This window comes from Delphinus delphis, chromosome 10 (assembly GCF_949987515.2).
Source record: "Delphinus delphis chromosome 10, mDelDel1.2, whole genome shotgun sequence".
NCBI classification, from domain to species: domain Eukaryota; kingdom Metazoa; phylum Chordata; class Mammalia; order Artiodactyla; family Delphinidae; genus Delphinus; species Delphinus delphis.
The window spans coordinates 25,076,489-25,220,667 of NC_082692.2; the positions used below are offsets into that span (position 1 = coordinate 25,076,489).

At 45.7% G+C, this 144,179-nt stretch overlaps 1 protein-coding gene and 2 pseudogenes across 2 annotated transcripts; 1 reads left to right on the plus strand and 2 right to left on the minus strand.

Annotated features, from left to right (window-relative positions):
• Positions 1–20,324: 20,324 nt before the first annotated feature.
• LOC132431925 (very long chain fatty acid elongase 5) lies at positions 20,325–90,635 on the plus strand. 2 transcript variants are annotated; one of them, XM_060021656.2, is made up of 8 exons: positions 20,325–20,458; positions 65,145–65,210; positions 68,353–68,540; positions 82,308–82,385; positions 83,183–83,354; positions 85,096–85,220; positions 87,390–87,524; positions 88,781–90,635. In XM_060021656.2, the coding sequence occupies exons 2-8, from the start codon at positions 65,153–65,155 to the stop codon at positions 88,910–88,912; spliced, it is 888 nt and encodes a 295-aa protein (XP_059877639.1). In that variant the 5' UTR covers positions 20,325–20,458; positions 65,145–65,152; the 3' UTR covers positions 88,913–90,635. The 2 variants fall into 2 exon arrangements, with proteins under 2 accessions (XP_059877639.1, XP_059877640.1); XM_060021657.1 differs by lacking the exon at positions 20,325–20,458 and adding an exon at positions 26,803–27,453.
• Positions 29,403–30,637, minus strand: LOC132431873 (large ribosomal subunit protein eL22 pseudogene; annotated as a pseudogene).
• A 16,782-nt stretch (positions 90,636–107,417) lies between the features above and the next one.
• On the minus strand, positions 107,418–108,108 carry LOC132431490 (spliceosome-associated protein CWC15 homolog pseudogene; annotated as a pseudogene).
• Positions 108,109–144,179: the final 36,071 nt, after the last annotated feature.

Here is a 144,179-nt window from a genome sequence, read left to right on the forward strand (position 1 = left end):
AACTAAATAAATACCTGTTGAATGAGGAAATATATCAGGAGGCATATTCAGTATGGAAGAAATTGAGGACAAAGAGGCATTTCGTGTGTGCCCAGTCTGTACCTGGCAGTGCACGGACAATGGGGATGGAAATGGGCAAAGGAAGCCAGGCCCCGCCCACGAAGAGCTTATAGCCCAGAGAAGGCGACCAGCACAGGGGTACTATTTGGAATAACTCAGGTGGGGAGTTTTAATGTTTGACTGTGGTCTCCCCAACCATCAGAGAAAAAAGTTGACTAAGCCCTCTGCAGTCCCTGGGCCCTTCTTGTCTGAAGTATGCCGTTGACATTTCCTACATGGAAGTTCCAAGAGGCGCGGGGCTGTGCCCTCTCACCTTTGTATTCCTTGCAGAAGCCAGTACCATTCCTTGCAACTAATTGTAGCTTAATATCTTTTTTTTAATTGAACTGATTGCAATTGTCTAATTTTAAAAACAGAAATAAAATTAGAGATAAAGAAGAAAACCTCTCTGCACATTATAGTAAAAATATGTAAATTGGGAGATCGGTATTGACATATACACACTACTATATATAAAATAGATAACTAATAAGGACCTACTGTATAGCACAGGGAACTCTACTCAATACTCTGTAATGGCCTATATGGGAAAAGAATCTAAAAAAGAGTGGATATATGTATATGTATAACTGATTCACTTTGCTGAAAACCTGAAACTAACACAACATTGTAAATCAACTATACTCCAATAAAATTTTTTTAAAAAATCATCACACACTGGGCTTCCCTGATGGCACAGTGGTTGAGAGTCCGCCTGCCGATGCAGGGGACGCGGGTTCGTGCCCCAGTCCGGGAAGATCCCACATGCCGTGGAGCGGCTGGGCCCGTGAGCCATGGCCACCGAGCCTGCGCGTCTGGAGCCTGTGCTCCGCAACGGGAGAGGCCACGACAGTGAGAGGGCTGCATACCGCAAAAAAAAAAAAAAAAAAATCATCACACACACACAAGAATAGGATGTCACCAATAAACAGATCGCAGCGTATGATGTGAGGCAGCACAGAACAGAAAAGGCAGAAAACTTTGCACATTCAGAAAATGAATAGCTTCTTTGGGGAAATTGCTTAGCAACTTTGTCTTGACCTCCTCAAAAACAATGAGAATAATCAACCTACTTCACAGGGTTGAGAGAAACTAATCAGATAATGGATGTGAACTTGCTCTCTAAGTATGAGAATGTTCACGAACATTAGTTAATACTATTACCACTGATCAGTTCCCCGTGTGTGGCTGCCTTCTTCCCTAAACTAGTTAGTCAACCAGGTAGAGTATGGAAGAATTTTGTCTTATATCCACTAACCTCCTTAGATTTAAATTATTGGCTGTCTCACATTTAGAATTCAACAGGTAGCTAAAATCGGGTTTACTGCTGTTGGAAATGTTTATTGATTAATTAATGTGGGGAAAGAATATAAGAAGTCAGGAGAGATTAAAAAAAAGTATGCATACTTTTGGTTCAATATGATATACCAAAAATAAGAGAATTATTCAAAGAAGGAAAAAATATGTTCACAAAGATATTTATTGCAACATTAATTTACAACAGTGGAAAAGAATGACTTTTCTCTCCAGCTGTAGCAGAGCTCTAAAGGCCCTGCTGTCCTCTAACCTCAGGATGACTGCTTTTGGTAAAGCAAACTGTATAATGAGGTTCTTGAGCTCACCCCCCAGTGCAGTTGACCCTCAAACAACACAGGTTTGAACTGCACGGGTCCACTTATATGCAGATTTTTTTCAGTAGTAAATACTATAGTACTGCCCATCCGAGGTTGGTTGAATCCGAGGATGAAGAGGAAGCCCGGATACAGAGGGCCCACTGTAAAGTTACACTCGGATTTTGGACTACGGGGCATCAGTGCCCCTAACATGCCCATTGTTCAAGGGCCAACTGTATTTTGAATTCAGTAGGTTTGGTTCAATGCCTAGAAATTTGCATTGAGCACCAATGGTGTAGGCAATGGCTGTGGTACCGTCATTTAATGGACATTTTATAAAAGATAATGTAGCAATAGAAAAACATTATAATTAACTAGGAGGTTAAGGAAAAGCAAAATCAGGGACTTCTCTGGTGGTCCAGTGGGTAAGACTCCACACTCCCAATGCAGAGGACCCGGGTTCGATTCTTGGTTGGGGAACTAGATCCCGCATGCATGCTGCAACTAAGAGTCCATGTGCTGCAACTAAGAGTCTGCATGCCGCAACTAAGCCCTGGTGCAGCCTAAATAAATAAATATTAAAAAAAGAAAAAGCAGAACCAAAATTGCACAACTGTGTGAAAGTTGTATGTTCAAGTTGACGAGGTACAAGATCAATTTTAAAGAACAATTTGATTTGTTAATCTAGAATAACTGAGAGTTAATTATTGTCTTCCTTTTATTTTGAGGGCTGTTGCTTAGCTGATTTTAAAATCTGTACTCGTTAAAACCAATATGTGGATTTGGGAATTTATGAACACTTTAGAAAACAGAAACAGCCAAAAACGATGGCTTCTGCCTTTCCCATTAACGTTCTAATTAATGTTAGTATGTAAATACTTACATGACTTTAGGAAGATAGCTTAGACTTGTCAACAAACAAAGGCACAAGAAACACACAGAACCATAACCATTAACCTCTCTCATAAAAACCAACAACTACAGTAACTTCTACCACAAATTTAGAACCCAGAAATGTCCACACCAGGACGACTTAGTGTGCAGACACTATAATCACATTACATATAATACCACTGGGGCTTTCTCAGAACCATCCAAAAGATTAAAGAACCGAGACATGTATATGACATAGTTATTGCTAGAATAAAAGGTTTAGATTATCTCTTAATCCCTTAGCATCTGTAGCTGAAATGCATTCTCTGGCATTACAGATAAGAAGAAATGAGTCAAGAAACTTGCTAATTTATAAAATAGTGATTTTTCATAGTCTCCTGTTTGGAGCCATATCTGTATAGTTAATCTCAGACAATCGAAGCATTTAATAGATGAATACTTCTTCCCCATGCCTTTTCATTTCCCTGGGAACCTGTGTTATGATCACATTTCCCATCGAAGTGGGAATTGATGGATGCTACAATCATTACCAAGTTAAGTTAAACCAATTGTTACTTAAGAGATTAAGGCCAAAGCAGATCCTCCTCTATTTTCAGATAACTACCTCTAATTCTTACTTGGTCAAGAGCAAACATAGCCATGGAATGTCTTAAATATAGTGGAGGACAGAAATAGAGCTTTCTTTTCAGAACTGACAAAAAGGAATAATTCACACTAGAAACTCAATTACTTATGATATCTAAAAACATAATGCGAAGTCCTAGCCATGATCTGGCCATTACAATAGGAGTTAAGGGTAAAGTCCATCAAAGACACTATTTTCACTGGGGTTAGGATATGTAAATTTGGATGGTATTAAAAATATACTCCTTCACCCCATACCAGCAACAATGCTGGAGACAGTTGGTCCAGGGACTGACTTTTGATAACTATTGGAATGGTCAGACCAGGATATAATCTTAGGTCTCACAGAGATCTTTAAAAAGAACTAAACTACACTAATCGAAAACCAGCAATAAATATAAATAGATACATAGGTTAAACACTTAGCTGGTACAAACTTTTTAGCAGTTCTATTATGCTTCATTTCATTTGGGCAGAGACTGACCCTGCATTGTTTTATAAAGTACTGAATTCATATTCTAGGTGTATAGATTTTTTTCCCCAGTGAGCTTGGTTTTCCCCCCTTATATTCCCAGGGTCAGAGTCAGCTTCAGCCCAACCCAGGTGAAATTTTATTTCTGGAGATGCCTACCGAGCTGGACCTCGTGTCCAACCTCAGTGATGGCCATTCTTAATCTGTGGCAAGCCCAAAGAGCTGGGCTGTTTCCTAAACTGTGTGGAAGGCTGTAAGGATGTGTTGGGGCCAGGCTCAAATCCCTGAGAATCCACAAGATCAGCCCTGCATCAGTTCTGGAACTTGTATCTCCCACTGGCTTCTCTGAGCGTCAGAAAACGTGGAACAGCTGAATTAGTCTCCGACCGCTGTCTTGCCACCTTCTCCCATACCTTTTATCCTTGGGCACAGTGCACATTCTAAGTTTGGGTCAGTACTTGCCTGTCTTCTGGGTGGTTGAAAACCTCACAAGTAGGACAATGTTGGACACATGAAGACAACCATTCTCCAAGAACAACATTCTTCAACTGGTGACAGTGCAATTTTGGAAGAGTGGGTTTCTATACTTGAGGTATCAGGGAGTCATAACAAATGAAACTTCTCACAGTTTCTCATCTTCTCATCAAATATGCGGCACTCGTAGAAATAGCCCCAAAGCTCGAGCATCTCTGCAGAAGCCAGAGCAGATGGAAAGCATCACCCTGATCACAGTGGAAAAAATCTGATACCTGTGATTAACTTTACCTGCGCCTCACCTGTGCCTCTCACCCCACCTGCGCCTCTAGCCTCAGATCAGAAAGCTCTTCACACACAGTACTCATGTGATCCCACAACAATTAAGGAACATCATGCTGGGCTTACTGCCAACTTATCCCATTACAGTAGAGATAACACTATCTCTAGAAGGTTCTCACTTCAGCCACAAAGAAAGCCCTTCCCAGATTAAATCCTACTGTGTGTCCCTCCCCACCCCCCAGGCTTTTCCCCATATGCCTTTTTATACAGAGCATATTCCACCAAATCCTAAATTCTTGGGTTCATCATTATCTGCTACCCTCTTACCCTCCTTGTAAAGCAGACTTCCTGGTGCCAGGGACATTAGTGAAACCTTCATCTCAGAAATTTGCTCATCCATCCCCAGGGTTCCCAATTGTTTAACCCAGTGCCATCCAATAGAACATAATGAGAAAGCCACTTATACAATTTTAAATTTTCTAGTAGCCACATTTTTTAAAATTCTATTTATTTTTGGCTGTGTTGGGTCTTCGTTGCTGTGCACAGGCTTTCTCTAGTTGCTGCGAGCGGGGTCTACTCTTTGTTGCAGTGCGCGGGCTTCTTGTCGGGGTGGCTCCTCTTTGCCGCGGAGCACGGGCTCTAGGCATGCGGGCGTGCGGGCTCAGTAGTTGTGGCTCATGGGCTTAGTTGCTCCGCGGCATGTGGGATCTTCCGGGACCAGGGATCAAACCCATGTCCCCTGCATTGGCAGGCAGATTCTTAACCACTGTGCCACCAGAGAAGTCCTGGTAGCCACATTTTTTAAAAGTAAAAAGGAATAAGTGAAATCAATTTTTAAAAGTGTATTGTGGTAAAAATTCACCATTTTAACCATTTTTAACTGTACAATTCAGTGGCATTAAAGTTCTTGCACAATGCTGTGCAACCGTCAGCACTATCCATTTCCAGAACTTTTGCGTCAGCCCAAACAGAAATTCTGTATTCATTAAACACTAACTCTCCACCCCCACTTCCCCTAGCGCCCCGGTAATCTCTATTATACTTTCTGTCTCTATAAATTTGACTATTCATATAAGTGGAATCGTATAATATGTGTCCTTTTGTGGCTGGCTTGTTTCACTTAGCATAATGTTTTCAAGGTTCATCTCTGTAGTAGTGTGTGTCAGAATTTCATTCCTCTTTAAGGCTGAATAATATTTCATTATATATATCGTGTTTTGGTTATTGATTCCTCTGTTGATGGAAATTTGGGTGTGACCATCTTTGGGCTATTATGAATAATGCTGCTATGAACACTGGTATACAAGTATCTGTCTGAGTCCCCATTTTCAGTTCTTTGGGCATATCCCAGAATTAGTGAAACTAATTCTAAAAATATATTTTACTTAAACTAATATATCGAAAATATTACAATTTCAACATGTAATCAGTAGGAAAAAATGAGATACTTTACATTATTTTTACATTATTTTTTTGTATGGGGTTTTCAAAATCCAGCGTATTTCTTCTCAATTCAGATGATAAATTTTCAACAAAAAATTGATCTCTGTTTAGATTTCATAAAATATATATTTGAAAAAGTAGATTCACATGCCCACATTGTTCCAAATATACTTTAGAATATGTAAATTAATTAAAATTAAATAGAATTTAAAATTCAGTTCCTTAGTCACATTTCAAGTGCTAAATACCCGCGTGTGGCCAGTGGCTCCCATACTGAAGAGTGCAGGTCTAACCAACTGAGTAGAAACGCCTCTTTTTGGTGCTGTACAATCCACTCCATCCTCCCTTACTCAGCCTGCCTCCCACTATTTCCCAACAACTGATCCTGATCATTAACTCGAGAAATATTTATTGAGCCCTGACAATGTGCTAACCACTGGATATAACGGGAAACACATCTATGCATGGAGCCCCAAACCAGGTGGGGCCAGCAGACATTAAAAACAAGTGATTGCATAAATACATATACATATATATATACACACACACATATTTATAGTTATAAACCTTATGGAAAAAAAGGGTGTGATGACAGGACAAGCAGATGTCAAACAGAATCACATGAATAACAATATCTTAAAATTTTTGATAAGTACCTGGAGAAAAAAAAGATCTGATGGGAGTTATAATAGTGGGCTTTATGTAGAAGAGAAGCTTCTCAGAGGAAGCAACTTGAAGCTGAGAAGGAAGGACAGATGAGCTGGGGAACGGGGTATAGAAGAGGGACAGGGTAGTAAAGTGACAGGCAGAGGGTCAGCATGTGTGAAAGGCCTGGGGTGAGAAAAAGTTTCGTCTCTGAGAAACAGAGATGAGTAGAATGTTGCAAGTGTAGACAGCCGGGCCCCCAATGGGTACATAAGCAGGACTCAGTGTAGACAGTGGGGAGGCTGGGCAGGTAAGCAGGACCCAGTTTATGCAGGTTTTTATATCATAGTAAGGATTTGGGATTTTGTACCAAATGCAACAGGAAAGCTATTAAAGAACAGTTAAGAATGTTGGGCTGGCATTTCTTTTAAAGGCCACTTTGACTGGTGAAGAAAATTCCTGACTCTGCAGCTTGGCTCTTAAAAGGGCCCTTCTTTCCTTCTTCAGCCTTTTGACCTACGCTGCTTGGTCAAAGCTGAACCATAATTCTTAGCTTGTATTTATCTACTGTCATTGTATGTACTGCCTTCCTTCACTGTTATTCATACACTCAGGTCACTAATGCACCTCACCCTAACTGTAATCTTTTCCAGCAGGTGGAAAAGCTTCTCACCCATCTTTGTGTGTCCACAGCCTGGAGTATGGAGCAGACAGACCCAGTCAATCTGTTAAATTGGATTGAGGTCAAAGTCTAATCATAGTTTGCTACTTTCTCCTTCCAAAAAGCATTCTGTGACCTAATTAACTCTTCGATCCAACTTTTCTGTACTCTGCTTGCCACAAAGAATGAAGTCCCTGAACAAGACCTGGGCAGCCCTCCAGCATCCCGGCAGGCAATACTTAATTACAAAAAGGGGTTTTGTTTCAGGTCAGGCTAGGGTTACAAAAGACATCAGCCCATATGTGACCTAGCATTTCAGAGCTTCAAGGAACTCTCCTTCTACCCTTCAAAGTTCTGGCATGAAAACTATGTACTTGACAGAGTTCTCAAGAAATACAAACCCATCTCCAAGAAGTGCTTGCACACTGGGCTAGATGCACCGTCCTTAGCTAAGGGTGCCAAAAGTATTAGATTCCTTTCTACCTTCCATTTATTGTGGATTCCATGATCCGGGGGTAAGAAGTGTGGAAAGGGCCCAAACTCTGCGATACACAAACTGTGATCTTGGCCAGATTAATCTCTGAACCTGTTTTGACATCTAAAGCAGGTGATAATACCTATTACTACAGACTGGTTAGGGGGACTAGGTGAGAAGTGAAAATATCTAGCAGCAGTTTGCGGTCAAACTGTTTTCTGTGCCTTACGGTTTGGGGAGGGGGCAGAAGGGAGGGGGAGGAAGAAGGGAGTGACCTCTGCCACCAACAGAAAAGCCACTAGGTTTCCTCTTAATCCTTCCTGATGAATAAGACATTATGGTAGATAGCTCAGAAGAAAAAACAAAAGCCCATTTATGAAACATAGTAGGACAGATATTTTCAATATCACACAATTTTTGAAGATACAAAGAGTAAATATAATTTTACCTCTACAGAAGCAGCCTTTTGTTTTATCCCCACCCTCGGCAGCCTGGACAAGCATTAACAAAGTCTACCACTGCGGGGTAATTCCCGGATTATAAAAGATGACTGCGAGAGATGAGTAAGGACTTCAGGCTTCTCTCCACAGCCCTTCCCTAGCATCGCACTTGGGCTGAGCTGTCCAGAGCCACATTTTCCTGCTGCTTCATCTTCCCCTTTTCTCCTGCCCCACCCAGTTCCACCCAGGGCGCGGCTCGGGACCGGGAGCTTCCTACGCGCCAATCTGGATGTTCTGGGCTCTAGGTCCGAGGGGAGTGGGACCACTGCAGTCAAGACCACTTTCCATTCTTCCCGACCACCCTCAGATCCCAGGACTCCTCCGTCCGGCCCGCACAGCTCTCCGACCCCTCGCCCGGCGTCTCCCCACCCTCACCCAAGTGCACGCCGGGTCAGCGCGAGGCCGAGGCAGGTCACTGCCCGGGACTGACCCAGGCCGGGCCCGAGCCCGGGGCCGGGAAGGGATGAGCGTGTGCCCGGCGCGGCCCCGCCCCATCGCCAGATGCGGAGCTGTGGGTGCGCGGTGATTGGCGGGCACGGCCGCTGGATGAATGGGGTGACCGCAGCGGGGGAGCGGGGCGGGGCCGCGGAGGGCGCAGGGTGGTGGAGCGCAGCCGGGCGCGGGGCCGGAGTGGCACCGCCCTGCGCCGCAGGCGGTTAACGGTCCCCACGCCCTGAGAGTGGAGGAGGGGTCCGGGGGGCGGGCTGTGGTCCCAGGGCCCGGCGTGGCTGTAGGGCCCGGAAGTGATGGGGGCCCCGGAGGTGTTGAGGTCCAGACTCGGGCGCGGGAGGTTGGAGTGGGGGAGGAAAAGCCGCGCCCGCCCCTCCGGCCGGCGCAAAGGGCGTCCCCACCCCATGAGGATCCCTCCTGGGCTCTCGGAGCCTGTTGGTGCAAAGATGGCCCGGAGCTCTTCGGAGGACGAGCTATGACAGGAATCCATGTCCGGACACGCAGCTTTTTTCCATCCCTCGACCAGCACCCTTTTTTGACTTCGCATTTTACATTGGGTCATCCAGCAAATATCTGTTGAGCGCATACTTTATGCCTGGCACACCCCAGTGAACAAGGCGGACTTGTTTCTGCCATCACGAAGTCTAAAGCCTAATTGGGAAGGTAGGGATAAAAATAGCAAGCGAAACAGTCGCAGATTGTGTCAAGTGCTGTGAATTGAGCGTAAACTAGTGGCTGAGGGAAAGGAGGTGAGGAACTGATTTTAGCCGGGGTAATAGGGGAGACCTATCTGAAAAGGTGACTTTTAAGTTGAGACCTGGAAAAGGGGAGGTGGGCAGTTTTAAGTGGAGGGTATAGCCTTTGCAAAGGCCCTGCTGCCTCAAAACCCTTTTCTCATCCTCTCCAATACCTGAATTCCTGGGGCACCTTTTTCTGCACTTCTTAAGGTACATCACTTTTTTACCAAGTATTGTAGTTTTATTATCTCAATTCCTGGCACACACCAGGTCCCCAAAGAACATTCAGGAAATATCAACGTAGCATTAACTGACTTGCAGATACCCGGCTAGGTGCCCAGGTAAATTTAAGAAGTGAATAGACTATTCATGAATGTTGCCTGAATATTCATTTTGTCTTTTTTGTGCTTCTCCTATACACTCACTGTAGCACCCTTTATCCCTAGTCTTTGGGAATTTTTCTTAATTTATTTAACCAGAACGCAACTTCCCAGGTTTTCACACTTTCAGAGCTTAGTGACTTCTTTTTTAAAATTATTTATTTTTGGCTGCGTTGGGTCTTCGTTGCTGCGCGCGGGGTTTTTCTCTAGTTGCGGCTAGCGAGAGCTACTCTTCATTGCCGTGCACGGGCTTCTCATCGCGGTGGCTTCTCTTGTTGTGGAGCACAGGCTCTAGAGCACAGGCTCAGTAGTTGTGGCGCACGGGCTTAGTTGCTCCGCGGCATGTGGGATCTTCCTGGACCAGGGCTCAAACCCGTGTCTCCTGCAATGGCAGGCAGATTCTTAACCACTGTGCCACCAGGGAAGACCCTTTTTCTTATATAAATTTATTTTATTTTTTGGCTGCATTGGGCCTTTGCTGCTGTGCGCAGGCTTTTCTCTGGTTGCGGAGAGCAGGGGCCACTCTTCCTTGCAGTGCGTGGACTTCTTATTGCGGTGGCTTCTCTTGTTGCGGAGCACGGGCTCCAGGTGCGTGGGCTTCAGTAGTTGTGGCACGCGGGCTCTAGAGCGCAGGCTCAGTAGTTGTGGCGCATGGGCTTAGTTGCTCCGCGGCATGTGAGATCTTCCTGGACCAGGGCTCGAACCCGTGTCCCCTGCATTGGCAGGCGGATTGTTGACCACTGCGCCACCAGGGAAGTCCGCCACAACATTTTTAACTCAAAGCTTCTGTAGGTGAGGAATCGGGGCATCACTTACTTAGGTGGGTTCTCTGTTCCAGGGTTTCTCATGGACTAGAGTCAAGATGCCCACTGGGCCTGTAGTCATTTCAAGGCTGCTCTGGGTAAGGATCCACTTTGTTGGCAGGATTCTGTTCCTTGTAGGCTGTCATATTGAGGACCTCAGTTCCTAGCAGTCTATTGGCAAGAAGCCACCCTTAGTTTCTTGTTGTGAGCCCCTCCAACATGGCACCTTGCTTCATCAAAGCATGCAAGTCAAGAAGCTATATGGAGAGAGCCAATAAGATAGAAGTCACTTCTTTTCTACCTAATCTTGTAAATGTCATTCCATCATTTTTTTCCCATGATTTCTGCCATGTTCTATCTATTAGGAGCAAGTTACCAGGTCTAATCCATGGACATGAAGATCAGGTGCCAGAGATCATTGGTGGCACTTTCAGAAGCTGCCTACTGCATTATTAAAGAACATTAAACTGCTGAAGTAAACTTGGGGCTCCAAAAGCCTTTCATGCATACCCTGAAACAGCCTACTATGTTTTATTTGCCATCCTTATCATGAAGAAAGTAAATGGTCTTTGAAAATCTGATTCAATAAACATTCATTGAATGCCTACTACGTATCTGGTATAGCATAATGCTAGAGGAACAAAGATAAATGACACATCTTCCAGCCTTGAGTTGGGGAAGAGAAAAGCAAATAATTACAACATTAATATCACAAGTGATAAAACAAAGGCCTGTACAGAGTGCTCTGGTTACAGGGAGAATAGGAAAGAAACATTCTGTTCTAGGTTACATTCAGAAAGTAAAAAGGGTAGGAGGAGGTGGAGAGAAAAATGAAAAGACAACATATAAATTAAGACTATGTAGAGGGCTTCCCTGGTGGCACAGTGGTTGAGAATCTGCCTGCTAATGCAGGGGACACGGGTTCGAGCCCTGGTCTAGGAGGATCCGACACGCCGCAGAGCAAATAGGCCCGTGAGCCACAACTCCTGAGCCTGCGTGTCTGGAGCCTGTGCTCCGCAACAAGAGAGGCCGCGATAGAGGCCCGCGCACCGTGATGAAGAGTGGCCCCCACTTGCCACAACTAAAGCCCTCGCCCAGAAACAAAGATACAACACAGCAAAAATAAATAAATTAATAAACTCCTACCCCCAACATCTTCTAAAAAAGCAAAAAAAGACTGGGGGCTTCCCTGGTGGCGCAGTGGTTGAGAGTCCACCTGCCGATGCAGAGGACGTGGGTTCGTGCCCCGGTCCGGGAAGATCCCACATGCCGCGGAGCGGCTGGGCCCGTGAGCCGTGGCCGCTGAGTCTGCGCGTCCGGAGCCTGTGCTCCGCAACGTGAGAGGCCACAACAGTGAGAGGCCCGCGTACCGCAAAAAAACAAACAAAAAACAACAACAACAACAAAAAAAGACTATGTAGAAGTTAATCTTCCTGATTAGCAAAATGCACAAGTAATAACATATTATTGTACTTTTAACTTGCTAGACTTTAAGCAATTTTATGTGTATAGGGTATCTGACAGTTTTTTTTTAATTGATTTATTTATATTTATTTTTGGCTGTGTTGGGTCTTCGTTTCTGTGCAAGGGCTTTCTCCAGTTGCGGTGAGCGGGGGCCACTCTTCATCGCTATGCACGGGCCTCTCACTGTCGTGGCCTCTCTTGTTGTGGAGCACAGGCTCCAGACGCGCAGGCTCGGTAGTTGTGGCTCACGGGCTTAGTTGCTCCGCGGCATGTGGGATCTTCCCAGACCAGGGCTCGAACCCTGCATTGGCTGTCCCCTGCATTGGCTGGCAGATTCTTAACCACTGCGCCACCAGGGAAGCCCCAGTTTTTGTTTTTTGTTTCTTTTGTTTTTCTGGCCGCACATGCAGCATGTGGGATCCTAGTTCCTGGATCAGGGATCGAACCCCTGCCCCCTGCAGTGGAAGCGTGGGATATCTGACAGCTTTTTAAGTTGTATACCTGCGTCCATTCTGTTGAAATACATCTGATGGAGGGCAGTGCATTATTTAATCATTCAGATTGGAAGACAATACTATAAAGCTATTAAACCTGAAAGAGAATTGACTGAGTGAACCTGACATCAGGGAATATATGAATTTCAAAAAAAAATAAATGTGCTTCACCAACACATGCCAAGCAATAGTTTGCATAAATAATAGAACTGCAACATACACTTGTAGATTTCACTTGACACTTAAGGTGCCACATTTACTCTCAGCAAAAAGGGAATTTGAGATTGTGAAAAGAAATGGCACCGCCGGTTTTTGACATGTAATATAGAATGTCTAATATTGCAGGTGTACAGGGCTTCCCTGGTGGTTCAGTGGTTAAGAATCCGCCTGCCAATGCAAGGGACACAGGTTCGAGCCCTAGTCTGGGAAGATCCCACATGCCGTGGAGCAACTAAGCCCGTGCACCACAACTGCTGAGCCTCTGCTCTAGAGCCCATGAGCCACAAGTACTGAAGCCCGTGCACCTCAAGCCCGCGCTCCACAACAAGAGAAGCCACCACAATGAGAGGCCTGCGCACTGCAACAAGAGAAGCCACCGCTCGCCTCGACTGGAGAAAGCCTGCGCACAGCAATGAAGACCCAACACAGCCAAACATAAATAAAATAAAATAAATTGCAGGTGTACAAAAGCAAGGCGTTTTATGACACGTTATGCATATAACTAATACATCACATAACCTAGAATAATTAAACCAATTATGGCTAATATTTGGAAAACTTGTTTCATAAATAACAGCACTAGGGCAAAGCATATTCTGTGCTATATCACCAACTCCAAAATCATCCAGAGCACTTACAGAACACACTGCTCGACCAGGACGTAGTCCACACAAGCATGTTCTTAACAACAGAACCATGTCACTACTCTTTGCCAGTTGCACATAGCTTTTAGCCAGAATTTTGGTTATCATCTGCTTTTGTCTACTTCCTAGAATTCTTTAGCTCCTTCGTATGTTATAGAATGAAATATATCAATTGAGAAATTTCTCTTTCGATAACCAGCAAAGTAAAGGACACATTGAGAAGCTCTTCTGATTTAAGATCTTACCTTTGACAAAGCTCAGCCCGTAAAGAGGTTGAGGACTGAGACCTGAATTCAATCTTAATTTTTCACTTACTGGCTTTGCAGCCTTGCGATGTCACTTAACCCTTCTGTGGCTCAATTTTCTCATCTCATTATAGTGCTGAAAGGATAAAAGGAGAGTGTATTGGGAAAGGCTTTAGAAATTTATAAGTAGTAAAAAGAAAAAGAACTGGTGCCAAATTTGACTTATCATCTAAATAAATGTAACAGTCTCTATTTCAAGAGAAAGTGCTTGATATTCAAGATAACTGATGCAGGACTTCCCAGGTGGCGCAGTGGTTAAGAATCCACCTGCCAGTGCAGGGGACATGGGTTCGAGCCCTGGTCCGGGAAGACCCCACATGCCGCGGAGCGACTAAGCCCGTGCGCCACAACTACTGAGCCTGTGCTCTAGAGCCCGCGAGCCACAACTACTGAGCCCGCCTGCCACAACTACTGAAGCCCGCGCACCTAGAACCCGTGCTCTGCAACAAGAGAAGCCACTGCAATGAGAAGCCCGAGAACCACAATGAAGAGTAGCACCCACTCAACTAGAGAAAGCCCGCACGCAGCAACGAAGACCCAACACAGCCAAAAACAAATTAATTAATTTTTAAAAAAAGGTAACTGATGCATTTATAGAAGAGTAAGACATCCCGAATTCATACCAATTTAAGACAATGGTATGTCTTTTTCATCGTAACCATAGTTATAGTCTTTCTTCTTTTATAGCACTTTAAAAAGGTTAAGTATTCTCTTGGAGTGTGTTAACTTTTCAGATTTTAACATTTCAGAAAGGTGGCAGGAAAAACTATCATTAATGGGGAACAGAAAAATATTACCCATCGATAGTAATTTTTTTAATTATTATAGTTGTTATTTTCTTTCTCTTAGACTTAATTTTTGGCCAAGGGGTTCCTAGTAAAAGCATATCTTACTGATCTGCATTTCAATTTTCCATTCATTTGTTCATTAATTTATCCATTTAATAAGTACTGACTGAGCTCCTACCAGGTGCCAGGCAATGTTCCAGGTGCTGGGGTTTCAAGTAGTGGTGAACAGAACAGTCTGTGCCCTCGGTGAGTTAACAGGGGGATGAGAATAAACAAAGATTAAAAGTGAGCCTATAGGGACTTCCCTGGTGGTACAGTGGTTAAGACTTCATGCTCCCAAACCAGGGGGCCTGGGTTTGATCCCTGGTCGGGGAACTAGATCCCGCATGCATGCCGCAACTAAGAGCCCTCATGCCCCAACTAAAGATCCCGCACGCGGCAACAAAGATCCCACGTGCCACAACTAAGTCCCAGAACAGCCAAATAAATAAACAAATAATTTTAAAGTGAATCTCTAGTATGTCTGACAGTGATAAGTGCTAAGGAGAAAAATAAAGCAGAGTAAAAGGAAGGCAAGGGGGGAGATGTTACAAATTTAGATAGTGATCAAGGAGAACTCCCCAAAAGATGACATTTATAGAGATCAGAGTGAAACAAGGGTATAAGCCTTGGAGATTTCTGGGTTAGATTATTCTAGGCATGGGGGAGAGTAAGTGCAAAGGCCCTGAGGCAATTCTAGTGCTTAGTGTGCTCAAGGAATAAGAAGGAGGCCGTTGCAGGTGGAAGACAGAGTAGCTTTAGAAGGTCCAAGAAATGACAAAGGTCTTATATGTTGTTTTAAGGGTTTTGACTTTTACTGAGTTAAGAGTTTGATAGATTGTTTTAAGTGACTTAATCTGGCATTGGTTTTAAGAGGATTGCTCAGGCTGCTGGGTTGTGAATAGACCGTAGGAGGAAAACACAGAAGTAGAGGTCAAGTTGGAGACTATTGCAAAATTCTGGGAGACAGCTGATAGTGACTTAAACCAGTGGCTGTCATAAGGAGGGTGAAAAGTAAACAGATTCTAGATATGTTCTGAGGATGGACTAGGCAGGATTTTGCTGATGCATGAAGATAGGATGTGAAAGAAAGAGGAGTTAAACATAACTCTAAGGTGTTTGCCTTGAGAACACCACAGAGGGAGCAGCTCTGGGGAAAAAAATCAAGAGTTCACTTTTTATCCTCAGTCTGAGATGGCTTTTAGACAGACACCCAAGAGGAGGAGTCATTAATAGGCAGTTAAGTATACAAGTCTGGAATTCAGGGGAAAAGTTTGGGCTGGAGAAATACATTTGGGAGTCAGCAGATTGTAGATGGAATCCAAAGCCATAAAAGGGGGGTGATAATACACCTAGGAAGTAATATAGATAGAGGGAAGTGAGGACACAGGTGCCTTTCATTGCCCAGTTGCTCCCAGATAGAGTGCTAAAGACTATAAAAGGAAGTGGAGAAGAAAAGACCAGAGAATCCAGAAACAGGTCAAATTGTTCACTCATTCAGTAGATATTTATGAGCATCCGCTATTTACCAGAGGTTCTGCTAGCCATTGGGAAAACAACATGGTAGACAGGCATGGGCAGTGCCTTTCAGTAGCTCACATCCATTAGGATGAACACTCAAGGACAGGAATAGAGATAAACCTGGTTACATGTTGACCAGCAACAAGGAGGAGTAGCAGCAAGGTAACAAAGGAAGCATGGAACAAACCCCAAGGTCTGAGGAGGAAAGAAAACTGCCTTTTAATCTCTCTCTCTCTCCAGCAAGACAAGCCAGGCCAATGGGAGCCCCTGGCAACAAGATAACAGAAAACACAAATTAGAAAAGAAGCAAAAAGTAAGATCATGGGGAGGAAAAACAAAAGGCAGAGACTGAATAGTGTTACCCTTAGCATAAACTAGCTTATACTTGGTTTATATTTTAATCAACATTCAAATGTCCAGAGGCAAACATAGGCTTGTATTTTATCTCAAAAGAGAGGTTTCATTGGGTTGTGCAAATACCTCCTAAGCACATGTAGTATTTCATCTTTAAATCAAACAGCACTCATTAGAACAGCATTCTAATGAAACTTTCAATCATATTTCTTAATTCAACTTCAGATGCTACAACAATAGAACAAATCTCCCAATATTTCTTAATACTGAAGCAACCTTCTGATACAGTTGGAAGTGTATGGTTGGAGGAGACCTGGGATCACAGAAGGGAGAATGCTGCCAGAATTTAAAAAGAAAGAAAGAAAAGCAGGAGGAGGGAGAGGAGAAGAAATAAAATAGTTAACTATTATGTGAAGATAATTCAACAATCACTTCTCAGGGGACTACCATGGATGCCATAGGGCAGGGGTCCCCAACCCCCGGGCCACAGACTGGTACCAGTCTGTGGCCTGTTAGGAACCGGGCCACGCAGAAGGAAGTGAGTAGTGGGTGAGCGAGAGAAGCTTCATCTGCATTTACAGCCGCTCCCCATCGCTCGCATTACCGCCTGAGCTCCACCTCCTGTCACATCAGGAGCGGCATTAGGTTCTCATAGGAGTGCAAATCCTACTGTGAACTGCACATGTGAGGGATCTAGGCTGCGCGCTCCTTATGAGAATCTAACGCCTGATGATCTGAGGTGGAGCTGAGGTGGAGATGTCAGCACTGGGGAGCGGCTGCAAATACAGATTATCATTAGCAGAGAGGTTTGACTGCACAGAGACCACAATAAATCAATTGCTTGCAGACTCATAGCAAAACCCTATCAGTGAGTGGCAACTGAAAACAAGCTCAGGGCTCCCACTGATTCTGCATCATGGTGAGTTGTATAATTATTTCATTATATATTACAATGTAATAATAATAGAAATAAAGTGCACAATAGATGTAACGTGCTTGAATCATCCCGAAACCATCATGCCCCCACCTCCTACCCTGGTCTGTGGAAAAATTGTCTTCCATGAAACTGGTCCCTGGTGCCAAAAAGCTGGGGACCACTGCTATAGGGAAACAAGTAAGAGTTACAGGGCTGTGTACTGCACCTACTTGGGTTCTTTTTTTTTTTTTTTTTTTTTTGCGGTACACAGGTCTCTCACTGTTGTGGCCTCTCCCATTGCTGAGCACAGGCTCCAGAGGTGCAGGCTCAGCGGCCATGGCTCACGGGCCCAGCCGCTCCGCAGCATGTGGGATCTTCCCGGACCGGGGCACGAACCCGTGTCCCCTGCATCGGCAGGCGGACTCTCAACCACTGCGCCACCAGGGAAGCCCCTTGGGTTCATTTTTGACAGGCTGGTTGTAAGGATTGGGATGGCTCCAGCACAAGGTCTAGAACCCAACTGGCCAGGAATTTGATTCTGACACTCAGTAACACACTTTCCTTGAACCCTGACATGGAATCCTAGGCATTCTCTTGATCTATTTTGAAAAAAAATACCCACAGTTAAGTTGAAGAGTCATTTCTTGCAACTTTATCCATGAATGCGATGGTGTTGCCATATGGAGTAACTCATACCGAAGTCATGGTAGTCAGGTTACACTGCAGGGTTAAGATGAGTTGTCTGGGGGACAGAAATTTCTCCCTAAATCATATATCTATTGGGAACCCTAAGTCTCTGGATGGGTAAAGAATGAGAACATGACCTTACTAACCTAGGTTTGAGAGGAGTCAATAGTCCTGGGACATAACTATCTGACAGAGGGTTGGAGGTCTGGAGCAGAAAATGGAAGCACCAGTGTGATGATGGTGAGGGGGAGTAAGAGCTCACACACTTATTCAAAACATATTTACTAAGCTCTTATTATATATCAGGGACTGTAGTAAGATCTGGGGATAAATAATGAGCAAAATTCAACATGGTTCTCCCTCCAATGGAGTTTACAATCTAACGCCAGGGCTCTTTAAAGTGAAGGTACAAGCACCCCATGGATTGAACAAGATGGGACAGTCAGGAAACTACAATGCAGAGTGAAAAATGCTCTAATGGAAACCAAGATACACAGACAATAACTAAGGCATATCTGTCAAGGGCATATGAAAAGGCGTCCTTTGTTTTTGTTTTTGTTTTTTTTGCGGTACGCGGGCTCCTCACTGTTGTGGCCTCTCCGGTTGCGGAGCACAGGCTCCGGACGCGCAGGCTCAGCGGCCATGGCTCACAGGCCCAGCCGCTCCGCGGCCTGTGGGATCTTCCCGGACCAGGGCACGAACCCGTGTCCCCTGCATAGGCAGGTGGACTCTCAACCACTGCGCCACCAGGGAAGCCCAAAAGGCGTCCTTTGAAGGCTAGGAATAAAATAATAGAAATTTGTGTTTACTTTTCTCTTAAAATACGAAAAATTATTTAATATTTAATGTATGACTTGACAGTTATATAAGTCCATAATTAAAAATAAATACAGATATTTTGGTAGTATGGCCGAAACATTTTGATAGGTGAACACAGCAAAAACAATTGTGTCTGGGTAAAACTGGAGATTTTTGGAATATCAAGTTAAATTTGAAACTTTTAAAACCTGGAAGGATAGAACTTGTTAGGGTGATGAAGAGCTGAACCAGCTCTGGCCTTGAACTTCGGGCAGAAAAGTGAAGAATAAAGGAGATACATTTGCCCAACTCTTCTAGGCCTCTGGCATATGCTTTTCACCCGCTCCTTGACAGACAGTTCTTCATTAATCTCCTTATCTTGGTTTCCATCGTAGTGTTTACCATTCTGCATGGTTGTTTCCTGACTATATCATTTCACAGGGGGAGGGGATCCTTGCAGTTTTTTATTTCTAACACCTAGCATAGTATCTGTCAAACTGAAGTCAGTGTTTGTGGAGTTGAATGGCAATCGACTGTTAAAAATCTTGTTATTTATGTTTACATTATCTCATTTGTATATAGTTTGTACACCTGTATTCTTAAGGCAATGGGCAATGGCCGAGGTCCTGGAACGGCTGGCACATGATAAACATTGTAAATACGTAAATGAATAAACTTGCCTACATTAAACAGTTGACCATGTTGGGTCCGTGGGCATGGGGTAATAGAAATACAGCCAGAGGGCACTGGGAGAAAGGCTTAATTTCTGGGGCTGGATATGGGGAAAGCATAGGATACTAGGATGATGAAGGCCTTAAGTTATCCAAATATCAATGAAAAACAGCAAGGATCTTCCACTTGTGCCCTGAGCACTTTGTCTTATGTGCTTAAACCTGTCTAGCTGAAAAGACGTCACTTACTCCACCACATTTTCTCCTTCTACAAAAAGTCTTGAGAAGAGACGGAGTTGGTAGTGATCACTAAGGGAAAATCAGAATCCCTAAGAAAAATCACGGTAAATCTACCCACCAGGAGTTAAGCTATAGCATCAGTTTTGAGCGCTTTTTTGTTGTTGCCTTATCTTGTTCGCGCCGGTGATCTCCGCAGGCATTTAACCCTATCATCCAAAACCAAGAAGAACTGGCTCCCTTTCAGAACCCGCGAGGAGACTGCACCAGAGTGGGCTTCTGCTGTCCAAACGCGGCCACACAACCTCGCCACGCCTGGCACTAAAAGAATCAGAGTTCAGGGCATCGGGAACTTCACTGGTGCTATTGCGCAGGCTCTGCGTTCCACGCAGGCTTATTAGGAAGAAAGGGGATAAAATTGCCCAGAGACACGTGAACCGGAGGGGACCAACCCAGACCACGGTTCCCCACTGCGTCGGATTCTGGAATTTACAATCACGAAAGTTCTATTGTCTCGCGATTGGCTCCGGAGCCGCATGACATCATAGCGCTTGATTCGGCCTCACGGCGGCGATTGGCTGGCCGCGCCATTGTGACGTCACGGTCAGCCCACGTTCAGATTGTAGATACCCGGAGCCTTCCTCTTCCCATCCCGGCGGCTGCTGCTGGCCCGGCACTCCCTCCCGCCTCCTCCTGGCTCGGCTGGCCCCGGGCGCTGCCGCCGCCGCCTCGCCACTTCTTGGAGCCGCAGCCACCCTCGGCCTAAGAGGTAAGCGCGCGGCTCCAGGAAACTTCGCCCGGCCGGCGCTCGGCCATGACACCCGCGCCGGCGCGCGGCCGGGACCGACGGTTGCGACCCACCATTGGGTCCTGAGCCCGGTGCGCACGAGCGACTGCCGGCTCGGCCCGCGCTGCGCCCGCGTGGCAGAGGAGTTCGGCAGCTCCGGGGGCGCTGGCCCGCTCCCGGGCGCGATGGCGGGCGGGGTGAGAGCTGTGCGGGCGTCTCAGGAGTTTACGCGCGATGCTGTCTCACCTGTTCGGCGGTGGAAGCAGTCGGCGGGCGGTGTGCACGCTGACGGGCGCGGCGGGAACGCACCCGGCGCGCCGACGGGAAGTAGGGCGGGTGGGCTCTTGCTCTCGGGTCTGCCCGCCCGGGCGGGATGAAGGCGCGGCCGGAGGTCCGGGGAAGAGCCCCGAGAGCGATCGCGCTTTCTCAGGGGAGAACAAAACCCGAGGGAGCTGGGAGAGCTGCCACGGGGTCGCAATGCGCGGGTCGGTGCGCGGCGCCTCTGGCCTTTCCTTTTCTCTCTTACCCTCCCGCCTCTGCTCCTCGGAGTGGGAGCCCGCTAGCCCGGGAACGCTTCGGTTTTTATTAAAACCAGATAACTGTAGCCCGCGGATCCTCGGGGAGGCCGGTGGGGAAGCGCGGGGGAGGGGACTGGAGAGCCACCTGGGAGACCCTAACTGGAGTCTGAGCGCGGGGCCGGCCGGGGAAGCCCTGGGGTCGCGTCTGCTGCGAGTGGCAAGGAAAAGGCTCTTTTACAGTGTACACGCAATAAGACTCGGCCCCCACCCCATCCCCGCTGTCTGCACGCCCGCCTCGGGGTGGAGGGAGTCGTGCCTGGAGCAAGGCTTGTTCTTTTAAACTGTGTCTTGCAACCGTTCCGTGCCCTTGCACTTTTAGGTTGATGGTTTCCCCTGCTCACGATTGTAGTTCAGCTCAGCTCCTGGCTTCTTGATTGCAAATTGGATAATGCATTTGGCCCACTTTGGGGTGAGGGGTGAGGAGTCCCGTATGGAAGAATCCAGTGCATGACTTGTGAGCTGGGCTGCGGAACCTAGGCATGCGGCGGGAGAATAGTGGGGAGCGAGCAGCCTTAATTCTTTAATAGCGGGCCCCGTGGCAGGAAGTGCTTTCTTTATAGGGTAGGACGGAAGAGCTAACATTGCTTGTTAGGTTTTGTAACTTGTTCGCCTAACCATTCCGTAGATAACCTGTTGGTGTGCACTTGTTTTGCTTGCACCACCTCTCAGCCAACAGCGTTCGGTGCATAATCTCAGATAGGGACACAGCCTATCTGTGGACGAACACTTTAACTTTCCATCTGCAGTGAGGGAGAAGCGGATCACTTTTTTAGTTCGTTCGGAAGCTGCCTGGGATTCTCCAAGGAAAGCTCCGTACTTGAAAGAGAAATGTCACTCATGTCCCTTTTAGATTCTGACCCCAGATTATAACTTCTCATTGCCAGGAATTTTTTCTGTACAGTTCCTCTTTTTTGTATTTCTTTTCTGTTTCTAACTGAAGACAAAAGGGAGAGTGTTATTGATGGTTACAGATGGTTAATTTTACAGAATATAGAACAGAACTGGGCTGAAAAGTGAAAGTAGAAAGTGTATTAAGATTTGATGGCCAGATTTTTTTCAAGAAAAGTACATCATAACTTCAGACACTGTCCTCACCCTCTTGACTCAATTTCCTCGTCTGTCCACAGGTTTCACGTTGCAGAATTGTTAGGGATTCCAAGAGATGACACAGTTGAAAGTGCCCAGCATGGGGCTTGCCAAATAGTGGTTTGATAAATGTTTCTTCTTCACTTATTTTTCTTCTTGGGGAAGGGGAAGTGAGGTTTAGGGGATGTGGCCAAGGATACAGCTGGAGAATCTCAAGTAACTGGGAAAATATTCAAAACTAGGTTTTCACAGACACTAATGCCAGCATTCCTGCAAAGTCACTTTTGAAAATGAGGTGAGTTATCTCCTTCCCTGGGATCGACTGAGCTTCCTTTTTCTTTTTTGTGCGGGAGGGGTGTCAGAATTCTTAATTTTTGGATGTCTGCAAGGATCTTTTTTCCATTGCCCCCTCTTTTCCTCTTAGCATAACGGTTGATTGCCCTCCTGTTTGTAGGAGTGAGTATCGGTACTTGGGTGTCTTATTTCCAACTTGAATTATACAAATCAAAGGCAAAACTGTTTACTTTCCTTTAGGGTGACTTTGATGCCTAAGTAGATAGTAGAGAGTGTGAGTGATGGTTTTATTTCTTTCTTACTCGGGGCCACATCCTTCCCCTAAGAAAATTTGTAATTAAGTCTAATACCTCTTTTATGCCTACCAACTCTTTTACTGATGGGATAATCTTTCCATTAGTTAGTTCCCAAAATAGGTCTGTCTTTGCATGCATTCAGTTTCAGGTATTACTGATGTGAGCACCTTCCTATTCATAGTTGCTTTCCGTACATAATTCTTACAGCCTCCCTGTGAGAAGTGCTATCCCCTACCTCTTTTATAAAGAATTGAGAAGTAAGGCCTAGAGATGCCAAGTGACTTGTCCAAATCACATAGCTCTGTCTTCTGTAACATACATGCTCCTTCCTCTGTCCTTGCTGCTGGGAGGATTTGGTCAGTGGGCTCTGCCCTTTATGTAACTCTGTTACTCTGTAACTTAAAACTCTAACCTCATGATTAAAGGTCCATCTTCGAGCCATCCAAGATTAACAATTTGCCATTTTTAAATCTGTGTCAAGTCTGTTCCTTCCTTTTAGCCCACATTTGATTTACTCTCTTTATTAATTAATTGACTTGTCAGTTACTGAGTGTGTACTGTGTGTGTGTGTCTTGGGGGAAGAGGTTGTATACAAAGCTGAACGACAGTTTCTGACTCCAAAGGGCTTCCTGAATGAGTTTACACTTTAATCCTTTTATACCCATACTTAATTTGCACCTTCTACTAGAAGGGTATCAGAAGCAGATTTCCAGGGGGCTTGTCTCACTGTTTCTGGGAAAGCGTTATGGCAGAGCTCACCATGTTAGATGTATCAGTGCCTAGCACTGATGGGCCTGTTTTTCGTGCAAGAGACAGAAAACCCAATGCACATGGGCTTAAATGACCATCCGACCTGAAAAGTCCCATAGGCAGAACTTTTGCTCTGTTTCTCTGAAGTCTCCTCAGATGTTGGTTATGTCCATAGGCTGATTTTGCAAGATGACTGCCAGCTAGTCTGGACCCCTTGTTACCATATTCTCATGTGGGAACTTCCCTTCCCACCACCTTCCAAAGAGGGTCCTTGGCCTTGAGGTGATTGATTTTGGCTTTGGTTACTTGAAGTAATAACTAAAGCAATGAAATCTGATAACCTGGGGCCCATCCCAAACTGAGGAAGTGGATTTAAATCTCATCTCACCTACCTGGCTGCTAACTACACTTTCAGGAAGGGCCTCTGTGGACATGGGGGTGTGTCGGCTATAAGGGCCTCCAAGGATGTCAGGCCCCATCAAAGAGATGATTGGATTAAATGAAACAGAACTGAATCAATATTTGAATTTCACTTTACCTGTCATAGAGGAATCTTATGGGCGCACAGAGGTCAGAGGGTGGGCATTCTAGGAGAGGGAGTTTGGAGAGCAAACAAGTGAATCATTGGGCATTAAAGCAAGTAGCCCAGTTGCCTGAAGCTAATAGGGCAGAAGTGGAAAGAAAGGTTAGAAAGGCAAGTTGGCGCAGTGGTTGAGAGTCCGCCTGCCGACGTAGGGGACACGGGTTCATGCCCCGGTCCGGGAAGATCCCACATGCCGCAGAGCGGCTGGGCCTGTGAGCCATGGCCGCTGAGCCTGCGCTCTGCAACGGGAGAGGCCACAACAGTGAGGCCCGTGTACCGCCAAAAAAAAAAGGGGGGGGGGCTCACTTTTATTAAACTTAATACATATCAAACTCTGCATTGAGCCCTTTTATGTGGGTTTATCTCAAGTACTGTTAATTGGTACTGTGAGCATTCCCACTTAACAGATGAGGAAATGGAGACTCAGAAGTTTTAGACTTGCCCAAGGTCACAAAGCATTCCAGCCTGGGTGGACTTGACCCAGTAGCCTGCTGTCTTTCCTGAGATGTTGGGTAACAGGACCGCTGAAGCTTTTGAACCAGGAGTGCGTTGTGAATCCTGTGTTCCAAGAATATGAGTGTGGTCAGAGTACGTGGCGGGGATTGGCGAGGACGGACACCGGGGCTGTGTGAGGGTGGACTGGGAGGCTGTTGGAGGCCAGGGCAGTGGTGAGGCCTCACCTGGAGCCACAGCCATGAGCACAGACTGCAGCGAGCTAATCACATGAGGTTGTTCCTAGGACAAGATCTACGCAACTTGGAGACCAGCTGGATTGAGGGCCAGCAAGAGGAAGGGCGCTCTCAGGCCTGGGAGTTAGAAGAAATGCGGTGTCGTGGGGTAAGAGGGAGGAGGCTTTGTCCTCAGGTGGAAACATCTTAAGGGCCCACGTTCCATCCAGACAGGCCCTTTCTCCCCCTGTCAGGCCCGCGGTCCTCTTTGCAGCTGGTGTTTGTCCTCCACTTTACAGGTGTGTGTTTCCACCACATTTCATCCGTTTTCAGGCAGTTTTTCACATTTTCACATATCTGGGTAGAGATGCAGCTTACAGTCAGTGGCATGGTGAAATCACACAAGCCGTCTTTCGCATTTTAATATTACTGAAATCAGGATGCTTCCCAGCTTTTAATGACGTATTGTTGGTGAGAAAAGTAAAGTCTCAGTATTGCTGAAGCTCATGGAGCCAGTTGCTGGCAGAGCCAGGAGTGAGAACCAAGGCCTCTGGGTTCCTCTCACCCACTGAGTTACCTCAGCTCACGTAAGAGATACTAAAATAAACATTGCCTCCTAATACAGGATTATGGTAAAGCACACGCATATTTCTTTGTTATTAAAACGGAAGTAATCTGAGAGGTTTGGAAGGCACAGTGGTTCAGGTAGAGTGCCTCATCCTTGTATAGAGCCCGGCTGCCCTGGTTCCCTATCCTAAACTTGCCATCAGCCTTAAGAAAATCAACTCTGGGCATTGGTCCCTTTCTTTAAAAATAAACAGTTACACCAAGGTGATTTTCAAGTCCGTCTCAGAACGAAAATTTTTTATTTTCACTTTTGCCGAGAGCAAATCCTTTGTTTCTGTTTGACCAGGGATAGAGAATGAAAGTTGAAGTCATTTAGGTCTCAGTAAGGTAGATGTCAGAATCAGTGATGGAAATTACAGTTTTCTCCTTAAGAGGTTAGTCGTAACCGCTGGAGATGTTCCAGCATAGCAGAGTGAGTTGTTCAGGAAGGTGGACTGACCTCATTTTGAGTTTCTGTCATAGAATCCCTCCTCCCACCTGATCCCGATTTCAACCCATAAATGTTATCATTACCAAGCTCTTTGATTCCCACTGGCACGTTTCCTCTACGGGGACACTTTTATTTGACTTATGCATTTGCTTTTGGAATTGTGTGGCCCCTGGATTGAAAATATTCATACTTGGTGAGTTTTTAGGAAGACTGAATCCTCGTGCTTCCTATTTAAAGCACAGTTGTGTGCGATGTCTCAGTATTCCTTGTATCTTAAGTTAGACTTTGGTACCTTTTGTTTGATGAATGTTTTCTTGCTGACTGGGATTTAGGAAATAGTTTTTCACTTAAGATTTTTAGTGCTGGGACTCTCATGCTTTCTGCAGTTAGAATAACCATTTTCTTTTTTTTTTTTTTTTTGCGGTATGCGGGCCTCTCACTGTTGTGGCCCCTCCCGTTGTGGAGCACAGGCTCCGGCCGCGCAGGCTCAGTGGCCATGGCTCACGGGCCTAGCCGCTCCGCAGCACGTGGGATCTTCCCCAACCGGGGCACGAACCCGTCCACTGCGCCACCAGGGAAGCCCCTAGAATAACCATCTTCTTGAAACACCTGCAGTTTCAAAGGACAGTCCTGACACTAGGTTCATGCCCTCCTGCTAGCACACGCCCTCTGCCCTTTTCTTTCCCCATTGTCAACAGTTTTACTGTGTCAGAGCTAATCTCTGATAAGTGTATACTAAACAGACCTAATTAAAGCCACACTGGAGAATTGGCCACTCTGGTCCTTATTTTATCTGAGTTGTTCTGAACCCCAGAGTACCTGTTCCTTCTGTCTTGGGATAGCACACACTCCTACAGAGTAAATGTGAATTTCTCCTTCCCCAAAGAAGAATTCTTATGACGCCGAATTCAATGATTATTCATTTGCTTCCCTGGGAAGTTTGGCCGTGTGCTGTACGTCCCTTGAGGGTAGCGTACAGGGTACCTCTGCTTCAGGTTTTGGCAGAAGAAATACATTACCTTAATATCTACAGGAGTTGTTGACACCTCTGTCTGCCCTGTTTGTGAGCTGATATGTGCCTCTGTGAAAATTCGAGCTTACTTCTTACAAAACTTGCGAATGTTTAGCTTTACTGTGGATCTGAGGTGCGTTTATTAAGAGCATCTACTGTGCTTTCTTTTAAAGTTAGCAAAGCTATAGGAAGGGGATTGGCGAAGAGGCCTTTCAGGTTAGCAGCTGCACAGGATAGGGACCCAGCTCTGCCCCACAAGGCTGGGCAGGCTCCGGCAGGCCAGTCACTGCACCTCTGAGACTTCTGTGTAGAACTTGCAGGTGATAATACCTGTGCCTCCTTTGGAGGGTGTCCAGACTATCGGTATTATACATAAAAGTTAAGTAGGGGACTGATTTAATTTGATGAGCGTAGTTAAAAAATAATCCCTCTATTGGATAGGATGTTCACTGAAGCACTGTTTACTCAGCTGACTCAATCTTCCGTTATAATGTTCTTCAGAAGAATAAATGACACTGCAGTTGGGCAATGTTTGCAACTTATGACGAGAATGAGGCTGTTCTGTGGGTGCTAAATACACTACACGCCAGGCGCTTTTCTAAGGTGCTGTACATCTGTCAATTCATTTTGGCCTCACCAAATCCCCCCATGAGGTAGGTACCCCAGTTTTACAGATGAGAAACTAAGGCACAGAAAGGTTAAGTGACTTGTTCAAGGCCTCCCAGCTAGCAGGTGACAGAGGCCAAGTTCAAACCCAGACTGGTTGAGGGCATCCAGCGTCGGTTTCCTTGTCTGACCCCAGCGCCGCCTGGGTTTGATCTACAAGGTGTATAAGACCTGAGGGGTGTGGGTTGGGAGGGAAGGGCACCCGCATCCTCCAGGCAGCCTCCATCTGCGGATTGTCTGGTCTCCCTTGAGTAGAGGTGTACATCCTGTGTGTTTTGAGAACATCTGGGTCATTCTGACACAGGGCTGGTTACAGGCTGCTTGTTCGGGCTGTTCAGAATAACATCTCCCCCAGCCCTTCAGTCCTCTTGGGATTCTTACTGTTTTAGGACTTCCTCGTTTTCTTTCTGGGTGTGGGTCACTAGGTCTGACAACATTATGATGGCTGTTAAGTACCATAATTCCTAAAATATGAGGATCACAAAATTCACAGAATTGTTTATATATTAACATGGAATGTTACCAGGTGATAAAATAACTGTTGGCTTTAGACACTCTGTAGAGGACATGATAGATTGATTGCTGGGTTGTGTTTGCTTTTAAAAATGCCAGATCGTACCAGGCTTTTTTCTTTTGGAAACACATTTTAACCCTGCCTGTTCCTCCCATTCCCACCCCCCCACACACACACCTGAACAACAGTTATAAAATATGGAGGTTTAGATTGAGTTTTTAAAAAGAAATGTGTTTTCGTGACACACTCTTATTTATGTTACACAGGTTTGAATTAAAATCTAAGAAATTTTCTCTCCAGGGGGAGTACATAACTTATCTTTGTTAATTATGTTTCTCCACCCTCTTTTAATTTCAACCAAGGCTGTAACGCTGCCTTTGTATATTTTGTATGAATTAGCTTGGAGACCATGACAATTTATTTTGAATATTCAAGTAATCACGTCAGTTAATCAAGTAATCATATCAGGCTGCAGTCAGATTTAGAATTATAAGTAGCTGCTTAATGTTGCTTAAATGTTGCTTAAAAGCCGCTGAAATGTTTGTCTCCCAGCTATCTGCAACTGCAGTCTGATTTGTATGTTAGAAACGGGGTGGAAGTAGAGCTCGGCCTCTTTAAGCTGGGTCTTTAAGGGACCAGTTAGAGGCTTGCAGAGGATCTCATATCCAGATCTGTGCGGCCTTCCATTGTCTGCAAGTTTGTTTCAGCCAGAAAGGCGGTTGTCCTGTGAAACAGGTCGGAGCTTCTCCAAATACCCCCTTCAAGACAGTGTTTCAGGACTTCGTGAACCCAGGAGAATGCTGTATGTACTGGGCTTGTTATGGCAGATCCTTTTTGTTTTCTTTGCAAGGCACGGTAGGTTTGGAAGAGGCTCAGCGACCCAGAGGAAGGTGGCTGCGCGTGCAGAGTGAGGTGGGTGCTCTACATGGAGCCCTGGTACAGAGCTCCATGCTTGAGTTTACCATCTTTTAGGAAATGGGACTGGCATATTTTAAAGCGCTTCCCGAAATTCAAGGTGTAGGTGAATAGTTGCAAAGTACTGTTGGAAAACCAATCTCAGCGGGTGATTTACTTAACCCATGGATTCAAGTATTCACCCACCCACCCAACCCACTGTCCATCTCAGACATTTCTTTTTTTTTTTTTTTTTTTTTTTTTTTTTGCGGTATGTGGGCCTCTCACTGTTGTGGCCTCTCCCGTTGCGGAGCACAGGCTCCGGACATGCAGGTTCAGCGGCCATGGCTCACGGGCCTAGGCACTCCACGGCATGTGGGATCTTCCCGGACCGGGGCACGAACCCGTGTCCCCTGCATCGGCAGGCGGACTCCCAACCACTGCGCCACCAGGGAAGCCCGACATTTCTTTTTTTTTTTCCTAAATTTTATTTAAGAATTCATATAAAATACTCCAGATAACTGAGTTTCAGTCCTCATCTTCCTCCTCTTATTCATCTTGATTAATCTAGAAGTAACGTTAACTCATAACTTTCTTTCCTGTTAGCAGCTATGCATAACCGATCACGTAGGTGATGATTCTTCAAATATTTTTTGGTGAGATATTTCAAATACTTTTTGGAAAAAGGCACCTCGGAAGTTACAGTGATTTTGCTTTTGCTTCTTTCGATTGTTATAACACCTCCTCTGAGATTCCCAGCTTTTCCATGCACTTTCATTCTTTCCTGAAGGAACTGCTCAAAATTGGCAGCATCCATGATTCCATCTTCTACAGGACAGGTACAGTCAAGAGTAAACTTCTGGACCTGCTTTTTCTTGCCCCCCTTCGCCACAAGCTTTTTCCACGCTTGCACTTTATTTATTTATTGGTTTTTAAATTTATTTATTTAGGGCTTCCCTGGTGGCGCAGTGGTTGAGAGTCCGCCTCCCGATACAGGGGACACGGGTTCGTGCCCCGGTTGGTGAAGATCCCACATGCCGCGGGGCAGCTGGGCCCGTGAGCCATGGCCGCTGAGCCTGCGCGTCCGGGGCCTGTGCTCCGCAACGGGAGAGGCCACGACAGTGAGAGGCCCGAGTACCGCAAAAAAAAAAAAAAAAAAAAAGTAAATTTATTTATTTATCTTTGGCTGCGTTGGGTCTTCATTGCTGCACGCGGGCTTTCTCTAGTTGTGGTGAGCAGGGGCTACTCTTTGTTGCAGTGGCTTCCCTTGTTGCGGAGCGCAGGCTCTAGGTGCATGGGCTTCAGTAGTTGTGGCATGTGGGCTCAGTAGTTGTGGCTCACGGGCTCTAGGGTGCAGGCTCAGTAGTTGCGGCACACGGGCTTAGTTGCTCTGTGGCATGTGGGAATCTCCTGGACCAGGGCTCGAACCTGTGTCCCCTGCACTGGCAGGCGGATTCTTAACCACTGTGCCACCAGGGATACCCCAACACTTGCACTTTGAAAAGCCTTTCAGAATCTGAAAAGACCTTTCCAAGAACGCATCCTACCTCCCTTCATGTCTCAAAGAACTTCACCTAAAACTTGTATTAATTGGGTCAATTTTTCAAGCATTTAGCTTTTGACAAAAGCCACTCTTTTTTTTTTTCTTTCCCTAACATGTCTTCCTAGTAACAACCAAAAGGGCTGCTTTAAAATCTAGCCCCAGAAATACACAATCAGCAAGTAAAAGACCTGCCAGCAATGGGCTCCATACCTCCCCCCATGGTTTTAAACCAAAAGCGTACAAACGCCTAGAAGCCTTAAAAGCCCACCCGGGCAGAAAGATGCAGGTGAGCCGACAATGTTAACAAGGGCGTCCCAACAACGGAGGAGGGTAGGAAGACTTTCTTACAGTGACCTGGGAGGAGAACGATCTGCAGCCAGAGTGACATGAGGGCGCCGCACGGCTCCAGGTGCAGAACTTCTCATCTGCTGATTCACCTGGTTGCCCTCCAAACCTGTCTCCTGTTGGCCAGCATGGCCAGGAGCACCGCCATCGCCTGTGTGCCCAGGCCGTCAGGCTGGCAGCACTGCCTGGGTCCTTCTCCTGTCAGCTGCATCCTTCCCCCGCTCCCTCCAACCGTCAAGTCACCAGGTGTCCATTCGGGCTCTGCCCTGTCCGCCGCCCACCAGTCCTTCCTAGGTGCCTGGTTTCCCCCTCCTCCTTCCTGCCTCCCTGTGTTCTGCTCCCAGCTGTGCTGTCACAGAGGTCTTGTGACAGGTTAATGGGATCATGTGCTCCACCCTAACACCTTTGTTTACTCCCTGTCAGGGCCATCCTTGATCCAGCGTCGTTTTCTGCTGGCACTTTTCACTCTGCACACACCACAGACTCACATCTCCCCAGATGTGCCTTGTAGGCTGTATTTGGATGCTTCCTCAATTGCTCTGCACCGACAGAAACACAAAAGCAAAGCAAACTAAATAACAGAAAAGGCCCTGTTCTTTGTAAGTCAAACTCATACAGCCTAGAACCTTTCGTGCTTTTGACTCAATTAGATGTTCCCACCCCTTCCGGCTTGTGTAACCTTGGTTATACATGACTGACTAACCTCTGTGTGCCTCAGTCTCCTCATTCAGCAAGTGAGGATGACGAGTGCTTTCCTTCTGTCTCTGCTCAGCGCCTGGCATGCTCCCCGCGTATCCTTGGAACCTGTGTACTGTCTGGCATGGAGTAGGTATCTGCCAATTACTTGCACGAATGTCTCTAAATATGTACCTTTCAAGTACGATCAGTTCTGTAACCTGTGCTTATGGCTGTGTGAAGGTGAATACGCCTCAGTAGCCTGAGGGGCCTGAGACTTCGTAACACTGCACAGATGAGGGGCCCACCTGGGGAAGCGGGCTCTGGGGCACTGGTTTCCCTGCTTAGGGTTGCTGTTCCCCCAGCCAGGCTGAGGGAGTAGAGCAAATTGCTAGACATCCCACCTGCCCAGGAGCAGAGGATGTTTTTTTAATGTCTGTGTTAAAGGACCTTGCTTATTTGTATATTACCTTGTAGAGCTTTTAGGTGGAGTAAGCCAGTGATAGAGTACACTGGTGACCCTGTGCCCGAGGAAGGAAGAGAACGAACTCTGGTGTCTAGGCTCTGAACTATTCCCTGATCAAATAATGGTAGAAACTGACACTTTTTTTTTTCTTTTTAATCGGAGTATAGTTGCTTTACACTGCTGTGTCAGTTTCTGCTGTACAGCAAAGTGAATCAGCCATACGTATACGTATATCCCCTCTTTTTTGGATTTCCTTTCCATTTAGGTCACCACAGAGCTCGGAGTAGAGTTCCCTGTGCTATACAAGAGATCCTCATTAGTTATCTATTTTATACATAGTGGTGTAGACACTCTTTTTTTAACTTTATTTTGGTTGGCCGCAGCAGTGAGCCAAGGTTAAGGTAGCCCCGTGTAGCTTGGACTGAGTCTGTCTGCATCAGTAACCACATGGTCATCAATTCATTGACCATCCACACTTATTCACCGTAGAGGAGTTCTGTGTGCTGCCCTCTGCTCGGGTGCATGAATCCCGCAGAGACACATGACAATACACCTACTGACAAATAGATTATAATCCAGTAGAAGAGGTGAGGTATGTACTTGATGCAACAGATATTATTGGTGCTGTGGATATGGCTGTGTGTGTTGCAATTAAATTTGAGTGCAGGCGACAGGGATTCCAAAATAGTGATGGTTCCAATAATGGCATCTCAAAGCAAGGTATTGTATTTCCCATAAAGGGCTGGAGAAAGGTACAGGTATGACCCAACTGTAGGCTCCTAGCTCACTGTGTGTAAGGCTTAGAGGCAGCAGGATGGAGGAAGAGACAGAGGCAGAAAGGACAGAGGATTCATTTGTGCTTTCTCTTAGGGAAGTTCCCAGAAACTGCCCCTAGACAATTTTGCTTATGTCTGCTTGGCCAGAACTTTAAACGTGCAGCCACATGACGCTGCAAGGCAGACCGGGAAATCTCATCTTGATTCTGGGTGGCTGTGAGTAGGTCCTTCTGCTCTATCCAGAATTTGGGTGACCACCCCCAGTCTGTACCTAGGGTGGTGGATGAGGTTGACTGACGGTGCTGCCCGTGTGGAAGTTGCAGTGTGGAGGATCCTGACGGGGAACAGACACGACTACCACGGTGATGAGAACGGAGAGCGTAGTGTGGGGTGCTATGGGCGCAGACGGGAAGGACGCGTAAATCAGACCGGGAGGGCCGGGGAAGGGTGCCTGGAGAACAAGCAGACATCTGCCTGGTGGAAAGAGGAAGTAGGCATTCAGGCAAAGGCACCGAGGCGAGGAAGCAGGTAGCACGTGAGGAACTGATAGGAAAATCGAAGGAGGAAGCAGGGGTCTGGGGCCACCCTGAGGAGTTTGGACATTTTCCTAAGAGCCTTTAACTGGTTTTGAGGTGAGTAACCTAGAAAGATGCTTTTTGGGGAGTGGGAGCAACGCAAGGCTGGAGGCAGGGACCCTCTATCGGGAGGGAGTGCACTAATCCAGTTGACGTGATGGTGACCTTGATTGGACAGTGACTTTGGGGGTTGAGAGAAAAATGGATACAAACCCCCCCAGTTCGTAGAACTGGGAACGGATTTAGACTAATTTGGGCTGCTTTTCACTTGACAGATGATGAAAGCAAGGCTGTCAAGTGGCATGCCCGGGCCACACAGCTGGCTCAGGGTCATCCCTCTGCCTGAACCCTTTGTGTCACTGCTGAATGGCCAACTGGCGCAACAGGGCTTTGTGGGCATTCAGAGAAGGCAGAGAGAGGGCAGGTGGCGTGTGACTGGAGTGCGGTGTACGTGTGGCTGTGGAGCAGAAGCCGGTGTGTTGGGTGCTCCCGGTTCTGCAGGCTGAGGACAGCGCTAGGGTACTTCAGGGAAGTAGTGTGAGATAATCCTGCAGGAGTGTTTCGAAATCATGGAAGGCTTTAATAGCAGATTAAGTGGTTTAGGCTCAATTCTTTTTTTTTTTTTTTTTTTTTTGCGGCATGCAGGCGTTTTGTGGCCTCTTCCGTTGCGGAGCACAGGCTCTGGATGCGCAGGCTCAGCAGCCATGGCTCACGGGCCCAGCCGCTCCGCAGCATGTTGGATCCTCCCGGATCGGGGCTCGAACCCGTGTCCCCTGCATCGGCAGGTGGACTCTCAACCACTGCGCCACCAGGGAAGCCCTAGGCTCAATTCTTTAAGCAGCGGGAGCCAGTTAACAGTTGGTATCAAAGAACTAACACAAGCTTGACAGCCAAGTCTGTGTTTAACCTTTGCCCCTCCCGGTGCCTTGTATCAGGCGCTTATGGTCAGCAGAATAAGGGCCCCAGAGATGTCCATGTCCTAATCCCCAGCACCCATGAATATGTGGGGTTATAGGCAGAGCAGCATTAAGGTTGCAGACAGAATTAAGGTTGCTAATCAGCTGACTGGAGCAGGGAGGGTCCTAGGTTATCCAGGTGGGCTCAGGGTAACCCCCAGGGTCCTTAAGTATGGAACAGGGAGGCGGGAGAGAAGTAGAAGGGTGGGGTGTGAGGAGACTTGGCCCAGTGTTGCTGGCCTTGAGATGGAGGAGGGGACTGTGAATGGAGTGATACAGGCAGTCCCTAGAAGCCGGAAAAGGCGAAGAAAAGGATTCTCCCATAGAGCCTCCAAAACGGAACGCGGCCCTGCCCACACCTTGGTTTTAGTCCATTGAGACCCGTTTTGGACTTCTGACCCCTAAGATGCATTTGTGGTGTTTCAAGCCACTAAGTTTGTGGTCCTTGGTTATCTGATACAGCGGTCAGTACTTGTTTGCTGAGTGAATGAGTTGCGCTTTAAGAGATCAATGTGACAGATTCATGCATTAGGTGGACTGGATGAGGGGAGGTTCTGGAGGCCAGGGAGTTCATAGAAGATGGTTCTGGCAAAGAGGTGACGAGGCTGAGGCAGGCCGCGGTGGGGGAGTGGGTGACTGGACTCGCAGGGCCTGTGAACAAGCCTGAAGCCCTGGCTGGCCTGGGATCCACTCTTGGTGGTGGGGTGGAGTGTGCTTTCAGGCTGGGTTCCTGGGAAGGTGATTGGGCAGGAAATCACCTGGAGGGAGTCAGGAGGAAGGGAGGCTTGGCTTGTTGGGTTTAAGGTTCAGAAGCACCTCATGTATGTAGGTGGAGAGAGCAGATGGAAACTGGCCCTTGAGCGTGGAGTTGGGGATACAGGATTGGGTGTCATTGGTCATGATTCATCTGTACCCTGTCTTTAAATTTTTCTGGTGAAGAGACTCAGCAGCCCTTTTGAAGAATCCAGTATGTCACATTCCTTAAAATTAAGAAGTTTTTCTTAGTGTTTTTTGCCTAAATTTTTTTTGCGGCCATTTGAATTCTGTGACTGTTTTCTCCCCCCCCCATTTATTTATTTATTTATGACTGCGTTGGGTCTTTGTTGCTGTGTGCGGGCTTTCCCTAGTTGCTGCGAGTGGCGGCTACTCTTCATTGTGGGCTTCTCGTTGAGGTGGCTTCTCTTGTTGCGGAGCACGGGCTCTAGAGCGCAGGCTCAGTAGTTGCGGCTCACGGGCTTAGTTGCTCTGCAGCATGTGGGATCTTCCCAGACCAGGGCTCGAACCCGTGTCCCCTGCATTGGCAGGAGGATTCTTAACCACTGCACCACCAGGGAAGTCCAATTCTGTGAATCTTTAAAAAATTTTTTACTAAATAAAAATAAGTTAATACTAAATACTTGTTTAAAAAAAATAAAAATAACATCATCCATGACCCTTCCTTGCATATTTCACCCTGTGCTGCAGGTCATCTTCCCAGAAGCCTCTCTGGCTCCGGTTGGTCTATCACCCAGCTGGTCATCAGGGTCACACGCTTACCTACCCACCCCCAACCTGCCCCCAGGTCCTGGCCCTATCAGATCTCACCCACTGAACTGGGGAGGATAGAGCCCTAAACAAAACTTGGCTTGTGTTGGAAAAAGGGAAATGGATGGTACTTGCTAGAAATTTCCACATCTGTTTTTTAAAAATATCAATTTGCCACTGAACTATATATATACTTATTTTAGACTTGGTTACTGAAAGTCCTGAAAGTTCTTGGTTTTTTTTTTTTTTTTTTTGCGGTACGCGGGCCTTTCACTGCTGTGGCCTCTCCCGTTGCGGAGCACAGGCTCCGGACGCGCAGGCTCAGCGGCCATGGCCCACGGGCCCAGCCGCTCGGCGGCGTGTGGGATCTTCCCGGACCGGGACACGAACCCGTGTCCCCTGCATCGGCAGGCGGACTCTTAACCACTGCGCCACCAGGGAAGCCCGAGTTCTTGGTTTTTGAATTCTTTTGTTCTTCATAATGAACTTGGTTGTAATGATTGAAGTTACAACCTGTTTCCTGAGAAATGGGAGAGGGACCATTTCCGAGGAGCTGTGTGGAGTGTATTGACATTAGAGGTGTTTTACTGTGGCACCGCATTGCCTTCCTACCTGTCTGTTGCTGCCGTCTTAGCACTCTGATCACTGTCCTTCTACTTGGTGGCAGTGTATCGAGTAACATAAGTTTAAAAGTTTTCAGTGAAGATTGTACTGAATATAAGTAAAAAAAAAAGCCTTTGAAGATGAGTTATGACTAATAATGATGTCCATAAACCACACATGAAAATCAGTTTAATTTCAATGAGTTACTTACATTTCATTCTCCAGAAAAAATAAGATTAACACGAGATGTCATTCGTTCTAAGTTAACCAACTAAACTTTCTGCTCTCCCTTCCCTTTGCTCTTTGATTTGATTAAATAAGATTTGTGGGTGCTACCTGGTGAGTTGTCTTTCGCATCAATTGGTATCCCTGTAAGACAAAGGCCCCACAGTATCCGGCAACCAAGTGCAGCAGGGTTAAGCCGTGTTGAGCAGGAGGTGGGGGAGGAGGTGTTGGTCTGGACCCCAGTGCCCATTATTGACATTTCAACTGTGCTGTCCCCAGGAAACAGTCATGATTTTTTTCTTTCTTGAAATCAAGTTGTTTCCCCTAATGAGACAGTCCGCTTGGCATACAGGCATTTCTCTGTAATGTTTTCCAAACTAAGAAAGCAAATAGAGAAATCATTTTGTAGAGAGAAGCCTGCAGATAACTGCACTGTGGCCGTGACCTAAGGTGAACACCCTGAGCTCTTGTTTGAAAGCACTGGGTTTCTTCACAACGGATGGGAGGACATAATACACCTTTATAGCAAGTGAGTGTTAAGCTTCACACAGGATTTGTTCTCCCGTTGACACTGCTCTCTGTCAAAGGAATAAATGATGGGGGGTCATGCTTGGAGCTCTGAAATGTCACCTTCAGGTTCTTATTTTGGAGAAGGGAGTGTCCTGTAATTTTCTCCCTCTTATTCATATTCATTCTGTCTGTCTCTGCTGACCTGCTTTTCTTCCTCCAGTGGGGACTCTGCTTTCCTGTTGGTAATTATATTTCTGTGTGATGTCAGGGACATACCTGCCACTGACACCCCATTTAGAGGGAGAAGGAGGTGAGCCCCTGACCGGGCAGATGTGCTCCCCTGAGCAGGGTGCACTTTTAAGTTTGGGGAAACCTCCTGCCTGACGCTCTGTTGGACTCATTAGCAACATGAATCAGAGAACGGAAGACCCAGTGACAATTGGACAACTGAGGCGATAGTTAAATGGAAAGTGTGTTGTTTTAAAAGATGTTTTGTAGTGGCCGGAAAATGAATTTTTGACTGATTCTGAGCTCTCTCTCTCTCTTTCTCTCATATGTATGTGTGTTTATGTATATGTATATGTACATAAGCACTTCAGCATCTGTGTACTGGCTGGTGAGTTAATAGCATTTTAGCTGCAGTACTACCTAATGTGACTTAGCCACAGGATACTTAGGTCTTATTACTTATGACTTAAAGTTTTAGGTTTTGGTGAATAAGAGTTTCCACGAGGAGTATCTTCATTTGAAAGGGAAGTATCATGCTAAAGAAACGTTCAGAGGTTTTAGCCCACATACTAATGTGAAAATCAGCTCATCCTGCTGTATATAATTTGAGTTACTGGGAAACCGGTAAGAATGTAATTATTTCACAGAGTGCTTTAAATTAAAATATATTCATTGTACGTTTTATTCATTACTGCTAGCTGGCTCTTTTTGAGGTATATTTGGGAATTTTGCCTTTAAGTTGAGAAGCTAAATTAATGTCTTTTTAGAGATAAAACCTTACAGAGGGGAAAAAATTCTGTATGCGGTTTTTAATACAGCAACTCTCAGACTTTTTGGTCTTAGGACCTGCCCTTCTAAAAATTACTGAGAACCTCAGAGCTTTTGTTTATGTGGGTTATATCTATTGGTATTTATTCTATTAGAAATTGATTTTAAATTATTTTTAAATAATTTTAAATAGTAATACATCTAAAAGTAATAATTAGCGCATTACATGATAACATTGTCTATATTTTTATGAAAAATATTCTTTTCCAAACAAAAAGAAATGAGTGAAACCAGACATTTGACTGCTTTTGCCCATCACTTTGGTATCTGGCTTAATGAAAGACAGCTGGATCCTCTTCTCTGCTTCTGCATTCAATCTTTTGAGATATCACACATTATGTAGCCTCTGGGTCACTTAACAGTGAAGAGAGAGTTGAGATTGAAAAAGTAATCTCTTAGCAACATTACAAAAATAGTTTTGATCTTATAGAACCCCTGAAAAGGACCCAAGGACCTTCAGGTGTCTGGCCTACACTTTGAGAACCCCTGTTCTAACTAGAGCCTATTGTATTTTTAAATAAGGACCAACCTTCTACTTGGCTATGAAAACATCCTTCTTGGGGGTGGGTGGTGGTGTCTTATTTCATCAGCTATTGCCTCCTGAGTCCTTCTGCCTGAATAAATTTCTTGATTTATGTCACAGGAGGATCTCTGAATGTCACCTTTGTACGTGAACTTCATCAGGTGGACTGGTTTTGGTCATTTTATCAAATAAATGTATCTGTATGTGTGTAAGTACCATACTTCGGTAGGATAATATTTAAAAGTAAATTTATGTCATCTGAATATGCTGGTTGCTTGCATAGGTGCTCTACTGGAGGACTGTAGTGTTCAGGGTTTTTTGTTGGTTTTTTTAAAAATTATTTTATTTTATTTTATTTATTTGGGCTGTGTTGGGTCTTTGTTGCTGCACGCGGGCTTTCTCTAGTTAGGGCGAGCGGGGGCTACTCTTCCTTGTGGTGCGCGAGCTTCTTACTGCAGTGGCTTCTCCTGTTGCGGAGCACGGGCTCTCGGCACGCGGGCTTCAGTAGTTGTGGCTCGCGGGCTCTAGAGCGCAGGCTCAGTAGTTGTGGTTCGCGGGCTTAGTTGCTCCGCGGCATGTGGGATCTTCCCAGACCAGGGCTCGAACCCCCATCCCCTGCATTGGCAGGTGGATTCTTAACCACTGCGCCACCAGGGAAGCCCTAGTGGTCAGTTTGTAAAATAAAAATCCAGAGCAGAAAGGAGTTAATCAAGAGTAAGGTCTCAGTGTGGTGTAAACACCTTTTTCAAAATTTTTATTTATTTATGTATGCATGCATGCATGCATGTATGTATGAATGCATGCATGCCACGGCATACAGGAATCTTAGTTCCCCGACCAGGGATCGAACCTGCGCCCCCTGCAGTAGACCATGGAGTCTTAACCACTGGACCGCCAGGGAAATTCCGTAAATACCTTTTTAGATGTTCGAGATGATCATTTCTTTCCCCCCGCATTCTCTTTGCCATCTATACATTATTGTATTGGGGCCTTCAGATTGGCTGTCTTTTGGAACAGTTTAAAAATAGCTAACTTCCTTTTTGTTCATGCCTGTTTGATAGATACTACTTAACTTTCTTTTTAGTTACTGCTGATTTTGGACAGCGCTTTTGCTTTAATCAAAATTTCCTGCATCGCGTCCCCACATCACCTTGTTCTCTTTAACCATTTAACCTTTATATTCTTGTGTTACACAAAGGTTCTTCTGGCGTTTTTTGTATGTCTGATCATGTAGAGTTCTGCTCTGGGGACTCGTCAACCCGGCATCTGCCTCCCCTTTCCTTTACTCTAGGGACTTTTTTCAGGATGTTTATAACCTCAGGTTCTGTGATGTCTGAATGAGGTGCCAGTGCACACTGAGCTGCTCGCTTCCAGATGCTGAGGTGTTTCTCTGGGATATATTTTGCACTGTCCAGTATAGTAGTCACCAGTCACAGAGCACTTGCAGTGTGGCTAATGCAAGTGAGGAACTGAGGTTTTTCATTTACTTTTACTTAATTTACATTTAAATAGCCATGTGTGGCTCAGGTCTCTCTAGACCATGCCTCTCCCAGGGTGTCTGACAGCTTCCTTTTACTGACTCATGCCCGGCTCAGTCTTGACCTCAGAGTCTCTTGCAGGTTCGTCTATTCATTTTTATAAGTTTTGTGTATATTTTATCTGTCAATTTTAGAAGTAGCACATAGGTTTCAGCATCTGTAGACTGCCTTACTGCCGGAAACAGAACTAGAGGGAATATTGGAGCTAAAAAAGTGAAGGCTGATGTTGGCTGCTTTTTATGAGATCTTGAGGTGGTTCTAGGTGAGATTCAAGGGTAAATAGGGTTAAGGGGAAAGATTTTAGGTTGGGGAGACTTGAACAGATTTGTCAGCTGATAAAAGGATCCTACAGAGAGAGGAAATTGAAGGTAAAGGGGGAAGTGGAGTTGAACAGTCAATTCTTGAAGGAGGCAGGAAAGTAGGAGATGCTAAGCCTCCCTTTATGAATTGGGAGGGGAAAGAGTAGGTTGTTTTTCAGGGTTTTTTTTAAGTATTTGATTTTTTTTTTTTTTCCCAAGCAAAAGTCTACGAAATCAACCTTTTTTTTTTTTTTTTTTTTTTTTTTTTTTTTTTTGTGGCCGTGCAGCACGCGGCATCTTAGTTCCCCAGCCAGGGATCAAACCCATGCCTGCTGCAGTAGAAGCGTGGACCATCAGGGAAGTCCCTGAAATTAACCATTTTGAAGTGGACAGTTCAGTGCATGTAGTTCACCCACAGTGTGGTGCTCCAGCCACCTGTGTCTAATCTTGAAACATTTTCATCCCCCACAGGAGACCCTGTGCCCATCAGCCGTTCTCTGCCCGCCCTTTCCCTGCAGCCTCTGGGCAACACTAATCTTTCTATCTTTATGGATTTGTTTATTCTGCATATTTCATATAAACAGAATCATACAGTATGTCGCCCTTTGTGTCTGGCTTCTTGGCATAATGTTTGGAGTTTCATCCACTTGTAGCATGTAACAAGCGCCTTGACATTTGAAGGCGAGGGAGTTTCCGGGAATTCATATTGACAGCCTGAATCTCAGCAGAACGAGTCAGTTCGGCCAGTTGGATTTACCGAGGATTAAGGCTCCACAGGGGCAGATGTGGCGTCAAGAGTATTTGTGGGATGACCGACTGAGGTCCATGCTGAGGGGAAACACACCCCAGGAGCCAGCGCTGGGGGGGATGGACATCGAAGTTCTAGATCAGGTGATGGTAATCGCCACAGCGAATTGGCTGCCAGTGGGGGCAGGCGGGGGAGGACCCTCCTTTAAGGGGGGAGGAATGTCCTATTTCCGAGTGGAGTAAATTTGGGGCCCTGAGTTAGAGCCTGCAGCGGAGGGAGCCTCTTCTGCCTGCAGATCAGGGGGCACCGTGCCGCCTGCTGCATGAACCGACCAACCGCACGTCCGAGGCAGGTGAGGTGGAAGCTGTGTCCTCCTGCCCCGCTGGGTGGCAAGGCAGCCCTGCTGCGCTGGGGACTTCCTCAGAAGCGGGGGGCGGTGTGGGGTGGGGCGTGGGAAGCAGCCCCAGCCTTTCTTGCTGCTTCCTTTGATGAAAGTCATAAAGGGAGTCAGCCCCACTGGTTGGTGCCGGGAGCAGTGATGGAGGCAGCAGCGTTGCTGGCAAGGCTGCCCGGGGCCCCGGCTGTTTTCACCCACTGCTTGTGGAATAAAGGTCAGAGGACTTTCAAGGTCTTCCCCATCTTGTCCCCAGTCTGCTCTCCAGCCTCTTGACCCTACAGCACTCATCCCCCAGATATGCAGTGGGCACCCCCGTGTGCCCAGCACCGAGCTGATGGTCCATGTGAAGCAGACACACACAGCTCTTGTCCTCGAGGACTTAGGTCCTCAGTGTTCGTTCATATCTGGGCTGTGATTAGAGTGTAAACAGAGGGACCTCACCAAACCTGGGGCTTTGGGGAAGAGGAGTCAGGGAGGGTTTGTCTGAGCGAAGGACCTTTATGCAGAGGTGAGGTCAGAGGGACCTTTATGCAGGAGGCTGAGGGAGCTTTCCCTGCACAGGATGTGCCTGCAGAAAGGAGAAGGTGGAGGGAGGTGGGTGTGGTCGGGGCAGTGGGCACGAGGGGAGGGCAGTCTTGGGCTGGAAGCAGGTGTGAGCCGGTGATGGAGGGGCTCTAAGCAAATGAGGGATTGTAGGTCGTATCCAGAGAACAAGGGACACATTGTTGAAAGGCTTCAGGCAGGAGTGGGCCTGCAGATTTTGGTGGCTCTGGTGCAGTGTGTGGGGATGGATGGGAGGGGACAGGGCTGGGTGCTCGGGACTCGCCAGCTGGGAGTCCACATGGAAGAACACGGCCTGGGCTAGTGGTGCGGACGGGAGAGGTGGGTGTATATAAGGTACTAGGGGAGAGCATCGGCATGCCCAGAGATGGTGTTGTTGCCCAGGTGCGCTGCCCCCTGCCTGCCGTAGCCTTCCACGCTTCCACGCCTCCTTTCAGGCTGTGCTTCAGCTTGAAACACCCATCAGCATTCTGCCTCCTAGGCCTTCCACCTGGTAAAAACCCTTACTAACCTGGCCCCATGCCACTTGTGCGAAGTCTGTCCTGATCCACCGCTCGGAATAAATTCATTTAACATTTATGGAGCGTTCACATGTTTTAATGTGTTTTAAATCATTGCCGACACTTTTCTGGTGAAGGCGGCATCATATCACATGCCAGTCAGTCATGTGACCGCTTCATTCTTCCCAAAGTGTGGCGGCCCCCTTCCCCCTCTGCTCCTTGGATGCTGTCCTTCATTTGGAATACACTTCCCAAATCCCTTGGCCTACCCATACCTACTGCTCTTTTAAGGGTTGGTCCAAGCCCCACTCCTCTGGGGAGTCTCTCTGGGCATCCCAGCCCCAGATCTCTCCCTCCTCCCCACAGTGCTCAGTGCTTTGGTGCTTCTTGTCTTTTACTGGGTGTTCTTGTGGTATTAACTTTCTATGTGTGTGTGATTCCAGATAAGTTAGACAGTTGTGGACTGTTTCCTGTCCCCTCCATCAAGAAGAGCGCTTGTGCGTAGTTGGCACACGTACGTATCTGTAGCGGGCTTATAACCACCCTAAATTCCTGCAAGTGATAGATAAGATATGGGTACTGAAATGGATAGATGTGACACTTGGATGTAAGTATCATATGCTGGTTTATGACACAGTAATGGGTATCTTAACCTAGAATTTGTTTTGGATTGAAGAGTAAATACCCACATGATTCTCCTCTGCTGTAGCTTTCCATACATTGTTTTGTTCTTGGACAGGACATCCAACCCCGAGGAGGTTGGTGGGTGGTAAATAGAGTGCGAAGCAAATGGCATTTTGGAGGATGAGCTGAGCACTGACCTTCCTGATGGAACTTAACCCCAGGATGGGATCCTCACCTTGGAACTGGGCCTAGGGGCGGGGCAGAGTCAGGAGACCCAGCGACCTTTGGCACAGTGCCTTTCTACCTTTTTCAGGCTGTATGGGAACGGGGTTATCAGCGTCCAAAAAAAGTCCTTGGCCTCAGGTTAATCTGTACTCCCAGCTGTTGGGTGAGGGGAGGTGCTTATTTATGCAATATCCCCACAGGCCCTCTCTGGTATTTGTACTCTCTGAAAGTTCTATGTCAAACCTCAAGCTAATGCTTCTCCTTCTTGATACTCTTTGGAGTTGGAGACATTCTGATTTTATGATAGCCCATTCCTCAACTTTCTGTCTTGGTTTAAGACTAGATCTTTATCCCAAACTCATTGCCATGGGTCTCTTTATTTTTTTAATCTTTTAACTATATATCCATGTTCTAAAAAAAAATTGTGTATTTTAAATCACATCAGTTGATGTAATATCTAGAGATAGAGATAGATCCATACTGATTTAATTATATGCTGCATATCCATATTTTAAAGGGATTTGGGAGCTCATTTCATTACTCATCCTGGCTCTAGAAACTGACCAGTGCTCTACGTGGTGGACACATTTCTCGTTCCGTATCATGTTGTCCTCCAGGGCACTTAAACCAGAAGTTTCCACTTGAGATTCTTTTCAGCTTATAGCCTCACTGAAATTACATTATCACCATTATTTGCTTTTCTGTCATTTCTAAGCAGGCTTGCCACCTGAGATTTAATATGACTTCATTGATGCTGTGAGCAGGACACCAACCTTCTTTCGGACTCATTTGAATGGGGAAGAAAAACCAAATCAAGTGTATGTCCCATAAACATTGTAGCCAGTAGTAACCATGGGTCCAGTGACATTCTGTTTTGTACACCATTGTCTTGGTGTTAGGATGCCTTGGGCATAAATCCCTTACAAAACCTTAGATTGTTACTTAGAACCCAGTAGTGTGTTATAGGTATTTGTAGGTGGCCAGTTGGATGTACTTTCATTTTTCCTAGCAGAGTTAAACTTAGTCAGATTTTACCATGAGAGGCAGCTAAGAGCTTAGTTTGTTTGAACCCCCGAACCAAGTACAGGCTCTGTCATCATGTGCAGTACCTTCTAGTATGCGAGCCTCCATTTCCTTCTCTGTAAAGTAGGGAAAAGACCCTTTACAAGGTTACTGAGAAGATTGAATTAAGTGGTGCACGTGAGGGTGCCCGGAGTGATACTTAGCACACACTGAGCGTTCAGTGTTAGTTACTATTCAGATAATCATCATTGTGCTTTCGGTTTTTAATGATCTTACCACCCTGAAGCCAGGGATTCTCTAAAGGAAGAATATTATGATTTCATAACGAAGTCTTCTTAACTCATTAATGAGGCATTACAGTCTGTAATGATCTGAGATTTGTTTGATGCTGGGATAAATTGGGCCAGAGTTAATGCCATTTCATCCTGTTAGACTCTGTATAGCTTATCTCACTGCCTGCCTGACATTTTGCTGATCAAAATTTCCTTTCCCCCGATGGTGGACCACTTGTCGTTATGAGGATTTTTATGATCCAAGTAGCAGTTGGTTGATTCTAAATAGAAGCTTTGGGTTCAACCTTTTTTGTTCTGGATGCAGGTGACTGAGCTGAAAAGTGCAGGCGAGAGGACACCTTGGGGTTTCTCATTTGTATCCTGTGAAATGCATATGAACTTTCTCTGTGAACAAGTCAAAATATTTTTCTAACTGCTCACTCAGTGCCTCCACATGGGATTGGAAAAACCAAGCTGTTTTTTGCTGCTTTATTGATAGTAATACTAATGACATAAACTGGATTTGGCTGCTGCAGAGCAAACAATGCCCTGTCTTCTGCAAAATGTTACGTACACAGTTAAAAACCACCTGGAAGCATCATCTTAATTCAAGTTCTTAAATACAGAAAACATTTGGCTTTTTAAAAGCTAGTTTTATGAGCCTCTGTTACTAGAACCGGATTTACTGTTGCTTTGCGGGGCTCCTTCCTTTGTGGTTGGGTTTGTAGAGTCCACTTTTTAAAAAACAGTCCATGGGCTTCCCTGGTGGCGCAGTGGTTGAGAGTCCGCCTGCCGATGCAGGGGACACGGGTTCGTGCCCCGGTCCGGGAAGATCCCACATGCCACGGAGCGGCTGGGCCCGTGAGCCATGGCCGCTGAGCCTGCGCGTCCGGAGCCTGTGCTCCGCAACGGGAGAGGCCACAACGGTGAGAGGCCCGCGTACTGCAAAAAAAGAAAAAAAAATGCTTGGACTGTGCTTTTTAAATGCATGCTGTCCTCAAGGATCACTACTGTGTATGTAAGACGAATACTTCTCTTAGAGGTTTAAAAATTGGTAACTAGACTGAGTTCCTGGGTTTGAGGGGGGATCTTTGTGGAATGCAGACAATTCCATTTACTAATAACCTGAGAGAAGGAAAAACTCTTAACATAAGTGACCAATTAAATTGCAGCTTATATTCACAAATCAATTCTTAAGCAGAGGATACACAGAATTTATTATTCATTTTTCTTTTATGACCATTAGCCAGAAATGACTCTTTATACATTTATTCAATGTTTATTCAGCTGTTGGGCTTTCTGTATGATTTATATTTCTAATATATACATAGAGCATTTTGTATTAGACTAAAAAATAAAATCTCTTTTTCCTTCATGACATTACCCAGTCCTGGCCAGGGTGCAGTTTATATAGGCCGTTCACATAGTCCCTGCTGGTAGGAATGTTAATAGGTGAAAATGTTTTGGAAAGAAATTTTGCCATATATATTATATGAAGACCCTTAGACATGATTGGCCAATTTCTGGGAATCTCATTCAAGGAAGTAATTTAATATACAGCTAAAGTTCTACGTGCAGAGATGGCCATCACAATATTATTTAAGAGTAGTAAAAACTTGGACGTCCCTGGTGGCGCAGTGGTTAACAATCCGCCTGTCAGTGCAGGTGACACAGGTTCAAGCCCTGGTCTGGGAAGATCCCACATGCGGAGGAGCAACTAACCCCGAGTGCCACAACTACTAAACCTGCGCTCTAGAACCCGCAAGCCACAACTACTGAGCCTGCGTGCTGCAACTACTGAAGCCCGCGTACCGCAACAAAGAGTAGCCCCCGCTCGCCGCAACTAGAGAAAGCCAGTGTGTAACAATGAAGCCCCAGCGTGGCCAAAAATAAATAAATAAATAAATTTATTAAAAAGAATAGTAAAAACTTGGAAACAGACTAAATGACTAATAATGGGGGAATAATTAAAGCATTTATATAAATATTGCTCCAAAACTCAGATTAGGTTCATGAGGATAGTAATTGCTGCAGTGTTGAAATGCAAGATTATACAAGTATATGCTTTTTAAAAGCATATAGAATAGTGGAATATATTTTATTTATATATTTATTATATAATACTAGCATAGCTCTGTGCTAAATGCTGTACACGAACCACTTCATCTGAGTACATAGGTATTATTTTTACTCCCATTTGAAGGGAATGTTTCAGGTGAGGCAACTGAGGCTTTCAGAGGTTAACTTGCCCAAGATCACTCTGCTTGTAAATGGCAGGAGGAGGGACATGGATTCTACCACACTCTCAGAGGCTTTTTGTTTTTACCTTAAAATGAAACCAAAAAAAAAAAACCTCTTCTATTTTTTCAAGTTCCTGCAATAAACATCCCTTTTTTATTTTCAGTGTAACATAGAAACTAGAGTGCAGTGGTTAAAAGAGCAGGCTGTGGAGTCACTCTGCCTGCTACGGGCATGACCTTGGATAAAGGACTTAGCTGCTCTCTGCCTCAGTGTGCTCACCTGTGAAAAGGGGACGTGTGAAAGGGCTGGCGTGAGGGTCAAGTGAGATCATCCTTGTAAATTCATAGCAGAAAGACTGGCACGTAGTGAGGACTGAGTGTTAGTTGCTCTTGCTATTATCATGATGCTCTTCAAAGAAAAGGACTTGAAAATAAGAAAAATCATTTGAAATGGTGGCCTGCGCTGTCCTAAGTGGTTTTCAGATTCTTGCAGAGATGTTTGATGGGAGGGTGACTTCGGAAAGCTTTTTTGTGGCAGTCATTAGCAGACCATTTAGTGAAGGGAAATAGCAATTTGCTAAATAATTCAACCCCCTGAAGTGTGTAATTCATGTTGGAGTGTAGCTGGCTTAGTGTTTTCTTAGGACAAGAAGAGCATAAATCCCTAAACAAATGCGTGGCTTAGGTCCTAGCTTAAGCTTGAACTTCTTATACTTAACATTACTCACTCAGTGCACAGTTCATCTTGCAGATTTTTCCCTATAAGGGAACACATCACTACAGTGAATGTTCACTAATTTGCACTCCAGTAATTCACAACACATGGCCTGCCTGTTGACTCAGCAGGCACGATGCGTCTATGCTGAACAGAATCGGTGGCCAGGCAGTACATTTCTAGATGGTCAGAACCTTCCCTATTCCCTTCTTCCCTCCTACTTGTCCCTGTGCTCCGTGACTCATAGGATAGCACTGCGTGCAGGGTGCAGAGTCAGAACCAGAATTGGGGCTTACTCCCCTCGCCTTCCTGCCACCCCTCCTGTGGCCCCTGGTTCCCTCCCCTGCCGTGGCCTCACGGTGTCCTCCATCTCCTGTGTGGACTATTGTGGCAGTCTTCTGACTTGACCTTGATATCACTCTCTTTCCAGCCTCCCGCCCACCCTCACTCTCACCCCCCACCCCCAATCTAAAATCAACCAGTAGAGCCCTTAGCTGCTTCTCCAACATGGGTTTTCACTTTTCTCTCCCCTCCCCTTTGTCCCGTCCCCCACTGGCAAGCCTTACACGTGACTGTGACCCACCGGTCCCTACGTAGAATCGGTACGTCCTTTGTCGAGGCATCTCCCTCAGCTTGCTAGTTATCCTTTCTCCCTAGTGAGACTGACTTCTCCAGAGGCAGGTGTGTGTCCTGTGGCTCTGTGTCCCAGTGCCTCCCACGGTGCGGTGACTGTGCTCCAGGATCATAAAAGCAGCTGCCGCAAATTGAAGTGCCCCTGCATTGCCCCGAGCGTGTCATATCATCTCACAACAACCCCGTGGGGTGTAGGCATCATTACACACGTGTTTAAAGTCCAGGGAACCGGGGTCTGTACAGCTTACCAAAGATCATATTACAGTGTTAAGTGTCAGAGCCCAGAGGGTAGTAGCTCACATTATACATATTACATGAAATTATTTTCGTGTAGAAATAGTGAGAATCTGTACTCACAGGCAGCACTTCATTATGAGTTAAGTAGTTTAGGGCCTGTCTGGAGATCTGTCAGCTACTTATAGCTAGGGTTCTTAATTTGGGGATTGAGGGTCCTTAGGATTTGGGGGAGTTTGTCAATTTTATCCAAATTCTCTGTCATCTGGGGATAGAAAGAGGGTCATCTTCACTTTTTTTTTTTTTAACCTTTGCTTTAATCGTATTTTTACAATTGGAGTGGGATCCCCAAAAGGTCCAGAACTGCTAATTTCACATTATTTCTATGCAAAATAGAATATAGAAAATAGAATTTTCCAAAGGCCAGATGACTAGTTTACAAAGTAACATCTGGAACACAACCCTTTTGTAAAGTAGAGATTATATGTTTTGATAACTTGAGGGAGTAAATGAATGAAAATGATTCACCTTAGAGACTAGGTTTTCTAAAAGTAGCAATTACGGTCATTCCCTTTCCCTCTCAAAACCACCCTTCCGTTATACACTGAACGTTTGTGTGCCCTCACCCCCCATTTCATATGCTGAAGCCTTAACTCTCTGTGTGATGATGTTTGGAGGTGAGGCCTTTGGGAAAGGTTAGATGAACCTTGACCTTGGTCTTGCCAGCCCCCAGAACTGTGAGAAATAAATGTCTGTTGTTTAAACCACCTGTCTATAGTATTCTGTTACAGCAGCCCAAGCTGACCAAGACACTCTTCCTTTCCTTCTCCAACCTGAGGGCATATATTAAATTGTTCATGTATATGAAGAAAATTATTGGGGAAAACCGTAATACATTTTAAATATGTCCCTGCTTCTGTAGTCCCGTTAGTTTTCTTCAAGTTAAGTGTGTTTATTTGGTTCTGCCTAGGAATATGTGATAGCTTTTCCAAATCAAAGTAGGGTATTATGTATCCTTTTATATCTGTCACCCCCCAATTAAATGTCTTGTCTTGGAACATTTGTGGGGTTTCTTTGGGGGGGTTATTTATTTTTATCGGAGTATATTTGCTTTACAGTGTTGTTAGTTTCTGTTGTATAGCAAAGTGAATCAGCTATCTGTATACATATCTCCCCTCTTTTTAGGATTTCCTTCCCATTTAGGTCACCACAGAGCATTAAGTAGAGTTCCCTTTGCTATACAGTAGGTTCTCATTGGTTATCCATTTTATACGTAGTTTCGGAACATTTGTGTTTTTAAGTGAGCTAAGAACGTGGGTTCCAGCTGGGTGATAGATTTCTGAGTTTAGGGGGAAGGACCACATTCCGTATCTCTGCCACCTACCGTGATGCCTTAAAACACATTTGCTGCTCACAGAAGGCATGTTGTTAAACAGTATATGCCGGTTCATATGCCTCAATTCTTTTCCTAAAATTTTCACCTGATTGACTTCTTCAGGAAAGATACCTTACAAGTTCTTTTTCTTTTTTTTCACACACACACACACACTGTATTTTATTTTTACACGAGATAAATAGACTGACACCAAGCATTGTAAATGGATGTCCACAACAAAAGCAACGATTGCAATTATCAAACACGAAACACACTCATACTCTGTCATAATATTGACATTCAGTCCAGGAATCCTCCACGGTAAGAGCTCCTTTACTTTGCAGTGCCTTACAAGTTCTATACGTAAATATTTTTGCTCCTCCTAACTGTGTCCTTAATTGTCATTTTCAGATCTGTTAGTGTCTCTCCCTTGGTGTTCCAGCTGTAGGTGGGCACCTAATTTTCATGCTAATTTGATCACTGGCTTGCCTTTCTTCGTTTTGTTATGGCAAAATGGCTTTTATGACAGCTTGGAGTTGGATATTGGTACTTGGGGAGAATTGAAATGAAGGGAAACTCTTGTTACCAGCCAGTCAGAATATTCATTTACATTAATGTGACTTGCTAAACTACTTGGAGTTCCACTAAAATGTAATCACTTTAGGGCCTAATTCTCAGTTATTTCACCTTTAATGGTTGTCAAGGGGGTTTTAAACACAGTGGCACAGTTGTTGAAAGTAGCACTAGGTGAAAAGGAGAAAAACTTTGCTAGGAAGAGATCTAATCTTACTGGAGAATTTTGAGAGAGGTATACAGAAGTCCCCGCAGCCCTTACTAGACAGTGTCTGTGCTCTGGGCAGCTGTGGGCGTGGAAGGCTCCTTCCCGTCCTGAGGGCAGCAAGGCCCCCTGCAGGGCACAACTTGTGCCCACACTGCACACACCCAGGAAACCGGAATCACAGAACGGTAGGACTCCTCCACTTTATAAAAGTGCTTCTTCGCCACTTTCTGTTTTTCATTGGATTGACAAGAAAGTGACCCAAAAGGTAGAAGAAAACAGTTTTTATTTTTCATAATGAAGTAAGCCTTTCTTCATATTTTTCATTTATCAAAAAAACATCTAGAATCTGACAACTCAAAACTATTGAAGATGCCTAAAGTTTTCTATGTTCTGTGTAGAATAGAAAGCGGCACGGAGATAACGGATGGCAGGAACTTCTTATTTAAACCAGAGAGGCGGAATAGATTTACAGATTTATCCCAGTTATCTATGCCTGCTCCATCCGTGGTTCTGTAAAATGGGATTGGTTCAGACTCTGGAACACTTCAAGATCACAGAATGCCCCTGAATCATCAAAGCTTTGATTTTATTCGGGAAGATTTTATTTGATACGTTTAATGATTTTCTTACTCTCTGAAAACTGGCCTATGTGAGAGGTATGGTCCCTTGAAGTCAATCAGAACATTAGGCTGGTCAAACAGTATTCCTGTCGCCTGAGTAGTCTGGGTAAATAAGCGTTTACTGGGAGGCTAAATCAGACAGTTCTGAAAATTAAAGTAGTGAAAACTCTAGCATTTAGGTGAAGGGTTAAGCTTTCATGAATGAGGTTATAGTTCACACTATTCCTTTCCAGCAGAATTCATTAACAGATGCCAAAAAGTCACAACTGTATGTTAGTGGAAGGTGCAAGGGGGGCGTGAGGAGATTGAATTTTTTAAAAAGTCAAATGCTTAGTCTTGTTTATTGGTTTGTTTTCCACTTTTGTGGATTTTTTTTTAATGTAACTTGTTATTTTGAGGTCATTTCAGGTTCATAACTAAGAAATAACACAGAGATCCCAGATCCCAAGTACCCTTTACCCAGTTCCCCCTCCCTGGTAACATGGTGCAGAGCTGTAGTTTGGTACCACAATGAGGTTGCTGACATTGTTACAGAAAAGATACAGGACGTTTCCATCAGCACATGTTGCCCTTTTATAGCCACATCTGCTTCCCTCCTGCCTTCACTACATCTCTAACCCCTGGTAACTGCTCATCTCTTCTCCATCTCTATAATTTTGTCATTTCAAAAGTGTTATATAAAGGGATTGGCTTTTTTCCACTAAGTCTCTAGAGATTCATCCAGGTTGTTACATGTTTCAGAAGTGTGTTCCTTTTGTTGCAGAGAAGTGTTCCATGGTGTGGATGTACCACTATTTGTTTAATAATTCACCTGTTGAAGGGTATCTTGGTTGTTTCCAGTTTGGGGCTATAACAGATAAAGGTGCTGTGAATATTCACGTATAGGTTTTTGTGTGCATGTCAGTCTTTTCTCTGGAATAAATGCCCAGTAACTTTATTTTAATGATGGCATACTGTTTGTATGCCTGTCCCATAATTTGTTTAGCAAGTTACTTTCAGATGGGTATTTTTCTGCTGCTTATATCACTGATGACAATCTTATAATTAAATCTTAATACACATCTGCTTTTATTTCCTTAGTATAAGGATTTCTACAAGTGAGCTTGAGTGTGCAGAATTTAAAAGCTTTTTTTTAAGTATCTCTCATTTTTTAATGTTTATTTTTAATTTAAGTGCATCTGATTCCAGAGCATTTTCATTACCTCAAAAACCCCATACACCTCAGCAGTTACTTCCCATCCTGCCCTCCCCCAGCCCCTGGAAACCACTAATGTACTTTGTGTCTGTATGCATTTGCCTATTCTGGACATTTCCTATAAAATAGAATCGTGTAATGTGTGACCTTTTGTGTCTGACTTCTTTAACGTAGCATGATGTTTCCAAGGTTCATCTATGTTGTAACGTGTATCAGTTCTTCATACCTTTTCATGGCTGAAAAACATTCCATCGTGTGGATGTACTACCTTTTATTTATTCATCAGTTGGTGGACATTTGGGTTTTTACCCCTCCCCCACCCTTTTTTGGCTAATATAAATAATGCTGCTGTGAATACTTGGGTACAGGCTTTTATTTCTTCTGGGCATATACCTAGGAGTAGAATTGCTGGGTCATGTGATAGCTCTGCGTTTCACTTTTTTAGGACCTACCAAACGATTTTCCACAGCAGATGTACCATTTGACAATCCCAAATGATGTATGAGTGTTCCAGTTTCTCCATCTCCTCACCAACAACTGTGTCTTCCTTTATGACGATAGCATTCCTAGTGGGTGTCATATGGATCTTTCTAAAAGAGAAAGGGCCAGAGCTGTTGGGGTAACACTACCTTGCTGAGAGGTGGCCACCTGACCTACCAGCTACGGAAAGCCCTCGGGCACTGCTAATATGGAGTTTCCCAGTGGTGTCAGTGGGCTGTCTCTGGGCTTCTGTAGAGGAAGAGGAGATTGTAGCCCTGCCTGTGCCTCATGCCAGAGCTCCTGTCTTGGATGCAGTTCAGCGAGGGCCCAGGAAGCTGGGCGGGGTGGGGGTTTACCAACTCATCCTTTGGGGACCCAACTGCAGAAACTCTGAGGCTGAAAAATTTCCTTGCTAGCTTTTATCATAACAGCAATTGTTTTACTCATTCTCGGGGGGGGGGGGGGAAACACCCTTTCTTGGATACTGTGGGTAAAGGCTAGAAAGGCTTGTGGTTTCCATTTTCATAGGTGACATTTCAAAACTCATTGCAGGGCTTCCCTGGTGGCGCAGTGGTTGAGAGTCTGCCTGCCAATGCAGGGGATGCGGATTTGTGCCCCGGTCCGGGAGGATCCCACATGCCACGGAGCGGCTGGGCCCGTGAGCCGTGGCCGCTGAGCCTGCGCGTCCGGAGCCTGTGCTCTGCAATGGGAGAGGCCACGACAGTGAGAGGCCCGCGTACAGCAAAAAAAAAAAAAATGTCATTGCAGATCACAAGCTGCCAAAATGATAGCTTTAAAATGTACTTAAAAAAAATTCTGTGTAGTAGTTAGCAGAGAGCACAAGATTTGTACATAGTAGGGTAACTAACTCTTCCCAGTGTGCCTGGGACTTGCCTGACTTTTTTTTTTTTCCCTGATATTGAATCCCAGGAAACCAAGTTCCAATAAATCAGGACACTTGGCCACCCTAAGTCATATAAACCTGCAGATAACGAAATGGACCTGCTTGTTGTTTGGCCAGGTTACTTAAAGTCTCTGAACTTCAGTTTCCTTATCCGGAAAATCGGGATAATTCCTTACTGAGTCTTTGAAAATCTGGTATGTAATAGACGCTCAATAAATGTTAGCTCCCTTGTCTTAAGCTTCAGACTATAGATGAAAGTTATATTCTTTTTATAACCAAATGCTATATTTTCGATTACAAGCCTTTTCATTTCCTTCCCCGTTCCAATTAAATCAAGGGGGTGTGTGTGTGTTTATTTTTTATTTTTTAGGGCCGTGCTTCTAATTGGTGCCTTGGTTGAGTGTAGTAAGCAGCAGGAAGCCAGCAAGGGAAAGGGGAGTTGGCTTTGAAGAGCCCCCTCTAACCGCCCGCAACCTGTTAATTTAGTCTATTGCTAAGTAACAGATTACTGCAAAATTCAGCAGCTTTAAACAGCAAACATGTATTATCCACACAGTCCCTGAGGATCAGGAGACCCAGAGAGGCTTAGCTGGGTGGTCCTGCCTCAGGGTCTGTGCTGAGGTGCCGGTGGGCCTGCAGTCCGCTTCCTCACTCGCTCGGGTGTTGGCAGAGGCCTTGGTTTCTTTCTGCCTTGGCCCCCCCATAGGATGGCTCACGACAGGGCAGCTGGCGTCCCCCGAAGCTAGTCATGTGAGAAGCATACTGACCATGATGGAAGAAGTCACAGTGGCTTTTATAACCTCATCCCAGAAGCGACGCACCATCCCTTCTGCTGTGTTCTACTGGCCCTACACACAGCCCTGGTCCAGTGCAGGAGAGGATCCCTGGGGACCACCTTAGAGGCTGCCTTCCACAGATGCCAAGTTCACATGAAGACACCTCTGTCCTCTAATCCAGGGACTGAAGCCGATAGGAAGTGGCTCAGTGTAGGACTGATAATAACGGGGCCTGAGCCAGAGCCCACCTCTTGGCCAGTGCCCGGATGCTTCCTGTCGTCCACCTTGCCTCCTTCCAAGCAGCACGTCCAGTTGGCTGTGGGCAGGTATGTGCTGTGAGTTCTGGCGTTGGCAGCCACTTGGTGGTACCTCACATGTCCCCAGCTTGGTGTGACCAAGCCTGCGGTTACTAAATCCCTCCTGTGTCCCGAGAACAGCTGCTGGGGGTGACACAGAGCAGGATAGACCCTCCCTCGCTGCGCTTTACAGGCCTGGCCTCCATTGACACCTGTCAGCCTGGGAAGCGCTGCCAGAGGGTAAGGGGTCCCTCCTTATACTATGTTGTATTCCTTACAACAACATTCCAGAGTGGAGGAAGGGCTTACACTACTTAATGCCTGCTGGCTCTATGTTATATGTGCTATGTAACACTGTGTTTAAAAGGTAGGAGAACTGATCTCTGACTTAATGAGGTTTATTTCAGCTTAAGAGATGATTCCCGCCCCCCCCCCCGCCGTCCCCCACCCCGGCTGGTGGAGTTAGAGCAAACAGGGAATTGTAACCTAATTTGTAGGAATGAAAAACATTTTGTCCTTGACCCCTGTCCTAGTCTAGACTCTTGTCATTGTAATACAATACATGGATACTGTCTGCAACAGATTTCATTAGTCCCAAAGCCCAGCTTATGTACACAGCAGTAGTTCCCAAAGAAGCCTGGCTGCCCATCAAAATTACCTGAGGAACTTTTCAAAACAAAAAAACAAATTTCTCAGCCTCTTGACTACTGAATCAGTTTCTAGGAGTGGGTCCCAGAAATCTGTTTTTTAAAGCTTCTAGGTGAATGTGAGATGCGGACAGATTGGAAGACCCATTGATGTGAAACTGAAAGACGTGAAGGCATTCATTCATTCATTCATAGTCTCAGCCAGTAATCGGCAGTCTGTCGGGCACAGATCCAGGCTCTGAAGGCACAGATGGGAACATCAGAGGTGCTGCCCTTGAAGGCTTGGAGCTTAATGGGGCTTATGAACAAATGAGCAGATAATTACAGTATAACTGACAATCACAGCACTTTAAACAGAAGCCTATAATTTTATCACTGATGGAGATGGTGGAAGTGATGATGGGCGTATGAAAATGAGGCCAAGGAGGATTGCCACCCTTTTCCCACTGACTTCCCAAATAGGTCTTAATATGGAGATTCGTAAGGTCTCTCTTACCAAGCATCATGAGTGAATACAACTGATTGTTTTTGGTTTTTGTGTTTTTTCATTTTGTTTGTTTTTGGCTGCATTGGGTCTTCGTTGCTGCGCAGGCTTTCTCTAGTTGCAGCAAGTGGGGGCTACTCTTCATTGTGGTGCGCGGGCTTCTCATCGCGGTGGCTTCCCTTGTTGCAGAGCGTGTGCTCTAGGCACGTGGGCTTCACTAGGTGCAGCACACGGGCTCAGTAGTTGTGGCACTCAGGCCCTCAAGTAAGCATGCTTCAGTAGTTGGCAGCGCGTGGGCTATAGGGCACGCGGGCTCAGTTGCTCTGCGGCATGTGGGATCTTCCCGGGCCAGGGATCGAACCCATGTCCCCTGCATTGGCAGGTGGATTCTTAACCACTGTGCCACCAGGGAAGTCCCTACAACTGATCTTTTAAAATTTTAATTGAAGTATAGTTGATTTACAATATTGTATTAGTTTCACGTATACAGCAAAGTGATTCAGTTATATATTTTCAGATTATTTGCCATTACAGGTTATTATAAGATACTGAGTATTGTTTCCTGTGCTGTATAGTAAATCCTTGTTGCGTATCTATTTTACATATAGTAATTTGTATCCGTTAATCCGTTAACCCCGTAGTACTAATTTATCCCTCCTCCGCCCCCCTTTCCCCTCTGGTGACCATAAGTTTGTTTTCTGCGTGAGTCTGTTTCTGTTTTGTATATAAATTAATTGCTGTTATGTTTTAGATTCCACCTATAAGTGATATCTGATATTTGTCTTTCTCTGTCGGGCTTACTTCACTTAGTATGGTAATCTCTGGATCCGTCCATGTCGCTGCAAATGGCAATATTTCATTCTTTTTTTATGGCTGAGTAATATCCCACTGTGAATACAACTGGTTTTGTTTTTGTTTTTTAACTTGATAGTGTTATTTAAAATTAATTCTGCATTTATTCTCATGGATAAAGCTGTGTGAACTCAAAACCACTCATACATATTGTCACCATCCTCTTTACAGTGATCTTATGAACATGCCCCTTGAAAGGCCATACTGGGTATTTTAGGAGAGGTAGGCTGTGGGGTGGGAGACTTGGCTTCAAACTTCGGCTCCACCCAAAGTCTGTGACCTTTGGCATCTCAGCCCCCTCTGCAGCTGTAGTAAATGAATGAACTCATTGGGCATCTACCATGTGCTAGTTGCTAGGAGTACAAAAGGCATGTCAGGTGCAGACTGACTTCTGCTCTGTGCTGATGGTATGAACACTGATCTTCTCTTCCACTCAGAAGTCAGTGACCAGTGTCCCCTTAACATTCCAGAGAATTTATCTAGAGACTTAAAAGTCTCCTGGATTTGCACATATTATGTCATCCCATCCAAAGTAGAGAATGCCAGAGCTGTGAGGTGTGGATGTGGGCAGGTTTCCTTGCCCATGGACTTTGCAGGGGACCCCAGTCTATGGCTTAGCAAAAACTCTCATGAACATTGAATGTGAAATTGGTCAGTGCCAGAGGTCTTTGTAATGATGATGATAACACAGATATGTTTGCATCTATTGTGTGCACGCATGATTGTAAATATTTTACATATATTATTGACTCATTTAATCCCATAGAGAAGGCACTGTCAATGGCCCTTCTTTTACAGGTGAGGAAATTAAGTAGCTGGCCCAAGGTCACACAGCTAGTAAGTGGTGGAGCAGGGGCTGGAACCCTGGCTGTCGGGCTCCTGCCCAGTGCTCGCCACAGGGTCTTTGCACACTGCCAACCACTGTGTTTCAGGAGGGCAGAGTGATGTCTGTCTCTGTCAGTCGTTTTCCTAACGAGCAGTACTGTATACTGCTAGGCACATAGTAGGCGCTTGTTAAATATTCAGCTGCCTTTCCGACGACTGGTAGCATGAAGGGCAGCCACTCTCAGCATCACCAGGAGCACAGAAATAAAACCAGTCATGGGAAGACCTGATCCCGGCACTCGGATCTTTCACCTCGTCTCACCGCCTCGTGTGGATTGATGAGTTACTGTCAGCAAAGCTCTTTGTGGGAGCAGAGCTCTCCATCCGTCCACAGCAGTCTGGCCTTCATCCACCGGCAAGGGGCTTTCTGTGTTTATATTCGCTTCGTCTTCTTCCACATGACAGTGTGCTTCAACCGAAGCCACTGGTTTTATTCTTCTGATTTCCAATGAGAATTGAGTCGTCCGAGAGTAATTTTCTACAGTGAACCCCTCTCCAGATGCTTGTGGGTTGGTGTGTGGGGTCTTTACTGGGGAAGAACTTCGATGATATGTTCTGTTCCTTAGCTCTGAATAAGAATTCCCCTAGAAGCTACTAGAGGCCAAGGGGGAGTCACTTGACACCTAACCTGGGACTTGGAGAAAAGGTTGAAGACAGAATGAACAGGGAGGAAGGACCACAGATGATTCTTTTAAGAACAGAGTGGGTGTGACCCTCCACCGCTTTAGAAGAATAGAATGTCCTTCGGCAATGGTTAGAATAGTGCTTTTCAGTTAACTGGTGGCAACCAAGGAGTTGGAGGTGACGTGGGCTTCCCTTTCAACCTGTCTCATCTAACTTTTGGATAAAGGAAAACTTGAGTGTGGCAGCATTTACAGTCCCCGCCCCCCCCCAACGCCCCAGTTGTCCATTACACCAGAACGAGGGGCTCAGCCTTTAACCGCAGTGCTGACCTATAGCAGGACTTGGTGGTGCCTGGCGGTGCCCCAGCTTTGCAGTGACTGGCCTGAAGCCCAGCCAGAGCTGTGTCCTTTCTCACGTGCTTGCTGTACAGTGGGAGAGAATGACTCCATCAGAGTATTAACGCGAGTTGGATGTGCCCTTAGAATGAGGGTAAGAAAGTATGAGAAGCTTATGGGGGAATGAGAGTAGGCACAGATTCCTGGATTGTTGGAATGAGGGGACCACATCAATTATCTGTTGATGTGGCAGATAATTTCTCCCGAGCCAAGATTTAATCTGGAGTTATCTTTTTTTTTTGCGGTACGTGGGCCCCTCACTGCGGTGGCCTCTCCCGTTGCGGAGGACAGGCTCCGGACGCGCAGGCCCAGCGGCCATGGCTCACGGGCCCAGCCGCTCCACGGCATGTGGGATCTTCCCGGACCGGGGCACGAACCCGCGTCCCCTGCATTGGCAGACGGACTCTCAACCACTGCGCCACCAGGGAAGCCCCGGAGTTATCTTCTTTTTAAGTGCCAGCACTCTAAAGGGATTCTCTTGTCAACTTGCTTTCGTATCTGGAAGCTTGTTAGTGCTTAGATGTTTTTCTCCTTAGGGTCTCTATGACAGTTGTATATTTTAACATTTCTGAGCAGATGTGGTCATTTTCCTCCTCTTATTCCCAAGCTGATTTTCTCCAACCAAGAAAAACCTTTTTAAATTCAAGAAACAGTGTTGTGACTACCAAATTCAAGCACCATTTAATGTTTTGTGTTATTGGCAGCAACTTGGAATGTTCCCATGCCTGCTTAACAGGAGTTGACTGTTAAGGGGATGAATGGGTTGGAGAATAGAAAGTGGAGGGAGATTTCCTCCTGACCCCTTGGAGCTGGAAGCTCAGTTTAGCTGACTCATTTTTAGATGAACTGTGACAATTCTAAGTGAATAAATAAATAAAACAGGACACGATGAGGAAGCTAACAGTAGTTAAATGTCTGCAGTAAACACATCTTTAAACCAAAAGCAATGTGACTTGACTGATTTCACAGGAAAGGGGGCTTTCAAAGCAAGCTGACTTCTCCCTGCCACCATTGCCTTGGCAGCAAGAAAAACCAGGGCTTGACCCTGAAAATCAATCGTCACTGCTAAGCTTGAGAGTCAGCAAACAGCCTGGTTGTGGGTTTAGGTAATTAACTTCCTTTAGGTAATTAACTTCCTTTATAATTTTTTTAAATCTTACTATCCTTTAAAACAAATTTGCCTTAAGATCTCAGTACTTTTCACGTGCTCAGTAGCTTTCTCACTTTCTTCTGCTCCAGGTATAAATGGCCAAGAGGCTCAGCATTTGCGTTCTTACCAAGACCAATAACTTCATCTTGAGAATCGCGGTGGGAGCAGCTCTCCTTAACCCCAGCGACCTTCCCTGTGGTCACCCCACCACCCCGTTTGCTCACAGTTTGTTGTCTCTCTTGGGGGCCACGTGGAGAGGGGGGGCACTGGTTTGCCACAGAGCTTGTTGTGTCTTGTTTCGAGCCTCCAGCAAATTCTGTGTGATACTAGATCACAGTGAAAACGAATGCTCGTTGGGCCTCACGCAGATGACTCACCTGGGCCTGCTCCTGGGGAGAGCCAGCTCATGGACAGATGGGTCTTCCACAGGAGCCCGGCTCTCTGGGGGATTCGGGTTTTGCCCTTTTGTGCCCTGTTTTCATCAGTATTTCCAGGTTTGTGTATTCTGAGCTGTGGTAGTTTCAACGTTTCTCTTGAATTTAGGCCTGAGGCTCACCTCAACCCTAAAATACATAGTACACGTGCCAGGAACTTGCCGCGTCACAGAACTAATCCTTGATTTAGATGAAGGTGTACTGAATGCTGTCTCATCCTCTTTTAATACAGGGTAATTACTGGCCCTAGTTAATCATTTCTTCTATTGAGATACTTACGGTGAGGCGCAATTGTAATACAGCTGCATGGTTACCAGAAACACTCCAGAATTTGATAGTGGGAAGTGGCTTTCAACTAAGAGTGTCTTTTGGGAAATGTGCGTACAGAGGAGTTCTTTAAAATCTATTCTAATTTACCTGCCCGTGTTCTCTACCCTTATCCTGTTTTCATTGTTGTCATTTTCTGTGTGTGGCCCTTGAACTCGTGAAGAGCTTTTGGATGCTGTTGTGGTTGGAATTTTCCTTAATGTATCTGATTACTCCCTGTCGTGACCTGTCATTCTGGGAGGCCCCGTAGGTTGAGCGAGTGCCAGAGACTCCTGGTTAAAGAGGGTGGGGAGGCAGTGCTTGGCTAGGTGTCAGCGTGATCTGGCCCCTGGGAGGTGCTGACTCTCCCTTTTTCCTGTCTGAGTGTGGGGAACCAGTCACATCAAAGAATGGCTTATTCTTTGGCTGCACTCAGGACCAGAGCTCCTCTTGCATGGGCCCAGCACATGGGCTTGGTCCCTGCTAGTACAATTGTCCAGAGCAGCTGTGTGCCTGAGTGGCCCAGCTCGCCCAAGCTGCCAGTAGGTTGCCTGGTTGTTAAGAAGTGACGTTCCCAGCCCACGTGCAGCTTGGAAGATGGGGATCTGCCACAGTCAGGCAGGCCACAGACCTGGCCGTGCAGTTGGACACCTTGTGCAAAGTGGGTCATGCCATTCCCGTGATCACAGATCGCCAGGCAGAGTGTCAAGGGCTTTGCAGGGCCCCGTGCCTCTCCCGTTCCTTTAGAAAAGTACAAAAGAGTACAGCTCAGCCCACAGGCTGCTCAGCAAGTGCGCGGTTCGCCCAGCAGGGCGGGCCGGCCTGGCGGGAGGAGTTCACTTGCTGGGACCTTTTGTCCTGTTCCTGCCAGGCGGGCCAGCCAGGGAGCTGCGAAGGGGACGGGGAGCTGCGAAGGGGACGCGGGGACCGGTGTGAGTGCAGCTAAGGAGCCGCCTCCCCTGCCAGCCGGTGGCCACGAGCTCCCCGCGCCGTGGGGTTGATTTCTGTGAACCCCAGTGGGCGGGGAGGGGAGGACAGAGGGGAGATGGCCCCAGGCCACTGCCCCCATCTGGCCCTCAAACTGGAGTGCCCTTTCTCTCCGCTCTGTGGTCACCTTCTAGTGGCGACTGCATTTTCCAAAGTAAATTTTCGCTCCGTGATCCCATCCCCTTTACCCTGCTTTATTTTTTCTTGCTGACAGTTACTTAACGTACCATATTTTACGTGTGTGTTCCTGCCCAGCCTGGAATTTTGTTCCCTGCTGCACCCGTCAGGGCCGTCCTGCCTCTGCTCCTGGCACGGGGCAGGTGCTTGGTAAGCGTGTGGTATGAATGAGAAATGAATCCATGGTATTAAGGGATCTGGACGTGTGGCCAGCTGGACAGGAACTCAGAACTGTGCTGAGATGATGAAAGCAAACCTTTGCTGGAGAAGCCTCCCAGTGTAAAAATAGCCCCTTCTGAGCAGGTCACGGGACGTGTCCAGTCGTGGGCGTGGCCCGGGGAGAGGATGGGGAAAGCCATGAACGTGGCCGCGTCCAGCCCACAACCAGGCCTCCGATTCCCCGGCCAGGGACTCTGCTGGTTAGGGCCTCATGTTCCCCCTTTTCAACATAGACGTTTCAGGAATTATGAGCAACTCTCTCTGAAAATTACTACTGTTGTGATTGTTCGGCTAGCTTTTTCACGTGTTCCTAAGTTGGATGGTGAAAAGTTCTGCAAGCCTGAGAGAATTCTCAAGCTGAGAAGAAATGTGGTCTAAGAACAGCTGGGCCCTTCCTGACAGAAGCGTGTGGAGATGTTCCGTCTCAGAATGAGCCCCTGTGCTGCCACCTCCTGCAGGGCTCAGGACGGGTTCAGATTCGGATCGTTCAGGACAGATGGCCTGTAACAGAAGTCTTCAGTATCACCACATACTAGATCCCCAGTCTCGTCTGGGGGCCTGCTGCTGGGTTCAGTGCGATTGGACTGAAATTTTACCTTGTGTTTAGCCAGGCTGCTTTTCTGTTGCCATGATGTCAGCGTTGTCATCTTTGTAACGATGGGTCATTTATACCCATTCCTGGGCCTCATTTTTTCCCTAAGTCCACGAATGTTCTCCCCCCACCTCCACCCCACAGGTCTGTTTCCTGTCATTTTTGAGCATTCCTTTACTTCTGTTTCCAGCTTTTCTACATCCTCCCTACATAGAAACCAAAACTGGTTGCAGGCTCTCGTGAAAGGGCTCTTAGATAAAAATGAGAAGGGTGTTCTTACTGTTTTCGTCAGGTGTGTTCCCGACGTTGGATCCCAGAATGCTGTTACTTGCTAGGACTTTTACAGCTTGTTGTTAATGCGTATGTGCATCATTTCCAACATCTGCTTGTTGGCAAACTCGGTTGGTTTTGGTGTTCAGCACGTGCCTTCTCCCCCATCGTGAAAATCTAGTCTGTTCTAGGCCTCCAGGCGAACTCTTTGTGTTTTTCCCTATTCAACAATCCTTTGTACACAGTAGGTTTAGTACGTTCATTTCAGCCTCATCTTTCATGCTCAGATAATGCTTCACGCTGACAGGTGCCTCTCTCCTGAGATGTTGTCAACTGTCCCACCTTCCATTGCTGCCCCCTGGGGGTGTTAGGACTTGCATTGGACGTTGTGGGCTCACTGGTGGGAGTTTAGTGGGCAGGGCACACGGACGCTGGCGGTATCCACTGTGGAGTGGACCCTGCGGCAGACACACAGCAGGAAACCTTTATGGGAGGGCTTTCTGCGCGCCATGCACTGCTCTAAGGACCTTAGGCGTATTGGTGTATTAGATCATTTGCTCTTCTTAACAGCCTGAGGGGCAATTATTATTTCCCACATGTTACAGGTAGGAGGCTAAATAAGTTGTCCAAGGCCATATTACTATTAGGTGGAAAAAATGGGTTTCAAACCCAAATTGTCTGATAAGGAGCCCAAGGTGGAGCCTCTTAATCACCTGCCAGCCTGTCACGCTTTTCTACCTAGTTGTGTAACTGTTGAATGACAAAGGTGGCGTATCTAATTGCTGGCACTTGGTGTGTGGGAGCTGGTGGCTTCTTGGCTGAGGGAGTCCGCGCCCTGCAAGTCTCTCCCCAGGGCAGGACAGATGCTGGAACGGAACCCTGGTCGCTGCTGCTTTCAAGGTGTCATCGATGGCAAATGATTAACTGCCTAGTTGATGAAACCAATTTTGCCTTTGCCCTTGGAAGCAAAAATATTTGTGGTTATTTCTATGAGAGTAATGACCAAGGCAGTTAAACATATGCCTCCGAACTTTAGTATAGAAAATCTAGTCAATACACAGATGAAAAGATGCTTCGCTACCCTGTAAATGTAAATCTTAAATGGGGGGAAAATAGGGAGTTTTAAAGTCTTAAAGATGGAGGTAGGTCTGTAACCAGTGATAGGAGATCATCTCCAAGATGTCAGTGAAAACAATCAGCAATATTTTTCCAAGCCTTTTTTTTTTTGCAGTTACCACGGTAAGAATATATTTCACATCGCAGCTGAGTACATCGCACTCATAAGTGTGGTACAGTAACACTGAAGATTCGTGACAGTATTCGTTCTCACTAAGGGCAAAGCACTGTGATTATTATGATCAGTTTATTATTTCTAATGCGAAGTTGACTTGATCATCTATTAATGGGTTGTGACGAACAATTGTAAAAACTCCCATTTAGCATGACTTCTTTTGTGCTCAAAAGAGAGAAATCTCTGGAAGTATACCCAAGAAATGGTACCAGTAGGCTTCTTCTAACAGTGGGGTGGAGGGATTGTGTTGGAGCAAAGTGATGAGATTTTTCTTACCTCCGCTTTTCATTTTAAATGTTTGAATTTTTTTTACTATGGACGTGAGTACGTTAAGACAGTAAGTAATAAAAGTACCCAGCAGAGGAACTGTCTTCTCCCTGTGGCGGTCCTATTTGCCCCGAAGGGCTCTTCCCTGTCTGCCTCCTTTCTATCCAGTTCCATCCTTCTCCCCACTGAGATTTCAGCTTCACAGAGAGAGTTTTTACAGAGCTGAGAAAAGAAGCACAGAAAACTGGTGCTTCATTTATAAAGTGAATTCACGGGATTGTGTCTTTTCTTTTGATTTTCAAATTAGAACTTAGCCCATAAGTTTCTTTTGTGAGTTTAAAAAGAAATTGTTTGAACATGAGGAACTTAACCTTGTCCAGAGCATGTTCCCTGAAAAGAATTTGTTCTTGTTGTTTTATGAAAAAATACAAAAAGCATTTTGAGTAGAGATTTAATCAATGTCTCTTTTCTTAATAGGTTTTAAAATGGAACACTTTGATGCATCACTTAGTACCTATTTCCAGGCATTGCTCGGCCCCCGAGGTAAGGTGGTTTTGGGTTTTGCTCCCCCCTCCTCCCCCCCCCCCCCCGCTCCTTGTTACAGGCACATGTAAATATTGCACGAAGACATTCTAGAAAACATGAGCATTTTCCAGTGATTAGACTAACGCTTTGTCCTGGATACCAGGGGCTTGGAGTCCTCTGAGGTCCCCTGGCTGCTGGGGCAGAGACACAGGTGCTGTGACCCTCTACTGACTTTGGCTGGAGCTCAGCTTTGCCGTCGAGCTTGCAGCCTGAGAATGCCACAGATTTCACCACTACTGGTGACATGGTTTCCTCAGTTCTTGTGAGTCTTCAGCTGAAACGGACTTCCCAAATGCACTGCTGCAATAGGAGTTTAGAACTCTTCCCCTTTTACAATTCTAAGCGTTTTTTTTTTGTTGTTTTTTTTTGCGGTACGCGGGCCTCTCACTGTTGTGGCCTCTCCCGTTTTGGAGCACAGGCTCCGGATGCGCAGGCTCAGCAGCCATGGCTTACGGGCCCAGCCGCTCTGCGGCACGTGGGATCTTCCCAGACCGGGGCACGAACCCGCGTCCCCTGCATCGGCAGGCGGACTCTCAACCACTGCGCCACCAGGGAAGCCCCTAAGGGCTTTTTAATGTCCTTTGGTGTTGTGTCACGTCAATGGCTAGATATATACACCTGAGCTCTTTTGCTCTTCATCTTTCATTACCTTTTAGGAAGTAGGTCAGCTCCATATTACACCTTCTTCTAATGTCATCTATAATGTCTTAGTTGTAAAGAAGGAACTTTGGGAGTTCCCAGGAAGATTCTTAGGAAAACTACAAGAGGCTTTTAAACAGATGAAAAGATTCTGTTTCACTTGTGGTTTTTAAAATACAAAAGAAAACAATAAAAGGAACTTCATCTGTTAGTAAGGCAGAGATGAATTAAGGCTGATACCATCTGTGATAATAGTGAGGGTGTGGAGAAAGAGTCTAACTTGGGGTGACCTCTCTGGAAGGTACTTGTGGTTTCTGTTGAAATTAAAATGCTCGTGTCCTTTGACTCAGCAAAGGTATGTATAAGGAAGGTCCTTAACAGCATCGCTTGTCAAAACTGGAAATAATCTAGAAGCCCATCCATAGGGGACAAGTCAAATTAGTGTGCAGCCCCTGGAAAAGAACAAGCCAGATGTATCTCTCTGTGCTGGTGTTGGAACGATGCCTTCCTTGAGTGTTGCTGGATCAAAAATCCAATTTTAAATGGCTGGAACAATAATAAAAATTATTAGCTTACATGATGTGATCTGAGTCACTTCAGGGGCTCCGTGATGATACCCAAGAACCCCGTTCTTGTCATTTCCTACCTTGCATCCTTGGTATGTCAGCAGCTCTGTCCTGAGGATAGGTTTTCCCACCTTTCGTGGTTGCAAGGTGGCTGCTGCAGCTCTAGGCTGCACCTCCAGAGGAGGAGGGAGAAGTCTGATCATTTGCACAGTTTTAAGAACAAGTAAATTCTTCCCCAGAGCTCTTCACAAACTGTCATCTCCTCAGAGTTCAGTGGCCACAGTTGCTCCACATGCTCTGAGCCAGCCCCCAGGGAGTGGGTTAGGTCTCCACAGTTGACCAGATCCCTAAGGATTTACCGCCTGGGGTTGGGGCCAGCCACCCAGGAAGTACTTGGATACTTGGTCTTATAGAAGAATGAAGATCTGTGATAAAATTTAAAAAGCGTGGTGCAAAACAGCGTTAAGTAAAAGGAAATGGGAGGTTTTTGTGGACGCATTTATTATGTTTGTGATTATGTACACATCAACATTTGTAACAGTCTGATGTTAGTTGCTGCGGAGGAACTTGTTTTCTCAGAATTGACTGCTTCCAGCCCAGAGCTGAGAACAAAAGGGGTTAAGAATCATCTTGTTAAGTTCACTGGGGGGGGCCGCTTCCCTGAAGGGCTTCTGAGAAGCACAGTTCGGCAGAAACTGGCAGCCACCACCCTAGCATCACTAGTGGGGAGAGGGTGGAGGGCGTCTCCCTCTAAAGCCAAGAGAAGAAACACTGCGGGAATTTAGGGTGTCTGCAAGAAAGGAGACTGACAGTGGTTCCCCAAGTGCATGTATGCTCCACTTAACCTGTGCTTGTCCTACAAGGTCAAGGGAGAGAGCATTGGAGAGAGTAACAAGATGGTCCAGCCAGGAGCTCAAAGAAGGGGCTGAGACACTGTCCCCACTTAGCTGCTGCTGCTTAGAGGATACGGAAGTGAAACCAGCATGTGCCTCTGAGCTCCACAGTGGGGGGGCCTTGGAGGGTATGTAGAGTGAAGGGCAGGCTACAGGTTTGGGGGCTCACTGCAGCAGGATGCAGAGGGGGACGTGCTGCAGAGGTGGCTTCCTAGGAGTCAGCCAGAGGATGGAGTTGAGTCTTGCAGGGGACATATAACACCCAAGGGATCCGGCTGCCAGGGAGTTTGTTCCCAGCCACGGGAGGGCTGTCAGGTTGCCGCGGGCAGCCACTTGGAGTGCATTTTCCTTTTCCTCCTCCTTCCTGCCTAGGAGAGGGGAGGGGAGCCAGGGAGGTCCCTCCTGTGCCAGTAATTTCCTTGAATCAGTATAGGTCTTCCCTCTCAAGCTTCCGTTCTTCACTTACCTGGTCATTGCTGCTTCACCCTCACTTTTTAAAATATCATCCCCGCTGCTGTTGCCCATGGCACTCGTGGCAGACGCTGCCTGTTGAATCCGACGATCTCTGAGCTGGCTGAGTGGCACGTCTTCTGAGTCTGCGCATGCTGGGCAGACTGGCTGACACTGGGCTGGGATGGAGGACTTTGGAACTCAAAGACTGCCATGTCTAGGGTTTCCTTGTCCCATGCATAATTCAGCAAGCCTGGTTAAACAATCCAGTTAATGGAAAATTGAGCTTTCTCCTTGGTTTCTTTAAGATTCTTTGGAAAGGATTTTTAAAAATTATTTAGCAAAACCTGTGACTAATAACGCGTGTCGTTACTCAGAACATGAGTGTGAGCCTCACCTTGAGGCTGTATATTGAAGACTCACAGTTCCTCTTCCAGTTGCTTTGTTGGCTTGGGAAATTTTAATTAATGTTTTAATGTTTGAAAAACATTGTTACTATTTTTGTATCTACTTTGTTAATCACTAAATGTTGTTTCTTTTAATATTTTCCAGATCCCAGAGTAAAAGGATGGTTTCTTCTGGACAGTTATATCCCTACTTTGCTCTGCTCCATCCTATACTTGCTAATTGTGTGGCTGGGACCAAAATACATGAAGAATAGGCCGCCGTTCTCTTGTCGGGGGATTTTAGTGCTGTATAACCTTGGACTCACGCTGCTGTCTCTCTATATGTTCTGTGAGGTAGGTCAGAGGTTAACACAGCTTCCTCTCACTTAAATGTACTCGTGTCACCGTCCTGAATTGTGTTCCTAAGTGGAGAAAGGCAGCTGCGTGGGGGGAGAGAACAGGGAGGGCAGGTACAGTAATGCGTTTCGAGGATGTTATAAAATCGATGTTTCAAAACGCCAGAGTTATTTGTACAAATGTGCTTCTGGGCACATCTATCTAAAGTAGAAGGCTTTGCTATGGATTCTTTTGTTATTTATGTTCTGTATTATACTCAGAATTAAAATTAATATTTTCAGAAATACTCTTACGCAAGCAGAACACAGAGTAGAAAATGAACAGAACGCAAAGAACAGATCTGTGAGCATTTTATTATGAAGCATTTAATAAATGCCTGGTTCTTGTTTGGAGGCAGCTGGGGAAGGAAGTGGGCGGAGTCTGCGTTTGGTATGTTTGTGGTCGGTCAGCCCTCTCCATCCTGATCTGATCGCTGTAGACAGCTTGGAGCTTTGAGAGGTTATTTTTTTCAAAGCTAAGAAGAGTAGATAGTGAGGTCTGCGTTTAGGGTTGGAATGGTCTAAGTTCAGGCCAGATTATTTTTTCTATAAAACAGGGATGTTGAAAACCAAATTTGATGATCTTGAAGGCTTAAGGAAGAGTGAAAGGCACATTGGAATCAAAACTTAAGCCTCCTATTTTGACAGTATAGTCACTTAGCCTTTAAAGCTAGAAGGGGAGGAAAGCTCCCACCGTGATAAGTACGATTTGTATGCATTTTTAGGGACAGAACTACACTGTTCAGGTTTATAGCACAAAACTACTGCTAAATCTCTGGGGCTGAGACTCAAGCCATACATAAAACAAACACTTGCAAGTACTCCTGTTTGGATTTTTAACCTTTCATTTTGGCTTCTTCTCCAAGGAGTAGTAAAAGAGAAGAAAAGGGGAGAAATCAATACGAATCTTGCAGTGAACTCCCCAGCAGCCTCGGGCTGTGACGGGGGTCTCCCCGTGTGTGTGCGGGGGTGTGCGTGTGATGCAGGAGCTGCTGGGAAGCATGTGTCTGATCGTCAGAGGCACTGCTGCTGGGAGAGGTTTGGGTCTCGTCCCCCCCCCACATGTGCTTCATAAGCCGAGGTAAAGGTTTTATGACTAGGCTGGTAGATGCTACTATCATTGCTTTTATGCCTGACAGTCTGTGAAATGCTCACAACTCCTGTTTTGCTTCCTTTCTGGCCTGTTCTAGAGCGAAAGCAGTTTAATTAGCCTCCGAGGTGGAGATTGCGGGCCTGGAGGCAAGGGCAGTGCACAGGAGTGGGCCCAGCACTGTGCTCATCTCTGTGTTCCAGGGACAAAGCCGCAGCAAGCTGTCAGGTCTTAGAGTGAACCGTTTACTTTCCCCTACTTGATAGATGGTAGAGCCATTTCCTTAAGAAGGCTCTTACAGAGTTTATTATTACGCCTAGCAATATTCTAGAGAAAAAGTATTTAAGACTATTAAATCTTACAGAACTTAAGTATCTATCTGTCTTATATGTTTCTCAAGCCCTAGAGATATAATTACAACTTCATAATTAACCTCTGAAACAGGTAATTCCCCGGTAAAGAGGGGAAGAAGAGTGCTGGGTAGATCGCTTCCAAGTGCATGTGGCTGAATGTGGGGGGTTCTAAAAGCATTGTAATAGGAAGTACAGATTTCCCTCCAAGACAGCTTGGCGAAAACATTGGAAGATGTTGAGCAGTATCTAAGCCCTGAATAGAGAGATTCAGGAAATAGAGGAGGAAAATAACGTGCTTAACCCACAATTTAGAGTACATAGGGAAGTAATGGATAAGGGGGCAATAATCTTTAAATTAAATCAAGTTTATAAAAATAGGCCCAGATCAGATATTCCCGAGTTGAAAATAAACCCTAGTACCCACATTAGATGATATTTCTTTTTGATTTTGTCTGACTTTTTTTTTTCCTGTACTTACATAAACCCCTCAGGAATACCCTTATAACATATCTTTCGTCAAGTTTTAAATTTCATTTTAGCTACTGGTTTTTCCTCTTTTTTTCCTTAGCATTTATAGTCCAGTGAGTACTGAAACACGGGGCAGTCATGGCATTTTACAGCAGAACAAACTGAGGGGACCATGGAGCCCAGCTGGGCCCCTCATTTCAGGGAAACATCCCAAGAGTTGGAGCCATTGCCTGTGGTCACACCATTGGCATGGTCACAACGATTAATCTTTATTTACCCACCTGCTTATCTACATATTTGGGTCTGTAAAGAATCTTAAATATGTAGCCATTGATATTTCTGTTTGTTTAATCCTGTGGTATGAATTCTCAGCTGCCTTGGCAAAGTTCTAGGTTAATATAAAGAAAATTAACTGTTGCAAGGAGATAAGAGAAATCTTGAAAGAGGGAGATAAAAAGGAAATGAGAGAGGAGTCAGGAAGTTTTAAAATGACTGGAAGAAGAAAAGTAACCAAATGACTGTCTTGTAACTGTGAAACTGAGTTTAAGGTATAGAAAGAGCTTGGTCATAGCTTCTGCACTTGGTAGAAAGAAAATTAAAAAGAGAGACATGGCTTTACTTCTGATTGCCTCATGAACTTGGTGTTTATTTCTGGGAAAGAGGTCATAATCCCTGAATAGAAGTATGTTTGAAAGTGGTATGTTTTAGCTTAGGAGTAGAGGACTTCACGGCAAGCATTTTTTCATTTATTAAATTAGGTGTTGTCTAAGATGACAGTCAGTGGTAAAGCCTCGAAAATAAAATGTCAAGTTATAGAAGAGAAACAACTTAGTTTGCATTACTCACTCAGCTTTGTAAAACGGTGTCCTCATAGCAAACATAAACACCTTGTGTGCCGTTCTACCCACACCCCTACTCCTCCAGCCCCCTCCCTCCCCCCCACCTCCCAGCTCCAGGGCATGTTTCATCTGAATGGAAGCCCCACTGTGTTTTCAGACTATCCACACATCTTTCCCTTTGTCCCCAAGATTGAGAATCCCCACCCACCAGATGCCAGATTGTGACTTTTCCCTCATTGTGCAGGGTGTACCTGGGCTGGACTCAGGTTTCCCCTGGCTCACGCAGTAGTATAACTCCTTAGTTAACATGTCAGACACTCAGGGGGCTGCTCTGTCCTGACCTGGAACTTTTTTGGTATATCCGCCCTGCTCCTGGCCTCTGGCCTCTCGTCAGCAAAGCAGGGAGGATCCAGTTGCTTGGTTTGTCACGGTCCGGAGGGGAGCATCCCTGTGCAGGGATCGCGGGGCTCAGCAGTAGCAGCAGGAAGCAGGGTCAGCACACACAGCACGTCAACCTTGAACTTGAATGGAGAGAACTGCTGGCTGCCCTCCTTAGCAGCCTGCCCCAGTGCCCCATCCACTCAGACCCCCAAGACCAGGTTCTTCCTTTCTTTGGGTCTCTGCCCCACCTAGAAACTCCACTTCCTTCAGACCTAAGCCTGCCTCGGTTTGACAGTCCCCGTCTCGTTTCTGAGGACCCTTCTCAAGGTCAGTTGCTCTGTGACACCTTGAGAGGGCTTGGCTCTAGAGCAGTGATCCCAGCCTCTCCTGCCTCCCCGTGGTCCCGAGGAGCCTGACGCCTTCTGTCCCATCACGGTGCCCCCAGGGGTGCCCACGGTGCCTCCAGCCTTGCATCTCTCACACGCACCTCACTGGCTGTAGTTACAATGTTCCTTCCACATCTTTTCCGTCCCCTTGTTAGCATGGCTTCAGCATTAAGACATAAAAAAGCAAATGCCAGAACGACGTTTTACTTTATTTAACAAAGATAAATCACAGATTACAAACAAGATTATTTTGATTGTTTATTCCATTGCAGTTAGAACTGTGTGTTGTGAAGTAGTGTGAGAAAATTCAGTGAAATGATTCAAACATTCAGAACATTTAAAATGTAATTTTAGAGAATGATTGGTAACTAACTCGATAGGTGATCTGAATTGGCATAGATTCAAAACTTATTTTTTCTTTCCCTTTGCAATTTTTACTTAAAATTGTAAGTCCAAAACTACTTCAGAATATGGAAAATAAAATCATAGAAATATATTTATCTATGTACCTAACAAATATTGACATTACTGGTTTGAATTTTTTGTTTAAAGAGGAAATGACAAAAATGCATCTAAAGCACAGCCCCTTCACAGATTTGACTCTTCTGAAGTTCGTTTCTTTTCTGGATATGTTTGGGGTGTTTTTTGGTTTTTTTTGTGGTACGTGGGCCTCTCACTGTTTGTGTCCTCTCCCGATGCGGAGCACAGGCTCCGGATGCGCAGGCCCAGCGGCCATGGCTCATGGGCCCAGCCGCTCCGCGGCATGTGGGATCTTCCTGGCCGGGGCATGAACCTGCGTCCCCTGCATCGGCAGGCGGACTCTCAACCACTGCGCCACCAGGGAAGCCCCTGGATATGTTTTTATACTTTTACTAAACGTATGTATATGTGACAACTTACAGAATATTCTGAGACAATTTTTTTAACTTACATAAATGGTGTACAGTTTATACTCTTTATCAAATAGCTTTTTTCAGTCAGCATATTTTGAGAATATATGTTGAATCTTATGGATTTCATTTCATTAGTTCTAACTTCTCTGTATTATTTCAGTGTTAGAGTTTATTACGCCATTTTATCCATTTTTCTTTGGATGGACATGTAGTTATTTCCAATGTAACAATTTTGCATTGAGATCCTTGGAGAATTATTTCCCAACACTATCTTTCTCCTTTGCAGAAACTTCACTCTTGTTTTGCATTTTTTAATGTATTACAGAAACAAAATTGTATTATTTTCATAATTATTCTCCAAAGCAGCAATTCTCATGTGCTTTACTAGCTAGAAATAAATGTATATGCTGGCATTTGAGGTAAAAAGCTTTTGCAGTTAAGAAGGAATTAAAAAGTATGTTTTTTTCTTGATCAGAAACCTTCCTCCCCAAACAGAAACAATGTTGCATTGAATGTTATTGGACATGTCCCTGTGTGCAAATTTTATTTATTTATTTATTTAGGCCAGGTATACACTTAGGAGTTAATGACTGAATCTTGACACTCTCTTGTCTTTTAGTGGGGAAATTTTAATCCATTTTAATTTAGTATAATCGTTAAATTGGAATAATTTCTATCACCTTTGTGTGTATGTGTGTGTTTGTATGTCTTCTTTGCTCTTTTTTTATTCCTTTCCTGCTTTCTGTTGCATTTTTTTTCATTTTACTGATTTAAAAGTTACTGTAATTCTATTATTTAGTAATTACCTATAAGTTTTTAACATGCACCCTTGACTTAATGAAGTCTAAAATGAATTACTGTTTCTACTCCTGAACAATACAAGGACCGTAGAAAATCTGGGCTCTGATCCCCCATCTTCCATGTTATTGTTGGCAGGTGTTTCATTCCACCTCTTTCTGAGGTCCTAAACAGTCATCATTACAGTCTGTGCTTACTGATTTTCTTTGCACACTGTTCATTTGTGAAATCCATTCTTTCCTTTGAGGTTCAGTTTTCTTCTGAAGTAGTTCCTTTTCTGGGAAGGGTAAACTCAGTCTCTGTTTGAGCATCATTTATGTGACTTTATGCTTGAATAGTATTTTAGCAGGGCGTAGAATTCTAAATTAGCAGTTATCTTCTCCCAGCACTTTGCAGATTTATCAGAGAAGTCTGCCGCACTCCCATTTTTGTTCATTTTGTAGGTAGTCTTTTTCTTTCCAGATATTTCTAAAATTGTTTAAGAATGAAACAGAGTGTGCCTAGATAGTAGTCCACTTTCATTTATCTCACTCAGGATTGTGTGCATCCAAGCTGAGAATTTCTGTGTTTCTGAATTTGGGAAAGTCGTCAGGCATCATATCCTCGATGCTTCCTCCTCCTTCACCAGCTCTGGCTGGAGCTCCTATTAGACGTGTGTTGGACATTCTCACCCCTACGTATTCTCTCTCGTGTTTTTTGCATCTTTATGTCTCTCCTGCATTCCTCTAATTCACTCGTATTTTCAGTTGTGTCTAATCTGCTCTTTCAGCCATTTTTAGTTTCAGTTACTATACATTTATTTCTTCATAAAAATTCACTGCTTGTTCTTTTTTTCACTTCATAACATGGAAACATTGGGTTTTTTCCTAGTTAGATACAACTGTGATCTCAAACTTAACCATTTGCTGTATTGCTATTTGAAAATATCCTTTAAAAAATTTTCTTCCAGCTATATCTGTGAGGTCATGCTTCTGGGAATAATTATGATATCAATGTTAAATTTTTTTTTTTGGCCACACTGCACAGCATGTGGGATCTTAGTTTCCCGACCAGAGATCAAACCCACGCCCCCTGCATTGGAAGCGCAGAGTCTTAACCACTGGACCGCCAGGGAAGACCCTATGTTAAATTTCTTTACCTTTTTTAAAAACAAAAACAGGACAGTTTGTAGGGTGTCCCGTGTAAGCATCCCAAGCTAGTATTGCTGGGGTCATCTCAGGTAAACGTGTCTGCCCCAAATAAAAGAGATTTTTAAAAGAACTTGAATATAAGCTCACTTCCTCTTTTCTAACTTATTTTTTTAGGGGAAGCCTCACCTTACAGTTAGGCATCAGTGGTGTTGGAGTTTTTCTTGGAGTTTCATATAGCATTTCTGCCTTGTGTTAACGGTGGGGAGGTGGTTCAGCTTTCGCGCGGTTTGCTGCGTTGCCAGGACCAGACGCCAGTGGTTTTCTTCTTTGAATCTTCTCTTGAAGATTTCCAATGCTGCTTTATGCGGAGGATGAGAGAAGTTGAGCATTTGACGGGAAGGGTGTTTTGCTTGTGCTTTCCGCCCCCTCTGTAATTGTGGCGTCGGTGCTGTCAGCACGTCTCCCCAGGCCCCCGACAGCACTGCCTCCCTGGCTCTGGCTTTGAAGGTCCTCGATAGAGCTGCAGAGCAGTTGTTCTGGAGACATTATATTCTAAACGGTCTTGTTTTTCTTTCCCTTCAGGCTTTCTTAAAATAGATATGTTATTGTGGAAAAAAATAGGATTTGGAAAAACACTTAAAGGACCTGGCAAGTAATTACTGAATTTTATTTAGAAATGATTTTGTTTCCCAAAATACTCTGAAAAAGACATTTAGTACTATTCTGCCTTTCCGCATTGAACAGAGGTTGAAACTCTGGTGAGATTAATACTCATAGGAAAGGCCCAACTATTGCCTAAAACACTTCTCACTCACAGTTCCCTTACCACTGAAACTCCTTGCTCAGAAAGAAGCTTCTCTCAGGGAGAAGCAGCACCTCAGTTACCTGCCTGTCCATTTACCTGGCACTGCCCTGAGGGAATGCCTGCAGTGGGAAGATGGAGAGAAGGATTCAGCCTTCTGACAGACAGCCTTCCCCTCAGCCACACTCCCAGGGGACAGGGAAGGGATGCCTTCCAGTAGAGAGGAAGCTTTGGCTTTGGTCCAGAGCCAGGCCTGACTCCTCTAAACTGACCCTACAGACCTTGGCAACTGAGCCTTACAGCTGGTGTAAAAAGGAACCAGTCTACAAATCCTCAACTAAAGCAGACTCAGTTTGTAAAGCAGGAGTCAGTAGGTAAGCTGGAGGTCTCTCTTTGTTTTTGTTTTTGTTTTTGCGGTACGCGGGCCTCTCACTGCTGTGGCCTCTCCCGTTGTGGAGCACAGGCTCCAGACGTGCAGGCTCAGCGGCCATGGCTCACAGGCCCAGCCGCTCCGCGGCATGTGGGATCTTCCCGGACCGGGGCACGAACCCGCGTCCCCTACATTGGCAGGCGGATTCTCAACCACTGCACCACCAGGGAAGCCCTGGAGGTCTCTCTTTAAATTCCACAGAGGATGCTCTGGTGGGGCTTCTGTATACAGTAGGAGCAGCAGCAGTGCAGACCTAGTCACGAGCCTTCAAGCGCTGGGGCAGAAAGAGCAGACATTTGTGTAGAGTCATAGCAAAGACTTATATATACAGTGCCTGCCTTATGCCAGGTAGTGGGTTCACTCACTGTTCATCACACTGTCACTGTCCCCTTTCTGCAGAGGCAAAGCCCCGGGTGGACCTGGGATTCGAGTCTGTGCTTCAGGCCATTGTGCGTCACTGCCTCAGAACACTGAGCCTCAACTTGGGTTTTCTCTCCCAGCCAGTCCCATAAAATATAAAATGAGTGTTTCTTGTGGGGTATGTGGAAGCAATTTACCAGAAACCACCTCTCAGGAGGCTGAATAGTGAGACAAAAGGACTGCCAGCGTAAGTGGACAGGGCCCAGGGTTGAGGGAAGAATGCCAGACATACCTGTGTCAGGCTGGGCTGAGGACAAGCTGTTTCTTTGTGCTTTGTTCTGAAGCCTTCTCTAGTGTACAGAGCCTGGCCTTATGACGTAACCAAGAGTATTGCAGTCAGCTGTAACCCAAGGGGTTCCTGGGCCTCAGTGGAAAAAAACACTTTGGGAGGCCACAGGTATGAAATTATCTTAATGGGCACCCTTCTGCTCTGGACAGGAAAGATTTGAAATTCAAAACCACATGCTTTGACTTGACCCTGTTCCATAATGGCACTGCCAATATTGGCCAGCTAAACCTTGGAGAAAGAGGTGCTTTTAATTTGGGAGTAGCTGATGGTTCATTTGAAACCAAACATCTGCTGAAGATAAAGATGCAGCGAAAGGTCTGCTTTTCCATAGAATTCTTCATGAATAGAGTATCTCCATTGTGTTCTTACTAAAGACACAAAAACAGACAAAGAAGGTCAGAGGAGCTTGGAAGTGCTGTTAGAGACATTGCATTTGGACCAAGAGTCAGGATTCCTAGGTGCTGGTCCCGGCAGTGCCACTGAGAAGCTGTGTGACTTTGGACCAGCCATATCAGTACTCGTCTCTGTTTCCTTAATAAAAAGCATGACCTTGTACCGGTTCTAAAAAGTACACACTTGTAGATGCCACAGGAGCAGTCAAGTCTGGGAAGATGTCAACCTCACACGCTTTGGGTGGTGGTGCTTATTTTAGCAAAGTCCCTCGGGTCCTGGGATGGTTGAATTTCAGCGTGGATAGTGTCTGTTCCCGTTACCTTTCATTCCATTTCTGCTTAGGGGGAAATAACCACACAGCTCATCAAACCCTCATCACTAAATCCATTAGCCCCTTTTGGAAAGGGGTCACCTTACTGCTCTGACATCTTGGGTTGTTGGGGTGAGTGAACTGATGAGGGCCACACAGGATGACATTTTTCTGCTGAAAGTGTTTCAAATGATCTTGTTTCTTGAGATGCTTTGGTGGCATTACAGAAAGTGCCTTGGAAGTGGTTATCATGCTATAGGGTATACATTTGTGGTTAAATTGTGGTGTTAGATGAGAAAAGTCAACTCTCACCTAGACAATCAACTAGAGATGAATCACTCCGTGAACTGCATCATCCAGACCCAGCTGTGTATTCACCTCAGTTTTCTTCTTTAAGTGAAAAGATGCATGAAACCACTTTTGGTTATTGAATTTGTCTCATAAGGAGAGAAGAAAGCTTCTAGCTAGGCTTTAATTATAGCTCTGCACACGCCCATGACCTAATTGAAGTTTGCTTTACTCCAGAGAAGGAGTGGTGGTTCACAGCGGTGCTGTGTGTGTCTTGGTTACTGGGGAGAAGCCAGGTGTAGGGTACTTAGTGCTCCCTCGGTGGTTCTTGGAGTGGCCGGTGGGATCCGGAGCTGGGGCGGTGGTGGCCAGCTGCTTGCTGTGGCCTGCTTTTCCACTGGAGCACGGACCTGCCCTGTCGGGGTGACTTCCAGAAGTCAGGGTAGAGCCCTGCCCTCACTTCCAGTGCCTCCCCTTTGGTCCCACCTCCTGGGCCCTCCCTGGGGCTGCAGTGTGATGAGCTGCCCAGAGCAGCTCTTGGAGGGAAGGCCGGGCGTTGGCTGAGAGCCTCCAGGGTCTGGTACTCAGACATGCCGTTTTTTTCTGATGGGAATGGAGAGAGCAGGACCCTGATACTGGCCACTTGTACGGAGGGTGGCTGAGAAGCTTAGGTGAATAAACTTGAACTCGGGTGCTTGATCCTCACGTATTAAATATCCTGTCCCTTTTGAAGCCAAGGATATTTAAGAATTAAACTCCATGTCACCAGTATGACATTTAATGAGGACTGGTTTTCATCTTGTGAACGGAAACTTTTATTTTCCCCTGCAAATAAAACATTGGGCCTAGATTTAAGGGGCAAGAAGCAGCACCTTGAACACTTTGTTTGTTGTTACCGAGCAAATATTTGTTCAACATCCCTTATGTACGAGTCCCCGTTCCATCTCCCTCCACCCCCGTGATGGATTCTGTGGATGCAGATGTGCAGACACAACCTCTGAGAGCTTTCAGAGGAGCTTCAGACAGAGCCAGTGACGGGTCTTAAAGGAGCATGTAAGCACATAGGTGTAAGTCACGGCGGCTCAGAGGCAGGAGACGGGCTTCAGCTGGAGTGCTCAAGGGAGCAATAATGAAAACCAATAAAATTTTAGCTGACCTTTGAAGGATGAATAAGATTTTGAGAGCTGGAGATGGGGGTCCATGGGTGCAGAGAGCACTGCAGTTGAAAAGGCTAAAGTAATGGTCATTTCTAACAGTTGCTGTGCTTATCCTCTATACCAGGTTGGGTGAGATAAGCATTACACACATCTTGTTAACGTCTCACGGCAGCCTGAACAGGCCAGAGTATTATTTTTATCCTGTTTGAAGAGTGAGGAAAATGAGGCCTGAAGAGCTGCCATCTGTTTTTGTAAATAAAGGAACAGGCATGGTTTGCTGTTTCATAGTATTTTTTGTGCTCCCTCCCTCCCATTGGTGATGTAAAAGAACTGCAAGTTTCTGTTTCTAAGCAAAGGCTTCTGTGAACACAGATTTTACATTCTCTTCTGGTGTTTTTGAAAGTTGTTTCCCCTTTTTTACTGCCAAGGGGCAAAAGCAGATGTGCTTAGAGGGGATGCCCAGAAGTGGTGACGCGTTTGCTTTGAAGTCTTCACACTGTCTCTCCTAGTTGCTCCTGTGACCAGAAACACGGAATCATGCAACAGCCAGCTGGGCTCAAGGGGTGGGACTTCCTACAAGGGGAACAGATTTTGCCCTTGGAGAAGGTATCTCACCTGGGAGAGGCTCACACCTGTGATCTAGGCTTCTTTATCTCCATCCTTTAACCCAGTGGAGTTCCAAAAAGTTCTTTCTCTGTACCCTCCAGCCACAGAAGAAAATTTATCAGCGCCCTCATGGGGTAGAAGGAAGGGCAGCAAAGAACATTGTGCCAAGATGACACCTCTCTTCCCTCAGGTTTCCACCCCAGCGCGGGCACACACGCACACACACGCGTGCGCACACACACACGCGCGCGCGCACACGCACACACACACGCAGCCCACTTTAGACTCAGGCTTTGTGTCTTGCTGGTTGGGACTTCTGGTAGGTCTGCACGCGGTGTGCTTAACTGGCATGACTTTAGGAAGGGGAAGACCAGAAAGATAATATACCTTCCAGTAAATTACCTGTGGGTCTGGTTTTTCAAAGATAGTATAGTGTAGTTTATGTGTGGTCTGTTTTCAAAAAAATCTTAGTAACTGTAGAAAATTAAAACAGAACCTTTGGAAATAATTTAATACAGCCTCATCTGCTTACAGTAAAGAATGACCAAGGTCCAAGGGAATTAGCTGGCATGTCCCAGGTTGCTCACTAGCCCTGGTACTTTTCTGCTCCCTAATCCTGGGTTCTTTTCATCATAAAATGATGGGCTGGTCTTTCGCCGCAAAAACTGTGTTAGCTCTTAAAGGAGTTAGTAGAAGGAAAACCAGATTGAAGCAGGGTGTTGAGTGTGCTGGCTTTTGTCTCTGAGGGTGGAAGTTTAACCGTTTGTCTTCAGACCTTTGTGATCAGCTGATGTTCCCTGAGGGTATCTGTGTGCCGCTGCCCTCCCCCGCAGCCAAACTCTGTTGGAGGACAGTGTAGGGGAAGGTGGTCAGTGCGAGGTTCTAAAGTCCTGTGTCTCGGTTACATCTTTTGTGCAGCGCTGGTAGGTGAACCATTTCTTACGTGAATCAGGTAGCATGAAACCAGTGGTTCCCACTCCTAGTTTCACACTGGAATTGCCTTGCAAGCTTCTGGTTTAATGGTCTGGGGGAAGCCAGGCATTAGCAATTTTTTTTTTTTTTTTTTTTTGCGGTACGCGGGCCTCTCACTGTTGTGGCCTCTCCCGTTGCGGAACACAGGCTCCGGACGCTCAGGCTCAGCGGCCATGGCTCACGGGCCCATCTACTCCGCGGCATGTGGGATCCTCCCGGACCAGGGCACGAACCCGTGTCCCCCGCATCGGCAGGTGGACCCTCAACCACTGCGCCACCAGGGAAGCCCCCATTAGCAATTTTTAAAAGCTCCCCCGGTGAGCCTGTCCTACAGCTGGAATGGGAACCACAGCTTAACAGTTCTCAAACATCAGTGGCATCAAAAATCACCTGTGAAACAACCAGTTTTCACACTGCGGAGTTTCACACCCAGAACTTTCTGATTCAGTGGGTCTGGGGTTAGGCCTCAGATTTTATATTTCTAGCTAACTCCTGGGTGATGGTGCTGCTGCATCGGGACCACACTTTATAAACCACAGGATTGGATTCTCTAGGGTTTTGGCTCTGAAGCTCCAGGCAGGGCTCAGGTATTTGCATGTCTTTTGAGTTCCCACATGATGCTGGTGCAGCTGGACTAGGGAACACGTTGAGAACCACACTTGGGGGCCCAGTGGCCGGTTCCTCGTCTTGGCTCCCCAGATGAGCTCAAGCATGACAAGACAGACCACCTGAGGTTTCTCCTCCCATGGCCCCACTTGACCACCAGAGGGAGAGCCACCGGGAACAGTTGAGGATGCCAAGGCTTCAGGAGATGGTGGTGAGCTGCGGTCTCCGTGGAGAAAGGCACATCTCGTGGGTGTCTGGCTGGCTGGAACATAGTGGACACGCACAGGGTGGTCAGATCACACCTTCCTTCTGGACCGTTGGAGCAGGTCCTTAGGTCTCCCCCTAGCCGGGCATCACCCTCATGTGCGGGTGAGGCAGCTGAGGCCCTCGTGGAGAACTGGCGACCCTGCAGCTCTGCACCCCAAGTCCGGGGTCCTCACTGTGCCACCACAGTGCCTACTCTGCCGCAGGTGAGTTCCGAGGCATGGGCACAGTTCCTCAGTTCGCAGAGGTCTCATTCATGGATCCGGAGACGACACAGCAGCGGAAAACAGTGAAGAGGCTCAGGCTGGACTCGGTTGCCCCAGGCTTGCAGCAGGGGGGCTCCAGACCGGCATCAGGATCACCTGGGAACCTGCTAGAAGTAGGAATTCTTGGGCCCCACCCCAGACCTGCCAGACCAGAAACACTCCCCGGCAATCTGCCTTTCACTGTGCCCTTGAGGTGGTTCTGGTCCTACACACTCAGGTTTGAGAAAGCCTGTGGTTTCCCCTGAGGCCGTGGCAGGGCAGGACCCAAGCCCATGATTGGAAAACTTGGGCCTCGGAATTGGCGAGGTGCCTGTGATGGGCCCAGGGGAACTGAGGGTTCTGGAGAGAGGCAGCCTGGCAAAGCAGGGCCTGCCCCTTGTGAAATTGAGTCCCTAGTCATGTAAACCCCCCTTGGTTCACACTCCCTTGTCATTATGGTTTTTTGCCCGGACCAAACTTGCCTCAGCACAGCCCAAGGTCAGTCTGCACAGATTCTCAAATTAATGAACTTTAATTGAATAGGACTTCTCCTGGTTCTTATTTTGTTGGTGATTAGCTTTTTCCCTTTTTCTTTTTTTTTTCCAGTTAGTGACGGGAGTATGGGAAGGCCAGTACAACTTCTTCTGTCAGGGCACACGCAGTGGAGGAGAAGCAGACATGAAGGTATTGTCTTTTTTTTTTTTTTTTAATAACTAAATTGTTCAAAAGACAAGATGGCCGTCCAGGTAATCCCTGTGGACATTTTTTAAAGAACTTTAAAAGCAGTATGTGCACATGGTATGAGAACTTAAGCAGCATGAAAAGTATAGAATGGAAACTAAAATCTCCCTCTCTGCAAAAAGTAAGTCCTGTTAACAGCTTCCAGGGAAAAAATGTGCATGCATTTATCAGTATTTGTGCTCTGTTTATATAAACGGGATCGGAAGGATGTCTTAAGTGTTTTAATCATTCCTCTAAGTGGCCTCTGAGTGTGGTCTGCCGGTTCCAGCTTCCACTCTGGCGTGTTTTTTGGGTTTTGTTTTTAACAAAACGCTGCAGTCTACCCTCAGCGTGGCAGTCATTTCCTTAGAGACCCCGTGTGGCACGTTTAATTGGGCAGAACCTGGCAATGGATACCCTGATTCCTTTCTTCCTCTGCCTCGTGTCTGTCACCTGCCCCACGCCAGCCCCTGAAAGCAGAAGTGCCTTTCATGTGGTTTTCTTCCTCCGATGGCTCTGTAGGCTCCTTCCAGAGGGAACAGGAGGCCGGTGGGGATCTGTTAGAGACTTGAAAAGGGTTGGTGGACCTTTGAGAGCTTTCCCTGCCTCCACTCCCCCCAGCCCCCCACCCAGCCCCTGGTGTTCTGGCTAAAGGCACTGCAGAGTGACGCTTTGGCAGGGCCAGTCGGGGGGAGCGGGGGCGGTGGGATCCTGGGGTTGAGCGCAGAACCCGGAAGATGCTGACGGCCCCTTCCTCCTAGATCATCCGCGTGCTCTGGTGGTACTACTTCTCCAAGCTCATTGAGTTCATGGACACCTTCTTCTTCATCCTGCGCAAGAACTACCACCAGGTCACGGTCCTGCATGTGTACCACCACGCCTCCATGCTCAACATCTGGTGGTTCGTGATGAACTGGGTCCCCTGTGGCCACTGTGAGTCGGGCATCTTTGGGGACAGGTGTGAGCGGAAAGGCTGAGTTGAAACTAAGGCTTTGAGAAAAGGTGTTGTTTCTGTAGATATCTAGGTCAAGCCTTTGAATGTGGTGTCCAGGTTGCCTTTAACGATAGTCTGCGTGGCCTGTGCACTCAGCAAGCTGACAGAACCTTTTTCTAGTTCGGTGCACATCCTGTGCTGATTTGGCAAGATGAGGGAAAGACCAGATTCCCAGCCTGGGGCACATGAAGAAATCAGGACAGAGTTCTCTATTCCAGATTGTCCCTGATCCTTGTTCCCCTATAATTTGGAAGACGTTTGACTGACAGGGACAGACCAGGAAGATGGAATCACACCATGGAGTGGGCACCGGAGAACAAGCTTTAGCTGTAGTACCTCAGGGAGTCTGCACATACTCTGCTATAGTGACCCTCGCCTTCCTGAAGCGTGTTTAGCTGAGCAGCTTCTGTGACAAGCACCAACGTTTGAAGTAAACTCTCTAAGAAGGATGTGGACCGCTTGTAGTCTGAAGTGTCCTGTAATTTCCAGAGATTTAAGTTGTCCCCGTCAGTGTCAGCCCAGGAGTTCTAACATGTCCCAGTCAAAATTTCTGTCATCCATCACCAACAGATTTTGACCAGGACCCCTTGAGTCTATTCACAATATGTTTTTCCCCAGGATAGCACCACCCTTGATTAACTTGGCCCACCAGGATTCACATAGAGGATTTTAGAACCAGAAGGGACTTTCCAAGTACAGCTCCTTCCAGTTTGGGAGAACCCTGAGACCAAAGAAGGGTTGGTAGAGCTCACGCCTCATGGCCGTGGGTTACCTGACTTAACTTTCTAATAGAAACGGCACCTCCCCACATTAGAAGAGGACTTTAAATGTCAAAGATCCCACAGGATGACAGATGATCACCAGCCCCACCTGGCCGATGAGAAACAACTAGAGAATGGGCGTGACTTGTCCAAGGTCACGTGGCCAGTTCCTGTCATAGCCCAGCCTGGTGTGTCTGACGGCACAACCCAGCCTGGTGTGTCTGACGGCACAACCCAGCCTGGTGTGTCTGACCGCACAAGGGGGAAAACTGGTAGCTTTGCTTGATTGCTCACTGTGGGGGCAGAGGGCGGAGAGTCTGAAAAAAGACCTGCTGGTTCTACTGGAAATTACAAATTAAGACATAAATAATGGGTCTCTCATCTCTAAGGAACGAGGCTCTGGACTCTATTATTGATAAGAATATATGGCCTCCGCACTGCGGTCCTGGGGAATAACTAGGAGGTGCTTTCAGAGACCTCTCCAGACCTCAGCAAATGTGTAGAGGCGGCCAGCTTTGAACGTGCCGCCCACTGGCTGCCCTCCCCCCCCACATCTGCAACGCAGCAGTCACAGGCACTTGGGCAGCTGCCTCTGGGAGCCACTGGGGGCCTGGCAGCAAAACCTTTAGGTGCCAGAGTGGGGCGGGTGGTCTCCTGACTCCTGTGCTGGATGCCCACCGGGTAGCTGCGCAACAGACCCTGGGCTTAAAGCATCATGACGACTGCCTTCCCTGGGTGGAAATTGAACTCCGATTGCATGCCCGTGCAGTGCCAGATTGCTGCCGCCGTGTCTGCTAGCCCCTGTTCAAAAACACTTTGTGTTTTTTTTTGATTTAAAAGGAATCTTGGATTTTATTTGTGACCTGTTACATATAAAACATGGAGGCATCCTCCTCCCCAATTCCCTCTGTTCCTGCAGCTTATTTTGGTGCCACACTTAACAGCTTCATCCACGTCCTCATGTACTCGTACTACGGTCTGTCGTCCGTCCCTTCCATGAGGCCGTACCTCTGGTGGAAGAAGTACATCACGCAGGGGCAGCTGGTGAGTGACGTGGCCTCTTTCCCCCAGGACTTGCCACCTGGGGAACGCCAAGCTCTTCCTGGGGTGCTCTTGCTGCCCTCCTGGCTTCCTTGTTGTTTACGAGCACCTAAGATGTGGCTTTCCCATCCTCTCTCTCTCGGTCCAGTTAAACTCCTTGAAGTGGGCAGAGCAGGGCATCGTGTTCATTTCAGTCGATGGAGAGACCGTGCCTGTGAGGGTGCAGCTAGTTGGATTGCGGAGCAAGGATTAAGTCGAACTCTCTGACTTCCAGTTCAGCCATTTGTTCTGAGTTTGTGCACAGAGCATGTGTGTGTGCACATGTTTTCTAATCAGAACCCAAATCCAAGGTGAAACCTGTGTATGTGTTTCCAGGATTTGCTGGGAGGAGCGTGAGCCCAGGGCGCTAGCTTATTAGGCAGCAAGGATGCAGGTGCCGGGCGACCTCTCAGCCTGTGTGGTGGTGAGGGTGGCACTGCTGTGCCTCAGGTGGCGGCCCCCTTCCTGGGCCCACGTGCCAGGGCCACCCAGCAGCTGTTCGCACTTGGTGGTTATTTCCCACCGTCCTTCTTAAAGCTTTCCTCAGCTGTCAGTATGTTATACACCCTATTCCTCTCCCTTCCTGATTTCTTTCATAAACTAATTATTAACACTATTACTACTCACATTAAAATCCTGACATTTGTTGAGTTTACTACGTGCCAGGCTCTCACGTCAAGTAAGCAGTTTTACATGGATTGTCCCAGTAGCCTGATTTCGTGTTATTACCCCTGTTTTATAGACGAGGACATGGGAGCAATAGGCCAGAGCTAGCTAACCTGTCAATATTAGGTATTAAACTCTTGGCCCTGGCCTTGCCTTATTGGTACATTTTTTTCTAAGGAAACCAAGCTGATTCAGATCCCTCCAAGCCAACTGCAATTTTTCAATATTGAAAGATAACCTTCTGGGGAAAAAAAAATCCGAGGAGACCTTCTGAGCTGCTTATGTGTTTGGCGTTTCGTTATCATCTTTGCCAGCGGCTGGACAGGCCTTGTTAATTTTCTCCTTACCCACCTGTGAGGAAGGATAATTGTTCTTCAGCCTCCCTGTTACACTTGAGAAGCGACGCAGAGATCGATTTGCTCCACGCGGCGTGGCTCTGCAGAAGCAGAATTTAGAGCAGCCTGGAGAGGCGGTTTCCCATTAGGCTCTGCCCTTTGAGGTGGAAGATTGCACCCAGTTCGCCTAGATTTATTCTGCACACCACTTACAGTTTCTTCTCAGTCTAGAATACTTAACCTTAAAAAAGGAAACAAACAACAGCAAAAAACAGTTCCCTACATGGAAGCACTGAAAGGTGGGCCCGAAATCCAGTGGGCAGAGCCCTGCCCTCCGCTGTTAACTCCTTAAAGGAAGCAGCAGCCACGCCTTATCTTAGCCCCTTCTCCCCATTTCCCTCGGCCCTTCCCCTGCTTCTCAAGATTGACTTGTCAGAAATAATCTAGGGAATTAGCATTATATGCCAGTCAGAGTATCAGTCTGTCTGCCAGCCTCAGCCTTCACCAAACCAGAAGGTCCACGGATAAGGATGGGAAAAGTGTCCCGTGGGATTGCACGTCCTGCGGTGAGGTCCCTGGTCCCTCTAAACATACACCCCACGCCCATCCTTCCTTTACGAAGAAAACAAAAAACAAAACTCTTGCATCTCCTATACTGTATTCCTGAACTGTGTGTGTGGTGTGTGTGTGTGTGTGTGTGTGTGTGTGTGTGAGGTTTTTTAAACGCGTTTTCCATTTTTTCCTCCAGCTTCATTGAGATGTAATTCACATATAGTATTGTGTAAGTTTAGGGTGTACAGCGTGATGACTTGATATATGTATCTGTTGTGAAATCTACCCTCAGCAACTGCCGAATGTACAACGCAGTGTTGCCGGCTGTTCCCCAAGGTTTAGAGAAGATGGTTTCGGTAGTTGGAAGGGGAGGAGTGTATACGTAGGACCCATTCAGATGTATAACGAGTTTGGGTACGTTTAGCATATGCACCGTGTTTTCGGAATGACCTCTGTACCTACAGAAAGGTTAATAAGCGTTCCTTCCCAATCTTGGGGGTGCGGGGTAGAGCGCCCATCTGGCGGATGCCTTGGCCCTGGGCCGTGGCCGCGTGCTCAGCTGTGTCTCCTCCCCCACCAGGTACAGTTTGTGCTGACCATCCTCCAGACCAGCTGCGGGGTCATCTGGCCGTGCGCCTTCCCTCTTGGTTGGTTGTATTTCCAGATTGGATACATGATTTCTCTGATTGCCCTCTTCACAAACTTCTATATTCAGGTAAATCTCACTCTTCTGTGGCGGTTGAGATTTGGGGTCCTTGCAGCCAAGGCCCTCATTCGTTCCCTATGGGGAGCCCCTGCCTTGGTGGGGCTGGGGTGGGGGTCGCTGCCAATGGAGGAGGAGGTACTGAAGTCTGTCCAGGCCTCTGGAGTTCCAGGTCTTCGATGAGGGAGGCTCGGGGTCCCTGTGGGAAAGCAGAGCTGTCCAGCAGGCCCCGTACCGCCTCCCTCGTGGCCACTGCAGACCCGCCATAGGTGAGTCTCAACGCCATGTCCCTCAGCCCCAGTGCCCTAGACTTTGGGGCTTAACTAAATGTCTGAAGAAATTTCCATCACAGACCCCAGTTATAAACAGAAATCAGCCTTTCGTCCTGGTTTTCTTACACTTTCTCTCCCCGCTGCTCAGGTTTGGGGGTGTGGGTCGTTCCCAAGTGCATGATGTGATGTAGGTTTTTGCTCGTGGAAGGGTCTGTTTAGGGCAGGTTACCTACAGGGGAGCCTGACCTTTTGCAGCCACAGGTGACTCCCCTGTGTCCCGTCACCCCTGGGGCTCGTGTGTTCGTGCTCCACGGGCAGGGCCTGGTTCTGGGCAGGCATATAGGGGGTGGTCAGGAGCAAGGACAGAGGGAGTAAAGCCGGGTCACATTGAGCATCCCTCCCCCCAGGGCGGGGAGGGGCAGAGCAGCATGTTTGCCCCTCCCTGCGCCCCATGCAGGCAGACACCTTTCCCCAGACACGCCTGGGGTGGCGGCTTTGAGTTGCATTCACATCTTGCTGGGCTGGTGGTTCATGCTACACTTCGGGGCAGCCACCAGGTATGAGGGAGGTCAAAGGATAGGGCCCGACGAAGCTGAAGCCACCCTGTTTTGACTGCCCTCGTGGCAGAGCACTCTGTACGTAAAGGGCCGAAATAGTTGCTGAAGTCATGAGGCAGTTTTGAAGGCAGAGGATGTGAGTGACAGAAGGTACCGCAGTGGGAGCGTGGAAGGGCAGAGCTGAGTGAAGTGTAAATTGTGTTTTCTGTCTAACTCTCAGATAACATTGATACAGTGAGCCTGTGACTCACTGAACTTACCCAGGCTGAGCCTCAAAGAAATGGAAGAGTGATTGAAACCAGTGGCAAAAAAACATTTTCCTGGTCCCTTGACCACAGACGTTGCTTCTTGATATGATAGCACTGGTCCCCAAAGGCTCTAACGTTAGGGATGCAGCTGGGCCCCCGCCGTGGTTGCCATCTGCCCTTATGCCTTGCAGACCTACAACAAGAAGGGGGCCTCCCGGAGGAGAGAACACCAGAACGGCTCCGTGACGGCCGTGAACGGCCACACCAGCAGCTTTTCTTCTCTGGAACACAGTGTGAAGCCGAGGAAGCAGCGTAAGGACTGAGGCCCAAGGGTTGACAGCCTCTGAACCCCGTCGTCTGATTGTAAGCACAAATGAATTGTGCCCAATGCTCGTTAACAGCTGCTGTAACTAGTCGGCCTACCATAGTGTGACTCACGTAGGACCTCTTCCATCAGTTCCAAACCCCTAGGAAATGTAGACAGATTACCCAAGTAGGCATAAGATTTTTAACATTTCTGGGCTCTCACCGACCCCTGCGCTAGACTGTGGAGGGCGTGTTGTTGTAGTACACGACACTGCTGTTGCCTTATTAGTTATAACATGATAGGTGCTGAATTGTGATTCACAATTTAATAACACTGTAATCCACACTTTTTTTTTTTAACTGTAGACCATGCATGTGATTGTAAATTTGTATAATAATGGTGTTACAGTAGAGAAACACACATGCCTTAAAAGTTAAAAAACAGGGCCCAAAGCGTATTCGTTTAAATTAGGGTATGTTTCAAGTTTTTATTCATTTCTAATAGCTCTGTTCAGAAAAGTCAAAGACCATGACTTATGAAACTATCGTGTGACACGTAGTTTCAAGTGACTTGTACATGTGAAACCGGCACCTTCAGTTTTGTAATATCGGCTTTAAATCAGGCAGGTTCAAATCTAGTGGAACAGTCAGTTTAACTTTTTAACAGATCTTATTTTTTTATTTTGAGTGCCACTATTAATAATGTAAAAAGGGAGGGGGGGTTCTAAAGCAGTCTTGATGAAACTTAAAATATATATTCTTTGTCTTCAGGATTTTAGGAAGTGTGTAGGATGAGTAGGCCGTTTTAAATTTCAGAATTGCTTCAGTGTTTTTATACAGGAAACAAAGCCCATTTTGCTTTCCACTTGTGAGAGAAGATTTATACTTTTCAAGAGAGATGATTAAATGTTTACCATTTGACAGAGTCCCAGAGATGAGCAGTGGGGAACTGGTTGCCAGGGTCCAAATTTGGGTTGATTTCTGTACTATTTGTTTTGACACAAACTTCCTTTGAAAATGTGCCTAGCTTACCAAAATGAATTAAAGGTGGGGAAAGGACCTTAGAAAAATTTAAGGTAAAATTAAACAGATAGCTGCAGCATGAGAGAACTGGGGGATTGGATAGAGATGGTTTGTTTAATGTAAATCTAATAGCACCTGTAATTTTTTTATCCTGCTTCAAATCTAAAGATTTGTTTAGAAATACTTGTTTAAAAATAAGACTGCTTATCATAAAATCATGTCTCATACCCTAGAGGCAGTGGTCAAACAGATAAGGACTGTTGTGTGTGTCATCTTAAAGTGTTGGAATTTAGCCTCGGAATAACCTTCTCCGTCTGGAGGAAAAAAACATTCACTGAACCACTCGTGACACATCTGAGAAGGTCATTGACAATGTGTGAACGAATTGTTGGTTTGATATTTATGTAAATATCAGTTTATCATGCTTTAATTTTGCACATTCGTATTATAGGGAGCCAGTTGGTTCTCTTACTTAGTCTTGTGGGATTTCTGTTTGGAAGGAGTCACAGCATCTGTTTACATTTACCTTATCAGATCTAGAATGTGTATATTTGTAAATGTATGTCTTCCTAGGTCCTAGTTTGCAAATGTCTACATATTTCAATACAGAACGTATAACATTCAATAGTGTGCTGTCAAAGTGTGCTTTAGCTCATCTGGATATACCCACAATGTTAAATAATGTCTAAACATTAATCATTAAAATGTTTTTGATTACCTGTGCTTAGTTTTACGTTGTTTATGCGCTGCTAATTCTGAATGACTGGAGAAAAATCCGCTTTCTTCACCATCTAGGAACTCACCCCAATAGATATAAATAATTCAGTTTGGAAGGTTATGTTGTGGCTCAGCTCACAGGAGGAGGGATCAATCCCCACATCGTAAGACATGGTGGTGGCTGAACCCCAATTTCCTTCCTCTAAGCCTTTCCGAGTTTCCCCACTAAAGGCCTCAGCTCGAAGTCCACTCCTTTTTCCTTCCTCCCTCCCTGCCCCAGGCTATTAGAGTTACTTTCCTAGATCTAGACCAGAGGTCTGCACATTCTTTCTGTAGAGAGCCAGATAGTACATGCTTTAGGCTTTGCAGTCCACCCTGTCTCTGTCCACACTGTTCAGCTGCCTTTCGTAGAGAGCTCCAAAGCAGTCACAGGTCATATGTAAGTGGGTGGGCGTGGCTGTGTTCCAGTAGAACTTTATTTGCAAAACTGAAGGCCTGTGGCCATAGTTCCCTGACCCCTACTCTAGAGTAATGAGGGCCCACCTGTGTCACATTCTTTGCCAAAGACCATTTCACGTCCCAGGCCCTGCCCCCCCGAGGCCTCCCCCATTCTGACTTACCAGGTCCGTCCACATCCACGATGGAAATGAGGACACGGACAGCCCCTCTTCCTTCCCTCCACTTCATACCACAGAGTCCCCAGTGCAGGCATGACCCTGGCTTTGAGTGTGTTCTGGTTTGTCAATATCGCCTTAAAAATATCATCAGAAACTGAATTTAGTATTAGGGATATCACCTGAAAAATGCAGAGGACTTTGGGGTTTGGTGGTGAAGATTATTTATATCCTTGTCCTTCCCCTCTGGGTCCAGAATGAATTGAAAAGACGTCAAAAAACCAGACTGGTGGAAATCGGAATAGCTCATCTGTCACTGAGAAGACTGGTTGGTGATACGAAGACCACGGTAGGGCTCTGAGAATACCCTGGTTGCCGACCCTGTTGACGTACCACGGTCGGCACTGGCACACCAGTGGTTTGTGGCTGCCCCCGGTCTGTTGGTCTGGTGATGAACTGATTATTAAAATATTTTGAATATCAGTCCTGGAATTGACCCACCTTCGACTGCAAGCTCCCTTGCCGTGTCAGGGTCTGCCCTGATGACCTTACCTGCTCGGTAGTATGTCCCAATCCTGGCAACCAAAAAGACGCCCTCCTCCCCTCAGAGCAATGAGTGGGTAAGAGGGCTGAGCGAGGCCAGACGTGTTCCCACCCTTTGCTCTCTCCTGTACGGAAGTGGAAGGGCAAGTTCACACACCCGGTGGAAAAGGGAGGCTTCCCACTTGCCCTCTTGAGCAGCCTTGCCATTTATAGGAAAGGCAGTGGAGCTAATGTGGGAAGCGCAGCTTGGGGGCCACACTGCCTGGTTGGAATCCTATCTGTGTGATCTTTAGGCACGTTGCTTTAACTTCGCCTCAGCGTTCCCACCTGTCAACTTGGAATAATGTTCGTACCTACATTACGGGGTCATTATGAGGGTTAAATAGATTAATGTATACGAAGCTCTTGGAACCACATCCAGCACAGAGTGAACTCGGTGTTAGCTGCCACCTCAGTCCGCCTAGCTGGTCTCTTTAAAGGAGCAGCTGTTGTTTTACTGTTACTTCCTTGATTAGTTGCTCTAACAATCCTATCAAAAAGGAGAGGAAGTTACTTGGGTTAAATCAAGAGTTGAAAAGAAGGGGCTTCCCTGGTGGCGCACTGGTTAAGAATCCGCCTGCCAATGCAGGGAACACAGGTTCAGGCCCTGGTCTGGGAAGATCCCACATGCCGCGGAGCAGCTAAGCCCGTGCACCACAACTACAGAGCCTGCGCTCTAAAGCCCGCGAGCCACAACTACTGAGCCCACGTGCCACAATTACTGAAGCCCGCGTGCGCCTAGAGCCCGTGCTCCGCAACAAGAGAAGCCACCGCAATGAGAAGCCCCCGCTCGCTGCTACTAGAGAAAGCCCTCACGCAGCAACGAAGACCCAGCGCAGCCTAAATAAATGAACACATGAGTTGAAAAGAAACCAGCAATTGTTGGGAGTCAAAACGTGTATGACTATGTTATTCCAGATTTTGTCAGAGTTTCAGAATTTCTGGAATCTGCTTTATTTCCTCTCGGGAAAACAGGACAGGTTCATCAGTCTCTGGTCTGGTGCATTTTTCCTCCAGATCCCTGACAGCAGTTCTGCGATTGCGTCCGCAGACACAGCGTATTTCATGTGAACTGATTTTAAACAGGTGTCTCCCACTATCCCCACGTCAGTCGGAGATTTCAATACTAAGCAGCTTCTCCTCTTCAGTATTAACTTGGAGAATATTGTCTTCGGTGGAGAAGGAAGATGGCAGCAGAATAGTGGTTGCCTTAGTTTGCGTTCTGCTTCCACAGCATTGCGTCACCAGCCACTAAGTCTCATTCCAGACATAGATTTAAGACTCATCTTTGTCGCCCTTGACATTTTTATAAGCTTCATTTTCTCTCCTTTCCAACATATTTATGGCACTCACCCAAAGCGAGAAAGTTCCCAGGCTGACGTTTGCTATAGTTTGCACCCAGCTTGGGCTCCGGGGCAGAAGTTGTAGGAACAGGCAGAGTAGGACCCAGTAACTGGTGATGTAGTGGTGGCAGAGAGCCCATCATGGTGGTCAGCGGCTGTCCCCTTTCTCAGATCATTCAGACTCTCCTCAAGCGTGCTCACCATCCCCTGTGTTGCCCGTGTGTGTTTTTTGTGTTGACCACCTGGTTCACTGAGCGCCTGGTGCAGAGGACTGAGTTAGGTGTATTGGGCAAACAGGGACCCATGAGAAAAGACTTCAGTCCCCAAAGGAGCCTTTCTTAGACTGGGATCAAACATACACACAGATGACTCCCACACAGGGTGGTTTGTGGTGAGAGCATGAGATTGACGCAAATCATAAGAGTCCAGGGAGAAGAGGATTCTTCTAGCAAGGTGATGAAGGAGAGTTCCTGCAATCTGAGCCTTCAGAGATGACTTGGATTTCTATAGGTGGTGGCTGAAGGTTGCCGGGGAGACAGCATTCCAAGTTCAGAAAACATGCAACAAACGAGTAGAAACCTGGGACAGTGAGAGACAGCACATTTCACTGAACTATTGGATGTGTGGGAGAAACTGCTTATTTTTAAATTAAGAGGTAAAGTGGAAAGTCCTTCCTCCCTCCCTCCCTCCCTCCCTCCCTCCTCCCTCCCTTCCTTCCTTCCTAGTAATTAGCCTTGAAAGAATCATCTGTAGCTATGCCTCCTGCCCAGATGACCTCCTCCTCTTCTCCAAGGGTGACTGCAACAAGAATTGGCACTCGTGTCTTAGTTATAAACTGATGGGAGTCATTTATCAGATGGGGCAGACTCAAAGGGGCCTCAGCCCTTCTGAAAATTCCTCAGAACCAAACTTGGGGCACCCAAGGGTATGGATCGTGGGTAGGATTCCATGTTAGCGTGTAAACAAAAAATTCTTAAGTGACTATATCAATACATATTACTACCGGCATTCTTTATTCAGATAATGGGTATAGATGTGGAGTTCCCTTGATGGTTGAATTTCACAATGTTTCAACCAAGCTAGCACTTTTTAGCAAGTTGTGTGCCTTCCCCTTGACGACCTTCCCAGTGAAACAGCTGCCTGTTTGTAGCAAACCATCACCACCAGGCTCCAGCAGCCTCTGTCTCCTGTGTCCCCTCGTGAAGTGCCGAGGTGGTCCGTCCTTTGTAAGGCCACGTGACTTGGGGTGACCAAACCCCGCCTGCCGGCTCACCCTGCAGTGCCGCTCACGCAGAGCCAGCACCCCTGGTAAAACGTATTTTAAGACCAAGGCCCAAAGTCGGGCCATGCCCACACAAGGGAGCAGAGGGGATCCGAGTCTAGCTTTCCTCGGGACTCCAGAAGAGGAAAGTCGTGACCCCAAGCTAGGTCCTGAATCCCATCCTTATTTTAAAACTGGGTGTGATGGGGTACGGGCACAGTGTCTTAGGCCACAAGCAGTGCCCCTGTCTGCTGGAAGTGGTCCAGCATCTAGTACATGTTAGAATACAGGCTTTGCTGTTGGCTGTGGGACCGCAAACAAGTCACCTCACTTTCCGGAACCTCAGTTTCCTCAACTGTGAAGAGCGCTGTGGGTGTGTGACAGATGGCTGAGGTTAAAGGCAGAGATGAGATTCAGAATGTTTGGCACAGGGCTTTACAGTAACAGCCACCATTTATTATCAAGGATGAAAGACCATATAGGTAAGGAAACGAGGAAATGTTGCACATTCATCAGTTTTTCATCAGATTTTAAATTCTGTTGCTCAACACAAATTATTTCCACTAGATTATCCTTGGTTGAAGCTCAGTTAATACTAGCTTTTGGTAAGGGAACTCAAATTTCTTTTTTCGATTTTTTTATACAATTTTTAAAAGTAACTTTCCATTTACAGTTTTTACAGAATACTGGCTATATTCCCCATGTTGTAGCTTGTTTTATACCTAATAGTTTGTACCTCTTAGTCCCCCTACTCCTATATTGCCCCCCCCCACTGAGAACCACTAATTCTCTGTATCTGTGAATCTGCTTCTTTTTTCGTTATATTCACTAGTTGGTTGTATTTTTTCCACTTTTTAAATCAAAGTATAGTTGATGTACTGTATTTTTTAATCAGATTTCAAAAGAAGTAAATTGGATGTCTTAAATTTAGTTGTCTCACCAAATGATTTTAAGTAGGAGAATTTGTCTAATCATAAGTGGTCACTCAAAAACAAAAATTATCCTTTATAGCACTAACTGTATCTAATTCTGGTAGGACACATCATAAGTCTCTGGGTCTCATCTATACATGAGAGGGTTGTAGGAGTGTTCTAGGCCCTTCCATGGAACATTCTGTGATTCCAAAACAGAACTCAGACAGAGCCCCTTGCCTCTCCAGGACACTGACATGCTTCCTACGCATCTCTAAGGCGAGATTTTGAACGCACAGTGTACAATGCAGAGAATCCTGCACACAGTCAACCTCTCCGGCTCTGTGGGACCCTGGGCTGCTTGGAAAATACAGCCCTGAAGAGGAATAGTCAGTGTGAAATTCAGACCTTCTTGTCTGGATTTAATATAGCATAATTTTATTTGGCCTGTTTTAGATTCACCCCTAATGTTTGGGGAGTATATTTGAGAAAGAACTTTATGTTTTTTACAGTATATTTTAAATGTATCTCAATACAGAAAAGAATGGGTGGGAGGTGATTGAAATAAGGCCCTTTATGAAAGGAGGTCAAGGGATTCAAGAACCTCTCAAGTGTCCACACTGGCCCAAGATCCAAGCGCACATGGCCTGTGTCCCAGGACCTGTAGTGGGATTTGTGATGAAGCTTCTGAAGAAGCAGAGGCAGGAAAAGAGGGAAGTACCACGTTCAGATAAAAGGAAGAAGACAGGAACACTGATGGAATAAAAGCACCAGAGAAGGAGCGCTGTTCTAGAGGCTTCTCTTCTCCTTTCTATTTTGTTGGAGTCTAGTTGATCTACAGTGTTTTGTTAGTTTCTGCTGTACAGCAAAGTGACTCAGTTATACAATTATATACACTTTTAAAGTATTCTTTTCCGTTATGGTTTAGAATAGGCTATTGAATTATAGCTCTCTGTGCTATACAGCAGGCTGTTGTTTATCCATCCTCTATATAATAGCTTACATCTGGCAGCAGCTTCTCTTATGATCTGAGCTGAACAGCTGCGGTGCCCTCACCAGCCTTACAAATCGCTAAAGGGACTCAGCTTGGTTCAGGTGTTCCAGAAGGGAGTCAGGTGTGGAGCAGTGCCGTGGTCTGCACGTTTGTGTCCCTGTTAAGTTCATCTGTTGATACGTAATGCCCAAGGCGATGGGATTTGGAGGTGGGGCCTTTGGGAGGTGATGAGGTCATGAGGGTGAAGCCCTTGTGATTGAGATTAGCGCCTTTAATAAAGGAAAGAGGCCCCAGAGAGCTAGCCAGTCCCTTCTGCCAGGTGAGTTTATAGGGCGAAGATGACCGTCTGTGAGGAAGCCGGGACTCACCAGTCACCGAATCTGCACCTTGATTTTGGACCTGCCAGCTTCCAGAACTGTGAGCAATAAATGTTCGTTGTTTATAAGCCTCCTGGTCTGTGGTGTTCTATCACAGTCGCCCCAACCGACTGAGACGTGTGCCTTGTACCGAGCGACCACTGAGCGCGAGACACAGGTGCTTTCCTCCCCGCGTCAGGTATTAGCGTCTATCGTCTCCCCACGTTACAGATGAGGAAGCTGAGACCCAGAGAGCATGCGAGACCTGCCCAGGTGAGTGTGACACCAGAGTTCAAATGGGCCCACCTGTTCCAATCTGATGAGCTCACCCTGCAGGGAGCCGCCCAGAAGGCAGCCCCTCAGACCAGCTCCTAAAGCACAGGATTACAGCTCCATTATTCCCATGCTGGCTGCTTCCCTTCCAACCAGGGTGATAACATCAGTGTGATTTTAAATTATTTGGAAAGTACACATTATCTAATGAGGGGTTTCAGTTAATGGATTAGAGCTGCTGGGAGAATTGTACAGAGATCCCCAAATATTAAACCATCTGATTTAATGCTTTGTCATATTTAAAGGACTTTTACACTTATGTACTATCTCTTCCTTCTGTGATGCCACTGAGTAAAAGAAACTGCCAAGTCGTAAAAGGTAACGCCAAATCATATCTGTAAATTTAATAAAAATTCTTGTCAGGGGACTTCCCTGGTAGTCCAGTGGTTAAGACTCCGCCCTTCCAATGCAGGAGGTGCAGGTATGATCCCTGGTCAGGGAACTAAGATCCCACGTGCCGTGTGACGCAGCCAAAAAAAAAAAAAATTGGTCAGAAAAATAATCCCATTTTGCATTCATTATTCTGTTTTTAAAGAACTGACAGTAGCATATATTTACTTAGGTATCGATATAGCACTTATTGCATCTGCATTACAATAAAACTTTTGAGTCAGTTTCTCTCAGACACTGAAGACAGTTCCAAATTGCTTTGGTCACTGGTAAGTATCTGGCGTCTCAGAAACTTACTGTTTCCCCCAACTCCTGCTGAGGTTCCTGCTCTGTTCTGGGCATTTTGCCAGTTGCTGGGGAAACAGCAATGAAAAGATAACCTCATCCTGGAAGAAAGACAAGAACAAGCAAACCAAATAATTACAAATTATGATAACTGTTCTGAAGGACATAAGCAGGACACTGACATTGAGAATAATCTCAGGCACTGTTATACTTGAGATGGTTTTGAGGCATATGGAAGGATATCTGAGTGTCTGTGTATGTGTTTCAATTGGTACTTATTTTCTTGAGCTGAATATCATTGGAAGTTTCCCACCTTCTCTAGGAAGCTGTCAGGAAGGTCTTGATAGACCTGTCTGTTCTCCACCTGAACGGTGGCCCTTCACCAAGCACGAGTGAGCCCCATGCTGGGCTCTGACAGTTCTGTGAGTATCTGGGATTCCTGCTGCTCTCCACGTGACGGGCAGGCTTGTACACTGATATCTTGTCATTTCAGCCCTGCACCATAGGGTGATCTCTTTGAAGATTTTTTTAAGCAACAATTAAGGATTCAAATATAAGCAAAATCCAACTGTGAACGGTAGTACCAGTGTCATCCGAGGACACAATGGGTCAACCACTGCTTTTCATGCCTGGCAGTGGCGCATCCTGCCTAGCAGTTGCCAGGGTCCTTTAATGAGAAGAATAAGGCAGATCTCCATTTCAGAAAGACTAAAGCTGTGTGGGTGGGTGGGTGGTGGAGGCTGTGTGTTATAATCTCACTCCATTCTGGAAGATGCCAGTATGGATTATAAACGGCCCATTCGATTCTAAGACACTTGAGGGCAGGAACTGTCTCTTATTTGTGTCTAATCCCTAGTGTGTGCCCAGCACAGAACCAGACACAGCAGATGTTCAGTAAATGTTTTGACGAATGAATGGAGTAATCAGGAAGGGCTGGACAACACGATGTGCAGTAAGAAAAACAGGCTTTCCAGCCAATTAGATCCAAGTTTAAATCTCACCATGTGTCATGGACTGAATGTTTGTGCACCCCCAAAATTCATATATTGAAACCCTACCCCTCAGTGTGATGGTATTAGGAGATGGGCTTTGGGAGGTGATTAGGATTAGATGAGGTCATGAGGGTGGAGTCCTCGTGAATGGGATTAGCACCCTTCTAAGAGTGGCAGGAGAGCTTGCTTCTCTCTCTCCATCATATGAGGATGCAAGAAGTCGGCAGTCTGCAGCCCGAAGGAGGGTCTCACCAGAACCTGACCATGCTGGCATCTAATCTCAGACTTCCAGCTTCCAGAACTGTGAGAAATACATTTGTTTATAAGCCACCTAGTCTATGGTACTGTTATGGCAGCCTGAACTAAGACACAATGTGACCTTGTCAAATTACCCAACCTCCTATAACTCAGTGTGGCTGTCCAGGATTGGAGAAGACACACATAGATCACAGGGTCTGCAGGGGGGACTCGGACACAAATGAACTTCTTTACAAAACAGAAACAGACTCATAGACCTAGAAAACAAACTTATGTTACCAGGGGGAAAGGGGGTAGGGGAAAGATAAATTAGGAGTTTGGGATTAGCAGATACACACTACTATATAGAAAGGAGAAAACCCACAAGGACCTACTGTACAGCACAGGGAACTACATTCAGTACCTTGTAATAACCTATAATGGAAAAGAATCTGAAAAAGAATAGATACATACATGTATAACTGGATCACTTTGCTGTACACCAGAAACCAACACAACATTGTAAATCAACTATACCTTAATTGAAAACAAAAAATCCCTAAATGTTCCCAGCTTGTTGGGACCCAAGGTGGGAACCCCTGCGTTCAGGGACTCGAGAGTCAGCTGTGAATTGGCATTTAGAATAGCGCATGGAAGAGCTGACCCAAGGTCCCCTCGGGGTCACCAGCTTCCCCCACCTCAGGGCCGCCTCCAGACAGTTGCTCAGCAGCAAATAAAATCCTAGATCTTTCCGTGGCCTGCAGGCTCTTCCGGAGCTGTCGCGGCCCCCTCAGACCTCCCCGCCCACCCCCGGCTCCTGGCTTCAGCCACAATCCTCTTCGCTGGTTCCCTGTAGCCGAGCTCTCACCATCTTGAGGCCTCGTCCGTGCGGCTCCTCCCCAGATAAGTTATTTCCGTGACTTGTTCTGCACTTAAATGCCACCTCCCTAAATGTAGAGGCCTCCCTAAGTAGCAGGTCTAAAATACCTCCCCACACCCTCCTCACACACTCCTCTCTCTCACTTGGCTTGGCTTTCCTGTGTAAGAGTTTCATTCTCTTATGTATTTGTTTGTTTGTCCCCCGCCTAGAAGACAAGGGCTTTTTCTATTGCCTGGCACATAGGAAAGTCTCAAATGTTTGGGTATTTTTGTTTTTTTTGCGGTACACGGGCTTCTCACTGTTGTGGCCTCTCCCGTTGCGGAGCACAGGCTCCGGACGCGCAGGCTCAGCGGCCATGGCTCACGGGCTCAGCCGCTCCGCGGCACGTGGGATCTTCCCGGACCGGGGCACGAACCCGTGTCCCCTGCATCGGCAGGCGGACTCCCAACCACTGCGCCACCAGGGAAGCCCTCAAATGTTTGAAAAAATGAATTTGTGAATGAATGAACAGGAGATGATTATCGTGGAGGTCGCTCACACCCTCTGGTAGGGGGCGTGGGGGGTGGAGAGCTGTGACCTTGTCTCTCATAAGAAGGGTACCCTGGTAGAAGAGAATGTAAAAAAAGAATGTATATATTTATATTGATACGTATATGTATAACTGAATCACTTTACTGTATACCTGAAAGTAACACAACATTTTAAATCAACTATATTTCAATAAAAATTTTTAAAAAAAGACGGGCACCATGGTTATCGATAAGATATCTTAGTCATGTCAGCAAAGCGGGCCCAGATATATTTCGGAATCGAGCATATGATGGTGAAGAGTCATATCCCACCAATGTTAAGAATTAACGAGCTGTCTGTTCTCTCATGAACTTAATGTATAAATTCTGCTGCTCTGTGCCCTTCAGATCTAGAAGTGAAGATGAAAATAATTGTGAAGATGAGGGATGGGGCTAGGAACTATTTTTAGAAGCCTGCAACCAACGAGATTTTATTTAAAGACGCCTCAGTTGGGCCTTATTTGATTTTATGACCTCTCTTCATCTGTTTTCTTGAATTACAGCTTGGAAATAATGATCATCTCAATTGTTCTACTTGTTATTAGAACTAACAAACTCATGGTGCCTGATGAGAAGAGAATGGAAGGATGTTAGGCCCAGTGAGGGAAAGAGAGAAACCCAGAGGTGGCCCCGTTGTTAGTGACCCCTGAGCTTCCCGCCACTGGCCAGGGCCGCTCTGGCTGGCCGTGGGCTGCAACCACAGGAGAACTGTGCAGTGATTTGCCAAAGAGCTTTGTGGGCATGACTCGTGACAAGGATCCCTCAAGGACATGCTGACCTTAGAAATAACTTTTTGGGCACTGAGTCGAGACACAGAAAACATTCATCAACAGCCAGGGCGACCAGAGGGTCTGTGATGAGAGCACACCCACAGGTGGGGACAGGAGGGGAGCAGAGGATGACAGCTGAGAGCAGTGGCAGCTGCAGCGGAGGCCGAGATGATACATAGTGTGAAAGCCACGTTAGAGGAGCAGAACTGAGAGCACAGGGGAAGGAGGGGACCTTTATAGAGGAGACACCTGAAACCTGTGGCCTCACTTTTCTCCCTTCTCCAACTGACAAAAATCATACCCTATTAACTATCTCTATGTCTGCCCTCATTTTAAAGTTTTTGCAAGCCAACGCCCAGACAAGATCACTGGGTGACTTTACATCAGTAAATTTTTATAAGACCAAGGATGCCCATTGTGGTGGTGTTTATAGTTAAAAAAAAAAAAAAATTGTGGGGCTTCCCTGGCGGTCCAGTGGTTAAGAATCCATCCTTCCAATGCAGGGGGCAAGGGTTCAATCCTTGGTTGGGAAACTAAGATCCCACATGCCTTGCAGTGAGGCCAAAAAAAAAAAAAGGTAACAACCTAAAAGTCCGCATGGGTTAAGTAAATTAGGTACATCATTCATAGGATGGTATGCAATGGATCAAACATGCTTTGAAGGGCTTCCCTTGTGGCACAGTGGTTAAGAATCCGCCTGCCAATGCAGGGGACATGGGTTCGAGTCCTGGTCCGGGAAGATCCCACATGCCACGCAGCAACAAAGCCCGTGCGCCACAACTACTGAGCCTGCGCTCTAGAGCCCGCGTGCCACACTACTGAAGCCCATGCTCCTAGAGCCCGTGCTCTGCGACAAGAGAAGCCACCGCAATGAGAAGCCCGCACACCACAACAAAGAGTAGCCCCGCTCTCAGCAACTAGAGAAAACCTGCGTGCAGCAGCGAAGACCCAAAGCAGCCAAAAATTAAATAAATGAATAAATAAATAAAGTTATATTTAAAAAATCATGCTTTGAAAAAACTTGAATCATGTGAGAAAAATGGTCATGGAAATATTAAATGAAAAAGTGAGTTATTAATCAGTTTATACCACATTTTTTCCAATTTGTTAAAATATGGTTCTATGTGTATGTAAAAAGACAAGAAGGATACATATCAAAATGTCAACAGCGATTGTATCTGAGTGGGAAGATTACAGGTGATTTTTATTTTCTCCTTTGTGTTTTTCTAAAATTTCCAAAGTTTCTGCAATAAATACTTATTATTTGTATAATGGGAGAGTCATTAATTTTTTTTGACAGAATCAGTCAGTCCATTACCCAGAGATTCAACCTATCTGAAATGAGTGCTTTGCAAAAAATTGAAGACATCCTCTTTCCCCTTGAGGATACTGCTCTTGATGTCTAAACCGTGGTTTAATAGAAAAACAACATTTTGTTTTAGAGGCAGCAAGAAGCTATGCGATCTTGCATGAGTTGTTACATAATTTCCAGGTGAATTGACAGCCCCTACTGTGTTAGAAAAGACCCAAGTCCAAGGTCCAAGTTCCTGCTCATCCCCTTGAAACCTGGGGCAAGACGGTCCGTTTGTAGTCAGTTTCCCCACGTATAAATGTAGAGTCTGCTTGCTTTTCTGTTCACCTCACAAGAATATTTTTGAGTCCTAAACCCCGACATTACATGGAAAGTAAGGCAGGGCCATTCTCACAGAAATGCTGTCAGGACTCCTTTCCACACAGGGCAACTTTTACTGGAAGGCCAGAGGGGAGGCTGGTTCAGATCGATAAATCCCTGCGGAGATGAGCCATGATTCACTCGGGGAGTCACGGAGGCCAATGGCAGGGGAGGCAGGAGATCGCCAAGGTCTGCGGCAGGAATGCAAGTTCAGCCTTTTCCCAAACAGTGTGGGCTTCACAGTAAATATTTTGACTGCTCTGCCATCTGGCAGTTCACAGCCAGCCTCGTTCTTCCAAGAGATTCTTGGCCATCTCAACAGAGATGGGGGGCGAATTGCTTTGTATTTCTACTCAGCCAGCACTCAGCTTCAGGGTCACAGCTAGGCGAACTGGTCAAGCCTCCAGCACTTGACATCAGCACCCTCAAATTTCCCTTCTTTATTCTTTCCCCATCTTCCCTTGACCTACATGCTCTCTCCGTCCTCACTTTCAAAACACTTTCTAGTAGTCATTTACACACTAGTAAGAATTTGAATCCCCAAATCTCTTCTCCCAATAGCATGTTAAGCTCATTTCTTATGGTATAATAAAAGACTATCCAGTGCTAGGAAAACTGAAGACAGTAGTGAATGGGTGGAAGGAGATGGGGGAGGTCAAGTGAATTTAGGGGAGATATTGCTCACTTTCCCTCAGGCCAGGGTCACCTATGTTACTGAACCCAACTTAAGTCCTCTTGCCTGATGTGCAGTCAAGCGAATCGACTGACGCCAGGTTGTGATGAAGGAAAGTACCGCGTTTATTGCAAGGCACCCAGTGTGGGACCAAGAAAGGAGGACTGGCAGCTCATGCTAGAAAGACCTGAACACCCACATGGCTTTTGGAGGAGGGTTTTTTTTGGTTGTTTTTAAAAATTTTTTATTTTTGGCCACACCACATGGCACGTGGGATCTTAGTTCCCTGACCAGGGATCGAACCCATGCCCCCTGCAGTAGAAGCGTGGAGTCCTAACCACTGGACTACCAGGGAATTCCCTGGGGAAGAGTTTTTAAAGGTAATATTAGGGGTGAAGGTTGCCAGATCCCTGATCAGCTCGTGGGCATCCTTCTGACTGGTTGGTGGTGAGGTAACAGGGTGGTATTTCAGGAGTTAACATTATCAACCTTCTGGTTCCAACTGGTCTGGGGTCTACATGCTGGTGGTCAGCAATTGATTTCTTCCACCTGGTGAGGGTTTTAGTATCTGTAAAACAACTCAAGGATATGGCTCAAGATATTATCTATAACCCTTGAGGAGGAACTGAATGTCCTTGACTTTGTTTTATGACTCAACTATTTTTATTTTGTCCTGCTTCATCGTTTTCTTTTGTTTCTGTGTTTTCTCATTTCTCTGATTAAATTTGCTCTTTGGAACTCAGGGAAGGACAAGGAGGCTAAAGCTTTTCTACAAACAAGAGGCAGGGGACATGGGGGTCTGTCCCCAAGAAGGCCCTGCAGAATCCTGCTCAGTTTCAACTACTCTCCAGTCCTAAAATCTGGTCTTAGAGCGAAGTGAGTGGCACCTGTTTTGGAAAACACAATACTAAATTGGAGTATTCGTGAAAATGCATAATTGCAATGCTGAGAGCTCTCCTCAAACTTCCACAGATCAGAATAAAATGCAAACCTTTCACACTGGCCTGGGGCCCACGTGATCTGGCCCCTGCTCCCCTGCATGAGGTCATCTCTACCACTGTCCTCCCTGCTCCCTCGAATCTGACCACGGAGGGCTTCCTGAGCAAGCCAAGCTCATTCCTGCCTGGGAATCTTTGCACTCCTTGTTTTCTATCCTGGAACACTCCTCCATGGGGATCCCAGAGGAGGAGAGGTATTACAGGATAAAATGCAGGATACTCAGTTACAACTGAATTTCAGAATAATGACAAATACTTTAGTACATGTAGTACATGCATGCCTCCAAATATTGCATGGGGCATACTTATCCTGGAAAAGTTTTCATCATCTATCTGAAACTCAGACTTAGCTGTCTGTCTTGTATTTTTATTTGCTAAATCCGGCCACCCTAAATAGAAGTCTCTCCTTACCCCTCATCTAGATACCCCTCCCCCGGGCAACTGCCCTTCAGTTCCAACACCTTTGCATCTCCTTACCTGTTTTATTTTCTTCAAAGCACTTACAACCACATGAAATTATGTTTATTGTTAGCCTCACCCACTAGTTAGAGAGAATGTTCCATGGTTCCTTGTGTAGAGAGACCTCAAGTATCTTGTTTCTGGCTGCCTCTGATACATGGAGCATAGTAAATACAATTGCATTTGGATGAGTGAATGGATGAAAGAGTAAATGAGTTGAGTTTTACATACACACTTGCTTTTCTTGAATGTTTTATTTGAAGGGAAAAGCAGATAACTTCCAACATGAGTTTTCAGTTCAAGGTGTTTGATGCTCACATCTCAGCTCCCATCACCTCTTTTATCTGCTGCTAGACCCCTTCTCCTGACTTCGCCTTCCTTTCTGAAAATGACGTCCTGCTTTCCCACTCATTTTCCTGCCCACCTTCCCCTGCTGCACTGCCTGCCCCTAAGCAGGTCCCTCCCCTCTTAGCTAATTTCTTTGACTCTGACATTGCACAGAGACCAATCACTTTTGCTTTAAGTCTTCACAATGCAAATGCACCCCAGAAGATAACATTTGTCCATTCTTCTTGATGCAAATAAATTTATCAGATGCTTTCCTGGAAGCAGGGTTTGGTTTAGAGAAATGAAAGAGGAGGGAAGCTCCCGGAGCCGGTGATTGTGTACAGGAGCCTCGAACAGAAAAAAGTGGTTCAGAAAGGTGAGATCAGGGGTAAGTTTTCATTTCATTAAACCAGAGCCCTCTGTCTGCACTAACGCTTCTCAGCTCCCGGCTGCCTTAAGGATTGTGGGCAGTCCCGGCTCTGTCCTTCCCTTTCACTATCAGCCCCCCAAAGGGGTCAAGAGGACATTTTGGTACTGGTTTCAAACCTCTATCAGCTGCTGTTGGTAGGCACAGGAGAGGTTAGAGGAGCATCTCTTTATGGCTCTGGGTATCTGGCAGAGATAATGACCCAGGGTCAGTCCCGGGGCCTGGCACTGGACTGGGGTCCCCTCTGCCCTGTCCCCAAGGCAGGGCCCTAACTGGACGCCACGTGAATCCCAAGGGATGGAGCCTTGCAGGGGCTGAGACACAAGGCTCGCATTCCTGTAATCAACCAAACTGCTCCTGTGGGGCCTCCAGACTGATTGTAGTTTCCTTTGTGTGCAACTTAGAATCCGTGCTTCGTATTTGGGTCAGAGCAACGGGAGGGGCACATGACTTACTTTAAAATTAGCCTCAAAATTCATTGTATAACAGCTCCCATTGTCACTAAACGGAAGGCTTCCTGGGAGGATAAACCAGCATTTGTAATTAAGTCTGTCTGGTGGAGTTATCTTGGAGCAAACCCTTTCAGTGTACCAGGACTCAACGTTTCCACCTGTAAAACGGGGTAGCTTTGTGTGAAAGAAAAGAAAGGGCAACAAGAGTAACCACTTCATCCAGACCCCCTTCCCCCAACCACCACCACCACATACACACACACACATATATACACACACACTCACACACAAACTCACATACACACACATACACATATACACACACATGTACACTCACATACACATATATACACACTCACACACAAACTCACATATACACACACACATACACATATACACACAAACTCACACACAAACTCACACATACACACACACATATACACACTCACACAGAAATTCACACTCACATACACATATACACACACTCACAAACTCACATTCACATATACACTCACAGACTCACACACAAACTCACACATATACACACACACAAACTCACATTCACATATACACTCACAGACTCACACACAAACTCACACATATACACACACACAAACTCACACTCACATATACACTCACACACACATACACATATACACACACGGTTATTAGGGTCATCAGCAGATAGAGAAAAACATCCCATCTAGTCCCCAAAAGATAGGACAAAAGCAGAGAAGGAAAGAAATGCTTACTTCCTAGATCAGGCCATCAGCAGAGTCCAGTGTTGATGTTCCGATAGTTTAGTGAGCTTGGAGAATATAGTTTAAGTCTTAAGAAAACAAACTTTTTTAACTATTTCTCCTGGGACAGGGAGATAGTCTTCACACAAATTCAAAATCAGCAAAAAGAAACTAACATAAAAACATCCTGACGGCTCTCTTTCTCCAAGGACAGATAGTTTCCCCAGATCTCTGATTCATCTTGGCAACATCTGCAAATAAACCCCAATGACCTAGAGGCTAAAGAGGTACAAAGAACTATGTGTGACTGTGTGTGCCTAAAATGTTTCTTTATAGCAGGAAAGGGTGTTCCCATGACCCACTGAGTTAGAAGAATAGGCAGTTGTAATTTATACCTCACTTCTGAGGTGGTGATAAGGAGCTGAAGGTTGGGGGAGAGGGTGCTAAAAGAATTGGGCCTCTTTTTTTTTTTTTTTTTTTACATTTTACAGCCTTTCATTAAGCACATAAAACTGTACTATTTCATATATTTCTCCATGAACATTTTGTGAAATTCAGATCGCAGCATATCATTTACAAATCTTTCGTCTTTCTTCCGATCATCTACACCTTTTACACAGTTCTTGAAAACGACATCATCATCCCACCTTCTTTTAACTTTGAAGTTGGCCTGAGGCTGGGATGGGCCAGTGAGATCAAGGAGAGGGTTTCCCCTCAGAATGTTTTCCATACGAATCCTTCCTTCTTCAGCCTTTTGTTCTCCTTCCTTCCTGGCCTGCTCTTCAGCTCCTTCTTTTTTAATTTTTTCCAGCTCTGCAAGAAGAGCTGCAGTATCATCATCATCACTCTCCTCTTCAAAATCTTCATCTTCCTCACCTGTTAGAGGGTCGTGTGCATCGAGGTTGGCAGCGGGAATCTGGTCCAACCAAGGCTTCTTTGACACTGAAGAGGAGGTTGTATGTTCTCGGGTTGGCCGGTCTCTGTTTTTTTCTCTTGCAGCAGCTCTCTCTCTCTCTCTCCCAACTCGCTCCTGAAATCACGGTTCCGAACTTCTCCCGGGGCATCCTGAGTGGTCTGTCTATATTTTATCTTTGCATGAGAGGGTAGGTCTCTGCTTGAATATTGCTTTGAGAGTTGGCTCAAATCACCTTCTCCTTTTCCTCTCCCCCCCTTGCAGGTTCAAAAGTTGGCCTAGCTGCTGTTGTCATCTTCTACGAGTCTGTTTTCCTGCTGCCGCTCACTTTGGCCGTGCTCCGATGCAGTTGCCTCAGGAGATCATACAGACGCCATTATAACTCTTGGTTCCCAGAAACCTCTGCGCCGGGCCTCTTTTTAAGTATGGGGACAAAGAGCACGTGACACTCAGCCAGAAGCCACCCGCCTGGATGAATCAGGCAGGGAGGCTTCCATGAGTGCTTAAAGGAGGTCTTTGTAGTCAGAAAGACCTGGGTCCAACCCCAGCTTACAAGACATGCAAGCTACTTTGCCTGTTTTAACCTCACTTTGCTCATCTGTAATATGGGGATAATAAAAGTACGTATCTTATGAGGCTGTTGTGAGGCTTAAATGAGATAATGCTGGAAAAAAAAAGTGGGGGGATTTTAGCAGAGTGCCCAAGTGGGGGGATTAGTGGCACATAATCAGGCCTAATAAATGCTCAACATATTAGTAATCATTGAGATGAGTCCTAATTTCCTAGGGCTGCCATAACAAATTACCACAAATGTGGTGACTAAAGACAATGGAAATTATTCTCTCACAGTTCTGGGGGCCAGAAGTCTGGAATCAGATGTTGGCAGGGCAGTGCTGCCTCCGAAGGCTCCAGGGGAGACTCCTTTCTTTCTCCTCCAGCTCCAGATGGCTGCCAGCATTCCTCGGCTTGGGGCTGCATCACTCCAACGTCTGCCCCCTGGTCACATGGCCTCTCCTTCTCCTCCCTCTGTCTCTCCTCTGTTTGTCTTATAAGGACACTTCTCCTCTCTCACCCCAGGCCCTGCAAGTGTCGGCAGCTTGCCTGACTGTGATTCTGGGTCTCCATCTATAACACAGGGAAACCTCTGCGCTTAATGAGAGTTTTCTTGATTTAGAACGTCTTTCTTGGGACCTCCCTGGTGGCACAGTGGTTAAGACTCTGAGCTCACAATGGAGGGAGCCTGGGTTCAATCCCCGGTCAGGGAACTAGGTCCCACGTGCATGCCACAACTAAGAGTTTGCATGCCACAACTAAGGAGCCCGCCTGCCGCAGCTAAGACCCAGCGCAACCAAATAAATAAATCAAATATTTTTTTTTAAAAAAATGATAGAATGTCTTTCTTTGTCCCTTTGGCAGGATGACGCCTTGCCCATCCAGGAACAGGATTAGCACTGTTGGTCTTCCAGGGTCCTCAAAGGAAGTTCACAGAAATGCATGCAGCAGACCATGTGTAGCTTTGGGGAACGGCATCTCCTAAACTAGCAGCCTTGGGCCATTGGAGCTTGAAACTCAGGAGAGCCCTCAGAGGTCCGCCCTCACTCGTAAAAGCGCACAGCTTTGGTTCACCTCTGCGGCCCCCTCATCATCTAGGTCCTAAAGTTATAAATGAACAGGCTCGTCCAGCAGGATGCACAGAGGCAGCTAGGTACGACCTCGTCTAACTGCCCATTTTACTCTTTCCTTTCCTCACTTAGAATATTTCTAAACTACCTTTCACTCATTCCTACAGAATCATTGCCTTTGTTTTCGACCATGTGTTGTATGAAATTCTGATTCTGCTGGTATAAAGTTTAGGATCTCTTGAGACTCCCCTGGTGGTCCAGTGGCTAAGACTCCACGCTTCCAATGCAGGGGGCCCGGGTTTGATCCCTGGTCAGGGAACTAGATCCCACATGCCGCAACGAAGATCCTGCGCACAGCAACGAAGATCCCGCGTGCCTCAACTAAGACCTGGTGCAGTCAAATAAATAAATACATATTTTTTTTTAAATAAGAAAGTTTAGTATCTCTCATGGTTAGGGACTCCCCAGTGCCGCATCTGAGTCCCAAGGTTTTCACGTGTGAACGTCTGTCTCCTGGAATACGTGGGATGCAGAGTGGGAGGTGGAGATTGGCCTCCCTGGGCTGGGCAGGTGCTCGCTGGGCTCCCTGCTGGGTGGGCCCAGGGCTGCAGATCACATGCCATCTGCTCTCCCAGCCTTGCTCCTGATCCACCCAGAGGGACTTGCTATTCTAATTCACCCACCAAAGATGCACTCTTTCCGATCTAAACCAACTAATCTGTGTCGGCTTGACGTGGCCCTGCTTGGGTCCCAGAATCTCCACCGTCCTCCTTTTCTCCCTCCTTTACAAACCAGGGGTCAGAAGAGCTGGCAGTGAAATAAGATAATAGATCCTAAGCTGTTTATACTGCAAACAAGCCTGTCACCTGCCCAGGTGAATTGCCTTTTGAAGCCTGTTCTTGTAACCCCTGAACAAATGATCCTGAGCTCTCCTGACCTGGAGGCCAAGTTAGAGACCAACATGCAAACCAGCTGGACTCTCCTGGTGGCTCCTTGATAGCCCGAAAGCTCCAGCCAAAGGACCTGGCAAAGGCTCCCTCACTGAGGGTCCTGGCAGGCTGAGAAACTCTGCAGGTTCTCAGGCTTCACCTACTGGCTCGCTGCTTCTCCTCGCTGGTTTCCAGTCTACACCAGTGGTTCTCAACTGGGGATGTTGCCCCTCAAGGGACATTTAGCAATGCCTGGGGACATTTTTGGTTGTGACAACATGAGGAAGGGTGCTCCCAGCATCAGATGGGTATAATGCAGGGATGCAGCTAATCTTCCTACAACACACAGGACAGCCGCAGGATAACAAAGAGTTACATGGTCCCAAACGCCAACAGTGCTGAGGCTGAGAGAGACTCCGTGTATACCTGCACTTGGATCTGTTTACTGGAATTTGGTTCTTCCTGTCTTATTGAAACCGAGCAGGACCCTGTGGGGCTCCTGGGCGAGGAAGCCTTTCTGTTCTCCATTTTCTTGTTTGTAGGGAACAGAATCCAGCCTCCACGACCTTCCCTGAGCTCCAAAGGGCGATTCGAACAGTTGCTAATCAAGGGGAGAGCAGCCAGGAACCACCTGAGGCCAGGAACCAGAGAAGCTCACCAAGAAGGTTACCTGTGACCAGATTAGAGGAGTGCAGGCCCTGCACACACCCTAATCCTGTCAGCAATCCCACCCTTGAACTACTGCTATAAAACTCATCAAATCTTCCCACAGGAGCCCGCTGTGGCCCCCTTTGCCTGGAAAAGCAGTAAAGCTATTCTTTTCTACTTCACCCAAAACTCTGTCTCCGAGATTCCATTCGGCACTGGCGCACAGAGGTCACGTTTTCGGCATCATCATTGACCCTTGGACTGATGCTTTGGCCACCCTTGGTCCCAAGCCCACTCTCACCTCGGATGTAAATACCAAGCACCTTTCCATTCCACAGCCCAAAACCACTAAACAAAGGCAAGGCTGCCCTCACCTCACCGGGTTCCTGTAAATTCTTCCAAACGCTGTCTGGGGCTCTGTGATGATTTCAGACCATGCTTGGGGCTCCCCCTACAGCCTTCCACCCCTGAAAGCCAAGCAAGGCCCTGCAGCACTGACTTAGTTAATGCTAATACAGTCTTGTTTTTTAAAGGATGTGAGTTTTAGATGTTTAGTTCTGTTTTGTGAAGGGATGATACGTAACAGAAAAAAGCAATCCCACGCCAAGCCTCCATTCTGCTCAGTGCTTCTAACACGGTTAATTAGTGTTGTCCTATTTTTGTTCATGTTGTCACTTATCTCCTTCCTTGGATTTTTTTTCGTATCAACTCTCCCTACCTCTTTGTACCCCGCAAATTATTAAGCCTAATTTCAATTTTTCGTAACATCCTTTAGTTTCTCAACCCCTGCACTTCTTTAAACAATAGATTTCATCCATATGGCAGGCAGAATAATGCTCACCCCGACTCCCAAAGATGTCCACACCCTAATCCCCAGAACTTGTGATGTGTTACCTTACATGGCAAAGCAGCAGATGTGGTTAAGTTAGGGACCTTGGGGGGCTGGTAATCCTGGATTATGCCCAACCAATGCCCAACCCAATCACATGTTTCCTTAAAAAGGGAGACCTTCTCCCAGCTGTGATCAGAGAGGCAGACGTGACAGGGGAGGGTGGTCACTGAGATGCAGTGTTGCTGGTTTTGAAGATGGGCTGGTGGGGGGGTGGGGGGGAGCCACGAGCCAAGGGATGTGGGCAGCCCTTTAGAAACTGGAAGATGCATGGAAGTGGACTCTCTCCCAGGGCCTCCAGAAAAGGATACAGCCTTGCTGACACCTTGGTTGAGCCCAGTAAGACCCAAGTCGGAGCTCTGATCTCCAGGACTCAATTTGTTGTTGTTTTAAGCCACCGAGTTTGTGGCAATTGTTAGGCAGCCACAGGAAACTAGGGCAATCCCACATTTTCCATCCTTCTTATTCATTAAGGTATTCCTTTCCTCTTAAAACTATTCTCGACTTCTAAAAGTCTTTTCTATCTTAAGCCTTTTTATTTCTTGTCTCCCATTAGCAAAGAGTTATCCAGACATTCCTTCCTGATGTTTCTAAGAGCTGTGAAGTGGCAGGTTTCTAGTTTGTTGGGGTGCAGCCTGGTGATAGCCTACAGATCTCACTTCGCAAATGAGAGCAGGAACTTCAGAGAGGGCAAGCCCTTGTCAAGTTCACTCTGTTATCAGACAGCAGACCAGAACCACACCCCATGTCCTGACTCGCCAACTCCTCCTATTTTCATTTCTTTCCCCATAGAAAAAAATTGGACTATCTCATTGATTCGAGAAGAGCATACTTACTTTTTCTGACTATGGGGGCTCTGAAAATATGCTCCTAATTGATACTGTATGGATCAGGGTTTCCTGGCAAAAGTCCCAAGGAAATTAGTTCAGGGAGATACTCCAGGAAAATTGTTTTAAAGCTTCTGCTGTCAAATAACTTGGGAAACACAGCATGTTTAAGCTTGTCTTGGAAAGTCATTATATACGTAAGCATAATAAAACTTCAGAGAAGTCCCATAAAAAGAAACAAGTTCTGGGGCTTCCCTGGTGGCGCAGTGGTTGAGAGGCCGCCTGCCGATGCAGGGGACGCGGGTTCATGCCCCAGGAAGATCCCACATGCCGCAGAGTGGCTAGGCCCGTGAGCCATGGCCGCTGGGCCTACGCGTCTGGAGCCTGTGCTCCGCAACGGGAGAGGCCACAACAGTGAGAGGGCCGCGAACTGCAAAAAAAAAAAAAAAAAAAAAAAAAGAAACAAGTTCTAACCCAGAGTTTACCTTTTTCGTATCATACCCATTTGCCTTCAACAAGAAATGCTGGTGTGGAAAGTCTCTCCATGTGCTTCCTTTGGCCCTTCAGCTATTGTGTAGTTGGTTTAGTTCAGGATGTGGACTTGGCCTGAGTACACAGTGTGGGATCTTTGGGAGTTGAGCAGGTGAATGCTGAGACAGACTGCTGGTTACCACCCATTCTTCCTTTTTTCCTTATTAACTGAACCCCATTTTATTTGGGTCAACAAGCGTTGAGCTAAAACTATGATTTCTCTCAGACTCCTTCGAAGTTATATGTGGCCATAGACATAGTTCTGGCCAATGAGATGGGAACAGAAGTCTATAGAGGAGCTTCCAGAAAAGCTCCCACATGCATATCCTCTTCATCTTTCATCTTCTTCCTGCCTAGAGTACAGAGGCAATACCTGGAGGTGCAGCAGCCATCTTGTGACTGTGAGGTCAATAACCATTTACCAAGGGTGGCAGAGAAGAAAGCTAGCAAGAGCCTGAGCCCCTGGTCGTGTGGAATCATCTCACCAGCTTTGGGCAGCTTCTGGTCTACTGGAGAATGTGAGAAAATAATAAACTGCTGTCGGGTTAAGCTTCTGTGGTCAAGTTTCTTTCCATGCCATCGAACATCTTTCTGACTGAATCGTGGTTCAATATTTACTTCTGAGGCTCATAGAATTTTGCTCTGTGAGTATAGTCTTGGCTTTCTTTATGAAAGGCAATTACTGGGGAGAGTATAAGACATTGACAGAGCAGTCCAGCACCAGCGTCAAGTCACCCAAGTCAGTGGTTCTCTAAGTTTGACCCCAGACTAGCAGCATTAGCCAGACTTGGCATCTTCCTAGAAATGCATATTCTTGGGACTTCCCTGGTGGTCCAGTGGTTAGGACTCCACGCTCCCAATGCAGGGGGCCCGGGTTCAATCCCTGGTCAGAGAACTAGATCCCACATACCGCAACTAGAGCCCGCAAATCGCAACTAAATATCCCGCACGCGGCAATGAAGATCCCGCGTGCCACAACTAAGACCCAGTGCAGCCAAATAAATAATTTTTTAAAAAAAGAAGAAAAGAAAGAAATTCACATTCTCAGGCCCCACCCCAGATCTGCTGAATCTGAGACTCTGGGGGTGGAGTCCAACAATCTGTGTTTTAGCAAGCCATCTTGGTGATTCTCAGGTACACTGAAGTCTGAGAGTCACTGACAAGTTAAATATGTTACCTTCAGTGAGTTCAAACCCAAGGCAGGAAACACTTTGAACAAAACAATTGCGTCTGAACAGTAAGACCCATGCCAACAGCTAACAGATCACAGGCTCTCTGGCAAGAGGTGTCCTGCCGTGCCCTGACAACTCAAACTGAGATAGCAGTAAAGGTAACGACACAAAGAAGCACCACCACTTGACAGCAACGTTAATCGTGGCTCATGTCAGGATACAAAGGGGCCACGGTTGCAATTTTGACAGGAAACCTTCACTTTTATTTTTCTTAAATTTTTATTGGAGTATAGTTGATTTACAATGTTGTGTTAGTTTCAGGTGTACAGCAAAGTGATGCAGTTATACATATATATCTCCACTCTTTTTTTCTTTTTTAGATTCTTTTCCCATATAGGTCATTACAGAGTACTGAGTAGAGTTCCCTGTGCTATACAGTAGGTTCTTATTAGTTATCTATTTTATATACAGTAGTGTGTATATGTCAGTCCCAATCTTCCAATTTATCCCTCCCCCGTTCACTCTACTTTTCTTTGGTTACAGATTATTCTCTTGCCTCCAACTCTGATTGCAACCAGATCAGAGCAGAGATAGGATTTACATAAAGCTCAGCAATTTAAAAAAAAATTTTTTTTTTTTTTGGCCACACTGCGCTGCATGTGGGATCCTAGTTCCCCGACCAAGGATGGAACCCTCACGCCCTGCAGTGGAAGCATGGAGTCTTAACCACTGGACCGCCAGGGAATTCCCTAAAATGTGTATATGCATTTAAGAGCAGGGTTGGGATGAGTGTGTGATTGGAAATGATCAGTGTGTTTGGAAATGTTATGAGGATGCTTCAGGGTCTAAGTGAGATCACTTTCAACTTGAGATCTCTAAACCCACTCTGTGCCGTCCCAAGGTGCCTACTTTCCTCCTTCAGTTAAACAACCAACAATACTGATCACTCTCAGTTTTCCAAAGACTTATACTCTTGTTTCACGAGAGTCCCAGGAGGCTGGTCTTTGTAGTGGACATTTGTTGAATTCTTGGAAGCAGAGGGGACAGGAGGTCCCTCTGCTGTGGAACTTTCAGGGCACAGAAGCAGTTGAGAGTTACTCAGAGTGACAGCGTGGTGCTGAGAATTCAGCTCTGGCAACAATATCCAGTGTCCAGTGGACGTGATGTCAATACCAGTTTCCCAACCAAACCCATCCTGAGGCTTCAACCTTGCATGACCTTTCTTGCTCCCAGGCCTCCCTTGATTCCTACACACCTTATGAGCCTCAGTATATGGCCCTCCTTTCTATTATGTGAGTTGCCCCAAATTCATCCAATAAGTTCCCCTTTTGCCTAAGTAAGCCAGAGTCATTTTCTGTTGCTTGCAACCAAGAAGTGTGACTAACGCAATATCATTACCATCTTTTTCAGATGAAGAAACCAAGACCTGGAGATTAAGCAACTTCTGAAACATGTGGTAACCAGCCTCCAAGACGGTCCCCAATGATCCTCTCCTCTTGGGTGTTCATACCTTTGTGTAATCTCCCCCCACACTGAATCAAGCCTGATGTGTAGAGTATGACACAGGTAAGCCTGCTCACCCCACCTGCCTGTTCCTTCCTGTGGACACCACAATAAAGACTCTTGCCCACGTGTTTCCCTTATAACCTCTGCCTCCTGACCGACCCAGTGCTTTCCCATGTAGTGGAAGTACCCCTCCTCAGAATCTGTAAGTATAACAAGCTATCTTTTCATTGGCAGTCATCTCCTGATCTGTTGGCCTTGCTATACCTAAGTAATAATAAAACCTTTATTTAAAACCAAGGCCACTCAAGCAGCCCCGGGAAGTAGCCCAGGTGAGAGGGGCTGAGGGTTCCCTCCAGCCCCAGGTGAGCCTTCAGATGAACAGCAGCCCTGGTCAGCACCTGTTTACAGTCTCCTGAGAGGAAGAAATCTAAGCCAGAGCTGCCCATCCAAACCAATCACAAATTTGCAGCCCACAGAAACTGAGAGATATTACATGCTTGGTGTTTTTTTTGTTTGTTTTTTTGCGGTATGTGGGCCTCTCACTGCTGTGGCCTCTCCCATTGAGGAGCACAGGCTCCACATGCGCAGGCTCAGTGGCCACGGCTCACGGGTGCAGCCGCTCCGCGGCATGTGGGATCTTCCCGGACCGGGGCACGAACCCGTGTCCCCTGCATCGGCAGGCGGACTCTCAACCACTGCGCCACCAGGGAAGCCTGAGACATTTATTTTTAATGTTGTTTAATTAGGCTTTCAAGCTCCATCCTTAAAACGTTTTATTTATCAAAACAGGCCAAAAGTCCAGCTAATAATATTGTCAGCCACTTTTGTTGCTCTCCAGTAAATTACATAGAAAATTATTAAGAGTAATTCTCAATTTTCCAAGTGACCGGAACAATTAGGGACTTCAAGTCTCCAGTTCAAGAGTTCATTGGACTCATTACTTCAAAGAGAGTAGAAATAAGCTTCCTGGGATTATCTTTCTAAAATAACTCTTCTAACAGCTGACGTGCAGAACTGACTTTGTACTCGGATCCACATGACTGGGTGCGATGGACTTAGTGGTCCTGGGAGAATATTCCAAGTTTTGGCTTCTTAGAGGATTTTTCATTCTTGGTTTCTCGGTTTGTTTGAAGGGGTCAAAGGGGAGCCTCATATGCCAACTGAATGGGTCTCTTTATCATCATTTTCTGTCGCTTTCCTTTACAAGATTCATTATGACTTTGGAAATGTGCTAACATCTGTCTTAAGGGACTCTATTTAATAAAGATGAAATCTGGTAAGTGGCTCTAGGGGACTCTGCGTGTGTCTGTGTGTGTGTGTGTGTGTGGTGTGTTGGGGGTGGACAGGGTGGGGGAAGAAGATACATTTTGGAGTTGCAATTGTAGCCCTTGGAACAAAAAAGGATGTTTAGTATATACCCATAATAAATGTGGTCTTCATTATTTTAAGTTATTATTATCCCAAGAAAAATAATTTAAAGCATTCAATTCACAGGTTAAATAAATGATCCACAGAAGATAAACAAAAGCAGTCTGTTCGGTAACTATCATTACTTCCCCCACTAATTTTCAGGTTGCCAAATGACTATCAGGAAAATAGTTTTAAGGACTTCCCTGGCAGTCCAGAGGTTAAGACTCCGCACTTCCACTGCAGGGGGCACGGGTTCAATCCCTGGTCAGGGAACTAAGATCTCACATGCCACGCAGTGCGACCAAAAAGCATATATATATATACACACACACATATATACATATATGTTAGTCAAACAAACTATTTAAGGTTTATTTGTCCTCACCCATTTAGGCACACGAGTAAGCTAAAGTGGGCTAGAAACAAGATGAACAACAAACTCTGATTAAACAATTCATTCATCAAACGCGGACACTTGCTATGGGACAGGAACTTGTGCTACTATAAAAGACACAGGAAAAGGAAGAGTCTTGATTCAGTGTCACACAGTAGTAGAGTGTGCATGGGAACACACCTGCGAGGTACCAATCCTGATTTGAGCAAGGAGATAGTCCAGGAATGCTCTCAGGAGGAGGTGACATTGAGCTAGAAGCGGAGGGACTGGTCAGTGTGAGGCAGACATGAAGGTAAAGGGAGCAGGAAGAATAAAGGTTTGGAGGTGCAGGGGTGGGGCAGGTTCCAGGACCTCAGAGTCAATATGAGGCATCAGGACGGAGGGAGGAGATGGATGGATGCAGGGGTCCAAGGGCCGGCTCCTGCGGGGCTGCACCTGCCTTGCCAGGCCAGACTAAATCCTGAGAGAAGTGGGAGCTATTGAAGAAAGCATTTCAAGCAGATAAGATTTATTTTGGGTTTACTGGCAGAGTGGGGAAGTTGATGTTTGCATGTGTGTGTGTGTGTGTGCGTGTGTGTGTGTGTGTGTGTGTGAGATTAACCTTGCACAATCTTCTTAAGCTTAGTAAATACAAATACAATACAAGGTACTTAAGATGGAAAGCACCAACACACCGTGTCATACACTATTGCAACATTCTCTTCATTCACATAGCACATGAGGATGAATGTATTCTCACCAAATATCTCCTTCTTTAACATGTGAGCAGAGTCGTTGTTTGGTGGGAGAGAGAGAAAGTAAAAGTGACGCCAAGCTTCAGTGACCTTCTTTTTTTAAATTTCATTTTATTTTATATTTTGAGGTTTCACATTTTGCTTTTTTATTATTTATTTATTTATTTTTGTGGTACGCGGGCCTCTCCCGTTGCGGAGCACAGGCTCCGGACTCGCAGGCTCAGCGGCCATGGCTCATGGACCCAGCCACTCTGCGGCATGTGGGATCTTCCCGGACCGGGACACGAACCCATGTCTCCTGCATCGGCAGGCGGACGCTCAACCACTGTGCCACCAGGGAAGCCCTGCTTTTTTATTTTTTTAATTGAAGGATAGTCAACATACAATATTATATTAGTTTCAGGTGTACAACATAGTTTTTCGACATCTATATGCGTTAGGAATTGGTCACCAGGAAGTTTAATAATCATCTGTCACCACACAAAGTTATTGCAATGTTACTATGTTCCGCATGCTGTACATTACATCCCCATGACTTATTTCTTTATTTTCTAAATGGAGGTTTGTACCTCTTCATCCTAGTTTGCTCCTCCCCCACCCACCTCCCCTCTGGCAGCCACTAGTTTGTTCTCTGTATCTCAGTCTGTTTCTGTTTTGTTATGTTTGTTCTTTTGATGTCTTAGATTCTACATATAAGGGAAATCATACAGTATTTATCTTTCTCTGTTCAGTGACCTTCATTTGTCTCAAATGTGGTTTCACCGCTGATGTTTCATCCCAGCATTTCACACTGGCCTCCTCAAACTTTTTTTATCAAAGTCGTAACAACCATCATGTCGAAGTGACCTTAAAAACTGTACAGAAGGCACCTTTTGGGGACAATATGTGCATGGGGAAAAAAATCTCTTTGTCCCCCTTCTCCCCACCCATCTGTGCTTCTGCCTAAAAGCATTTGTATTTCAGAGCCTAACACTCTGTTCTTTAGATCTTAGGTGCCAATTTTCATTTTCAGAAGCCATACCAGAGAAACTGAGAAATCCCTTTTTTGACTTGACTCCTTGGAGCTTTGTAAAGAATGAATGTCAGATTCAGGCTTTATTTAAACCCTGCTTTAGTTCATTAAAAGACAAATTCTGTCTATTTAAAATTTTAATCATTACATGTCAAGAGCCACCATAACCAGACTCAGTACAACTTTAAAACACATCAGCTGATTTGGGCAGGTCACCAAATGCATCCGTTTTTCATTGCATTTAATCTCAAATATCTTTTAGATTTTGCATTTAAGGGTCACCAAATGCATCCATTTTTCATTGCATTTAATCTCAAACATCATTTTTGGCTTTCTTTTTTATAAAATTTATTTATTTTATTTATTTATTTTTGGCTGCATTGGGTCTTCATTGTTGCACGCGGGCTTTCTCTGGTTGCAGCAAGCGGGGGCTACTCTTCGTTGCGGTGCGTGGGCTTCTCATTGCAGTGGCTTCTCTCGTTGCGGAGCACGGGCTCCAGGTGCGCAGGCTTCAGTAGTTGTGGCTCGCGGGCTCTAGAGTGCAGGCTCAGTAGTTGTGGCACACGGGCTTAGCTGCTCCGTGACATGTGGGATCTTCCCAGACCAGGGCTCAAACCCATGTCCCCTGCATTAGCAGGTGGATTCTTAACCACTGTGCCACAAGTGAAGCCCCATTTCTGGCTTTCTTACTGGTCACCACAGTCACATCTTAAAAAAGAAAAAAGAAACAATACATTTAATCAGATAAGTCAATGTTAGGAACTAGTCACTGGTCACATAGAGCGTGTTTTTATGTTGTAGGCACAAGCACTCCCCAAATGTAACTATTTGTGTGTAGTTTTCTCTTAAGAAAATTTACCTGAAAGATGATCATAGATTTTGAACTCCATGAAAGAAAATTCTAATTTTCCCTCTGAGATTTATTTTTTTAAGATTAGTAAAGAATGTTTTAACAAAAATGAACCACAGAATGAAGTTAGATTTTTAAAGTATTTTTAAGATCTGTAAGTAAACAGTGACTTCACCTGCCTACTCTATGAAAGACCGTGGAAGTTTTAAATGAACCCCCCAATGCTGAGCTGTGTGTCCCTTTATCCCTTTACCCCAGCCTCTGCATTTTAATGACATAAGTCAAGTAATGCTATCATCTGTTTGAAGATCCAATGATGTCACTTTTTCTAAACAAAGGACGAGTTAGACTGGATTTTAAGCATTACTAGAGGTTTATCTCACAAGGTTCTCCCAACCTAATGGTTCTGGAGACCTAATGGAGCTGATTTTAATAGGAGGGGTGGAGGTGGGGGCAGAAGATGGAGAGTTGGGGTTCGGGGAAGGAGGCGGATTGAAAAGGATTAAAAAAAAAAAAAAGGACATGTGGTCTCTGTCTGGGTTGAAAGTGCACTCGCTTCTTGCCTCCCCAGAAACAATTGGAGAGGAAACATGGGTTAATGTTAGGGAGACACTAGGAGTTAATCATTCAGGGTACAGATGAAAGCAAGAAGGAATTCTAAAAATTGTGCCCTCCCTTTCAAAACTGAAGCCGTTTGCAAGAAGCAGAATGGAAGAGCTTATTAGCTTGACTCCTTTGCCCTCTGCAGCAGGTGCTCCCAGGTGAAATTCTGGCATTTCGTAAAGTGAGAGTTCGCTCTGCAAAATCAGAAGAATCGAGGGCATCGAAGAACAGCCATCAGGTGAGTTTGGCACAAAACTAAGTCAAAATTCCACGTTTGTGTCAGGGGCTCCTCGACCTCCCCCATCCTCGTTGCCCTCCACAGAGGTCACTGAAAAGAAGTCAGACAGACAGAGCTGCCACTGACAGAGCTGCCGTCCTCATGGGCCACTGCTCTGTCATCCTGCAGCATCAGTAGCTTTGGGAGGAGCAAGGGAGGGTTGCCAAGGCATTCGATTGTATGTCCACTTCCATTCTATTTTCAGTGCCCTTTATGCAAAAGAGGCGCTGCTGCAGCCCCACTTCCTCTTAAGAAGCTTGCCACCCAGATCCGCCCCGCGCCTTTCCACAAACCCTGCGAATTGCTTTACTCCCTATGGCCGACCGACCCCATGGCTGGCGCTATGAAGTGGATCCCTTCCTTCTTTCTTCTCCTCCTTCCTATGTCTTCCTGCCCTCAAACAATTTCAGCCCTGTACTTGATGCTAGAGATACAAGGAAGACCAGAACATTCCCTGCCCTCAGATCCTTCTCAGTCCAGTGAAGGAGACATAAACTGAGGTCTGAGAACTCTGACTAATAAAGCAGCATGTCGCAGAGCTCCAGCTCATATGGAAAGTAGAACTGACGTCTTCTGACTCATAGCAAAACCTCCATCACAGCGCCACATACGAAACAAGCTATTTATACATGGATGAGTTCCATTAACAGATTTATCGTTTCAGAAAAGGCCATTGGTGCCAAGATAGCAACATTTCAACTACTACCTTATCTTCCTCCCACTTGCTAAAGGAAGACTTTATCTGAAAGAATATGTTCCCCCACGGCTAAAGAGGCTGCCCAAAGGACACAGGCTTTTCTTACCGACAGGTGTGCAGCACATGTGGGTAAGGCCCTTCCTTCAGCATAGGGACCACACCCGACACTGTCACTCATGAGCTCCTGAGGCAGATGGAGAGGCAAGGCCTGGCCAGCCAGTGCCACCTTCTGGAGGGGCCAGGGCCTTGCAGGTGTTGTGGTTGGTGGCGCAGTAGAAGCAAATGTCAGGCCTTCCAGGAAATTCTTCCCTTTGTATACAACAGAGTGTCCTAATGCATCTGGGCTTTTAGCGGTTGGGCACATAGCAGCATCAGGAAATTGAATTAGGGGACGGATGCCAGAGATCAGGAGAGGTACCAGAAACACCGAGAAGCTTACAAGTTTACAGATAGCCTGGTGACACAAAATCAGAGAAAACATTAGGGACCTTTATTTAGTTCCTTATGAACAACTCTCAAATCTTTCTGATTTCAGATGTTACAAATTCATCCCACCAACATTGGACCTGTGAGTCTCAGAGAAAACAAGTCTCCATTGCTTGAGGAACGACTACTTCATTTACTGTCTTTCAACCCTACCCTGCTGCAAACTGTCAGGTCCCTACCCCTTTCTCTTCCTTACAGATCCAAAAATGGTTCTGTAAAGCACAGTTTGAAAACCACTGCCATGGTACATTACTGGGAAATTTGTTCATGTGTTAAAACTCAAACATCACTTCCATTTCAAAGATCACCTCCTCAATGTTTTGGTTAGCTATAGCTGTGTAACAAACTACCCAAAACATAGTGGTTCAAAACAACATGGATTTTATTTGCTCCCAGCACTGTCACTTATTAGCAATGTCAATGTGTATGATTCCATGAGGCAGGAATTCAGGACAGCTCAGTGGAATACTCCTCCTCTATGTGGGGTCAGCTGGGGTCATCAGGTGTCTGGGCTGGGCTGGTTGGGCTGGGCTGGAAGGTCCAAGAAGTCTTCACTCTCATGGCTGGTGCCTGGGTGCTCCTCCAAGTGGCCTCTCTCTATCCACATGCCTAATGAGCTTCCTTACAACATAGTGGTCTTTGGGTAGTCAGTCCTAAGTCCATGATGGCTGGCTTCCAGGGGAAAACATTCCAAGCAACAAAGGCAGGAACTGCAGATCCCCTGCCTCAGAAGTTAGTGTCTGTCCTGCCTCAGAAGTTAGTGTCCTGCCTCAGAAGTTACATGGGCTCACGTCTGCTGCACGTCGCAAGACCAGCCTAGATTCAGAGGGAGGGTAGGTAAACCTGCCTCTCCGTGGGGGAAAGGCAAAAGAATTTGCAGTGACCTTTAATCTACCACAGTGAGGGCAGGCTTTCCAGAACTCCAGTTGAAGCCTCAGACTCTATTATGGTCTCTCCTTGTCTCTTGAATTTCTGTTTCATAACATTTATCATAAGTTAGTTATGTGATGAGCTGTCTTCCTCATCAGGAACCTTATGGCCAATGAGGGCAGGGAATGAGGTGACTCTGTTAGACTCACCATTGCATACCCACTGCCTGGGGCAGTGCCGATGCATCGTAGGCTTTTGGAAAATGTTTCTTTAGAGAATAGGATAAACTGTTACCAGGAAAATAGAAAAACACCCTTAGGGAAAGTCAGAACAACATAATGTAGTTCATGTGATATAGTTCTATTGTAGGAAAAAAGATAAAATAGTGCTCCGAGTCTTTGAAATCCATCTTTTTGGGTAACAAACTTCTCATTAACCACCTAGAAATCTCATACTTCCTATCTTTTCCACCACGGAGGAAAAATCTAATATGTTCCATTTAAGCACATCTGTATATGAATTTTCCAGAGTATCTATATTTAAAAAAAAATTTTAATTGTGGAAAATTACACACACAGAAAGTTTACCATCTTAACCATTTCTAAGTGTATATTTCAGTGGTGTTAAGTATCTTCACATTGCTGTGTACCATCACCACCATCCACCTCCAGAACGTTTTTAATCTTGCAAAACTGAAACTCTACCTATTAAACAACTCCCCATTTCCCCACCTCCCCAACCCCACTTTATTTTCTGTCCCTATACCTCTACTCTATAGATCCTTCATGTAAGTGAACTCATACAGTATTTGTCTTTTTGTGTCTGGCTTATTTCACTGAGCATAATGTCCTCAAGTTTCATCCATTTTGCAGCACGTGTTAGAATTTCCTCCTTTTTGAAGGCTGAATAATATTCAGAATCACCTATATTTTTAAACCAGGTTTTTTCTTGTAATTGTGAAAGTAATTATAACTATTCTGAGAAGGTGTAAGAGAACAGCAGTGTCTTGAAACACTAAGCTTACCTACCCATGCACACCGTGTAGCCTTATTATTTTTTTTAGAGTCGCTTTACAATATTTTGTTAGTTTCTGGTGTACAGCAAACTGATTCAGTTACATATATGTATTCTTTTTCAGATTCTTTTCCACTATAGGTTATTACAAGATATTGAGTATATCAATAGATCCTATGCATTTTAGTTATTCCTCATCTTCTCCGGAAGGTGTCGCTAGTCCTTGAAAATGGAAGGTCACATCTGGCCGTTAGGCAATTAGGTGATAGATTTTCCTTCAAATAATTTCTACTTGGCCACCCAGACAAAGCTGTGCTGAGCATACCCAGGGAATGGTGCCCCTGACATCCTCCCGTCGGCCTTTTCAATCTTTTTTCTTCTTGTTACAACCTCCCTACCCCATGCCCTGCCCCTCCTCCCATCTTTTAATACTGACCTTTTCCAGGAGTCTCTCTCCTGGCCAGTCACCTTGGAGTTTAGTAATCCCCTTCTCATCCTGCCAGACTCGCCTGCCATGTCTCTTGTATCCCAGAGACCCTTCCCAGTAAACACCCAAGTGTGAATAGGATCACAGATGATATTTGTGAGTGAAAGGTTTATAGCTGGGTGTTTTTTTTTTTTCCTTTATTTCCCAAGCTTTCTTTAAATTGGTTACACATTTTATAATTTAAAATTGATTTTAGGGACTTCCCTGGTGGCACAGTGGTTAAGAATGCACCTGCCAATGCAGGGGACACAGGTTTGCACCCTGGTCCAGGAAGATCCCACAGGCCATGGAGCAACTAAGCCCATGCACCACAACTACTGAGCCTGCGCTCTAGAGCCCGCGAGCCACAACTACTGAGCACATGCACCACAACTACTGAAACCCATACACCCTAGAGCCCTTGCTTCACAACAAGAGAAGCCACCACGCTGAGAAGCCGGTGCACTGCAACGAAGAGTAGCCCCCGCTCAGCACAACTAGAGAAAGCCCGCGCACAGCAACAAAGACCCAATACAGCCATAAATTAATCAATTAATTAAATTAAAAAATAAGTAAGGGCTTCCCTGGTGGAGCAGTGGTTGAGAGTCCACCTGCCGATGCAGGGGACACGGGTTCGAGCCCTGGTCCTGTAGGATCCCACATGCGTGGAGCGGCTGGGCCCGTGAGCCACAGTTACTGAGCCTGCGCGTCTGGAGCCTGTGCTCCACAGCAAGAGACTGCAACAGTGAGAGGCCCGCGCACAGCAATGAAGAGTGGCCCCCGCTTGCCACAGCTGGAGAGAGCCCTCGCACAGAAACGAAGACCCAACACAGCCATAAATAGATAAATAAATAAATTAAAAAATATATATATATAATTCTAAAATAAACAAATAAATAAATAAAATTAATTTTAAAAAGTTAAGTCAAGTTTTTACTAGGTCAGCAGTGGCATAATTCTACTCTGTCTTTTACACCTGATATTCCCGATTTTTGCCATTACTGAGCACCATCTGTGTTATTATTTGCCTAATAACTTTAAAACAGTTATTTTTATTTATTTTTTTGTTTTTCATTGATGTATAGTTGATTTACAATGTTGTGTTGGTTTCTGGTGTACAGCAAAATGATTATATATGTATATATGTATTCTTTTTCACATTCTTTTCCATTATAGGTGTTATTACAACATATTGAATATAGTTCCCTGTGCTATACAGTAGAACATTCTCGTTTATATATTTTATATATAGTGGTTCGTATCTGTTAATCCCAAACTCCTACTTTATCCGTCCCACACCCCCTATCCCCTTTGGTAACCATAAAGTTTGTTTTCTGTGTCTGTTTCTGTTTTGTAAATAAGTTCATTTGTGTCATATTTTAGATTCCACATATAAGTGATATCATATATTTGTCTTTGTCTGACTTACTTCACTCAGTATGATAATCTCTCTAAGTCCACCCATGTTGCTGCAAATGGCATTATTTCATTCTTTTTATGGCTGAGTAATATTCCATTGTATATTTATAACACATCTCTTTATCCATTCATCTGTTAATAGACATTTAGGTTGTTTCCTTGTCTTGGCTATTGTGAATAGTGCTGCTATGAACATAGGGGTGAGTGTATCTTTTTGAATTATAGTTTTGTCCAGATATATGCCCAGGAGTGGGATTGCTGGATCATGTGGCAACTCTATTTTTAGTTTTTTAAGGAAACTCCATACTGTTTTCCATAGTTATTTGCCTAATAACTTTTATTAAACTTATTCACTTTTCTACAAAGTTAAATAAATATATCTTAAAAGATAATTTTATGTGACATTCTAAAATGGAAAACGCATTTGCCACAAATATAAAGTAACCATAAAAATAAATACAACAGAAATAAAACAACATTCTCAAATCTACTTTAAACCATTGCCTGCTGGAAGCTGGGATCCTTTGTTAAAAGGGTGATTAGCAAGTGTTAGGGGTCTTCTCCTAGGGGTCATCAGATTGATTGGAGGAGTACTGAGTCATTGTGAATTAGTACAATGGGCCTCATATCTCTTTAGGTTCATTTGCACTTTAATGAAGTAATCTTGAAGACTACACCTTGGCTGGAGGGAAAGACTTTCTCAAAGTTGTATTTCAGATGTAGGGGCTGGTGGGCGTGGAAGAGGTGTGTGTGCACCCATTAGGGTTAGGTGGCCTTGTCCCGAAGGTGATACCCCCTGGGGTGCACTAAATTGTTTGGCCTGCACCCAGGCCCCACAAGCAGGGATTAAGGTACGAAGATGATAGTCATCTACCAGGGCCTGACCATAGCTCCTGTACTCATACAGATATTCAAGCAGGCCAAAGCATGCTTTTCTTGTTTTTTCGACCATGAGCCTTAATCACAGACAGGCAGAAGGAAAAAAATGCAGCAAAGCTGAGAGCAAAGTGCTGCAGAAATAGACTTCCTGCAAAATTGTCTTCGCAGCTTTTTCCCTCTTCAATTTAGTCTTTGCTCATTGCTACAGTTATTGTCAAGTCACTAATTACAAGTGAAGACCCAAACACTAGATAAATCTATGAATATTAGGCTGTAGTAGAAAGAGCTCTAGAGCTGGAAGTAAGAAACCTGAAATCCAGTCCTCTTCCAGCACTTCTTCGCTGTGTCATCACCAAGACCCACTTATCCCATCGTTCATCACGTCTCATCTGCCATTAAACCTTCAATTCCCTGGGCTTCCCTGGTGGCGCAGTGGTTGAGAGTCCACCTGCCGATGCAGGGGACACTGGTTCGTGCCCCGGTCCGGGAAGATCCCACATGCCGCGGAGCGGCTGGGCCCGTGAGCCATGGCCGCTGAGCCTGCGCATCCGGAGCCTGTGCTCCACAACCGGAGAGGCCACAACAGTGAGAGGCCCGCGTACCGCACAAAAAACAAACAAACAAACAAAAAAACCCTTCAATTCCCTCCCCCTTATTTGAATGAATTAGGATCTGAGGGCTCCAACTAGAACCTCTGTAAGATGAGAACAACATCTTATCCCCACCCTGGAAGGCTGGGGACTGGACCAGATAACCTCTTGTACCCACCAGTTTGGAGGTCATAGAATCCTATGAACTAGCAAAAATCAGCTGTACACCTGTGCCTAATTCTTGAGCATGAAGCAAATACAAGATATACCAGTGTCTGAGATGTCAACAGAGACAGTTATGTATAGACAGCCAACTATTCACAATAAGGATGATGAAGATATGTAATTTTTATTGAATCCTCACAACAGCCCCATGAATTTGTTTCTATTACTATGCCCATTTTTTTTTTTTTTTTTTTTTTTTTTTTTTGCAGTACACGGGCCTCTCACTGCTGTGGCCTCTCCCGTTGCGGAGCACAGGCTCCAGACGCGCAGGCTCAGCGGCCATGGCTTACGGGCCCAGCCGCTCCGTGGCATGTGGGATCTTCCCGGACCGGGGCACGAACCCGTGTCCCCTGCATCGGCAGGTGGACTCTCAACCACTGCGCCACCAGGGAAGCCCTATGCCCATTTTAAAGGGGTAGAAACCAAGGCACAGAGAGTCCAAGTCATTTGTCCATAGTGCACAATCAATACGCAGGAGAGCGGCTTTCGAACAGAGGTGGTCTCCCACAGGAGTTGTGCCCTTAGTGCTAACATCACACCACTTAGGCAAATAGGAGGAAGAAGATATACAAACCACTGCCTCGCCCTCAAAGCCTTGCATCCTCAAGGGGGCGGGCACAAATGCAAGCTCTAAGCCAGGTAGAATGCAGTCAGGGGCAAATACAGCTGTTAGGAGAAAGTGTTCCTTCTGGATGGGCGTGTAGGCGACAGTGAGGGACAGTGGGCCCGGTGATTTCCTGGGAGGGAACGCAGAGGATCATGCAAATAGAACAGCACAATTTTCAAAAGATGGCCTGATGGTCCCCTTCACGCCTGGCCTGCCACCTCTGTTCTGACATCAGTCAAACTTAACATCACTAATAGGGACAGCAGGCAAGGGTCCCCGATGGGATGGACAGGAAGCCCACTGCCCCTCTGAGGAAGGAGTCTTGCTCCTGTTAAATCAGTTAAACAAGGAGGCCATAGACCCGAGGTGGCTTTAATGCCATGGCGACCTGAATAAGCAAAGCAAAACCTAAACCTGTAAATGCCTCAAGGTTACGAAATTGAAACCTAAGGACAACCAATCACAAACAGCCAACTAGGCTTTAAGCTACAGCCAATCAATAATCTCCATGCCCTGTTTCTGCCTTTTCTCTCTAAAAGTCTCTCCCAGCTCCTGCTAGTGGAGGACTCCTAACCAGCCCTGGTTTGATGCTGCCCAATGTGGAATCAATTTTTGCTCAGATAGACTTAAAAATTTTAATATGCCTCAGTTTATCTTTTAATACTCCCAACAATCTAATGATGTCGTCAGAGCTAACTTACATGAAGTGCAGGAAATAGAGGAGAAAGTTAGATGATACCACAAGGAAGCAAGGCAACAATCCAGAATATGGAAACATTCTGTAGGAAAACAGACCTGTTTTCTGTAAGTCAGTGACATGGGAGGTCAAAGGAGAGGGGACTAGTCTGGATGAAAACACTAAAGAGCAATAACAACGTCATGTAATATGGACCCTAACTCCAAGAAGCCAACTGTAAAAAGACATTTTTGAGATAATCAAGGAAGTCTGGTTATGGGTGATGTAGTGGATAATATCAAGAAAAAGTCAGTTAGGAGTAAATGTGGCATTGTGGTTGTACAAGAAAATGTCATGCTTTAGAGATCTGTCATGCTTTTAGGGATTTGATATGATTTCCAGCATCTTCTTTAAAATATTTTAGCAAGAAAGAAAAAAAGTGATAGATATAGAAGACACGGCACAATTTTTATACTATTGAGTTTCACCAATGGGGGGGGTCACTCCACTGGTCTCTCTCCAATTTTATGTATGTTTGAATATTTGTAACAAACTACGAGTACACAGCCCCAAGCTGGAAACAAACCAACTGCCTGTCCATCAACAGGTGAATGGATAAACCAACAGCCATACAATGGAATGCTACTCAGAAGTGAAAAGGAATAGACAGCTGATACACAAAACAACGTGGATGAATCACATAAGCATTGCGCTGAGTGGAAGAAGCCAGGTTCGAAAGGCTGTATGCTCTATGATTCCGTTTATAGGACGTTCTGAAAAAGACTAAAGGGACAGAAAATTGATCAGTGGTTGACAGGGCCTAGGGTAGGAGGATGGGATTGAGTACAAAGAGGCAAGAGGAATTTGGGGGGTGGGGATGGAAATGTTCCATATCCTGGTAGAAATGGTCTATATCTCAGTGGTTATGTAACTGTATACATTTGTCAAAATTTATAGAACTATGCACCAAAAAAAGGTGAATTTTACTCTAAGTAATTATACTTTAATTACTTTAATATACTACTCTAAGTAGTATACTTTAATTAACCTGAGTTTAAAAACAAATAGAATGAGACCAAGAGCTAAGGAAGAAAGGGAGGGAGGAAGGGAGGAAAAGAGAGGACGGGGGATCCTCTGCATAGCAGGCTTGGAGCCTGGAGACGGAGCAAAACTCTTTGCAAACACTGACCAGCGCAAGGTCAGAGACATCTTGAGAACCACTGCTTCCCTGGGACTGTTTCCACAGTCCCAGGGAGAAAAACAAAAATATATAAATTCTGCTTCTCTTTTCCCTTCGTGTTTGTTGGGCTGTGCTTCTTTTCCTCTGCTGTGGCCCCTTCTCCTTACCTTATTCATACTCTCTTAGGAAGACAGTCTCCCCATAGACTCAAGTGCTGGCTGATGAAAGCAGGACTGAAACATTTGATCTCACCTTGATTTAACTAGAACAGCCTGTTCCGGGGATGGAACAAGCAGTGACCCAGAGGTTTTTGTTAAAGAATCTGACTGTATTGATCCAAGTAAATGAAAGAATAGATAAGTATTTTTACTGCAGCCGTCTGGCTAAGAATTGATGGGAAAATATTCATGAAGAGTTAAATAGAAAACAATGGTGTTCTCTTGCCAGCATGCTTTTCACCTGGTGGAGAATTCATTTCATTTTTTTTTAATTTAATTAATGAATTTATTTATTTATTTTTGGCTGTGCTGGGTCTTCGTTGCTGTACGTGGGCTTTCTCTCTTTGCAGCGAGCGGGGGCTACTCCTCGTTGGGGTGTGTGGCCTTCTCATTGTGGTGGCTTCTCTTGCTGTGGAGCACGGGCTCTAGGCACACGGGCTTCAGTAGTTGTGGCGCATGTGCTCAGTAGTTGTGGCTCACAGGCTGTAGACCGCAGGCTCAGTAGTTGTGCACAGGCTTAGTTGCTCTGTTGGGTCTTCATTTCTGTGCGAGGGCTTTCTCCAGTTGCGGCGAGCAGGGGCCCCCGCTTCATCACGGTGCGAGGGCCTCTCACTGTCGCGTCCTCTCCTGTTGCAGAGCACAGGCTCCAGATGCGCAGGCTCAGTAGTTGTGGCACACAGGCTTAGCTGCTCCGCGGCATGTGGGATCTTCCCAGACCAGGGCTCTAACCCGTGTCCCCTGCATTGGCAGGCAGATTCTCAACCACTGCGCCACCAGGGAAGCCCCAAGAACTCATTTCAGATTTCCATTTTTAGCAAATATGTCCCATATCTCCCTAGGCTGGAGCCCCTGACCCTCCTCGGGACACCTCTCAGACAGGAGAGTTGCCTAATCACAACCTGTTTATTTCACCCTAAATTTTACAGTCCTAAGTCCTTTGCCAAGCTGTCATTTTCATGAGATCAAAGTACATTTGCTTTAAGAGGTACAAACTACTATGCAGAAAATAAGTAAGCTACAAGGATAGGGAATATGGCCAACATTTTATAATAACTATAAATGGAGTATAACCTTTTTTTTTTTTTGGCCTCTCCACACTGCTTGTGGGATCTTAGTTCCCCAACCAGGGATCGAACCCGGACCCTTGGCAGTAAGAGCAAGGAACCCTAACCACTGGACTGCCAGGGGAATATAAGATTTAAAAATTGTGAATCACTATGTTGTACACCTGAAACTTATATAATATTGTAAATCAACTACACCTCAAGAAAAAATAATAAAAATAAATTCTACTGCTAAAAAAAAAGTACGTTTTCGAAAGACTGAAAGTTGATTGATTAGCAAAATAATAAACTGTCTAATCATTTGTTGACGAAGTATTGTCTCTTGTAACAAGAAGTTTGGTGACCATCAAGAAATCAAACTATTAGAATTTTTTAAAAGTGTTACTTTCATTTCATATCTTAACCTTTTATTTTTATTTTAAAGTTTATTCTTTAAGTGTTAGAATGGGTAATCCATTCCAATGGTTGAAAAAATAAGGAAAAAGTAGAGTGGAAAGTTTCCTTCCCTCAGTTATCCCCATTTGCCCACTACTCCCTCCCTAGAAGTTTCTTTTGTATTCTTCTAGGGATTTTAATGCATATGAATGTGAATATTTACTTACTCCACTTTTAAAACCTAAACTTTCTATTAAAGTATATATGTCTGGAGGAAAAAGTACACAAATCATAAGTGATCAGCTCAATATTTTTTCTCAAAGTGAACATACTCATGTCCTCCTAGATCAAGAAAGAAAACTTTCTCAGACTCTCATGGGCCATGAGGCTCTTACCATGAGACTCTTAGTAAACAGGTATTCAGGTCTTTTGCTCATTTAAAAAAAACAGGTCGTTTATTTTTTTTTACTGATTAGTGGTTCTTTACATCTCTGGCTATGAGTCCTTTGTTTATTACATGTACTGCAAATAACTTTTCCTCTCTGTGGCCTCCTTTTGACCCTTTAAATGGAGTCTTTGGATGGACAGAGGTCCTTAGATTTAATGTACTCCAATTTGTAATTTTTTGTTTGTTTGTTTGTTTTGACCAAGCCATGCAGGCTGCGGGGATCTTAGCTCCCCAACCAGGGATCCAACACGGGCCAACTGCAGTGGAAGCACGGAGTCTCAACCACTGCAACACCAAGGAATTACCTAAATTTTATTATTTTATGGTTACCACTTTTTGCTTCCTGTTTAAAAAATCTTTACCTTCACTAAACTCATGAAGATATTTATCTATGCTTCTTCTATTAGCTCAATTGTTTTATGGTTTCAGACCTCCAATCCATCTGAATTGATCTTTGTGTATGTTGTAAGCTAGGGGGGGTCCAGATTCATTTTTCTTCCCATTTGAATATCCAGTTAACTTAGCACCATTTTTTTTTAATTAATTTATTTTTGGCTGCGTTCGGTCTTCATTTTTGCACGTGGGCTTTCCCTAGTTGCAGAGAGCGGAGGCTACTCTTCATTGCGGTGCACAGGCTTCTCATTGTGGTGGCTTCTCTTGTTGCAGAGCATGGGCTCTAGGCACAAGGGCTTCACTAGTTGTGGCTCACAGGCTCCAGAGCACATTCTTCCCTGCTGTTGCATTGGTTAAGAATCTGCCTGCCAATGCAGGCGACACGGGTTCGAGCCCTGGTAGGGGAAGATCCCACATGCTGCAGAGCAACTAAGCCCATGCACCATAGCTACTGAGCCTGTGCTCTAGAGCCCACGAGACAAAACTACTGAGCCTGCGTGCCACAACTACTGAAGCCCACATGCCTAGAGCCCATGCTCTGCAACAAGAGAAGCCACAGTAATGAGAAGACTGCGCACCACAACGAAGAGTAGCCCCTGCTTGCCGCAACTAGAGAAAGCCCTCGTGCAGCAACAGAGACCCAAAGCAGCCAAAAATTAATTAATTAATTTAAAAACAAACAAACAAAAATGTTGCCTATATTCCCCATGTTGTACAATACATCCTTGAGCCTATCTTACACTCAATAGTTTGCACCTCTCACTCCCCACCTCTATATTGTCCCTCCCTCTCCCAACAGGTAACCACTAGTTTGTTCTCTAGATCTGTGGGTCTGCTTCTTTCTTGTTATATTCTCTATTTTGTTGTATTTTTTAGATTCCACGTATAAGTGATATCGTACAGTATTTGTCTTTTTCTGTCTGACTTATTTCACTTAGCATAATACCCTCCAAGTTCATCCATGTTGCTGCAAATGGCAAAATTTTGTTCATTTTTATGGCTGAGTAGTATTCCATTGTGTGTATATACACCACATCTTCTTTATTCATCTCCTGATGGACACTTAGTTTGCTTCCATATCTTGGCAATTGTAAATAATGCTGCTATGAACATTGAGGTGCATGTATCTTTTCAGATTATTGTTTTGTTTTTCTTGGATGTATAACCAGGAGTAGAATTGCTGGGTCATATGGTAATTCTATATTTCTTTACTTTTTTTTCTCTCTCTCTCTTTATTTTCTTTAGTTTTTTTCTTTTTTTTAAAATTTTATTTATTTTTTATTTTTTTCTTCTATTTTTTGTTTTTTGAGATACCTCCATACTGTTTTCCACAGTGTCTGTACCAACTTACATTCCCACCAACAGTATATGAGGATTCCCTTTTCTCCATAGTCTCACCAACATTTGTTATTTGTTTACTTTTTGATGACAGCCATTCTGACAGGTGTAAAGTGATATTTCATTGTGGTTTAGATTTGCATTTCCCCGATAATTATCGAGGTTGGACATCTTTTCATGTGCCTATTGGCCATCTGCATTTCCTATTTGGAAAAATGTCTATTCAGTTCTTCTGCCCACTTTTTAATTGAGTTGTTTGTTTTTTTGATGTTGAGTTGTATGAGCTGTTTATATATGTTGAATATTAACCCCTTATTGGTCATATCATTTGCAAGTATTTTCTCTCATTTAGTAGGTAGATTGTCTTTTTGTTTCGTCAATAGTTTCCTTTGTTGTGCAAATGCTTTTAAGTTTAATTAGGTCCCATTTGTTTATTTTTGCTTTTATTTCCTTTACTTTAGGACACAGATCCAAAAAAATATTGCTGCAATTTATGTTAGAGTGTTCTGCCTATGATTTCCTCTAGGAGTTTTATAGTATTCAGTCTTACATTTAGGTCTTTAATCTGTTTTGAGTTTATGTTTGTATATGGTGTTAGACAATGTTCTAATTTCATTCTTTTACATGTAGCTGTCCAGTTTTCCCAGCACCTTGATGAGACTGTCTTTACTCCACTGTATATCCTTGCCTCCTTTGTCATAGATTAATTAACCATAGGTGCGTTGGTTTATTTCTGGGCTTTCTATCTTGTTCCATTGATCTATATTTCTGTTTTTGTGCCCATCCAATACTGTTTTTATTACTGTAGCTTTGTAGTATAGTCTGAAGTCAGGGAGTGTGATTCCTCCAGCTCTGTCCTTCTTTCTCAAGATTGTTTTGGCTATTCAGGGACTCTGGCTTTCCCCTTGCTTTCTTCCTTCTGAAATATACTTGATGGGTGATCCATGTGTTACAGGTGTACAGTATGGTGATTCACAGCTCCTGAAGGTTATACTGTATCAATAGTTATTATAAAATCTCTGGGCTTTGCTCTGAGTGAAACGGAGAGTCAATGCAGGGGTTTGATATGACTTCCATTTAACAGAATTTTTCTGGAGGCTGGGTGGAGACAATATCAGACAAGGGTGGAAGCAGGGAGAACTGTTAGGAGGGTGTTGCCATAATCTAGGTGAGATGATGAGGTGGTGAGATCCGTGAGACATGGTCAGAGACGCTGGATAAATTGTAAGCGGAGAGCCAACAGAATCCCCTGACTGCTCCTAGGTGGAGAGAAAGAGGGTGATCAAAAGGATGTCAGGGATTTGGGCCTGAAAGGAAGGATGGGGTGCCAGTAACCGAGGGAGGGTTGGAATGCTGGGGAAGGTGACGGACCTGGATTTCACCCTGGACTGATGCTTGGACTGGGATGTTGACTCTTTGGTGTCTCTTAGATGTTCCCGTGGTGATGCCAGGCCGGCAGTGGGTAACGAAGCACGGCCGGGGAGAGGCCTGGGTGGTGGTATTTATTTGGGAGTCATAAGCCTGAGAGATGGGCTTTAAAACTGTGAGTTGGGAGCAGCCTAGAAAGGTAAGGGCAGGAACAGAGCGAGGAGGTCCTGGGGCCCCAGCGATAAGAAGGAAAAAGAGGAACCAGGGGAGGAGGCTATGAGGAAGCATCCAGTAGGCAGGAGAAAAATCCAGAGGGTGTGGTGTCTTGGAAGCCAAGTGAAAGGAGAGCTTTGAGGCCGAGAGCGATCCCGGTGTCACAGCTGCGCAGCGACCAGGTAAGATAAGCCGGGAACCGCCGCTGGCTTTAGCTTCACAAGGGCCGTTGGTTACTAATGCGAGCAGTTTCGGTGGAGTGATGGGGATGGTTTAAGAGAGATTTGGGGAAGAATCGTGGCCTTCAAGTGCAGATAATTCTTTGGGGATTTTGGCTGCGGAGGAGAGCAGTAGCTGGTGGGAGCAGAAGGAAGGCCGGGAAGAGGTTTTCTTTCTTTCTTTTTATTTTTTTAAGATTGGAAAAATTACAGCTTTTTGGTGTGCAAATAAGAGTGATTTAGTAGACAGAAAAACTGATAATGCAGAACTGGGTAGAATTAACGGGGCAAGCATCTTGAGTACAGGAGAAAGGATGGGATTAAGTGGTTTTGGATTGGAGCACAGAAGGTGAGGGGTCAGCAAACGCTTTCTACAAAGGACCAGATAGTAAATACTTTAGTATTTGCGGGTCCCACGGTCTCTGTCACCACTGTTCTGCTGCGGCTCTAAAGCCGCCGTGGACGATACACAAATGAATGGGCATGGCCATGTTCCAATAAAACTGCGTTTCAGTTCATCAAAATTTTAATTTCATATAATTTTCACATGTCGCAACATATATTCTTCTTTTGATTTCCCCTCCTTCGACCATTCCAAAAGTTAACGGCAGGCTGTACAGAAACGGGCAGTGAGCTGGATTTGGCCCCTAGGCCAAAGTCTGCCAACGTCCAATCTACGTACCTGACAAGAGTAACCCAGACGGGTACAAAGAAATTGAGTAGAAGTGGTGAGGGGAATCTGAATTCTCCGGAGCGCTTCAATTTTCTCAGGGAGGTGGGACCCTGAGAACGAGGATGAGTGAGAAAGTAGAGAAGATTTGAGGAGAGAAGCAAAGACATAAAATACAGAGTGTGGATTGACCAGGAACATCTAAGTAGAACGAGTCTCCCTGCAGCCTTAAGTCCCCTTTTGAGGTCTGCGGTCTGGAGTCTGAAGTCAGATCTCTTCAGGAGAGGCTGTGTTTTTCTGCAGCCACGATACGTAGTTGTCACAAAGTTGGGCTTGAGAAGCTGTGACTCTGCCAAAAGAGTTTCAAGTAGGAGGAAGCGAAGTTAAGAGTTTTCATCTAAGAGGTTATAGATGATTGTAGGCTTATGAGAGATTTAACAAATAATAATACAGGACGCCCAGTTAAATCTGAATTTCAGATAAACAACAAATACGTTTTTAGTGTAAGCCTGTCCCACGATTAGGAGGAAGACAGAAGATAAAGCAGTCCAGGGAGATGTGCAAATTGGGACATCAATGGATTGGAGGTCTTGTCCGGGAACGGGTGCTGGGGGGAACCACCAGCCAGGACAAGGTAGAGTCGAACGCCTGACCTTGAGATGCTGAGCAGTGGCAGCTACCGGTCATGACAAATGTTCAGCCACTGGAGCCACTGGAGGAATGAGTGGCATTGGATGGGGGAGGGGATCATTGGAGGTAAGGAATTCAAGGAACTGTTCAGGGGGATCGTATGCATTGATAGCGTATGGATGGCGCCATGGATGACTAACGGTTCACACTCACCATGTGTCCAGCACTATGTGGGGACATGAAATAAAGATTAATCAGGATTCCAGTCCAGCGTGACCTAGAAAGGGCATTTAGAGCTAGATCTTGGGCCCTTGGATGTGATGCTAAGAACTTCAGACCACTGGTTTAACATCCCTCCCCTCCTGTGTGATGGAAAGGAACAAATCAACGAAATCAGTACGCCTCACCCGATCTGACATACCTGAATGTGAAAGTGTTTAAAATCCTTGCAACACATTATGTTATGATATATATACATGAGGGTTGGGTTAGCTGCAGTTAGGTTTTTTGTAAGCTTTCATAATCTTCTGATTACTTTTAAATGAAAGTAATTTAGAAAATACTTGAAGGACATTCTTTTTAATTTGCCCGGAACAAGTGAGTAAAATTAGACTGAATAAAAAGAGGAAGGTTGAACCCTAAAATATGCCTGTGGTTGATGCTGCAGGGTGGGCTTGAGGAGGACTTAGGGAGGAGCCAGCAAGGGGGCTGTGACCCGAACCAGGTGTAAGTTCTGACCTTCCAGAAGAGGGAAGAGGAAGGCAAACATTTTCTGCTAACTCATGTCCCTGGTCCACTTCAGAGTGAGCTCACCACTCCCCTTCCCCTTCGCACACCCAGGTGGTTACTGGGATTTGGAAACAAAAGCTCCAAGGAGACACACAGGGGCTTTAGAGTTTTCAAAGTACAGTCCACTCGGCAAGATGTTGGCTAAGATGTGTGGCCGCCTCTTCAGAAGGTGAGCTCTTGTTATCCAGTCAGAAATGAAAAATGATTCGGTTATTATGATTATGATAGAATAAGCTCAGGAAGAAAATACAGACTCAGTAGAGAAGCGGCAAACCCACAGCAGCTACAGAGATCCTCACTGGGCTCTGGAAGGGATGGAAGAACGGTACGGGAGAGGGACTGGGTGATGGTTAGAAACCCTCTTACCTACCTCTGGAGACTAAGTTCCCAGGGAGCAGAGAAGGGGTTTGTGCACAGCTGTGCCCTCAGTTCCTGGAGCAGCTCCTGACAGAGAGGAGATGAATAATACTTGTCGAGTGAATAAATGAGTACAGAACAGTGAAAGAAAACCTGGGGAATCTCCTTGGCTACCTTTGGCCACTTAACCAGATATGTGGCCTTGGGCGAGTTAATTAGCATCTCTGAGCCTCAGTTTCCTACACCTCCACACCTTTGCAAAGCAGAAATGAGATAGCGCTTAACTTTTAGGAATAGTGGTTGTTGTGGGTTACTGGTAGGAAAAGAGATGGGGCGTGGTCTTTGCGTGGAGGGAGCATTTTTTTAGAACTAGCTTGAGAATTTTATTTTATTTTTTTTTAATTTTTTTTGCGGTACGCGGCCCTCTCACTGTTGTGGCCTCTCCCGTAGCGGAGCACAGGCTCTGGATGCGCAGGCTCAGCGGCCATGGCTCACGGGCCCAGCCGCTCCGCGGCATGTGGGATCTTCCCGGACTGGGACATGAACCTGTGTCCCCTGCATCGGCAGGCGGACTCTCAACCACTGCGCCACCAGGGAAGCCCTAGCTTGAGAATTTTAAAAGGGGGCGGTACTTTAAAATTTTGGGAAATCCTGGAACTTAGAAGAAAATTTTTCAAGTAAAGTTAAAAAAATTATTTACTTTCTATTATATGTCAACTCGTATGGAAGACAGTTATATACATTATCTGCAGAAAATCCTTGGGGATAGGCAACATCCTAGGAAAAAACATAACAAGTATGTAAATGGCTAAACAGCGGCATGTAAACAGGGGGAACAGGGCTTCAAACCAAAATTCAGGTTTAAGTATCTTGGAATGTTAAAGGCAAATTTAGAGGGTTAGTCCCATCTCCCACACAGAGCCCAAATCTTCTCTGCAATAGTGAAGTCTAGATTTGGAGCCAGAGTTAGACCCCTTAAGACAGTCCAATTCATTCTGAATTAGTCAAAGGTTTTTCTTTCCAAAACATTAAAGCTAGTCTCGAGCAATTTCCCCTCCCTGGCCCTGGCTCTGACCTCTGGAGCTGCCCGCGGGAAATACAGACCAGCCAGAAGGACAGGGGGCTGTGTCCTTCTCACCCTCGTTACTGCTTCCCACAGCCGTGCACGCAGGGGACACTCAGGAAATGTTTGCTGCATCGAACCTGGCTTTGCCTTTTCTCGCAATGACACCTAAGAGACGAAATAGCCCCAGTCTCCAGCCCTCCAAGATCAGTGCTGCTCTTGCCCTCTGAGATCCTGGCTCCAAGCCTTGACCTGAAACCCCCCTGGGAAGATAGGTCTGTGCTCTCATTAACTCAGTAGGTCAAGAAGCATCCACTGAGTGCCTACTGCGTACCAGGTGCTGTTGTAAGTGCTGGGAACCTATCTTCTAACAAAACAGGCAGATTACCCTTGTATCTTCTGTGTGAGAAAGTAGAGAATACACAACGAATATAAAATCTTCCAGAAAGTGATAAGTGGTAGGGAGAAAAAAATGGAAACAAGTAAGAGGAATTGAGAGTGTCAGTGGTGCTTTCAATGTAAGTGGGATGGCCGTGTCAGCCAAGAAGGGAGGTGATGAAAATGTCCATGAGATCATTGTGAGGGGGAGTGGCAAGGGCACAGGCTGTGTAAAGTGCGGAAGTACCAGCCTGCATGGTGAGGGGGAGCAGGGGGAGCTCGGGGGAGCAGGGGGCCCATCACAGAGATGCTGTCAGGCAGATGCAGGCTCGGGCTGCACTGTCCCCAGCAGAAGCCTCCAGCCACGTGGGGCTACGCAGCTCCTGAAACGTGGCTATGACCCACTACGTTTCAGAGACTTTGAATGAAAACAAGAATGTGACATTTCTCAATTTTTATGTGATTCCATGTTGAAACGGTAACAACTTAGAGATACAGTGTTAAATAAAATATACTATTACAATCATGTCACTCGTTTCTTTTTTTATTATGGTTACCAGGAAATTTAAAACGCCACATGTGGCTCCTAATCTGTTTCTATTGGATGGTATCGGTCTAGGGTCTTGCACACCCTTCTAAGGACTTTGGCTTTTATTCCAATAGAAATGGGGATCCCTTGGAGAGCTTAGAGCAGAGGAGTGACAGGATCTGGCTTTGTACAAAAGGATCACTCTGGCTGCTGTATTGAGATTAAATTGCAGGATGTCACTCATGGAAGCGGGAGCCCCTTCAGGAGGCCGTGGCAGTGATGCAGGGGAGATAATGGTGGCTTAGCCCAGGGGGCCAGCGGTGGAGGCAGTGAGATGTGGCTGGAATCGGATGTATTTTTGAAGGTAGTGCTTACAGGAGCGCCTGCAGGATTAGACGTGGGATGTGAGAGAACGGAAGGAACCAAAGGTGCACGCAGTGATTCTGGCCTGAGGAGCTGGCCATTCCCTGAGGGAGGAAGACCGTGGGGCAGAGCAGTGGACTGTCAGGATGTCAATTACAGTCACGTGGAGATGCTGAGACAACAGCTGGGTGTTTTTTGTTTGTTTGTTTGTTTTTTTGTGGTACGTGGGCCTTTCACCGTTGTGGCCTCTCCCGTTGCAGAGCACAGGCTCCGGACGCGCATGCTCAGCGGCCATGGCTCACGGGCCCAGCCGCTCCGCGGCATGTGGGATCCTCCCGGACCGGGGAACGAACCCATGTCCCCTGCATCGGCAGGCGGACTCTCAACCACTGCGCCACCAGGGAAGCCCAACAGCTGGGTGTTAGAGGACAGCGCCCAGGGGAGAAATTTGGGAACTGTAATATCTAAGTGGTCTTTAAAGTCAGGAGACTGGAGGAGCTCACCACGGGAGTGCAATAATATTGAGAAGAAGGCTAAGGACTGAATTTAAGAATATGAGGTTGGGGAGAAAAGGCGGAATCAGCAAAGGACTGAGAACGGACGAGGCAGATGGTGGTGACCTGGAGCCAAGGAAGAATGTGTTTCCAGGAGAAGCAAGAAGTCAGCATGTCCAGTGCTTCTGTGTCAGCATGTCCAGTGCTTCTATGGACAGAGTTAGGATGAGGATGGAGAGTTGACCATTGGGTTTAGATGATGTGGAGGTCAGGAGTTTTTTGGAATCGTCTGAGCAAAAGCCTGATAGCAGTGGGTTTGCCCGAGAATGGCAGGAAAGACTTTGGAGACAGCGAGCATGGATAACTCCAGGAATTTTACTGGAAAAGGGAGGAGAGAGATGAGGCCATAGCTGACAGGTACTTGGGGCCGGAGAGGGATTCTAATTAATGATGGGGTAGATAACAGCCAGTTTGGGTGCTCGTGAGAATAACACAATAGAGAGAGGAAAACTGATGATGTCGGGTAAAGGTGGACCATTGCTGGAGTCAGGTTCCCATGGAGATGAGAGGGGATTTCATCCAGGGCACAGGCAGCCTTGCCTGTAGGAGCCACGGCAGTTCCCCTTCACTAACAAGTAGGAAAGCCAACTGTAAGGGTGTGGATGCAGGTGGGGACGTCACGGAGGGTCTCTTCCAGCTGCTTTATTTGCTCAGAGAAGTGGGAAGCAAACCCATCAGCTGGGAGAGGCTTTGGAGGTCCTGCAGAGTGAGCCCAAAGTGTAAAATAAGTGTCCAGGAGAGAGTGAGAGAGAAAGCACTGGGGAAATAGGGGCTGATTAATGCACCCCCGCCAACCTTGGTACTTTTCGGAAGTGGGTTTAAAGTGAGAGCAGTCGGCATGGTGGTGTGTTTTCTCTAGCCACTTTTCACGGCAAAGGGCCAGGAGTAGGGTAAGCCCGGGGCTGTGGCACCTGCCAAGGTGTGAGCGTGCCCTCAAGGGAGCGATCCTAATGACTGACCACAGACTTAACTCGTTCAAACACATATTTGCCGAATGGCCGCTGTCATCACAGCAGTAAGGTAATAAAACTGCTTTTGCGCTCAGCTTACGTTGTGGTCCTGTCGCCAAATCAACCGCCTCTCTGGTGACGCTGCGTGCTCTTGCACTGCGTCCCCGTGGCCGTGGCAGGAACTGCGGCTGCTGAGGCACCAGATGAGACAGGGCTGCCGCCTCCTGGCCAGTTTCTGCTACTGCAAATACGCCAGGACCACATCTACAACTAGCTTCTCACTGCCCTGGGCTGGTGAGCGGTAAAAACAAGGACCCGACCAAAGGCTAGCGCTGGGCGCCCAGAACCTCTGCTTTTCCCCACCCCTCCGTCTTCCATTCTCATTCTCAGTAAGGAGCAACGTAATCCCTACTAAAGGACGCTCCTTTCCTGGGAAGGTTTCCACCTTAGCAGACAACTTTAAGTATCCAAAAGCCCTCAAGCGCCAAGGAAATGAAGCAGTCATTGAATTTCAAGCATCTGCGGAAAATCAGTGCAGGAAATATTTGAGATGCAAAAGTCTGCCTTGTGGCTACTTGTCCACATAGTACCGTATAGATGGTATATTAGCATTTTTGTTCTCTTTGACTTTGGTTTCACTCTCTGGTTAGTAGGTTTTGCTGATTTCACTTTCCTACTTGTTATTAATTTTTCATTTCACTGTTATATTTACAATTTCTCAACTATACTTCAATAAAAAAGAAAAGAAAGATAGAAAAGAGTTCACTGTCATGGAAAACCATCACATAAAATATTATGATTAGAAGGACCTGAAGATGTTGTCTAGCTTATATTTCTGTGCCTCACAGTGAAATTGTACTCAGGAAGTGACTTCTAATGCTCATCACAACTACGGACGGGCAGTGTGGACAAAGGGACAGGGTTAAAGCTGGTGTCGTCAGACCGCTGGTGGGGTGCCTGGTACCCCACCTGGTGATGAGCTAATGGCTGAAGTTCTCACCTTCTTCCTCTATAAAATTGCACAAATAATCACCCTGCCCATCTTGTAAGATGGTTGTAAAATCACATGTAATTCAGATCAAAATAATTCATTAATGGCGTACTGCATTGGTATTCAAAGATGTTTATGGAATTTGCCAGGAATTTTGCTACACATTATGTGGAATGTTCAGTACCTTCAGTCCTTGTCTAAATTCAGAACATTCCCTGATCTTATGAAACTTACAATTCAGTAATATCTCTTTAGAGAAGAGGGGAAAACAACAAAGACAAAAATCTGACTTTTTTTTTTTGAACACTGGAATTTGCTTCTCGAATTTGAAATAACTCAGTGCATACTTCTCTGATCCACGTCTACTGCCATTAGCTCTATTTTGCTTTTATCTTGGCTGATGTATTTTCTCTACCCTTTAAATGAAGGCTTGAAAAGCTTAAATGCAGCGGAAACATCCCAAATGTCCATCAGTGGATGGATAAGCAAAATGCGGTATATACATATAATGGACTATGATTCAGCTTTAAAAAGAAATAAAATTCTGAAGCATGCTACAACATAGATGAACCTTGAGGATTTTATTCTAAGTGAAATAAGCCAGAGACAAAAAGACAAATACTGTACGATTTCACTCATATGAGGTACCCAGTCAAATTCATAGAGATGGAAGGTAGAATGGTGTTTGCCAGGACCTGGAGGGAAAGGGACTGTCAGTTTCGCAAAATGAAAAGAGGTTTGGAGGTGGATGGTGGCGATGGATGTGCGACAGTGTGAACGTACTTAATGCCACTGAACTGCACACTTAAAAATGGTTAAAATGGTAAATGTTATGCTGTGTATATTTTACAACAACTTTTTTTAATGGGAAAAATAAAGCAGCCTAAGTGCATTGTAAGTGTGTAAATCCAGTCGCATGCCCAGAATTAAAAACAGCTGTGCAT

Coding starts and splice junctions, on each gene's coding strand:
- LOC132431925 (XM_060021656.2), top strand. CDS start 65,153: ATGGAACACTTTGATGCATCACTTAGTACCTATTTCCAGGCATTGCTC. Junction 65,211..68,352: donor GGCATTGCTCGGCCCCCGAG/GTAAGGTGGTTT, acceptor AATATTTTCCAG/ATCCCAGAGTAAAAGGATGG. Junction 87,525..88,780: donor TCACAAACTTCTATATTCAG/GTAAATCTCACT, acceptor TATGCCTTGCAG/ACCTACAACAAGAAGGGGGC.